Raw genomic sequence first — 144,179 nt, 5'->3', positions numbered from 1 at the left:
AAATAAATCACTCTATCATTAAAGCCCTAAAATTGAGTGAATTAAGTTCATCTTCCCAAGCTATGTTATGGAATATTGTTATATCCAGGTAGGAGGTATAGGGCAGCCTAAGGTATAAAAGGTTAAATCAATAAAAAGAAGAGGACAAACAAAATTACCCTGCCAAAAACAAAAGCTAAGTAGATTTCATATTTTTCATCACAGTCCATTTATAACTTGTGCTATTTAAGAAACATTGTACAAAAACAAATCAAGTATGGTTTGAACTGGATTCCCGGGTTAGGTAAATGAGAATATCCTCATTACCAAGCGTTTTTCCAGGTTGTTCGAGTGTTTAACGCATTCTCTAAGCCACATTATCAATCATAAGATTACCAATTGCAACACGACGACGCTAGCAACTATATTCCAGCACCACCATTCCCACACATTACTAGTTCTTGGACAGAAAATTTAAATCATTCCAACACTAATCTTGTTAAATTTTTGTTACTAATTAAAAGATCTTGGTGGATTTGAACCACCATCATCTTTGGATGTCTCCAAAGTGCTCTGCCATTTGAGCTAAAGATCCACCAACTAAAAAAACATCAAAGAAAACAATCTCAACTTTGCAAATAAGTAAAAACTCTATAAAAAATCACTCCGCGGCATTTGATCAAGCATCTTGTGTTCCCCTATATATGTCCAAAATCCATGTGGTGTTACTTTGTGCCACTTCATATTCATATCCAAGTTCATGTAAGTACAATACAAATGCTTTCCCCAAATAAGACTCCAACGCCCATCTTGATAAGGAACTCCGTGGTATAGCCCAACCCGGTAGAAATTGAAACAACCATTACAAATGAGAGCACTAAAACAAAATAAGTCACCTGAATTAACAAACTTCTTTATGCACCTTCACGAAGTGTGTTTGAAAGCTTGAAATCAAAAATGCTTTTACTTCACGATGAAGAGTTTGAAGACTTACTGTCAAAAACTTCAAATCAAAAACTTACTGTCGCACCTACAATGAAGAGTTTGAAGACGACTTTAGTGGTGCTCCAAAAGAAGTCGGAGTTGGGAAATTTTATTTGTCGGCCTGTTGAGATGGAGATGAGAAGAGAGTTGGGAAAGATGAGTGCGTAGTGGTTTTTTGAGTTTTTTCTTCAATACCGAAACTGTCCCTGCTAGAATTATTTGGGTTCAAAAAATAAATCTCGTGCGTTGGATAGTTTACAATTGGTCGGTTAGGATTTGGCGTTAGATTGGAGTCACAGTAGTTGGAGTTAAGTTTAACCAGCCCCATATATATATATATATATATATATATATATATATATATACATATATATATATATATATGGTTCTTTTTACAACACTTTTTATACTATAGTTTATATCACATTCCCTATAAGATGAGTTAAGTGCTAATAATTTGTGGATATGATCTATTAATTATAGATAATATCTCCACAAAAATTCATTTTATTTGGAAATCTCTAACATAGTTAACAATCGTTGTCAATTTTGAATTGTTTTTAACGGCTCAAAATGTTTGATTTTACAAATTTTGTAGAGATGATATTAATATTGAGTATATCATATCCACAAAAAATAGATTTGAATTCATTTTGTAGGCGAAGTTTTACTTACGTACTTATTTTAAGTTAATTTAAGTAGCTACTTTTTAGAGAATGATATATATATGTGTGTGTGTGTGTGTGTGTGTTGTGTGTGTTTGAGGTACCTGACATGGATATATTACGATATATCATGTGGATAAATGGACACATTTTGTATCCGATACATATATCGACCAATATATACGACATATCTGATATAGATTGTTAACTCTAACTAATTTTTGACCGATTTTTATTAATATATCAACGATATTTCCGATATAATCGGCAATATTGTTGATATATATTGGAAATATCGTTGATATTTTTCTATATATCAACATACAAAACAAAATTTGACCAGTCAACAAAAAGATATATATCCACTGATATATCAATATATCATATATATATATATATAAACTTTTGTGGTCCGATAGATGGAGACAGAGGGGGCAAAGGTTTTGAAGAACCATTATGTTCTATGTATTATTAATATGATTTTTTTAATACATAGAGATTAAAACTTTCAATCAAAATAAGTTCAAATATTTTACTACCGCCCTCAAACTTTTTGACCATGTTTTTTAAACGTGAAGCCATAGCATAATCTTCTTATAATAGGTGTAGGAGCGTCATATCAAACCCAAGTGTTTTATCATTAATCTACTCTTAGATAATATAAAGGGACGGACCTGAGAATAGAAGTCAAGTAACACACAATTAAGACGAGTAGAAAATCCTTGCAAAGTCATGGATTTTGCTCTCTCCAAATATAAAAAAGTAAAGCCTTATTATACCATTTATTTATATCATTTCTATCTAATAAAAAAACTTAGTGTGGGACCCGCAAGGCCCCATCCAGTGGCTACCATTGTATTTCATAAGTTGTGACATGGCAGATCCAAAGTCTTATGTTGTATGTGCAGTTTACAATATTAATTTGAAAGAGTATTGGATTATTGTTGATTTGGTCAACAATGGTTACTTTGTGGGCTGGGCTTTTATCATTCAGTTGGTTGGGGTTCTTTTGGGCCTAATTTGAAACAATGTTGTGGGGCACGAGTTATATACTAGTTTTTAATATATAAGGTCCCATTCTGTCTTGAGTATTCACTTTACCTTTCTGAGTTTTGAAAAAAAAGGGGAAAATCACTCATTTTAATAATTCCATAACTTCTTAAACCAATTTGTTTCAATTCACAACAAGGATTTGCTAATTATGATGGAAAGAAGTCAAAAAATGATATTAGAAGAAGATGTAAGCATTTTAAAACCCTGATATTAAACTATTTTTTTCAATTCAACGATTTGACTAAGTTTTTTTGGAGACGAAAGAACTCAGAGTGCACGTAATATATGGAACAATCCTCTTAAAACAGACTATATAAGTGATTGTGGGGAGCTTAAAGTGGCCAAACATTTGCTTTCTCCTAGTCTTCCTTGACTGTTCATTTTCGAGATCCATGGGGTATATTCATAATTTGAATGTTTTACTTCATCTACAAATACGTTTTGTTATCCCTTGTTAATTACATGATCAAAGTGATAAACATGTTTCATGCTATTTCATTTTCTGAAATAGTATAATCACTCCCCTCTAGGTCAGATTTCTAGCTCCGTCCGGCCGACCCTGTATTTTGATTATGCGTATACACTCGCCCCCTAGGTCAGATTCCTAGCTCCGTCATATATTGCTTGACATCGAAATATTTGGCATTGATATGAACATCTTGGTCGGTAGGAATTAGGGTCTAGGATATTTGTGCATTTGTTATCAAACGTTTTCTTACAATTAGTCAGTATATGCTCTGTTTGGTTCGGTGTACCGACTTGCAAATGGCATGTGATTGTATTGCATCTGATTGCATTGCATCCAATTTACTTGTGTTTGGTAAACCCAAGACAAAAGGATGTAAAATTGGTTATATTATCCCACTACTTTTTTTCACATCTTATAAAGTTAGTTATATTATCCCACTACTTTTTTTCACATCTTAAATAAGAGAAAACACCTCTATTGTGTTTGCATCTATTTACACAACTTTTTTGGCTGCAAGTGGATGTCATGGAAACTACTTATATAGTGCATATAATTGCAACTTGTTGCATCAACCGCCTATTTGCATTTTGCTACCAAACACTGTTTTGTGGGTGGTTACATGGAATTATGTGCAATTGCATGTAAATACATCGAACCAAACAGAGCATATAGTCACTTTTCTTGACTTAAAATATATTTACTTTGTTTCTCAATCTTTACTACTTATAAGTTGCGTGGTTGAGTTAGCCAGATGAGCTGTTACTCGGTTCTAACTTTGCATAGTTTTTTGACACATCACATGTTCAACCATTTGAGCCACCAAAAGCTGTTACTCGGTTCTAACAAGATCTAATAGTTTGACACGTCTTATGTTAGCTATTTGAGCCATAAAAAACCAAAATAAAAGTCAATAACCACATATGTTGTTCTGTTTTGTTTTAGAGAGAGAGACCGTATCACAAATAAAGTAAGAGAGAGAGAGAGACCGTACTACTAATCATACACATAGATGATTACCACATGCAAAGCACGTGTATATTTTCTAGTCTTTGTAAGTGTTGTACTAGATTAGGAAAAAAAAGTAAGTGTTTGTACTTTGTTCTAGTCCACTCAAACCAATGAACTTCGACAAATTCAAGTCATCCTGTTTTTGGCCTTTTTTGTGAATCCTACTCCACCAAAAGACTAGAGGAAAATGGTTAGAGACTTAGAGTTATAAATTGTGTGGTGATCCAGTAAAGTGTCCTTGAATATTATTCTATTAGAACATGTGTGTGGCTTTTTCCTCATTGGCGGAGGACAAGTTTTGTACATAAGAATATAAAAGAATATATTTTTTAATTTTTACAAAAATTGTCGGCTGCCAAAACAAACAAATTAAAAAGTTGCTGATTAAAAATGTTAATTAGGATATCTATGTCGCCTGATGAACCTTTGCAATAAGTTTACAAATGTAGTTACACATTCAAACTTTTACCCACTATAGATATTTTTGACATCATATCTAATGGTTGACACAACGAGGCCTGAGTGTATTTATTTCTTTAGATTAAAGTTTAGTGAGTAAATACATACTCATCAAAGTTTGGACTTTGGACATAATTCCATATCAAATTACTCCTATTTTAAGACGTAGATACAAAAGCTAACTTGGGTCAACATTAACACTGCTACAAATGAAGTTTGTGTTTTTTTTTGGTAACTAGTGAATTGTGAGGTAGTTTGTCTTCCACAAATGGGAAGGTTAAGGGCAATGCACCCTCACATGGTGCTTATTATCATAGTACATCAGTATTAGTGGTTGGAGCCAAAACCTATAAGATGCATGTCGGTTTCTTGATAAACTATTGTCCCCCATATATGTCTGATCATACTGGCATGGTTTTGTATGTATAGAAAAGTGTTGTTTTGGTGGTTCTTAATCGTGGTTGTAGTGTGGTACATAATGTTCTGAAAAATTGTCGGCTGCCAAAACAAACAAATTAAAAAGTGGCTGATTAAAACTGTTAATTAGGATGTCTATGTCGCCTGATGAACCCTTGCGATAAGTTTACAAATGTAGTTATACATTCAAACTCTTACCCACCATAGATATTTTTGACATCATATCGAATGGTTGACATAACCAGGCCTAAGTGTATTTATTTCTTTAGATTAAAGTTTAGTGAGTAGATACATACTCATCAAAGTTTGGACTTTGGACAGAATTCCATATCAAAATACTCCTCTTTTAAGACGTAGATACAAAAGCTAACTTGGGTCAACATCAACATTGCTACAAATGAAGTTTGTGATAATTTTTTTTTGGTAGCTAGTGAATTGTGAGGTAGTTTGTCTTCCACAAATGGGAAGGTTAAGGGCAGTGCACCCCTCACATGGTGCTTATTATCATAGTACATCAATATTAGTGGTTGGAGCCAAAACCTATAAGATGCATGTCGGTTTCTTGATAAACTATTGTCCCCCATATATGTCTGATCATACTAGCATGGTTTTGTATGTATAGAAAAGTGTTGTTTTGGTGGTTCTTAATCGTGGTTGTAGTGTGGTACATAATGTTATGAAAACCGCATATTCTACATGTAGAATATTGCTATCATACAAAATCTGATTTGACCGGTTGCACAATTTTTTTTGCCTGTAAAACAATAATTTTATTAATAATGATATCTCTACTACTTTTAAGTGGTGTGGTTGAGTTAGCCACATGAGCTATTACTCGGTTCTAACAAGATCTAAAAGTTTGACACGTCTAATGTTAGCCATTTGAGCCATAAAAAACCGAAACAAAAGTCAATAACCACATATGTTGTTCTATTTTGTTTTAGAGAGAGAGACCGTACCACAAATAAAGTAAGAGAGAGAGAGAGACCCTACCACTAATCATACACACAAATAATTACCACGTGCAAATATATTTTCTAGTCTTTGTAAGCGTTGTACTGGATTAGGGAAAAAAAGTAAGTGTTGTACTGTTCTAGTCCACTCAAACCAATGGACTTCGACAAATTCAAGTCGTCCTGTTTTTTGGATACTTGCTGTGAATCCTACTCCACCAAAAGACTAGAGGAAAATGGTTAGAGACTTAGAGTTATAAATTATGTGGTGATCCAGTAAAGTGTCCTTGAATATTATTCTATTAGAACATGTGTGTGGCTTTTTCCTCATTAGCGGAAGACATGGTTTGTACATAAGAATATAAAAGAATATATTTTTTAATTTTTACAAAAATTTTCTGCCACCAAAACAAACAAATTAAAAAGTGGCTGATTAAAATTTTTAATTAGGATGTCTATGTCGCCTGATGAACTCTTGCGATAAGTTTACAAATGTAGCTACACATTCAAACTCTTACCCACCATAGATATTTTTGACATCATATCTAATGGTTGACACAACCAGGCCTGAGTGTATTTATTTCTTTAGATTAAAGTTTAGTGAGTAAATACATACTCATCAAAGTTTGGACTTTGGACAGAATTTCATATCAAATTACTCCTCTTTTAAGACGTAGATACAAGAGCTAACTTGAGTCAGCATTAACACTGCCACAAATGAAGTTTGTGATTTTTTTTTGGTAACTAGTGAATTGTGAGGTAGTTCTTCCACAAATGGGAAGGTTAAGGGCAATGCACCCCTCACATGGTGCTTATTATCACAGTACATCAGTATTGGTGGTTGGAGCCAAAACCTATAAGATGCATGTCGGTTTCTTGATAAACTATTATCCCCCATATATGTCTAATCATACTGGCATGGTTTTGTATGTATAGAAAAGTGTTGTTTTGGTTGTTCTTAATCATGGTTGTAGTGTGGTACATAATGTTTTGAAAAATTGTCGACCGCCAAAACAAACAAATTAAAAAGTCGCTGATTAACAATGTTAATTAGGATGTCTATATCGCCTAGTGAATCCTTGCGATAAGTTTACAAATGTAGTTACACATTCGAACTCTTACCCACCATAGATATTTTTGACATCATATCTAATGGTTGACACAACCAGGCCTAAGTGTATTTATTTCTTTAGATTAAAGTTTAGTGAGTAAATACATACTCATCAAAGTTTGGACTTTGGACAGAAATTGACTTCCAAATCAGGATCAAGAATTTGTCTATAGCCTTTTTACCAAGCAATGTACACCATTTATGGCATATGGTTTACCAAGCAATGTACACCATTTGCTATATATATATATATACTAGAAATTTGCCCGTGGCTACGCCACTCGAGTCATAACGTTATTCATTTATTCATTAATTAAATTAAAAGCTGCAAAAGAAACACAAAAATCTAATAACTATTATTTACAAAATTAATATTGAGTGCTTATGGAGGGTGTATGCTACTTAGATTGTTTTGGATTAGGATGACCTTTGTTATATAAACATATGCATCAAATTCATTCATTTATCAGAAAATTTAAGAAGTCATTATCCTATCAAATATTGTATTTTTTTTTTATCTAAAAATATCCAAAAAGCAAATTCCTCTATCTAGCAAACCAGTCAATATTTCACACTCGTTGTTAGCTGATCTAGATTTAAATCTTCACATACAATGAAGGGTTCCTTATTTCCTAACCATATGTATAAAAAGAAATTGAGAAATAAACATCAAAGCTCAAAAGTTACGAAATACACCTTCTCTCAAACTAAAGCAGGACTTCAGGATACACGATATTAGTTGTGTGGTTTGAAGAATCAGGTGGGAGGATGACACTGATTCGTTTTGAAGAAGTGCATCCTGATAACGCCACATATAATTGACCATGGCTAAACACTTGGTTACACAAATCAATACCAACGTACTTAACAGACTGCCCTTGTGATTTGTTTATCGTCATTGCAAACGACAATCGAATTGGAAACTGTTGTCTGGTCATTTGAAATGGTATTTCATTGGTCGAAGGCATTAATGATATTCTCGGGATAAAGCGTACATTCCCTGCTTTTTCTCCAGTTAAGATTAGAACTTGCACCACGTGTGGCTTTGTGCACACAATCATCAGGCGCATGCCGTTACAAAGTCCATCTATTGGCACTATATTTCTCAGCAATATTACTGGGCATCCCTTCTTGAGAGTAAGCTTGAATGGAGGCAACCCAGAAGGATCGAGTGAGTTCAAGTACTTTGTCGGATAGCTATTTGCGTTACCACTATCAACAACACTGGCAGCGCCTAACTTGTCAACACCTAAGCAAACAATTTCTTCCCCAGGAAACATATCTAGTGCAGTATCATTTATAGTGCTAATATCATCGTTACGTGCTGAAAGGATAGTCCGCTCGGTCAAATAATATGGGTCAGCTTCATACTGCTCACTTAGATCGGGATATACATTATTTAGCAAGTCATGAAGATTGCTACAATTTTGAATCTCTGGCGGTAATTGAACACTTTCTTTTGGTTTCATTCCAACCTGAAAATCTCAAATGAGAGCATATGAGATGAGTGATTGTGTATAATTTAAAATGGTCAGCAAAAAGCATTATTTTTTTCAAGAAATTAAGTAATACCTCCATCAAGAAATTGGAGAACAACACGTTCTTTGGCAAGTCACTATATAATCTCATATTTTGCACCAAAGATAAAACATTAACTTATTTCCAGAGCAAATACCTTCTCAGTGATGCACCTACAATATCCTCACGTTCACCTTGTGGTACAACTGGAAGAATTTGTTGGAAGTCACCACCTAGAACAACAGTGATTCCACCAAATGGTCTTTCATTGTTACAAACATCCCGAAGTGAACGGTCAACTACTTCAATACAAAACCTATGCTGCATCGAGACTTCATTCCAAATTATCAGTTTTGTTTCTTTAAACATACCTGCTTGGAGCGAATCCTTTTTGAAGCCGCACATAGAGTTCTCCAACACATCAAAAGGAATAGAAAAAGTTGAATGAGCTATTCTACCACCATCTAATAAAAGCGACGCAATACCAGATGAGGCAACTGCAATCACAATATGTCCTAGATGATGACATTTAGCTGCAATCGTATTATACACAAATGTCTTTCCTATACCTACAGCTCCATTTAAGAAGAAAATTCCCCCTGCATTTTGCATGACTGAATCAACCACGGTACTCATTGTTAAAATGATCAATGTTACGGTTGATTTGTTCATCTTGTAAATCAAACTGGAGTTGGCGTTGCTCCCAAATTAGTCTATTTCCAATCCCTTTGTTCCATTTTTTGAGTGGTCGGGACATCGGGGGAAAGTCTTCTAGAGTTTTGTTTTTAGATTCCATGAGGAACTGCTCCAATAAATGCAACCCGTAATCTGTCGCCTGTAGGAAAATTGTGTATTAATAATATAATATAGGCTACATGAAAGAGGCATTAATATAATATCTGTCACCTGCTCTTTTGATGGATTAGGAATGTTGAAGATAGTTCATAATTTATGTGCTAGGTCGTCGCATATACTTGTTGAGAATCTATCCCACAACAGATGTGGTTGCACTAGATTGCATTCTAACAGAATAATGCCGAACAATCTCCTTAGCTGATATCTAGTATTCATTATCGCCGCTTTTTCTAAACAATGTATCCACTCTCCATCATCTTCAAGAAGTCCACGTGCAACACACGCAACCTTGAATGTTGGATGAGGAATGCCTTCAAATTTGCAAAGATGCTCAAATGAGGTTGGGCCCTTTACGATGGTCAATAGTAGACGCAAGTAAAACCTCTCTGCCTCGTTGGGCTTGGCAAAATACATCCTGCCAATAGCATAACCATTGCTTCTTTTAGTCTATATCTTTTCTGTTTTGTGCCAAACAAAGTGCTCGGGGAATTCTCGGTAAGTATAGGCCCGAGCATCTGGATTTGAAGCACAACAGTCGAAGAATGAAGTGAGACTCGACTTTTGTCATTTCGCCCTCTCAAGAATATTCTCCATCGGTTCCTTCGGTTGAACACAACACGATGCATACCTGGCAACAAATCATAATTTAACAGTATGGCATTCCAGTACGTATAACTTAATAGTATATTAATGAAATTTGTTTAATCAAGTGTTAAACACCTGGCAAGTGAAGAGATAACCTTACAACAGTTGGAAACTCTTCATATAAGGAAAACCCAAATAGTTAAGCCAAGTTGCTTTACGGTGGTCCAATATATATGGCATCAATGTAATTTGTTTAATCTCATTTTTAAGCCCCAACACCATTGTTGTTCTGTCATTGCCCTTGTAGATGTACTTATGGATGTACTTAACATATTGTAATCCCACACACTTCAACATTAATGTGACAATTAAACATCCTCACCGACTGTGGATTATATGGGATAACATTCCTATTGTAAACCTCTTTGTCTTTCACCATATAGACACGTCCCGTATTGCGACGCATATAAAGTGGATAACCGTCTTTTTGTATGGTTGTCGGGTCTGTAAACTCATGTGGAGAATGCTTTGTGCACTTGCCATTTTCCATAGACGGTGAGTTCATATTTTTAACACCACACGGTCCATGGATTATACACCTCTTTATTGTATAAAAGAGCAAGGGATCCTTATCTGGGTCAGGAAATTCTGCAGATATAATTCGATCAATTTGGGCTGCGGTACGAATTTTATCTTCATGCTTGAGGAAAAAGAGTGCATGCATGTGCGGGAGGCCACGCTTCTGAAATTTAATGGTGTACACATGAGCTACTTCACGACCAAACACATTTTTCTTCTTGATAAATTTCATTAAAGCTCTTCTCTTCAGTTCGAAAATACGGGCAAGAATATCAGGTCGATCAAACGCATTTTGGTTCTCCAAAGGGTTTCTTGCACTTCTGGCCAGTGAGGATTAGCCGTCATCGTAAGGAATATATCTGGATGCTTATTGTAACTTGTTATATCCATCGAGTCTTGAAAGATCTCATATATGTACCTTGGACTTCCAACGATGATGACAAAATAAACCGCTGACCAACTTGATTAGGATCCGTACCCTCATCTAAATCTGTCAAACTTATGTACACTTCAACATGAAGATCCTTTTGGTGGGTATAATGATAGTATAGCCGATTTTGCTCAGTAGAAGCCCAAGCATCACACAAAAACTCCTAAAATAATTTTCCACCACGGAGTATTGCTGAATATTCAATATGGCGTTCAAACAAATGATATGCATAGAACACCATCTGAGTCAATCGCCTCGAATCATCGTCATTGACATCATAAAATTTCATTTCGGTTGACCATCCAAGCTCACCCCGAGGAAAAAACAAAGGATAATGCAGGGGTAGATAAGCGGGATTACATTCATCAATCCACTTCAGTGCATTGCCTGATCTATAATGAAGAATGATATCTCTTGTGCTTCTGATTTCAATTCCATCCCCAGGTATAACAACTGCAATTTCATTTGTTGAAGGAAGATTGTATCGTTGTCGGTCAGTAGATGTATTATAATGGAGATAAGCTGCCACATCATTTTCCTCAGCTACGTGAGCACTCAATATATCATATGCTAGAAGGAATTTTTCAGCAAATCTATTACAATCTGACAGTGTACTCTGAATGACATCTAAAACATCATGTCTTAATTCTGGATTTCGGCGATGACTCACATCAAGGGCACTAGCTGGGTCATAAACATAGAGTTGAGCATAAGTCGGATCTTTCTCAGGTTTTGGTAGTAACGATCCAATTTGATGGAGTAATTCACCATGAACGCTGAATGGAATAAGACCGCTACCGCTGAATATTTGGTCATCGGGTTGACAACAGAGACTCGTAAATGCATTAGCCAAGTTATACTGACGAAGATGTTGTCTAAATGACCTGGCTTTGGCGTCACTACCATCATATAGATCTTGAATCGCAGGAGGCAATAGACTAAGTAGAGGAAGACTGACTTTTCCTTGTTTGAAACACATCCCGAAAAAGGGTCTTTTGACTGATGTATTTGCTAGCCTTTCATCTTTCCAGTGCATAGCTTTACAAATTAAAAGGAGCATTCCACATCCATCTTTCCAAGATAATGGCGGACATTGTTGTGCATATTAGCAGGTTCTGCCATATTGACACCAGCTGTAAGAGGCTGAAAATAATCATCTACATCCATTTCGCTTTGGGTGTCACTAGCATGTAGGAAAAAAAATCCTAATGAGTTAGGAATGATTTTTTTTTTACTGAAAACAATGCTATATAAAACACAATGAAATTCAACTTACATATATGAAGACATTGATACTGGAATATTATGAAGGTCTACTTCTAAGTTCCTTCTAGTTCGCTTGTTCATTCTACCACTTATGCGCTCTTTTTCTCTTTTATTGTGTTGGGACAACTTGCGTCGAGAAGTCTAAGAAGGTGTATAAGCATTGGTCGGACTAACACTAAGATCATCCACTTCTATTTCATTTTGGGTGTCACTAACATGTAGAAAAAAAAATCATAATGGGCTAGGAATGAAAATATTTTTGACTGAAAACAATGCTATAGAAAATACACAAAGAAATGAAACTTACATATGGGAAGACATGGACACATGTATAAATTTTGACGGCCTGCTTCTAAGTTCCTTCTTGTTCGCTTGCTGCTTCTACCACTTATGAGCTCTCTTTCTCTTCTATTGCGTTGGGTCAACTTGCGCCGAGAAGGCTGAGAGAGTGTAAAAGCATTGGTCGGACTAACATTAAGAGTGGATTGTGAAGGAGTAACTACAACCTCATTTTGCACAGGAGGTGATTGGACTTGATGGCCTTCATTTCCTTGTTTTTCCAAAACCTGCATTTTATATTTGATAAAACATAACCATCAGAAGGCAGTAAACAACAACCGCATATAATGAACGTATATATGTTACATACCTTAGCAAGGGTAGCAAGCACATGGACAATGATCCGTTGTTTATGCTCACGTACTCGATTTATATAATAAAATTCTCTTTGTTGTATGATGCAAGTACATGAAAAGCCGCATAAAATATTAAATGAGAACGTTGTCAAATTAACAAAAGAGTTTTTCTTTGTTACAAAATTTAAAAGTTTGAAATCATGTAAGAATCAAACATAACCAAAATGTGAAAAAGGAACTTCAAATACCTGAATAGATGTAGTAGGTTCATTGGTAGATTTAGGTGGTGCGTTGACAATAGAAATATCAAATGCACTTGCAGGTGGTGCCTTATCCATGGCTAATAATCAAACATTGATAAGAAAATTGCAACAAATAAATGAAAGTGGTATACAACTATGATCAGGAACAACTATTAAGGGAGGTTCGAAGTCGTGCAAAATGCAACCATGTCACCAGTACCTCCAATTAGAGTTATCGACTTTTGTATAATTAAAATATAAAGAGTTCCGATCCACTGGAACTTCTACCAAAGTTACACGTATGTATTATACTTTAGTGTGCATAGCAAAAGGGTCTAAAAGCATAAAAGAGGCAAAGAAAGAAAGTGCAAGAATTGAATAATGGCAATGTTCGTCTCGCAAAAGAAACAAAAATAGCATATATAGTCTAAAAAGATTGCTTCCCTTTTGCCCAACTACAACCTAGCATTTTTCAGAACACGGATCGCAAGAGATACACAATGGAACACTTCAACATTGCAATCCAAATGATAAATTATAGAAAAAGTTCATCTTGCAAAAGAAACAAAAACAGCATAGTCTAAAAACATTGCTTCCTTTCTTCGCTGGAAATTGAGTTTTCTAGTATTAGATCGGTACAATTATCTCCAACATTGGCTTTCTAATTTGACGGGTCATAACTTTTTGGTTAATGCAGTTATTATTATGCTGGGACAACAGAGTATGATAAAATGTACAATGCATTATAAACTAAATTTGTCCCTGACTAATAAGACGCCCATTAGCCTTTAGGCACACAAATTAAGATTTTACGCTATGACAAATGAACCTCCTCAGCTGACGTTCAAAGTTTATTATAGTATGAGCGATTCGATAAGTTAATACTACTTGCAACTTATAGGTGTGAGAATGGATAATGTATACAGAGCATGTCAAAATTTTAAGCTAGAGAGAGGACATACATCCTGAATGAAAAGTCGGTATGTTTCTTTTCCAGTTCATAAACTCAAGGATACACCAGCTTTCAAATGATGTGGTCCTCAGCTTAAATTACAGGAATATCTGGTTGAATAATTCATACGTTAAAAATTATGGCTTACTTGTTTGGAGACAAAAATTACCTGTTGTTGAAAAAGTACCTGTTATGGGGTTTCAATTTTGTCCCTTCCACTACAGATCATATCAAATCTATCCTGTCATAAAACACAAATTAAAACATGTATATGCTGATATGCTAGTACAAAGTTGAATGGTTGAATAGGTAGCTGCTAATTTACAAACTCTACCACATGTACTACCATTCCGTGTTGCAACAGCCAGAGACACATACTACCATTCCGTGTTGCAATAGTCAGTGAGTCTGGATTAGATTTATATATCGTTGGATCAATCAGTATCTTTGAGTAGTAATTTCCTAATTGGAATCAACTTAGATTAGATTTATATAGATATCAGATATAATTTAATATATATATCTATGAGGATTAATTTTAATGGAATCAAGATGTACTAAAAGATAAAAGATAAAATTGTTTTTATCCTTCATAATAGCTTATTCCTCTTTAGTTTAGTTTAGAGTAAGTAGGACTCTTAAAATAAATTGATTTATGACCGTAGCATCATTCCAAAACTGCTTTCTCCCCGACTGCTCGATATAACAACATAAAAATCCAAGCTGCTTTATTAGATAGATATACTAGCATCATGCATGTGCATTGCACATCTTAACTATCTATACACACAGAAAATCAGAAATAATTCAAGCCTTGAACTAGAAACGGATAGATCATCCAGCTTAGACTGAGAAGCAATGATACTCCTCCCTCAGCAAGGCATTGTAAGCGTAGAGATCGCAGAGATTCCTCCGAATGTCCATAATGCTAGTTTCAAAATCATTTTGCAAGGGCCACAAACGAAGTTAGTAATGGAGATCAAGTTATTTGGTATATTGTAACTTCGGAGATATTAACGCCACTTAAGTGAGGATGCATCGACACAATATTATAGCTTGCCATTCCTATAATAGTTGTAATAATACAGAACTTTCTCAAGGACATTTTGATAATATCGCCATGGCAGTTAATTTATATGGTGTAATTATTAATATTTACTTGTTTAATTTATTTGGTTAGTAATACAAATACTTTAGGCTATATTACTATTTGAATTATGTACCGCCTGTTATGTTAGTGGGCCTAGTCAATTGTATCTTTGGGCCCGTTCTTTATTTCAAGCTTGTTATATTGTTTTGGGCCTTTTCTATTGTTTTGGTCTTTTGGGCCCGTTATTTATATTGGGCCCTTTATGGAATTATGTTATTGGGCTTGCTTTTGTCTTTGTGGCCATTTTATTGTATTGTGTTTTTTGGGCTTGGCCACAACAAAGAAAAAGGAAAAGTCCAGGGGGGAGGTCGGAAAAAAAAAAAAAAAAAAAAAAAAAAAGGAGGAAGGGGACGATCAGGAGAGATGAGGGGAGGGAGAGAAGGAGATGTTCAGGAGAGAAGAAGAAGAGGGAGAGAGAAAGGGGAAGAAAAAGAAAGAGAGAGAGAGAGAAGAGAAAAGAATAAGAAAGGAAGAAGAAAGAGATGGAGTCTAAGGATTTACCGACGCGTTGCGGGGTTTTGGTTTCCGGCCTTTGAGTAGAGATGGTGGTGCGTGGTGTATGTGAACGTGGGACTTGGTTTGCGACTTTTCGATCTGGAGGTTTTGGTCTTGATGCGACGCGCGAAAGTTTTCGAGGCTCAGCTCAGATGGAAAGCTTATTGGGGTGTTGCGAAACATTGCCGCGACCGTTCTTTCTCACCGGAAATCAGTTTCGGAGCTCTGTTCTTTTGTTAAGATCTCTATAGGGAAAGCTAGCTAATAAGCAGAAATGAAAGGATAGAAAGGACGTCCAGAAAATGGAGGAATTTAAAAAGGAGATACATGTGGCGGCCATACTGTTCACCCATCCACTTCCATGTCGGCTAGAAGAAATGGAAAATGTGCAGTACCGTTAAGTGGTTGAAAGAGCGGAGTATGCTTAACTATTCATGGGAATGCCAAGGCAAGTGTGTATTGAGCTTATTTGTCATATCGGATGTTTCTGATGCCTTTGAAAGATCGTACACCAATAGGATTAAGAAATTTTGCTAAGCAGAGGAAGGTAAGTAATTCTTGTGTTGGTTAATATTTTTACTTGATGTATTATTTATAAGTTTTATCAATCAAATTGATTATGTGTCTAATGTTGATCGTCGAAGTGTAAACGGACCGAGGGCGAAACGAGTCCCTCCATATTGAGATCTATAAGGTGAATACATACTAAAAGAATCAAAGTGAAACTTCAAGAATCAAAGAAACATCTTGAAAACGTAGCGGAGGGTTAAGTAACGTTAATACCGGTTACAAGTAGTGGCTTATTAATTCATTTATTTCTATGTAAATTATTGTAGCTTATATTGCATGACTAAAATGTATATATGAATGTCATGGAGGGTTGTGCAAATGTGAAATACTGATCTAGGGTAAGGGATTGGTTAGCGGACGTTACAGTATGTTATGGATATTAGGCTATTTTGATTTTCAGGTTATGACATGTAGTGGCATGGTACCATCCTGGAATATCATAGGGAGTGGGGCCGGACGTAACATAACCCACGAGGCCATGGCTGCCCGAGCGTGATACCAAAGACGTTGTCGCATAATGCGGAAACCCTACATGGATGGGAGTGGACCGAGAGAAAAGGGGCAGTGGAGGGTTGAGATGAGAGAGGGGGGGATATAAAAGTGAAGAGAGGGGAGAAAGGAAGGGGGAGGAAAAAAGAGAGGAGAGGGGGCTGGATCACAGCCAGAGAGAAAGCAAGAATAGGATTGTAACTAGTGTTGAGTTGTAACACCAGGAAATCTACATTTGTGTTATAAAGAGTTTGCCATTGATCTTTGTGTCATAACATTTGGCTGCCCGTCTGTAGGGGAGCAACGGGGTAGAAATGGCACCAAAGAAGGCAGCGGGTAGGCCCCGAAGAAGAGAGAGTCCCGGAACAAATGCCTAAGCCCGGTGGAAGAAGGAGAGGGGCGAGAGGAGGGAAAGCGCGAGGAGGAAGCGCTCATCGCGAAGAAATTGGGAGGTTGAGAGAGGAAAATGAGGAGCTGAGGAGAGAAAAAGAGAGAAGGGAGGAAGAATTCGGGGATGGGAGAAGAGGAAGAGAAAAAGAAGCGGAGGATGAGGAGCAAGGACCGACCTTGGTGGACAATCCGGTGACCGGGTTAACAATGGAGCAGGTCCAAAGAAATGATTAACAGCGAATAGAGAGGCTAATCTTCACGGCAAAGGGCTCAAACGCAGCGGCCATCAAGTGGTGGCGGGGTTGAATCGCGAATCCCACAGCGGGCGCGATATGGACGTCCGAAGTACCAAAACGCTCAACCGGCCGAGATTCGAGAGGGTATGACGGCCGCGGGGACCGCCAGATCACATCCATCATTTCGGATAGCGGATGCCTCTCGGCAAAGAGGCGAGGTATGATGGTGCGGCGGTGCATGATGTTCCCGGCTAGCCTTAAAGGTGGGGCTTCCGACGGTACTATCGATTACCCTCAAAGAGCATAACGAATTTCCCAAGAGCTAGAACGGGCATTTGTTGACCATTTCATACATCGAAAAGGAGGGTGGTAGACATCGCGGCTTTATTCAATGTTAGACAAAGATCCGCGAAATCACGCGGAGTATTCGTATCGCCTTCAAGGCCGACCTTAAAGGTGGAAAATCTGGACGAGAGAACGGCGGTAATATTAGCGCTCGAAGGGGCATGCGACCGACGGGACGGTCCATCCGACCGCGTGGCTAAAAACGATCGCGACCTTTGCACCAATTATACCCGGCAGAGAAGTACATCAGTACGAAAAGATACCATGCAGAAGGAATCGAAGAGGGGGCAAAGACGATGATCAGTGGAGAAAAGAGAGGGAACGCCGTAAGACCGGGGAAATGACCGAGGCAAAGAGAGATACCGCGGACAATCATCGAGGCGGAAAGAAGAGGGAGGGAAGTAGTTCGAGAGAAAGCGGAGGAGAGGAAGCCATACCGCTGGTGGAGACCGTCCGCTGATAAAGACCGTTGAGTGAGATATTACCATTGATAAAAATGTGCAAGGATACGAAGGTCCGCGAACCATTCCGGCGGAAAATGCCTAACAAGCCATCATCTGCGACTATCACCAGTGCACAATCACGAGACCAACGATTGTTATGCCTTAAAATGGTTAGTCCAGAGATTGGTAGAGAAGGGATCTTGAGGGAATTTGTGGGGAACCACCAAATAGGGAGCAGTGGTGCGTTGCCGGTCCGAATCTTGGGAACTATAAATGTTATTTTCAGCGGAAGCATCGAGCCATAATGCCCACGGACAAGGTCGACGGACATGAGTATCCAAAGTCAATGAGTCGCCCCCGAGGGGACTGAGAGAAGAGACAATGGAAGAGGCAATTACATTCTCCAAGGCGGACCTCCGAAAGCCGTAGATACCGCATGAGGATCGTTGGTCATTACAGATGCGATGGGTAATTATGTGGTCAAAAGGGTCCCGATAGGCTACTGCGGTAATACGTGGATTTGCTTGCCTCGAGGGGCTATAGAGGAGATGGGATCGACCGGGGAACCGGACCTCCGCGGACAAGTTTGTAACGGGATCAATGGGAGCGTCACGGACTTATGGGGAGCTCTTGCTACCGATAGGGCGGTGGACGTTGTTCTCAAGGTTTATGGTGGTCGATTCCAGCTCGGTAACGCGCGATCCCGGGAGGAGATGGATACATGAGATGAGGGAGGCGGCGTCGGCGTACTATCAAGTTATTCGATTTCTACCCCAACGGAACATATGAGGGTCCGCGGAGATCGTGGCATCTAAAAATAGTCACCGTAATACAATCAAGAGGATGTCCCGCGGACCAGAGGAGAAGCCGACGAGCTCCGGGAAGAGGTCCAGCGCAATTACGATGTGGGGCCGCGGAAGGGGTGAAAAAAGTCGCGGTGATCCCAAAAACTTTGATGAGATAGAGATGGTAAACCCGGGGTAGGGAGAGGAAGAGAGGTTCACGTCGATAGGGTCGAAGTCTTGCGGTGGAATGGAGGAGAAACCGATACAATTCTTGGTGAGAAAACAAAGACGTCTTTGCGTGGGAAATAGAGGATATCACCGGTTTAGATCCGGAATTCGCATGTCATCGCCGCGTATGAGGGGAGGACGCCGCTAGTGAGGCGAAGATGAGGGTATGAGGTCCAAATACGCGGAAGGAATCTGGAAAGAAGTTGCGGATTAAAGAATCGCGGAATTATAAGGGGCGTGGAATTCCGCGGACTGGTTAATCCAACATAGTCGCGGTCCCGGCAAGAATGGGAAGGTCGGGATGTGTGTTGACTTCCGCGGATGTAAATTTAGAGTGCTCGAAAGACAGGTTATCCAATGCCGCTGAGTTGGACGAATTGGTAGACCGTGACGGCGGGGTTCGGCATATTTCTCATTTATAGACGCGCCGATGGGGTACAACCTGTGGCGATGTATGGTCCGTCGATCAGAAGACCTCCTTCGTAGTGGAAGGAGGCACATACCGCTACGAGAATGCCGTTTGGGTTGAAAAAATGCGGGGCAACATTCCAGGCCTGCTGGAGAAGATGTTTCGAGGCAAAATTCGGCAAGAGGCATTGAGATATACATCGATGATATGGTGGAAAAGAGCATGTCGGAGCGGGAACATTTGGAGGGGTTGGAGGAGACATTCCGGATCTGCGGACCCACAATTTGAAGCTCAATCGTCAAGAAATGTACATTTGGGGTGACCCAGGAAATTTCTAGGGTATATTGTGACAACAATGAGGATAGAAGCAAACCCAGAGCAGATTAGGTCATTGATAGAGATGCCCCTGCATGAAGAAAGGAGGTGCGGCGGTTGGTCGAAAGGGTTCGCGGCTCTCAATAGATTCATATCGAAGTCGTCGACAAATGCAAAGCTATCTGCATACCGACTGTTGAGGAACCGCCGGATTTCTCATGGGGCGGCAGAGTGTGAGCGGCGTTCGAGGGCTCAAAAGGTATCTGGGGGAGATCCCTTTGTTGTCGCCATCCGGAAGAGGAGAGAAATTGTATCCGTATCTAGGGTCCGCTGACACGTCCATTTCGATCCTCGTTCGAGTAGTGGATAAGATAGAAAGACGGTGTACTTTCGTGAGCAAGACAATGTTGGATGCATAAACCGGTCATGATCGGCGTGGAGAAATGCATACGCCTTGATATTTTTTTCGGCCCCGAAACTAAAGCCCTACTTGAAGCACACCGGTGATCGTGGTCACGAACCTGCCTCAAAAGCAGGCTCACGGCCAGAGAAATCGGGAGAATGTTGAAATGGCCGTGATCTTTGAAGTGCATATGAGATCAATATCAAGGTTAGGAGGGAGGAAGGAGAAGGCCTTGGCCTGAGTTCTTGGCGGAGTTCCATGAAGGATTGGTCATCAACATTCAAAGAGATCTCTGGTAGTACCCCTCGAAGAAGCATCCATGAAAGATAAGCGTTGGAATCCCGTGGCATCCACTAGTTCGAAATTCGTGGCAATGGATACGGATGAATCGGACAAGCCACTGCGTTAAGGTTTGTAAAAGTCAATACAAATTCTGATTTGTCCGTTCTTTTTGGCACTGCGACGACATTAGCAAGCCATTTTGGGTAAGTAACTCGCGGATAAAGTTAACCGCAAGTAGCTTATCAATCTCCTCTTTAACTTTGAGCTTCGATCGGGTGCCATTCTCCTAGGTTTTTGGCTTAACTGGCCTGAAACTTGGATCAATGTCAAGTTTATGACAATGGCAACCGGCTTCGATTCCCCGGCATTTCCTCAATTTTCCAAGCGAAGATAAACTTATTTTGCTATAAAGGGAAACTAACTCTTGTTGTTCTATGCTCGAAAGTTCAGGAAATAAAAGTGGTTTCTTCTCACTTGAATCTCCTACTTGTACTTCTAAAAGTCGATCCACCGTCCTACGGCCCTTGCACATGAGCCTCAATAATATTATAGATGGAGGGCACGCTTTGGTAATCGTAAATTGGGGGGGCACTTGCAAGGATCGTATTACCTCGAACTTCAGATTTTTATAGTCATCCATTGCTTTGTCATGACAGGAATGGGCGATACTTGGTCACTACTTAACCTTGCAAATATGCCCGAGAATGGGAACTTGACACACGATGAAATGTGGAGACTACAGCCCCCATGGAATGTATCCATCTCTGCCAAAATTGTGTTATAGTGGGATCGACATATTCCATCAATAAGAAATCGAGCTCAACTTCTTTGTTCATTAATTTGATTGGTAAGGTAATTCTTCCAACCGCTGAAGATGTTGTCCCATCAAAACCGATGATAGATTGTCTTCGGGCGATGATCATACCTCGCTGAAGTTGCATCCGAGAATAACATCCACTGAAAATGACGCCAGAAGTGGCCCCCGTATCGATCATTACCCGTTGAACACGAAGCACCTATAGACACACAGAAATTATAACTGCGCGTCATAGTGAGGGTGATATACACCACGGAGATCATCATCGATGAATTGGAGGGGCTCTTCTTGAAGTCTCGGTCTGATTCCTTTGACAAAATCGACTTTGTTGATAACGGTTAAATTCACCAACATAACTAACTTTCAAACGCTTTTGATTCTTACTCGACTTTTGGAAAGAGACTCAACATGAGAATGGGAGACATTAATGACATGCTCATAAGTTCAAAAGAATCACCGTTGAAAGTTTTTCGTAAGATATTCGCTCAAAGTCCTTTCTCCACTAATTTCAATCCGACCGGAGAGAGCGACAAAGTTCTCTCTCATGGCCATAGTCATTATGAAATTTACACCACAAGGCTTTGTCCCTCCTCGTCGCTTGGTATCTTCGAAAAGTGGATACCGGGGAAAGAAGATTCCCACTTTTCAACTTCATATATAATACTAGTACTTGGCATTGGCGGGTCGGTTTTAGCTCGGTAGGGTTTTTCCATCACGCATTGAAATTGACTTTGCTTCGATTGTCATTCTTTCCATCGTTATGTTGTTGATCCGATCGTTCCTTTCGGCTTTTAAAATTTTGCTTTCGTAAAAATCTTTACTCGAATATCTTTGTCCCTTTGCTGCTTTTCGCCGATAGGTTCTCCTCGATCACGGATGTGTTGTTCAGCCCTAACATACGATCGTGATCGAAGTTTTAGGGACATCTTTAATTAGAGAGTGGTAAAGATCCCTTACAATGAAGTTCGAACTTCGCTCTTTTCATAATATAATGCTTCTTTAAAGGCTAAAAGAATCCCATCGAAAACTTCGAACATCTGGCCGCCGCCTTCGAACCTAGTAACAAAAAGTACGTAACTTCGTCACGTTGTTGCTTGATGTTTAGAAGCGAGTCGACATCCTTTGGCGCCTTGCAATTGTATGAAACGATTAACAAACTGATTTTCTAGTTCATTGAATTGGTGAATTGATCTTGAAGGCAACTCACTAAACCAGCCAGAATGCTTCTCCCTTTAGAGTCGATGGAAAGAGCTTACATATGAGCGGATCATCTCCTCCCCATAACACCAACTTATTTTTGAACGATAGAACATGCAAGCCAGGATCTCCTTCCTCACTCATCATAAAGTTCAAAATCGGGTTGTTTGAAGTCGGGATGGTGGTAAGCTTCTTGAATGTCGAATCGAAAACTTATCAAATCACGCCATCATTGACATCCAAGTTTTTCATTCTTACATCCCTTGACTCTCTATCGTTAAGTTCTTTTGCAATCAACTCTTTCAGCCGTTGTTCCGTTAGAGTTAAAGTATTGGCTCGAACAACCGGGCGCCCGTCGCGTGCCCATGTGGAGAAGGATACCTTCCATTATCTCTTATTGGAGTTAGAGATCTTTGGTGGTATGCACGATCACCTCAACCGGTGATTGTCTTTGTCTATCCCTGTAACCGGCCTCAGATAGGCCGGTAGTCACCCTTGGCCGGGTGGTCGGAATAATTATACCACTTCTCCATGTTTTGTAGTTCTTGTCTGGGATGCCCGCCTTCCCAGTCATGTCGGACATATCTCGGAGGACGGCGGTCTTCCCTGAAATTGCTTCTCAGAGGTAAACCTTCCCTTTGAGATCGGACATGTCTAGGATAGTAGTTATCCCTGCCAATCCGATTCTCCCCATAAGCACGGGTAATAGGGTCATTACTCCTAGAGCGCAAGCGCCGTTTGATTGTGCTTTGAGAAATATAGCACGTTCGGGATCGGCGGCGTGGATCGTCAAGACGGTCCCATACACCGGAATGGCCTCATTGTCCCTTCGTGGGTCGCCTTTGATGTTGTTGAATTTGCAACATCGCCCACCGCCTTTGCCTCTTTTGCCGCTTCCTTCTCAAATTCTATTTAAATTTTTTACTCGTCGTAACTCGCTCCAACCGTATTAGGGTGAATTGGTCGTTACTATCACCTTTTCCGCTAGTTGGGCGTGAGAGTAATGTCCACGCCCATATCCATGTCAACTGAGGATCGACATGGACAGACGGCGGACCGCATGGAGGATTACCGACTTGTCGATTTTCTTGTTGCAAAGGTTGTTAAGGGTGGCGGCACTTGTCTTGCCTTTTCGGAGGCGGCGGCGGTGGCGATTCTTGCTACAGCCGGATGTTGAGAATTGATCCTACTACTAGGAGAGCAACTTGATTGTTCAACGGTTCATGCATCGGCCGATTTGAATTTCGAGGGTTCGCGATTCTTGTTAGTAGGCGGAATATGTTGACTATTTGGTCTACTTCTTCGCGGCTTACCATCTTGATTGTTTCACGTGATAATGAATTCTTTTTCCCCACAGACGGCCAATTATGTTTCGCAATAAACCGCTTCAACACAATGAGAGCAATGCAATCTTTAACGCACTAAGAAACAGGAATTTGATGTTGGGAGATGAAACTGAACCAAATAATGGCTGCCTCACGCACCCAAGATCTGTTCTCTGGGGATCAAGTTTCCAATGTAGTTCCTTATGAAAAATAGTTTGGTATTTATAGAGGTAGAGTAGAGAGTCCTTGTAGCTCAAGTAATCTTGTTGCTTGAGTAATTGTGATAGAATACAACCGTCAATTGATAATTATCTTTTGATAAGAAATGAATCGACATAAATCAATGTATATTAGTGGCAAGCCATGTGGCTAAGGTTCAGCCTTAGACACATGAGTTAATGGGCTCGCACATTGATCCATGATATTGCGAATTGGGCTTTAGCCCCGTTGATTAAATGAATAAAATAGAGACCCCTACTAATGGACGCTTGCCACGTAGGTGGGGTCAAAACAATATCCGGTAGGAGGTATAGGGGCAGCCTAAGGTATAAAAAGGTTAAATCAATAAAAAGAAGAGGACAAACAAAATTACCCCGCCAAAACAAAAGCTAAGTAGATTTCAGTATTTTCTCTTCACACCATTTATAACTTGTGCTATTTAAGAAACATTGTACAAAAACAAATCAAGTATGGTTTGAACTGATTCTCGGGTTAGGTAAATGAGAATATCCTCATTACCAAGCGCTTTTCCAGTTGTTCGAAAGTGTTTAACGATTCTCTAAGCCACATTATCAGTCATAAGATTACCAATTGCAACACGACGACGCTTAGCAACTATATTCCAAAGACCACCATTCCCACACATTACTAGTTCTTGGACAGAAAATTTAAATCATTCCAACACTAATCTTGTTAAATTTTTGTTACTAATTAAAAGATCTTGGTGGATTTGAACCACCATCATCTTTGGATGTCTCCAAAGTGCTCTGCCATTTGAGCTAAAGATCCACCAACTAAAAAAACATCAAAGAAAACAATCTCAACTTTGCAAATAAGTAAAAACTCTATAAAAATCACTCACGACATTTGATCAAGCGCATACTGTGTTCCCTATATATGTCCAAAATCCATGTGGTGTTACTTTGTGCCACTTCATATTCATATCCAAGTTCATGTAAGTACAATACAAATGCTTTCCCCAAATAAGACTCCAAAGCCCATCTTGATAAGGAACTCCAGGGTATAGCCCAACCAGTAGAGATGAAACAACCATTACAAATGAGAGCACTAAAACAAAATAAGTCACCTGAATTAACAAACTTACTGTCGCACCTTACGAAGTGTGTTTGAAAGCTTGAAATCAAAAAATGCTTTTACTTACGATGAAGAGTTTGAAGACTTCATCACAAAAAACTTCAAATCAAAAACTTACTGTCGCACCTACAATGAAGAGTTTGAAGACGACTTTAGTGGTGCTCCAAAAGAAGTCGGAGTTGGGAAATTTTATTTGTCGGCCTGTTGAGATGGAGATGAGAAGAGAGTTGGGAAAGATGAGTGCGTAGTGGTTTTTTGAGTTTTTTCTTCAATACCGAAACTGTCCCTGCTAGAATTATTTGGGTTCAAAAAATAAATCTCGTGCATTGGATAGTTTACAATTGGTCGGTTAGGATTTGGCGTTAGATTGGAGTCATAGTAGTTGGAGTTCGTTTAACCAGCCCCATATATATATATATATATGGTTCTTTTTACAACACTTTTTATACTATAGTTTATATCACATTCCCTATAAGATGAGTTAAGTGCTAATAATTTGTGGATATGATCTATTAATTATAGATAATATCTCCACAAAAATTCATTTTATTTGGAAATCTCTAACATAGTTAACAATCGTTGTCAATTTTGAATTGTTTTTAACGGCTCAAAATGTTTGATTTTACAAATTTTGTAGAGATGATATTAATATTGAGTATATCATATCCACAAAAAATAGGTTTGAATTCATTTTGTAGGCGAAGTTTTACTTACGTACTTATTTTAAGTTAATTTAAGTAGCTACTTTTTAGAGAATGATATATATATGTGTGTGTGTGTGTGTGTGTGTGTGTGTGTGTGTGTGTGTGTGTGTGTTGTGTGTTTGAGGTACCTGACATGGATATATTACGATATATCATGTGGATAAATGGACACATTTTGTATCCGATACATATATCGACCAATATATACGACATATCTGATATAGATTGTTAACTCTAACTAATTTTTGACCGATTTTTATTAATATATCAACGATATATTTCCGATATAATCGGCAATATTGTTGATATATATTGGAAATATCGTTGATATTTTTCTATATATCAACATACAAAACAAAATTTGACCAGTCAACAAAAAGATATATATCCACTGATATATCAATATATCATATATATATATATCGCTTTTTGTGGTCCGATAGATGGAGACAGAGGGGGGGCAAAGGTTTTGAAGAACCATTATGTTCTATGTATTATTAATATGATTTTTTTTTAATACATAGAGATTCGCGCCCCCCCCCCCCCAATCAAAATAAGTTCAAATATTTTACTACCGCCCCTCAAACTTTTTGACCATGTTTTTTAAACGTGAAGCCATAGCATAATCTTCTTATAATAGGTGTAGGAGCGTCATATCAAACCCAAGTGTTTTATCATTAATCTACTCTTAGATAATATAAAGGGACGGACCTGAGAATAGAAGTCAAGTAACACACAATTAAGACGAGTAGAAAATCCTTGCAAAGTCATGGATTTTGCTCTCTCCAAATATTAAAAAGTAAAGCCTTATTATACCATTTATTTATATCATTTACATCTAATAAAAAAACTTAGTGTGGGACCCGCAAGGCCCCATCCAGTGGCTACCATTGTATTTCATAAGTTGTGACATGGCAGATCCAAAGTCTTATGTTGTATGTGCAGTTTACAATATTAATTTGAAAGAGTACTGGATTATTGTTGATTTGGTCAACAATGGTTACTTTGTGGGCTGGGCTTTTATCATTCAGTTGGTTGGGGTTCTTTTGGGCCTAATTTGAAACAATGTTGTGGGGCCACGAGTTATATACTAGTTTTTAATATATAAGGTCCCATTCGTCTTGAGTATTCACTTTACCTTTCCTCGAGTTTTGAAAAAAAAGGGAAAATCACTCATTTTAATAATTCCATAACTTCTTAAACCAATTTGTTTCAATTCACAACAAGGATTTGCTAATTACGATGGAAAGAAGTCAAAAATGATATTAGAAGAAGATGTAAGCATTTTAAAACCCCGATATTAAAACTATTTTTTTCAATTCAACGATTTGACTAAGTTTTTTTTTGAGACGAAAAGAGCTCGAGTGCACGTAATATATGGAACAATCCTCTTAAAAAAAGGACTATATAAGTGATTGTGGGGAGCTTAAAGTGGCCAAGCATTTGCTTTCTCCTAGTCTTCCTTGACTTGTTCATTTTCGAGATCCATGGGGTATATTCATAATTTGAATGTTTTACTTCATCTACAAATACGCTTTTGTTATCCCTTGTTAATTACATGATCAAAGTGATAAACATGTTTCATGCTATTTCATTTTCTGAAATAGTATAATCACTCCCCTCTAGGTCAGATTTCTAGCTCTGGTCCGCCGACCACAGATTTTGATTATCGTATACACTTCCCCCCTAGGTCAGATTCTAGCTCGGTCATATCTTAAACTTGACATCGAAATATTTGGCATTGATATGAACATCTTGGTCGGTAGGAATTAGGGTCTAGGATATTTGTGCATTTGTTATCAAACGTTTTCTTACAATTAGTCAAGATATGCTCTTTGGTTCGTGTACCGAATTTGCAAATGGCATGTGATTGTATTGCATCTGATTGCATTGCATCCAATTTACTTGTGTTTGGTAAACCCAAGACAAAAGGATGTAAAATTGGTTATATTATCCCACTACTTTTTTTCACATCTTATAAAGTTAGTTATATTATCCCACTACTTTTTTTCACATCTTAAATAAGAGAAAACACCTCTATTATGTTTGCATCTATTTACACAACTTTTTTGGCTGCAAGTGGATGTCATGGAAACTACTTATATAGTGCATATAATTGCAACTTGTTGCATCAACCGCCTATTTGCATTTTGCTACCAAACACTGTTTTGTGGGTGGTTACATGGAATTATGTGCAATTGCATGTAAATACATCGAACCAAACAGAGCATATAGTCACTTTTCTTGACTTAAAATATATTTACTTTGTTTCTCAATCTCTACTACTTATAAGTTGCGTGGTTGAGTTAGCCAGATGAGCTGTTACTCGGTTCTAACTTTGCATAGTTTTTTGACACATCACATGTTCAACCATTTGAGCCACCAAAAGTTGTTACTCGGTTCTAACAAGATCTAATAGTTTGACACGTCTTATGTTAGCTATTTGAGCCATAAAAAACCAAAATAAAAGTCAATAACCACATATGTTGTTCTGTTTTGTTTTAGAGAGAGAGACCGTATCACAAATAAAGTAAGAGAGAGAGAGAGAGACAGTACTACTAATCATACACATAGATGATTACCACATGCAAAGCACGTGTATATTTTCTAGTCTTTGTAAGTGTTGTACTAGATTAGGGAAAAAAAGTAAGTGTTTGTACTGTTCTAGTCCACTCAAACCAATGAACTTCGACAAATTCAAGCTGTCCTGTTTTTTGGACGCCTGCTGTGAATCCTACTCCACCAAAAGACTAGAGGAAAATGGTTAGAGACTTAGAGTTATAAATTGTGTGGTGATCCAATAAAGTGTCCTTGAATATTTTTCTATTAGAACATGTGTGTGGCTTTTTCCTCATTGGCGGAGGACAAGTTTTGTACATAAGAATATAAAAGAATATATTTTTTAATTTTTACAAAAATTGTCGGCCGCCAAAACAAACAAATTAAAAAGTTGCTGATTAAAAATGTTAATTAGGATATCTATGTCGCCTGATGAACCTTTGCAATAAGTTTACAAATGTAGTTACACATTCAAACTTTTACCCACTATAGATATTTTTGACATCATATCTAATGGTTGACACAACGAGGCCTGAGTGTATTTATTTCTTTAGATTAAAGTTTAGTGAGTAAATACATACTCATCAAAGTTTGGACTTTGGACAGAATTCCATATCAAATTACTCCTATTTTAAGACGTAGATACAAAAGCTAACTTGGGTCAACATTAACACTGCTACAAATGAAGTTTGTGTTTTTTTTTGGTAACTAGTGAATTGTGAGGTAGTTTGTCTTCCACAAATGGGAAGGTTAAGGGCAATGCACCCTCACATGGTGCTTATTATCATAGTACATCAAGATTAGTGGTTGGAGCCAAAACCTATAAGATGCATGTCGGTTTCTTGATAAACTATTGTCCCCCATATATGTCTGATCATACTGGCATGGTTTTGTATGTATAGAAAAGTGTTGTTTTGGTGGTTCTTAATCGTGGTTGTAGTGTGGTACATAATGTTCTGAAAAATTGTCGGCTGCCAAAACAAACAAATTAAAAAGTGGCTGATTAAAACTGTTAATTAGGATGTCTATGTCGCCTGATGAACCCTTGCGATAAGTTTACAAATGTAGTTACACATTCAAACTCTTACCCACCATAGATATTTTTGACATCATATCGAATGGTTGACATAACCAGGCCTAAGTGTATTTATTTCTTTAGATTAAAGTTTAGTGAGTAGATACATACTCATCAAAGTTTGGACTTTGGACAGAATTCCATATCAAAATACTCCTCTTTTAAGACGTAGATACAAAAGCTAACTTGGGCAACATCAACATTGCTACAAATGAAGTTTGTGATAATTTTTTTTTGGTAGCTAGTGAATTGTGAGGTAGTTTGTCTTCCACAAATGGGAAGGTTAAGGGCAGTGCACCCCTCACATGGTGCTTATTATCATAGTACATCAATATTAGTGGTTGGAGCCAAAACCTATAAGATGCATGTCGGTTTCTTGATAAACTATTGTCCCCCATATATGTCTGATCATACTAGCATGATTTTGTATGTATAGAAAAGTGTTGTTTTGGTGGTTCTTAATCGTGGTTGTAGTGTGGTACATAATGTTATGAAACCCACATATTCTACATGTAGAATATTGCTATCATACAAAATCTGATTTGACCGGTTGCACAATTTTTTTTGCCTGTAAAACAATAATTTTATTAATAATGATATCTCTACTACTTTTAAGTGGTGTGGTTGAGTTAGCCACATGAGCTATTACTCGGTTCTAACAAGATCTAAAAGTTTGACACGTCTAATGTTAGCCATTTGAGCCATAAAAAACCGAAACAAAAGTCAATAACCACATATGTTGTTCTATTTTGTTTTAGAGAGAGAGACCGTACCACAAATAAAGTAAGAGAGAGAGAGAGACCCTACCACTAATCATACACACAAATAATTACCACGTGAAAATATATTTTCTAGTCTTTGTAAGTGTTGTACTGGATTAGGGAAAAAAAGTAAGTGTTGTACTGTTCTAGTCCACTCAAACCAATGGACTTCGACAAATTCAAGTCGTCCTATTTTTTGGATACTTGCTGTGAATCCTACTCCACCAAAAGACTAGAGGAAAATGGTTAGAGACTTAGAGTTATAAATTATGTGGTGATCCAGTAAAGTGTCCTTGAATATTATTCTATTAGAACATGTGTGTGGCTTTTTCCTCATTGGCGGAAGACATGGTTTGTACATAAGAATATAAAAGAATATATTTTTTAATTTTTACAAAAATTGTCTGCCACCAAAACAAACAAATTAAAAAGTGGCTGATTAAAATTTTTAATTAGGATGTCTATGTCGCCTGATGAACTCTTGCGATAAGTTTACAAATGTAGCTACACATTCAAACTCTTACCCACCATAGATATTTTTGACATCATATCTAATGGTTGACACAACCAGGCCTGAGTGTATTTATTTTTTTAGATTAAAGTTTAGTGAGTAAATACATACTCATCAAAGTTTGGACTTTGGATAGAATTTCATATCAAATTACTCCTCTTTTAAGACGTAGATACAAGAGCTAACTTGAGTCAGCATTAACACTGCCACAAATGAAGTTTGTGATTTTTTTTTGGTAACTAGTGAATTGTGAGGTAGTTCTTCCACAAATGGGAAGGTTAAGGGCAATGCACCCCTCACATGGTGCTTATTATCATAGTACATCAGTATTGGTGGTTGGAGCCAAAACCTATAAGATGCATGTCGGTTTCTTGATAAACTATTATCCCCCATATATGTCTAATCATACTGGCATGGTTTTGTATGTATAGAAAAGTGTTGTTTTGGTTGTTCTTAATCATGGTTGTAGTGTGGTACATAATGTTCTGAAAAATTGTCGACCGCCAAAACAAACAAATTAAAAAGTCGCTGATTAACAATGTTAATTAGGATGTCTATATCGCCTAGTGAATCCTTGCGATAAGTTTACAAATGTAGTTACACATTCGAACTCTTACCCACCATAGATATTTTTGACATCATATCTAATGGTTGACACAACCAGGCCTAAGTGTATTTATTTCTTTAGATTAAAGTTTAGTGAGTAAATACATACTCATCAAAGTTTGGACTTTGGACAGAAATTGACTTCCAAATCAGGATCAAGAATTTGTCTATAGCCTTTTTACCAAGCAATGTACACCATTTATGGCATATGGTTTACCAAGCAATGTACACCATTTGCTATATATATATATATATATATACTAGAAATTTGCCCGTGGCTACGCCACTCGAGTCATAACGTTATTCATTTTTTCATTAATTAAATTAAAAGCTGCAAAAGAAACACAAAAATATAATAACTATTATTTACAAAATTAATATTGAGTGCTTATGGAGGGTGTATGCTACTTAGATTGTTTTGGATTAGGATGACCTTTGTTATATAAACATATGCATCAAATTCATTCATTTATCAGAAAATTTAAGAAGTCATTATCCTATCAAATATTGTATTTTTTTTATCTAAAAATATCCAAAAAGCAAATTCCTCTATCTAGCAAACCAGTCAATATTTCACACTCGTTGTTAGCTGATCTAGATTTAAATCTTCACATACAATGAAGGGTTCCTTATTTCCTAACCATATGTATAAAAAGAAATTGAGAAATAAACATCAAAGCTCAAAAGTTACGAAATACACCTTCTCTCAAACTAAAGCAGGACTTCAAGATACACGATATTAGTTGTGTGGTTTGAAGAATCAGGTGGGAGGATGACACTGATTCGTTTTGAAGAAGTGCATCCTGATAACGCCACATATAATTGACCATGGCTAAACACTTGGTTACACAAATCAATACCAACGCGTTCTTACAGATCAGCCTTTGATTTGTTTATCGTCATTGCAAAACGACAATCGAATTGGAAATCAAGTTGTCCGGTCATTTGAAATGGTATTTCATTGGTCGGGCATTAATGATATTCTCGGGATAAAGCGTTACATTCCCCGCTTTTCTCTCCGCTTAAGATTAGAACTTGCACCACGGTGGCTTTGTGCACACAATCATCGGTAGCGTGCGTTACAAACTCCATCTATTGGCACTATATTTCTCAGCAATATTACTGGGCATCCCTTCTTGAGAGTAAGCTTGAATGGAGGCAACCCAGAAGGATCGAGTGAGTTCAAGTACTTTGTCGGATAGCTATTTGCATTACCACTATCAACAACACTGGCAGCGCCTAACTTGTCAACACCTAAGCAAACAATTTCTTCCCCAGGAAACATATCTAGTGCAGTATCATTTATAGTGCTAATATCATCGTTACGTCTTTGAAAAGGATAGTCCGCTCGGTCAAATAATATGGGTCGACTTCATATTGCTCACTTAGATCGGGATATACATTATTTAGCAAGTCATGAAGATTGCTACAATTTTGAATCTCCGGCGTAATTGAACACTTTCTTTGGTTTCATTCCAACTGAAAATCTCAAATGAGAGCATATGAGATGAGTGATTGTGTATAATTTAAAATGGTCAACAAAAGCATTATTTTTTCAAGAAATTAAGTAATACCTCCATCAAGAAATTGGAGAACAACACGTTCTTTGGCAAGTCACTATATAATCTCATATTTTGCACCAAAGATAAAACATTAACTTATTTCCAGAGCAAATACCTTCTCAGTGATGCACCTACAATATCCTCACGTTCACCTTGTGGTACAACTGGAAGAATTTGTTGGAAGTCACCACCTAGAACAACAGTGATTCCACCAAATGGTCTTTTATTGTTACAAACATCCCGAAGTGAACGGTCAACTACTTCAATACAAAACATATGCTGCATCGAGACTTCATTCCAAATTATCAGTTTTGTTTCTTTAAACATACCTGCTTGGAGCGAATCCTTTTTGAAGCCGCACATAGAGTTCTCCAACACATCAAAAGGAATAGAAAAAGTTGAATGAGCTATTCTACCACCATCTAATAAAAGTGACGCAATACCAGATGAGGCAACTGCAATCACAATATGTCCTAGATGATGACATTTAGCTGCAATCGTATTATACACAAATGTCTTTCCTATACCTACAGCTCCATTTAAGAAGAAAATTCCCCCTGCATTTTGCATGACTGAATCAACCACGGTACTCATTGTTAAAATGATCAATGTTACGGTTGATTTGTTCATCTTGTAAATCAAACTGGAGTTGGCGTTGCTCCCAAATTAGTCTATTTCCAATCCCTTTGTTCCATTTTTTGAGTGGTCGGGACATCGGGGGAAAGTCTTCTAGAGTTTTGTTTTTAGATTCCATGAGGAACTGCTTCAATCAATGCAACCCGTAATCTGTCACCTGTAGGAAAATTGTGTATTAATAATATAATATAGGCTACATGAAAGAGGCATTAATATAATATCTGTCACCTGCTCTTTTGATGGATTAGGAATGTTGAAGATAGTTCATAATTTATGTGCTAGGTCATCGCATATACTTGTTGAGAATCTATCCCACAACAGATGTGGTTGCACTAGATTGCATTCTAACAGAATAATGCCGAACAATCTCCTTAGCTGATATCTAGTATTCATTATCGCCGCTTTTTCTAAACAATGTATCCACTCTCCATCATCTTCAAGAAGTCCACGTGCAACACACGCAACCTTGAATGTTGGATGAGGAATGCCTTCAAATTTGCAAAGATGCTCAAATGAGGTTGGGCCCTTTACGATGGTCAATAGTAGACGCAAGTAAAACCTCTCTGCCTCGTTGGGCTTGGCAAAATACATCCTGCCAATAGCATAACCATTGCTTCTTTTAGTCCATATCTTTTCTGTTTTGTGCCAAACAAAGTGCTTTCGGAATTCTCGGTAAGTATAGGCCGAGCATCCGATTTGAAGCACAACAAATCGAAGAATGAAGTGAGACTCGACTTTTGTCATTTCGCCCTCTCAAGAATATTCTCCATCGGTTCCTTCGGTTGAACACAACACGATGCATACCTGGCAACAAATCATAATTTAACAGTATGGCATTCCAGTACGTATAACTTAATAGTATATTAATGAAATTTGTTTAATCAAGTGTTAAACACCTGGCAAGTGAAGAGATAACCTTACAACAGTTGGAAACTCTTCATATAAGGAAAACCCAAATAGTCGCCAAGCTGTTTCTGGTGGTCCAATATATATGGCATCAATGTACTGTTTAATCTCATTTTCGCCGTCCAACACCATTGTTGTTCTGTCATTGCCCTTGTAGATGTACTTATGGATGTACTTAACATATTGTAATCCCGCACACACTTCAACATTAATGTGACAATTAAACATCCTCACCGACTGTGGATTATATGGGATAACATTCCTATTGTAAACCTCTTTGTCTTTCACCATATAGACACGTCCCGTGTTGCGACGCATATAAAGTGGATAACCGTCTTTTTGTATGGTTGTCGGGTCTGTAAACTCATGTGGAAAATGCTTTGTGCACTTGCCATTTTCCATAGACGGTGAGTTCATATTTTAACACCACCACGGTCCATGGATTATACACCTCTTTATTGTATAAAAGAGCAAGGGATCCTTATCCGGTCGTGAAATTCTGCGGATATAATTCGATCAATTTGGGCGAACGATGCAATTTTATCTTCATGCTTGAGGAAAAAGAGTGCATGCATGTGCGGAGGCCACGCCTCGAAATTTAATGGTGTACATGAGCTACTTCCGCACCAAACACATTTTTCTTCTTGATAAATTTCATTAAAGCTCTTCTCTTTGAAAAATACTGGCAAGAATATCGAGTCGATCAAACGCATTTTGGTTCTCCAAAACGGTTTCTTGCACGCCGCCGAATGAGGATTAGCCATCGTAAGGAATATATCCGGATGCTTATTGTAACTTGTTATAGCCATCGAAGTCTTGAAAGATCTCATATATGTACCTTGGACTTCCAACGATGATGACAAAATAAACCGTGACCAACTTGATTAGGATCCGCACCCTCATCTAAATCATTCAAACTTATGTACACTTCAACACACCTAAGATCCTTTTTTGGTGGGTATAATGATAGTATAGCCGATTTTGCTTTCGATAGAAGCCCAAGCATCACACAAAACTCCTAAAATAATTTTCCACCACGAAGTATTCTTTGAATATTCAATATGGCGTTCAAACAAATGATATGCATAGAACACCATCCGAGAAATAATTGCTCTCGAATCATCGCCATTGACATCATAAAATTTCATTTCGGTTGACCATCCAAGCTCACCCCGAGGAAAAAACAAAGGATAATGCAGGGGTAGATAAGCGGGATTACATTCATCAATCCACTTCAGTGCATTGCCTGATCTATAATGAAGAATGATATCTCTTGTGCTTCTGATTTCAATTCCATCCCGGTATAACAACCCGCAATTTCATTTGTTGAAGGAAGATTGTATCGTTGTCGGTCGATGGATGTATTATAATGGAGATAAGCTGCCACATCATTTTCCCACCTACGTGAGCACTCAATATATCATATGCTAGAAGGAATTTTTCAAAAAATCTATTACAATCCGACAGTTACTCAATGACATCTAAAACATCATGTCTTAATTCGGATTTCGCGATGACTCACATCAAGGGCATTAGTCGGTCATAAACATAGAGTTGAGCATAAGTCGGATCTTTATCGCTTTTGGTAGTAACGATCCAATTTGATGGAGTAATTCACCATGAACGGTGAATGGAATAAGACCGCTACACTGAATATTTGGTCATCGGGTTGACAAACAGAGACTCGTAAATGCATTAGCCAAGTTATAATTGACGAAGATGTTGTCTAAATGACCGGCTTTTAAAGCGTCACTACCATCATATAGATCTTGAATCGCAGGGAGGCAATGGACTAAGTAGAGGAAGACCGACTTTTCCTTGTTTGAAACACATCCCCAAAAAGGGTCTTTTGATCGATGTATTTGCTAGCCTTTCATCTTTCCAAAGGCATAGCTTTACAAATTAAAAGGAGCATTCCACATCCATCTTTCCAAGATAATGGCGGACATTGTTGTGCATATTAGCGAGGTTACGCCATATTGACACCAAATTGTAAAGAGGTGAAAAATAATCATCTACATCCATTTCGGCTTTGGGTGTCACTAGCATGTAGGAAAAAAAAATCCTAATGAGTTAGGAATGATTTTTTTTTTTACTGAAAACAATGCTATATAAAACACAATGAAATTCAACTTACATATATGAAGACATTGATACTGGAATATTATGAAGGTCTACTTCTAAGTTCCTTCTAGTTCGCTTGTTCATTCTACCACTTATGCGCTCTTTTTCTCTTCTATTGTGTTGGGACAACTTGCGTCGAGAAGTCTAAGAAGGTGTATAAGCATTGGTCGGACTAACACTAAGATCATCCACTTCTATTTCATTTTGGGTGTCACTAACATGTAGAAAAAAAAATCATAATGGGCTAGGAATGAAAATATTTTTGACTGAAAACAATGCTATAGAAAATACACAAAGAAATGAAACTTACATATGGGAAGACATGGACACATGTATAAATTTTGACGGCCTGCTTCTAAGTTCCTTCTTGTTCGCTTGCTGCTTCTACCACTTATGAGCTCTCTTTCTCTTCTATTGCGTTGGGTCAACTTGCGCCGAGAAGGCTGAGAGAGTGTAAAAGCATTGGTCGGACTAACATTAAGAGTGGATTGTGAAGGAGTAACTACAACCTCATTTTTGCATGAGGTGATTGGACTTGATGGCCTTCATTTCCTTGTTTTTCCAAAACCTCGCATTTTATATTTGATAAAGCATAACCATCGAGGAAGGCGACAAACAACAACGCATATAATGAACGATATATATGTTACATACCTTAGCAAGGGTAGCAAGCACATGGACAATGATCCGTTGTTTATGCTCACGCATACTCGATTTATATATAATAAAATTCTCTTTGTTGTATGATGCAAGTACATGAAAAGCCACATAAAATATTAAATGAGAACGTTGTCAAATTAACAAAAGAGTTTTTCTTTGTTACAAAATTTAAAAGTTTGAAATCATGTAAGAATCAAACATAACCAAAATGTGAAAAGGAACTTCAAAATACGAACGGATGTAGTAGGTTCATTGGTAGATTTAGGTGGTGCGTTGACAATAGAAATATCAAATGCACTTGCAGGTGGTGCCTTATCCATGGCTAATAATCAAACATTGATAAGGAAATTGCAACAAATAAATGAAAGTGGTATACAACTATGATCAGGAACAACTATTAAGGGAGGTTCGAAGTCGTGCAAAATGCAACCATGTCACCAAGCACCTCCAATTAGAGTTATCGACTTTTGTATAATTAAAATATAAAGAGTTCCGATCCACTGAACTTCTACCAAAGTTACACGTATGTATTATACTTTAGTGTGCATAGCAAAAGGGTCTAAAAGCATAAAAGAGGCAAAGAAAGAAAGTGCAAGAATTGAATAATGGCAATGTTCGTCTCGCAAAAGAAACAAAAACAGCATATATAGTCTAAAAAGATTGCTTCCCTTTTGCCCAACTACAGCCTAGCATTTTTCAGAACACGGATCGCAAGAGATACACAATGGAACACTTCAACATTGCAATCCAAATGATAAATTATAGAAAAAGTTCGTCTCGCAAAAGAAACAAAAACAACAGTCTAAAAACATTGCTTCCTTTCTTCGCGGGAAATTGAGTTTTCTAGTATTAGATCGGTACAATTATCTCCAACATTGGCTTTCTAATCTGACGGGTCATAACTTTTTGGTTCATGCAGTTATTATTATCTTTGGGCAATGAGTATGATAAAATGTACAATGCATTATAAACTAAATTTGTCCCGGACTAATAAGACGCCCATTAGCCTTTAGGCACACAAATTAAGATTTTACGCTATGACAAATGAACCTCCTCAGCTGACGTTCAAAGTTTATTATAGTATGAGCGATTCGATAAGTTAATACTACTTGCAACTTATAGGTGTGAGAATGGATAATGTATACAGAGCATGTCAAAATTTTAAGCTAGAGAGAGAGGACATACATCTGTAATGAAAAAGTCAGGTATGTTTCTTTTTTTGAAGTTCATAAACTCAAGGATACACCCGACTTTCAAATGATGTGGTCCTCGGCTTAAATTATAGGAATATCTGGTTGAATAATTCATACATTAAAAATTATGGCTTACTTGTTTGGAGACAAAAATTACCTGTTGTTGAAAAAGTACCTGTTATGGGGTTTCAATTTTGTCCCTTCCACTACAGATCATATCAAATCTACCCTGTCATAAAACACAAATTAAAACATGCATATCTTGATATATGCTAGTACAAAGTTGAATGGTTGAATAGGTAGTCGCTAATTTACAAACTCTACCACATGTACTACCATTCCGTGTTGCAATAGCCGAGAGACACATACTACCATTCCGTGTTGCAATAGTCGATGAGTCCGATTAGATTTATATATCGTTGGATCAATCAAGATCTTTGAGTAGTAATTTCCTAATTGAATCAACTTAGATTAGATTTATATAGATATCGATATAATTTAATATATATATCTATGAGGATTAATTTTAATGGAATCAAGATGTACTAAAAGATAAAAGATAAAATTGTTTTATCCTTTATAATAGCTTATTCCTCTTTAGTTTAGTTTAGAGTAAGTAGGACTCTTAAAATAAATTGATTTATGACCGTAAGCATCATTCCAAAACCGCTTTCTCCCCATTTTCGATATAACAACATAAAAATCCAAGCCGCTTTATTAGATAGATATACTAGCATCATGCATGTGCATTGCACATCTTAACTATCTATACACACGAGAAAATCGAAAATAATTCAAGCCTTGAACTAGAAACGGATAGATCATCCAAATTAGATCGAGAAGCAATGATACTCCTCCCTCGAAGGCATTGTAAGCGTAGAGATCGCAGAGATTCCTCGAATGTCCATAATGCTAGTTTCAAAATCATTTTGCAAGGGCCACAAACGAAGTTAGTAATGGAGATCAAGTTATTTGGTATATTGTAACTTCGGAGATATTAACGCCACTTAAGTGAGGATGCATCGACACAATATTATAGCTTGCCATTCCTATAATAGTTGTAATAATACAGAACTTTCTCAAGGACATTTTGATAATATCGCCATGGCAGTTAATTTATATGGTGTAATTATTAATATTTACTTGTTTAATTTATTTGGTTAGTAATACAAATACTTTAGGCTATATTACTATTTGAATTATGTACCGCCTGTTATGTTAGTGGGCTTAGTCAATTGTACTGGGCCCGTTCTTTATTTCAAGCTTGTTATATTGTTTTGGGCCTTTTCTATTGTTTTGGTCTTTTGGGCCCGTTATTTATATTGGGCCCTTTATGGAATTATGTTATTGGGCTTGCTTTTGTCTTTGTGGCCATTTTATTGTATTGTGTTTTTTGGGCTTGGCCACAACAAAGAAAAAGGAAAAGTCCAGGGGGGAGGTCGGCCAAGGGGACGATCAGGAGAGATGAGGGGAGGGAGAGAAGGAGATGTTCAGGAGAGAAGAAGAAGAGGGAGAGAGAAAGGGGAAGAAAAAGAAAGAGAGAGAGAGAGAAGAGAAAAGAATAAGAAAGGAAGAAGAAAGAGATGGAGTCTAAGGATTTTACCGACGCGTTCAATGGGTTTTGGTTTCCGCCTTTGAGTAGAGATGGTGGTGCGTGGTGTATGTGAACGTGGGACTTGGTTTGCGACTTTTGATCTGGAGGTTTTGGTCTTGATGCGACCTTGAAAAGTTTTCGAGGCTCGGCTCGGATGGAAAGTTTATTGGGGTGTTTCTAAAACATTGCCGCTACCGTTCTTCCTCACCGAAATCGTTTGAGCTCGTTCTTTTGTTAAGATCTCTATAGGAAAGCTAGCTAATAAGCGTAAATGAAAGGATAGAAAGGGCGTCCGTAAAATGGAGGAATTTAAAAAGGAGATACATGTGGCGCCATACTGTTCACCCATCCACTTCCATGTCGGCTAGAAGAAATGGAAAATGTGCAGTACCGTTAAGTGGTTGAAAGAGCGGAGTATGCTTAAGTGGAATTGCTTAACTATTCATGGGAATGCCAAGGCAAGTGTGTATTGAGCTTATTTGACATATCGGATGTTTCTGATGCCTTTGAAAGATCGTACACCAATAGGATTAAGAAATTTTGCTAAGCAGAGGAAGGTAAGTAATTCTTGTGTTGGTTAATATTTTTACTTGATGTATTATTTATAAGTTTTATCAATCAAATTGATTATGTGTCTAATGTTGATCGTCGGAGTGTAAACGGACAGGGACGAACAGGTCCCTCCATATTGAGATCTATAAGGTGAATACATACTAAAGAATCAAAGTGAAACTTCAAGAATCAAAGAAACATCTTGAAAACGTAGCGGAGGGTTAAGTAACGTTAATACCGGTTACAAGTAGTGGCTTATTAATTCATTTATTTCTATGTAAATTATTGTAGCTTATATTGCATGACTAAAATGTATATATGAATGTCATGGAGGGTTGTGCAAATGTGAAATACTGATCTAGGGTAAGGGATTGGTTAGCGGACGTTACAGTATGTTATGGATATTAGGCTATTTTGATTTTCAGGTTATGACAGATTTTAGGTATATGAAATATTGAAAATACAAGAGAAACTCTGCCGGATTTTTTGTAGAAAAAAATATATATATATATGATGGTTTATCGTTGATTTTAAATTATTAATATTGAACGTCGTCTTATTAACGCCTCGTAATCTTTATTTGATTTTGGGGCGTTACAATAGTCCAGCAGTCCCTACAACTGTAAAACCCTCTCCTATAATCTAACTTAGTAAGTAACTCGGCTTTACAACATAAATCTAAAAAAGACGATGACAAAAAATAGAATGAAAATTGACTTGGTCATTATGACGGACTTAAACTAACGATAGCAAAATACATAATCTAATTGCATAAATAATTATTAGATGTTACCTATAATAGGTGGCAGGTGAAGAGTGATATCCTTGGGATACTCGAAGCTGAGACACATCACCCAGACAGGAGCCAACTAAATTTTTGCTCGTCCATTTTAGGGCCGGGATCTTAGTGTCTGATGTCCTTGATAATAAACATGATACACATTATAAGACAATTATTAAGATATTTTAACAGAGTATAGAAATTATCCAATATGGGTCAACTACCACGGAAGTTACGTTGTGCTTGGCACCAGAGAGTATGGGGTGTACGAAGAAAGGGATTGAACGATATATAACTTCAAATATTGTAATATCTATAATCTATTCAAGTGATTATTGCTTAATGAACTATCATGAGACTTTTTCAGGTACCGAATAATGAAAAAGTATAAAAGTACATATGGATGCTCTTCTACATAATATAGGGAACCAAAAAATTAGAAAAAGGAGCACCAAACCTGAACCAGAAAAATCCTCAAGGTGTGCACCGCAATAGAACTCAAAGTCGTTTTGCTATACCAAAGTCACATGAAGGTGCAATACAGTTAGCATTAAGTAGGGTGTCCCTTGTAATCATCAAAGATGCAGCCATTAGCCCATTGGGGAGATGGAGAAGCCACTAAGAGCAGCCAAGTAGTCCTTGTCTAGGATCATTGAGGCACCTTCTTATGCCCTTTCAAACTTTGGGGTGAAATACCTTCCTGATCCCTTAAACCCAACTAATGAATCTCCTGTTTACTTTTCCAATCATTTCTCCACCACTTAATGTAAAAGGATGTACAAAACTGCAAATGGATAGAGTTAGCAAAGCGAAATAATTTAAATCAGTAATGGAAAAGAAATACCACTACAGTAGAATAGGTAATCGACTATTTGTAGGAAGCAAGAGAACCCAGATAATTTTAAGCATTTTATCTAAGAGCTGAGAATATGAGTTCTAGAACTATAACAACTACTTCCATGAAAACGAAAAAAGGGTCTAAATGCATAAAAGAGGCAAAGAAAGAAAGTGCAAGAATTGAGTAATGGCAATGTTCATCTCAGAAAAGAAACAAAAACAACATATATAGTTTAAAAAGATTGCTTCCCTTCTGCCTGACTACAGTCTAGCAGTTTTTAGAACACGGATTGCAAGAGATACACAATGGAACACTTCAATATTGCAATCCAAGTGATAAATTATAGAAAAAGTTCGTCTCGCAAAAGAAACAAAAACAACATATTTTAAAAAGATTGCTTCCTTTCTACCCGACTACAACCTAACGTGTTTTTAGAATACGGATCGCAAGAGATACACAATGGAACACTTCAACATTGCAATCCAAGTGATAAATTATAGAAGAAATTGTATGTTAAGTCCAAATTGTATAGCATAGCCTTAATCAAGCATAGCTAATAAATCCCTATTGATTTCTCATTGATGCTCACTCAAGCATAACCTCCCTTAATTAACTTCCAGACCCTAAAGTAGTCTTTGCCTTTTGAAATTCATTATTCTAAGCATGAACTCAGACCTTTTGAAATTCATTATTCCACTTTTTGATAGACAATCCAATATGAGGCTAGCTGAGATATTAGAGCCACAGAGTGTATATTAGAAACACATCCTTATGGTTACATTTTGAGGAAATTAACAAACATGCATGCATTGAAAGAAATCAATGAGAATTTAAATTTAAGTATTCTTTTCTCCTTATAGATATTCCAACTCCAATTACTTGTCTTTACAACATCAAAAAGGGAATCAAAATTTTCTCATAACTGAAATGAGTGGTCATGCACAAAAGCTTATATGTTAAATATTTGAGTGAAGCGTGTTGGAAACCCAAGGCAAAAATAATTATAACCGTTAGTTACCCAACATACAATGCAAATTGTCAAAAGCATCAGCTTCATTACTTGTCACCCACATCTCATTAGACAAACTAACGAAGTTCAGTGATTATATTTTAACATGTCACCAAAGTGTTGATTATCACTCAATTTTTCCAAGTCTTTGCTACTTAATAAATGAAAATAAAAAACATTATGTAACCTTCAAGTACACATCATTGTAATAAGTTAGCCCAGTCCCCTCACAAATCTATTATTAGCGAAGAATGTATAAAGCAATAAGAAATTAGTTTCTAAGCTTGACAAAAGAGAATCTCATAAGAACAAAGTTTCCTTTCCAATTAGATCCAAAAAAGAGATATACAAAGAAAAGTTAACAATGAAATTATATCATTTGCTCTAATTTCTCACACAACAATGAAAGAAGAATTTGAAAACCTTGCAGAATACCCACCGAATAAAGAGCTTAATGTTTTCACTGATAGAGAGACCGATAGCCGTGAGAGAGTAGTGATTGAAGAGAGTGAAAGATGGAGACGAAGAAGACCGGTACGGAGAGAGAGAGTAATCTATAAACGTAGAGAAAATCCTTGTCGAATGTGAAAAGACCAAAATACCCCCACAATAGAAAGCGAATTGACGATTTTGCCCCTATGACAGACACAAACGTGACACCAAGGGGCTATTTGTTTTTGCCTCTTATAAGACCTTGAGGTCTTATAACCTCTTATAAGATGTGGCCCAGTGATTTTGGACATTTTTGGTTTGTTTTTCTCTTATAAGATGATTCTACTAAAATGTCTTATAAGAAGCTCCAATCTATAAGTACCAAAATTAGATCTACTTCAATTCTATAAGTCTTATAAGTTAAAAATGACTCAAACACCCCCGATCCATATACCCCCAGCCTCATTTTTCTTCCCTTTTCATTATCTTATTTTCCAAATAACTCTATTACCCTATACCAATCGACTACCACCACCACCACCACCACCACCGCCACTACCACCACCACCACCACCACCACCACCATCACCACCACCATCATTACCTCCACCACCACTACCATCGACTATTAAGACTATCACCACCACCATCTATTAAAAATCACCACCACCACCACCACCACTACCACCAATATTAAACCAATATCATTACCTTTACTACCACCACCACCGCATTATTAAGACTATCACCACCACCACCGCGTGCTATTAGACATCCACCACTTCTACTACCACCACCATCACCGCGCTATTAAAACCAATATCATCACCTCCACTATCACCACCACCGCTATTAAGACCACTACCACTACCACCACCACCGCCATTAAAGTAGTTTCCTAAAATCGATATTCTAATTATCAAAATTGATTTGAAACCGAAAATCAAACTATTTTATTTCAAATTAATATATTCAAGTTAAATGTGATGTAAAGTAGGGTTATATTTGTCAAATAACCATCTATAAGATGTCATGTATTTGTTTTTCTATTTTAAAAGTGCTTATAAGAGAAACTTAAAATTAAAACAAAAACCACTTTATAAGACCATCTTATAAGACCTCTTATAACACATGGTCTTATAAGACCTCTTATAACTTAACCCAAAAACAAATAGCCCCCAAATCACTATTTCTCAACCCCCACATTTTTCTAATATAGTAAGATATATATATATATATAGTAAGATACGATCACGCTCCTCCTCTAATGTCTACTCAGTCGATCTCCGGTAGAAAGCAATTGAATTGGACTAACATAGCCAAAAAAAGAGAGGCTATAAACCATCATATTGGTCGCGACAATTAATGACGATTTCGTCAAGATATCGAGAAACAAATCCATGAAGAGTCCGAACGAAAGTGAAAGAAACAATAAAAAAGATTTGAGCCAGATCAAGCGTGTTGAAGAAGAGACACGCGATGAAGTCAAAAATAGCCAGATCGTTAAAGAAAGCCTTCGAGGTTAAAGCTTCAAGAAATAGCCCGTGAACCCCTTTGGAGATTATGAAAGTAGAGAGGTAGTGAAGAATAGTGCCCAAAGACGTCCAAAGTCGAGGAGGAGACAGATTTTTCCAGAAAGAAGCCGATCTTTGGAGTTCGATTGTAACGGGTATCCCGTGACTCCTCACGACAGATTGCGATCGACTCTGTAGGAGCACATCAGACAAAGAAGAAGGGGCGAAGATGAGATTGAGCCCGATCGACGATATTAGCACAATGAAGACATGTGAATTCTCGTCCGAAGAAGAATCGCTTGTCCCAAGATACGCGTCGACAAGTAGTAATGAAGATTATCGGCATATCGGCATGGCAAAGAAGTACTTCCGAAAGACCGCCCGATCGATCTTGCATTTGGAGATCCAATCAAGGCTCATGATGGATTTAATGATAAGTCTATCTATCCCCGGAGCATTGATGGCCTTCATCCCGAATAGATTAACGGGATGTTAGGCATGATGATCGCAGCCTCAAATGCCTATCTTCACGGGAAGAATGAAGTTTGAAACCGCATATCGACTTATCACCAAGGATTTGTCGGTTCGATTACCGAGAAACCGGTGGGATCATCTACCAAAGGAAGCCAAGGCGCAGATTGAAGCTTCGTAAGGATTGATCTATCTCCCCGGTTAACCCCGCCGAGACTTCGGAAGGACAAACTAATCCCGAATCCGGTAGATATAGTTTACTCGCTACAATTCGGACACACTTCCGCGGTCCACTAGAAAGTGATGAGAAGAAGCATCGTGCGATACGATGAGCCTAAGGATCAAAAGCCTTGATGAGTATAAGTGGTACAAAGACGTCCTAGAACGCGTCTTCTACATGCCCGACGCAACCGAAAGCAATCCGGAAGGAGAAGTTTATCGCGGGATTGCCGAATGGCCTAGGAGATTTGGTCGTCAAGCGGGCTAAAAGAAGATGATCTAGACCTAATGACATTTGGTGAGCTCTTTCGCGGCGATAGATCAGCTCGATAGAAGCGTTGACGAAGAAGGTAGAGAATGCCGAGAAGAAAGCTCTTTCTTTCGGAAAGAACATCTGTTGGCGCGCCTCGGTATTGAGCCGAAAAGGAATGGAAGCCTTCGAAGAGCTATCGACGCTTCAAAGTATCGTCGGAAGCGGTATAAAGAGCAACACGAAAGTGGTCTAGTGAGAAGAAAAAGTTCAGCCGAGAAGCATAGTAGCCGTCGCCCAAGCAAGGGTGGCAAGGAAAGGCGTTGTTACAAGTGCAACAAGATTGGTCACTACGCCAAGGATTGCAAAGCAAAGCATGTAGGTGCTGCTATACAAGACCGGGAAGATACTAGTCGACAAGCGATGACGGGCAAGTCACGAGAGGCAACTGTTCAGCCAGATTCGGATTCCTCATCATCCGAATCATCCAAGGTCGATAGAAGGAGAGGTAGGTTTGTCGGTTTAGCCCCGCTTTTAAAGTAATGAGCCTCCCATTTTCGAAAAGATGAAAGGAATCTTCCCGTAATGGCGGAGGGAACCAACCATGATGAAACCTCTGCTCACTACTTAATAAAAGGTTCGGTTATCATATATGAGAAATCAAAACTCAAATTAAGATCGGGAAAAAAACCTTATTCCGGTGTGAGCCATAAAGACACGGGACTCTCGGGCGGGGATTGCTACCATACTTAGTAGGGCGTGAGGCTTCAACAAAGCAGCAAGTGGTCATGGTTAATGAGCCATAAGCCAAGGTGACGATAAATGGTAGTTGCGGTGGTGACTCACGAAGTCGCGAGATCTTTGAAGCCGACCATTCCCGTCTGGTCTAATCGCATTTGAGGACTTCTAGTTCCTATCGGCGTTCAAAATTTTACGGCGCGAAACGAATGTCACCATAAAAGCGATCGCGAAAAAGTGCAGAAAGGCCATCCGGGTTCCATCGATGTGGCCCGGATGATTCAATAGCCGCTGTACAAAGTTGTAAATCCTTTGGGCGATATTCGGATGGAGGTCACCTTGATTCACGGTTTTGCTCAATTCAACAATGACTCCTCCCTTGCTTCTTAGGTCGCTCAATTTCTAGGCGGGTGGACCGGATACAACCGGGTCACACGGGTGCAGAGGAAAGAGGCCGCCGAAGTCAAAAGCGCCACGAGGGTGTTGCGCTTCCGATGGATCGGCACTCCGATAGGTCAACCGCTATCGGATTCCCAGTTCAAAAGACCCGATTCAATCATTCAAACAAGACGATAAGGGGTGGATGCTTTATATGTATGCCCTTCCCGGAAGCGGTCAAGTCTTTCTTTATTGCTTTCGATTCGGGCTTGATTCGGAGGAGAGGTGTCGCTGGCTCAAAGGGTGGAAATAAGCGATGAAGGTATAAGAGACAGTAGCAGAGCTATTAAATTATTCAAAAGCTCACTAGTAGTCGCTAAGGCAAAGAGGGAGGCACAACGAGCCAAACCCATGTTCGCGGTAGCTTCTTTTTCTCGAGTCGGATGAATCGGTGGTTCCAAACCTTCCGATATAGTAGGTTCAGTCCCCCGCCTCCTTAGGTTATTTGGGTATGGAAAGGCAGAGGAGGCACTTGTGGAAAGGCCGTTTGAGTTTGATAGGTCTAGTTGAGTCGCTTGTTTATCCACTACTCGCTAGTCGGCGTTGGTCGCTTCCCCAATTGTGGACCGACTTTCATGAATTCTATCTCCCCAGTGATTCGCAATGCCCTATCCGACATCCATTAATAACCTTTGCAGGGAATTCCTTACTCAAAAGTATGAGAGTGCGGCATAGCAAGAGTGAATGCTCCTTCTAACGCTTTATCTCTTTTCTTGCTTTAATCCAATAGGCCGGATTCCTTGCTTGCACCCCTTTGATTTGCTTGAAGAGAGTTTACTACGCTGCTTTAAGGAGAGGAGAGATTCGTTATCAAGGGCGGAACCGGTACTTGGACGGATTCCGTGATGAGAGATTCCGTAAGGTTGCGCACCTTTTTGACACGTTACGGGACGGGACGAGAGATTCCAAAAGACAGATTCCGTAAGAGAGATTCGCTATTGGATAGCTTGAAGAGGGCTACACTTTCGACGCCGAACTCTCTTTACTATCGAATAGACGCACCGCAAGCAAGGTTTTATTACTTGCTTGGTCTTCAATCCCTTTCTTCTTTCCCCGTAAAATAAATCTTCATATCATCCTTCCGCATTTCCTCTCATGGTCTTTTTTTTTTTTTTTTTAAATTTAGGAAAGTTAACTAAACGCCCGATCAAATGAACAGCGATATGAGTTCTGACCGAGATCAATGGAAAAATACAAAGGCGATGTGTAAGGTTTCAACGGAAATAGGTAGAGCGATGGAAGCTTTCTATCAATTCGAGCTTACATGTGCTCCACAACCCTTAGCAATTGGGCCATTCGTACACCCAGTCTCGTGGAAAGCACGGATTGCAATCCTCGAATCGAAGGAAATTGACTATACAGGAGAGAGCCATAAAAGAGAAAGTGTACACATCAAAGAAAGGGCTAGTTGCCGTTGTTACCGCAGAAAAAACTCCCCTTATCAATTCAATAGGCCATTCCGGGAATGTACTTTTTGTACTGAAAGAAGGAAACCGCCTGTTTGTTGATCTCTCTCTCTCGGACCAATCTTCCACATTGACAAAAGAGCCCCAAAGGTGTTAGTGATCCAACTAGGGAAGTCGTTGAAGTAGATTGTCCTAATTGTCAATTGGTCGCAGCTCGCTTATTCTAAGATCATAGGGTTTTACTTGACTGAAGATACGAGGATCGACTATTCAAAGAATCTCCTTTCTGGAACCATACGGAGATCTCATAGGGTTCCTCCCTTTCGCATATAAATGGAATATCGGACGGATTCTCTCTATGAACCGACAAGGGCTTTCTTTACAAGAAGGAAAAACAATTATGGTAGAAAAGACTCTTGAGAGCTCGCCGGCTATAGAGTAATTCTTCGACTAGGGAAATGGGATAAGGACCTTTCTTTATTTAGGCAGAAGAGCGAAATAGTCTCTCGATCCTAGGAGAAAAAGATAGATTAGGATACCGCCCTTCTCCCATGACTTCGAATCGAGCCAAGGCCCACCTCTAAAGTGACGTGAGACTTCGGTCCCTAACGAAAACTCAACTTGAGCAATAAAGTTCCGCTCGCTCGGTATACCATTGATCCCTTTTGGAAGGTGAAAGTGGAATCATACCCCATCGAAGAATAGCCCTTCGTGACTCTCCCTTTGACCCTCGAATTAATTGAATTGGACAATTCCTAATAAGCTTATAGCTCGAGCTAGAGCTTCTTCTCCTCAGATGTGGTAGTATCTGCCGCTTGAGCTTAGGTATTCTTTTCGCAAGATTGCATCGCTATGCTACCTACACCTTCCTTTGGGCGCAGGTCGATCTAGAGAGGAAAGGACTCAAAGCTTTGTGCAAGGCAAAAGAATCGCCACCATACTCATAAGGCGGGCGAAGGAAGGCTGGTGAATAGTGCTCGAGGATATCGATTCGACAACTCCGATTCGACTTCTTCATGAGCTAGCCGGTGCCATAAACCCACCGTTGTCAAGATGGCCATTGGGAGGAGAGAATGTAGTAAATGAATGTTCCAAAGCCCAAAGAGGCTGAAAAGCAATAGCCAAATCAATCCACCGGGAATGAATCTTTTCATGGGCATCCGTAGCAGATCAAGGCATTTAAGAAAGCCTTTCTTCTAGGCTAGGGGAGGGGAAGAAGTTCTAAAAGGCTCTAAGTCCTTATATATAGGGGCAATTATACTTTCGGTTCCAATGGCTTTTCCTAAAGAGCATTTTCCTCGGAGCTTAAACTTCAATCTTGGAGGAAGAGGTAGTTTGACACCCGCTGCATAAAAGCGGATGGGCCGGGCAACCGTCAACATAAAGTTAGATAAGCAAAGGGAGAGGGAAGGGCACATTGCAACAACTTAAGCTAGTCACGCTTAATCAAGCCATAAGGAACAATCAAATAAAGCATCTTAACCCGTGCAATCACATCTATTAGCGCATAAGAATCAATCAACGCACTTATGGAGAGATATCCCTACGGGCGAATTTCTCCTAGCTTCGACCGAGCAAAGCGCCTTGCTGGTTTTAAATAACTAAATAGGCAGGGGCGGTTTTGTTAGGATAGCCATGGCTCCCCTTTCCCCTCGTCCCCGTAAGGTGGGATAAGGTGCCTCTTCCCTTCTCTGGGCTTGGATAAGGATGACTTTCCAGAGGCTAGATCCTACGGTTCTTTTCTCATATGAGCTAAAAGAATGCTTAAACCTGCCGCAAGTCAGGAATAGAGTCCGTCTGTAATGATGCAAGGTTTATGGGTGGATTAATCTTTATTACTATTGATATTAGTTGTTAATATAATATTAATTTATTTGGAGTGTTAGCTTTGGTTAGGTATATATATATTATTTTTAATAAAGTGTTAGTATAGAAAAAGGTTTTTTTTTTAAAGTAGAAAGAAGGGAGGGCTTATTTGCTTAAGTTGAAACAAAGGGAGGGCTTTATAATAAATATGTTATTTGTTTAAGAGTTTTAGTAGATAAACATAAAACCTTTTACAGAAACAGAGTTTTTTTGTTTTAAAAGAAAGCAATTTCGATATTCAAAGAAAGCTTACGTTTTCAAACAAAATTTAGAGGGGTTTTGTTTAGAAATGATTGAATTGAGTTCTCTAGGTGATTAGGGTGGTTTTGGTATTGATTTGGGTGACGAATTTAAAGCTTTTAAGTGGTAAGTTTGCTGATTTTCCGTCATCTTTGTTTCTTCTTCTTTTCTTATCATCTAGAATCGTATTTTGAGTAGAATTTATGATTTAAACACTACCCTATCATTATGCTATGAGAACCATACAATATTCTTTAATTGTTAAGTGTTTAGACATGATTTTTCATGGGTTTTTGTTAGGTATTTGAAGAAACACGAATTTGAAGCTGAGTAGTGGTAATTTTCATTGTGTTAGTTGATTTTATTGAATGGATGATATGAACAGTAACAATAGAGTGTATTTCGATTGTCGTCGATGAATTTTAAATCATGTAGAGTGTAGTAGTGTTTGGTATTACGGTTAGAAACTAGAGAATTCTTGTAAGTTTAGAGTATGACTTAATGATTAATATTAGTTACCAATATTTATTTCAGTGATTTGGAATGGAAGAGAACTAGTGGTTGCGAGTTAACCGAGGCTTGGGTTTCGGTTGCGAGTAGAAGGTAGGTGGATATTACTTCTCTTAGTCATTTATGAAAAATATATATTGTATTATATTTTGATGTGATGCGTGTGATTGTTTGGTTGTGTTGTAGAATGATTGGCTATGTATGGTATTGGTTTTAGAGATGGAAGTTAGTTGATAGTGTAGCTTGCTATATTATTGAGTTATCAGTTATGATTACAGGATTGAAGAATGGTAAGTATTGATTAAGGGTGTAAGTAATTTAAATTGGCCGCGGGCTTTGTCTTTTAAATTGGCCGCGGACTTTGTCATTTAAATTAGCTGCGGGCTTGTCATTTAAATTAGCCGCGGGCTTGTCATTTAAATTAGCCGCGGGCTTGTCTTTTAAATTGGCTGCGGGCTTTGTCATTTAAATTAGCCGCGGGCTTGTCGTTTTAATAGGCTGCGGGCCATTGTTGTTTAAATTGGCCGCGGGCCATTGTCATTTAAATTGGCCACGGGATTTGTCATTTAAATTAGCCGCGGGCTTGTCGTTTAAATAGGTCGCGGGCCATAGTTTATTCTAAATACTTGTATATCGATACTCTGGGATGTTTGGAAGAGGGTTGGTTGCGATTCCTTATATATAATTCTTTGTATTCGTCCGGCAACAAAGAATTATATTGGATGGTTAAGGAATACATCTCTTAGCGGTTATGGGGTTTCTAATAGATGAAAACATTCTTAACGTAATCCGGGAAATCCCACATACTTTTCTGGGCATCCATTTATCTCTGTAGATTAATTAGAATGTGGTTTGATTTGTGGAATGTACTCAGGTTGTGGTAGATATTGCTATGAAGGTTAAATTGGTTATTTAAATGTTTAAGCTTATACTAGAATATTATATATATGCGTGAAATGTTTTTATGATGATTAATAGCAGTTGTATCTTCCTACTGGACTTTTGTTCACCCTATCTCCCTTTTTCAGATATAATTGTCGAAGATGTCAGTACGAGTTTAGTGGAGTATGTAGAGCAGCACGAGGAGTAGAAGCTTTGGAGTGAAACTGTTTATAGTTAACCTTTTATTTCCCTGTATGTATATGTTGTAGTGTAGTTAATACTTTATCTTTTGGAAGGTGTTGTGTATATGTTTTGATGGGGTTGTATATATTTAGTTTGCGTTGTATATAGATATGTTTTGGTTTTCAAACTATGTAAAGTTATATAACTTGGAAGGGTTGATATATGTATATTAGGTTATTTTGATTTTTCAGGTTATGACAGGTTTAGGTATATGAAATGTTGAATATACAAAGGAAACTCTGCCGGATTTTTTGTAGAAAAAAATATATATATGATGGTTTATTTAAATTTTAATGTTGAAAGTAATCTTATTAACGCCTCGTAATCTTTATTAATTTTGGGGCGTTACACCGTCCTTCCCCTACTCCTATGGAACTATTTTGTTCCAGTCACTCAGCTTGATACCTTCAGTGTGCTCCTAGCTGCCTAAGTGAGTTTGCTTCCCTTTGCCTGGATCCTGTTCTAAGGGGTTTCCCTCTCTTAGTATCAACCTATCTTAGTCAACAACCGATTGTGTAAGAAAATAGGTTGTTATTGGTCGGTCCTAAAGGTAAGAGTAGGTTGCTCCTCTGTTCCCTACTAATTGCGTAAGAGCCTAGTTTTCTCTTCCCTCCGGGTGAGTCGCTTTCTTTCTCCAAAGAGCTATTGCTAAAAGTCGGGTTGGGGTTTTAGGCTATACATAGCTGGCCCTTCCCTCAGACCGGGCGTTGTTGAGATAAAGGCTTTTCTCCCCGGATCTATTAATAAAAGGTAGTCAAAGAGGGTCTATTACTGACCGCCTCCCAAGAAGACGAGACTTTTCCACCCCCGCCCTCAAACTGTTTTTAACTACAAAGGCGGGTTTGGGTCTTCCCTTGGTGGGCGTAGGGGCATCGATCGACGAGGGTGCTAATAAAGGCTGGAATAAAACCTCATCCTCCATTTGTGTATGTCTCCAAGGCATAATACCCTAGGAAAAAAAAACTAGCCATTTTTTTCTATTGAGAGATCTCCTCCCGCTTGCCTCTTTCTCCCTATCTAAAAAGGGGAGTTCAGTTTCCTTCTCCTATGGATCCGGTTTATTGTCGTCCCTAAAGCTTCCCGCCCCCCTACCTCCCAAAGGTAATAAGGGTACCTAATGTTGTTAAAGGCGGGTTTTATCTTCCCCCGGGGCGTATTGAGGTCATCGACCGAAAAGAATAAGTGGTGGCAGCTCCTTATCCTCGATCTCCATTTGTGGATTGCCCCAAAGCAGGGATCCTTTCCAGCTTGCATAAGTGAGTTAGCTTTCCGTCTGTCCTCCCTCGCCTACTATGAGCTCTGGATCGAGAGACCAAGGGCTATTCTGGCTAAAGGCCTAACTAGAGTGATTCCTCTGTTATTAGCTTTTGCTATTAGCTCTCTTCTTGGGTGGGCTTTCTTCTTTGGGATTGCTTAAAAGAGCTTTTTTAAGTGATAAATCACGGTCTTTCATAGTTCATGTGCCTCAGTATCCCTCTTGGTAGTTTCATAAGGAATTATTAAAGCCGGTCCCTCCATTCCAAAGGAATGGTATAATAAGGCCCGGCCTAAAGCTATCCTAGGAGCGAGAACACGCCACGCCGCTATCTCTCCGCCAAGGAATATAGCCAGCCTTCCCCTGCCTGTATGGAAGTAAGTCCGCCCGAGATCGAAGGAAGCCAGCGTGGGGGAAAGGGAAGACACCTTCCTTTGGTCAGCTTGTTGAGCGGAATAAAGAGCCAAAGGTCTCCTCTTCTATACCCGCTTCATCGCCTAGAAAAGCGAGACTAGATCGATGATCTGCATTTCGATCTTCAACGCAAATGGATGAATCAACTTCTTCTCTTTCAAAAGATCTGTTATATAATATAATAGCTTTAAGCATAATGACATTGAAACAAGATTTCAATGAAATGGGAAACAAAGAACTCGTTTGAGAGGAACCCACTTCCCTCAGTTAGGGAATATGGTATTTGCTCCGCTACCTGTGCCTGCCTCGCCTATGCCTTTGAAGTGGTTGCCTTTAATTTAAAGTATGCTTCTTTCATTCCGGCTTTATGTGATAGGTCAGGTCTTGCCTTCCGCTCTTTCGGGTGGGCAACGGGAATAGCTCTTCGACTTTAAGTCTCATATTGCTTAAAAATGACTATATATAGAAAAGATATCGAGCCATACTTGATTATACATATAAGTGGAACAACCTTGATGAAAGCCACCCAAGCAAGGTAGAATTAATGGCCGGAGAAAGCCCTCGCCCTTGACTCAATTCCTTGAGCAGGAAAATGATTAATCATATAATAAGAAACATTCGAATGCTGCTCCTCCTCTAGCGAGAACGAGGGGATCGAAAAGGGGGCAGCCCCTAGAAACATAGCCTCATGGGTGTTTGCATTTATGGGTTAGTACAAGAGTGGAAAGCAAATAGTACTCCGATTGCCTAGCGGATAGTGGAAAGCAAATAGTATTCGATTGAGCCCACTTTATTCTAGTATAATAATTTTCTATTATAAAGAATAGGTCTCTGTCGAGCCTTATTTAGACGCTGAGCCTCTGCTGTCTAGTCGACCTCACTACCGCATCGCTGACCTTCTTGATCGCCATCGCCAGGTTTCAAAGCAACAAAGAGAGTGTCCGCCATGTTGGGAACATCAATAGGGGCTTTTGTCCTTTTGCATATAGCACTCCATCCTCTCCCCGAAATGCCATCGATCAATTGAAGAACGATCGCGGCGGCAACTCTTTCTTTCCTTTTTTTTCTGTTGGATTGGAGAAAGTATTGGTTTCGAGAACCGGATAAGTAAGAGAATAGAATCTTTTCCGGATAACTAATGGATTAACCCTATCTCTAATGAACAGGGAAAGAGAATTTTCATACCAGCTAGGATTAGGATGACCTCGACCTGTTTTGAACCATAGGCCCGGCCATAAGGTTGAGATTCTTGTTCCGCCTAAGAAAGAGTATAGTGGTAAGCTTTGATTAATGAGAGGCCAGCCCCTCCTAAATAGATATAGCCGGTCGGATTCAACAATTTATTCTTGGTTCGTGCTTTTTCACTTCTTCGTGAATCGACTTTTCTCTTAAGCTACTAAGGGGAGAAGGGAGATGAGTTTCATAGGGTCCGCCCTCCCCTTATCTGAAAAAAAAAAGGGTGTAGCATCGGTTTGCTCCATTCTCGCGAATGGCCGAGCCTCCAAGAACGTTTTTCTTCACCGGAGACATCACTAAACCCGTGGATGCCTCTTGCAAAGAAGAGACTTCGTAGAGATTTTCCAAGAACCCCAGTCAACCTAACCGACCGATATAATCTAGAATACACTCTCTCTGATGCAAGGATCGCGAATCTCCTCTCTCGACACAAAGTCAACTTCACATCGAGGACCAAAGAGATAGGTAGTTGATCGATCGTGATGGGAGCGACCTCTTTTCCTAGAAGTGCTTTCTTTCCGGGGGCGTTTTAGTAGAAATTGGTGGAAATCCACGATAGGTGCTCAACCAAGAAACATGATTATTCGAAAAAACACTTCAAGTTGCAGCTCCATAGATAACGCCCAGTCATTTCATTCTTGGATTTCACCAAACCGAGATCATCCAATGCCTATTGGCTCGACATTACGAAGGAAGCCCCGCTAAAGTCGATATCCTCCTTTCCCAATAAGTAGATTATAAGTAGATTAGCCTTTCCTTGTTCTCGGGTCACCAAGTCTCGTGGATGAGGGTTACCACACATTGCTTATAGCTATACCCTCCGCTCGTTAGTCGATCCTCCGGTAGTAGCATAGGAAGAAGTTCAAATCCGATAATTGAATGGAGAAGTTCCGTAAAAAACCATCCATCTTTTGTTCTTGAAAATCTCTATTCTCAGGTAGTCTTCAACTTTCCAACTCAACGCTTTCCACTCTCTTTTTAGCTTTACGACCTTAACTATTAGTTCACGAAGAATCCTAAGTAGCAAGATGATTAGATGAAATCCCAATTCCTCTCTCTAAGACACCAGCCCATCGCCCAACCCTTTCAATAGGAGGGATCATGCGGCGTTCCTTACACAAATATAGAACCAAAAAAGGTCCAACCCTTGCAACCCCGACATGAGGGGTTCAGTTCCTCCACCAAAAACTTCGGGTTAAGTAAGGAATCTAGTAGTAAGTACATCTTCTTATTCCATATTTAGTTGGAACAGCTTTTTAGTCTACCGAGGATCATTCTTTAGTAATCACCTTGTCTTGAACATCCGGTGGACGCTTAGTATGTGGATTGCGTGAGTAGATCTTTGATCGACTCCTACCCATAATCCTAAAGAGGCTTTTAAAAAGAAACAAATGGAAACCCCCATGGATGAAATTCCATTGACTCGTGCGCTCATAAACAAGTCCGAATTCACCGAAGCTTGACCTAAATTTCTATATGGACGACTCTATTATGATAAAATGAGGGGCTGCTCATGGATCAATGTAGAGCTCTTTACGAAATAGATACACCCCTTCTCATTGAAAAAAATCCTCTCCGTTGAAGGGAAGGATGGTACTCGGTAAGGTCGGCTAAGCTAAGCTCAATCACAATCCACTACTCCATTAGCGACAACCTAAATTGATATTTGCATATATACGAGAAATAAAATACTTATTAGATACCGTGGAAAGGGGAAGAAAGCATGATTGTACAGTGCACTAAGGTGCGATAAACTCGTTAAGTTAAGCGGGAAGAACAACGACTAGCGATCTGAGGAAATAAGAGAAAAAGGGCAAGTAGGTCGGGCGGTTGCTTTCTCTGTTGGTTGAATTCGCCATTAGGTGGAATCAGACCTTCGGCTCTCGATTCTTTGCTTGATTACTTATGTAGCTTCGTTAAGCTTTCTTCTTTCTTCCACCCCAAATCCACCCCAAATCGTAGCAAAGCGCCATTTTAGAAAGCATTAACCATTTTAGTAGCCCGTTAGCTTAGTAGGCTGCGAGACTGTCAAGTTCCGCTCTTCCCACTTGATCCCCGCAAGCCTATACTTTTGCTTTGATGGCATCACTGCAATCGTTGGAATTGGTTGGTCGCTGTTTGATTGGAAGCCGCTTTTTCTCTTAGCTTAAGCTTAATCGATCGTGTAGCAACTAGTCTGCTTGAATCTGAAACCCAAAGCATTCAACCCTAAGAAGCATGATCGGCCATTTCCCGATTGAACCAACAACACAAATTGCTTCCCTTCCCCCCACCTACCTTCCCTTCTTTCTATCCGTTCCTTTCCCCTTACTTCCCTAAAAGTTGGATCTATCTCTTCCTTCAATCGTGCCTCACCAAAACTAGTGATTTTCTTATAGTCGCGACATCGACATCGCCCGGACCGGTGTGGACGGGAGGGTAGTGACACTTGTTGTTCAAGATAAAGGGAAACGATCCGGCTTTCGCGAACCACCACCGTTGGTAAGTCTCCTTAACGAAAGAGAAAAGGTCACCGAGGGCGGCCTTTAAAGTCCCCGAGCTTGACGGGGGATGGTTGAGTCATGCTCTTCGAAGCAAGAACCCCGATCTACCAATCAAATCGGTGAAAAACTCATTCGCCCGTATTTTTAAATACGTATTTTTCTATTTAATTAATTAATTAAATTATTTATTTTCAAAATTAACCGGATTGGGATCTTTTGGCTCTTTTTGGGCTGGCCCGGTTTTTGGGCCCGAAGTCGGCTTGGGGTTTCGGACCAAGTATATAAACACTTTTCTAGAAAATAGGGTTCATAAAATAATAATATATATTAAAATGGCAGAAGAAAGCTGGTTTGTCGAAGCGTTGAGGCCAAAATGGGCTAGGAGGATTCGTGGTATTACGTCGATATTTGGCTATTTCACGGAGTTATAGTTTTCGTGATATGATCTTGTTTAATGTTTCTATTTTCTTTTCTATTCATTATATTGTTTTTCGTAGTGTCGATTAGTAGATTTAACTCTGTTGAGAAGGGAAAACTTCGACATTTCAACTGTCCGGCGGATGAAGGGCGCTAAGGCGCGCTAAAGCCCCATTAGAGAAATCGTTATTTTCTTTGTTTTCTATGTGTATACTCTTGTTGATTTCATCGTGGTGGTTGTGGTTGTTTTAAACTGTTGATTGCCGGATGATTAGCCGTGAGTGGGGTTGGAGTATTGGAGTATTGGAGTGTTGGATCGATTTGTTAGGATGGGTTGTAGGGATGGCGTCTTTGGAGAATGGACGAGCTGTCGGAAAGCTCCATTAATGGCGCTAGAAATCGCCAAGAAAAGTATGAGGACCCATGATTGTTGTGTTTTTGTGTTGATTGATTGTTGGGGTTTGATGTATGGGTGTGTGGGTTTTGTTGAGCGAAGGCTGGGAGAACTTGAACCAAGCTTTAATGGAGATCGAAATCTTAGATCTAGGTTGAAGAAAGAGTATTGAATCAATCGATATTGGAGTTTTTGTTTTCATTAAAGTGGTGTGGGTTTCTATGAGGAGTCAAACCGCCAGTCTAGGTTGAATTGGTGAAAGTGTGGAGGCTTGTGGTGGCGGTTGGTGGTGGAAGAAGATTGAAGAAGATGAACAATAATTTTGGGTTTGGGCTTGGGCTTGGGTCAAGACCAAGTGGGTCGGTTTTGCTTAGCCCGATTCTAATTTCATTTGTTGGTTGGGCCCGATTTTGGTTGTTTTGTTTGGGGCCCGATTTTATTAAGTTTGGGACCGGTTCTAATATTAGCCTATGGTCCGTTACATTTGTATTTGTGGACCGGTTTAATAACGATGTTTGGGCCCGATTTCTAATATTCTTGGACCAGTCCATTGGACTTAAAATAGATCTTTACCGGTCTTTACATGTTTAAACTTTTCGGGTTTTAAGGTTTGGGCTTGTCCAGTTTAGGTCCGAACTATGCCCTTAAAAGCCCATGACCCCATGTACCTTTGAAGCCATGAACCATGGCTATGACCTGAAACTTGTCGAACCGTTGACTTTGACCCGGAGAACCGGGACACATTGACTTTGACCAACAATTTGACTTTGACCGGGACACATTGACTTTGACCGGGACAATTTGACTTTGACCGGGACATGTGGACTTTGACTTTGACCGTTGACTTTTCCAAACATATTTGATCATATGGATATATATAGTAAGAAAATATTGTTGATATTGTATAACTTGGTTGGTCATTATCTAATTTTTGATTTGGCGTGAAGTAGTGTATAAAACATATATATATATTGGGCTTTGATTGTGGGGTTTGAATTTCGTTTATTTGTGATACGTTTTATGTGTATATTATATGGACACATATAATAATAAAATCTTGGAAGCTAGTATATATGTGGTTGTCAATATCTAAGAAAGATTTGACTGATATTGAGATGTTAAGAGATATTATATTCCCTAATATTATAATAAAAAATGTATGCGATCGTTGAAGCATTGTGACATAATATAATATGTTGAGATAGTTATATTACTCGGCAATATCATGGAAAAATGTATATACATCTCCATTATTTTATATGTGAGATGCTAATATATATATTGGTGAATGTTTGCCTAATTTGTGTGGTGTAGTGCAATAATATATTGTCCTAAAGAATGAAAGTGACTATGAGGTAACCGAGATATTTCTATGTATTGTGGCTTAGTGCAATAAGGTAATGACCTTGACCTAAATAGTAGAAAATGCTTATAGTCTTCCGCGTATGATAAGCATAAATGAATAAATAAATATCTAGAATAGTTAACTACCACAACTCATGAGATTTGCCTTGTGTGGGCTTATGTTATATGATTGACCCATGTGTTGGGTGTATATATAAGATGTGATTGACCCGTGTGTTGGAAACGAAAGTGACTATGTGAGGAATAGTTCATTCCGTTTTGCAAAATAAGACCCCTATCGTAAAATATTTTATGCTTAGAATAGTGGCGGTCTTACATAGATTTGGCTTCCGTGTGAGGATTTATATGGTGTCTATGGCATCCCGCTCGAGATGGATTGACCCATGTGGCTCAAATGTATTGATATTCCGGCATGTGGATGTACATGTTAAAACCATAGATTTGGCTTCCGTATTGTGGTAGCCAGGGGTTAAAGGTAAGACATATATGTCGACGCGTGATTTTTAGGGACATAAAATTTTTAGAAAACCTTAATTTAATATAATTATGGTCATATATTTGTTAATGATGTAACATAGATAGATGATTATATATGGTTTTGCAGAAAGGGTGGGTCAAACTAATTACTTGGGCAGAGACGACCTCTCTGTGATTGAGCATGAAATGAGGTAACGATATATAATATGTTTGGTTGGTTATTTGTTTAGTTGAACCTAAAAAGCGATGGAGGAACTACATGCCTTATTTATCATGTGTATAGTTTGTTGTGTGGTTAGTGGGAAGTTAAGTTAAAAAACCTGCCTTAATTATTATTCTTTAGGATGTTGTATTTGTCGTTGAAAAGTTAAAATTCGGTAGAGAACTAACATTCTACGGATGGTGTTTATATTTGTATAAGTATATGTTGTTTTAGGGCTACTCACACCAAAGCATTGTTTATAATGCTGACCGATTTGCATGTTTGCTTATCGGGTGTGTTCATTAAATGAACATAGTTGATAAGTCTTGACAGGTTTAGTGATGAAGAAGATTGGTTCTTTGCTTGTGGTTTTGCGTTAGCATTGCATCTCGTGTTTGTGTTTTGTTTTCCCTTGAGGTGATATAGATTTTCAGTTGAGATAATATTATTTGCATTTTCATTTGTAAATTGTTTTATAATGAAGAGGACTTTGTTTAAGTTAAAATTTTTATTGGTTTTAATTATCCGTATTTTAAACCGTTGATGGGTTTTGGGATTATATCTATCGAAAGTCGGGGACAAATATAATTTTTTCGAATTCAATCGAAATTGGGTGTGACAAAAATGCTCTCCATTTTTACTTGGCTTGAAGGCTTACACAAACCAAATTAGTGGAAAAAAAGAATTTCGACAGGCTGACATCCTAACTGTGACATCCTTATTGTGCATCCTATCAAAAAGTGCATTTCAACATTGAATTAGTGTATGATTTTTTCTAGATATAATCTGCTCTTCATGGATTATATCTCTACAAAAAATTAGCTCAATTCGATATTTCTAGCCTTGTCAAACTTAAAATTATTTCTAGACCGTTAGATAAAATTGCAAACTTAAACACTGGCAGATGACAAAGTTTTACATATTGGATTGAGCTAATTTTTTGTAGAGATATAATCCATGAAGAGTAGATTATATCTAGAAAAAATCATACACTAATTCATTGTTGAAATGCACTTTTTGATAGGATGTACAATAAGGATGTCACAGTTAGGATGTCACCCTAGCCAAACCGATATATATATATATATATATATCATTGCGGAGCAAGGAAATTCATCCAGTAGGGCACCACAAAATGACTATAATAAATACTTCATTAAAAAAAAACACAATCAACAAGAATGAGCATATAGATTGTTTATTTAGTAATAATATAAATGCAAAAAATATCAGTTCACATACCTCCAATAACATAATAATTTTCACAATTGCCCTTGGCGAGTTGAAGGATGCCCTGAAACTGAGCAACCCATCGTTTGGAAGTGTCGAAGGATTGCTTCATCATCAACACAATAAAAAATGTCTTTTTCAATGTATGTAATCAAACAATCATTCAACCAACCATTTCCAATTCAGTTGCGCAATCGGTTTTTTATGATGTGCATAGCAGAAAATGCTCTCTCCATAGTGGCAGTAGCAATAGGCAAGATTAATGACGAACAAACTCTTGCTCATTAGCAGAAAATGCTCTCTCCACCATCATTGAACCAAGAAGCATTGAATCTTCGTAGTTTATTGTATATAGGTGTTAATAACTTGTGCTCACGGGGTTGAAAAAGACCCTTTATTAGATATGATCGACAGACAAACTCTTGCTCATTAGGATGATAATCTGAAATTCGATGACATAACCCCGGATCGGTAGAAAGATTTGTATGATCATTCTCTACACGGTTTCGCTTTAGTGTAGGTTGCAATTGATTAGGGGGAGTATCTTCTACTACCACAGCCACAAGTGATTGATCAAGAATAAGCTTCCTTATGAGAATTTCTCCATATCTACACAAAAATCAATTACATATCACTACAAAAAAGTTTATTTATTCCTTAAAAGTTAATCGAATATAGACGAAATGTGTATGTTATCAATCAATTAGAAAGTTGAAAATGTGTTTTTCGACAAATATCCACGGAATTGTATTACTTGTTCATAAGAAAATAATAAAACATAAGTAAGAAATGAGAAAGAGAGAACGTACCGAAGTGAAAATTGGTTGGTTTTGACTTCTGAAGTTCTGAGTGCAATGCGATGGTTAATTAATATTGGTTGGTTCTGAGAAGTTCTGAGTTCTGAAGTGTGGAAAGACAGAGAGAGAAGGAGAGACTGAGAGACTCTGTCCAGACTCGATCAAGAGAGAGAGAGGAGTGTACTTGTGGGCTTGTGGCCGGGTTGCTGAATTACAGTTAGGCATTTTTCCCCCCTTTTGAATTAACGTATAACACTACTAATTTTTTTTGGGTCCAAAGTTGAGGGGCGGGGAGGTAGGCCCTACCAGGTCCATTGATAAGCACCAAAATCTATAATATTAAACCCTATAGAGACATAGAAATTTGGTTAATTATGTGCTTAATAATCATAAAATAATTATATTTTTGTACTTTTGCAGGTTTTCGCAGTAGACATAAAAATATGGGTTAAACCTGCGTTAAAGCACAGGAACGATGTATATCTGAAGTCTTCCAAATCAGCTGTGTGAAGCTCAATAAAGACGGGGAAGAAAAGCGCCAACTTTTGGAGATCATATTTCTTGAACTTAGACTCCGGTTTCGGCAAGTAAGCTGTCCAAATGATCAGTACGACTAGCTCTATCTCAGGCCAGAATTTATAGAAATCGACGTTCGGGCCCACCAATGGACACAACACATGGACCCACATTGCGGACCACAAGAAGAGATGAGTCATCAATCATGGAGCAAGTCAAGACAAAAGTGCCAAATTATTGGCACAAATTGGCACCTTACATGTTGGTTAAATGCACCTTGCATATGGTTAAATGCATTGTTATCCAAAATAGTGTTTAATTTGGCATGTTTTGGTTTGAGAAGATAGGATTGTAATTAATGTAATAAATGTGGGAGGTGATTCACGTGGGAGGAAAGAGAAAAAGCTAAAAATATGGGCTGATTTGGGGGTTAACACCTTAGACCACAATTCACTTTTCATTCTCTCATTTTTTTTCATGCTTTTTCTTTCTAAGTGCTTAAGCTTTGTTCTAACATTTTAATGGTGGAACATCACACTAGTTCTTGAATAAACATTTACATTCCTTTAGGTAAAGATTGTGTTACTTTTCTTCTTCTCTTTTTCCCCTATCTCATTAGCATATATAACTTGTAGTCTTTCATTAATCCAAGGATCATGAGCTAAAACCCTCCAAGGTAAAGGGTTAATGAGGCTCATGTGAGGATTCTTATATGCTTCTTAGAAGTAGGATTAACTGCTTATGTCACACCCCAAATTTCGACAAAATCGGAAAAATAATATTTGTTTCCGACTCTTCGATTTTTGAGGTGTGATGCACTCTCCACTTCCAAAAACCCATAACCTGTTTAACTATTCCAATAATTTGAAACTAATAAAAAATTTAAATAAACAAAAGTCCTCTATATTTCAAAAATTCACAAATATGATTGCGTTACAAATTTCCTTTTAACAACTCTTTAATTATAATTACAACTGAAAATACAAAACAACATTGTCTCAATTGAAAATCTATTGCACCTTAAAGGAAAACAAAATATATCTTGTAATGAGACGCTAATGCGAACCACAAGTAGCAATCAACCTTCTTCAACACTAATCATGTCAAGACTTATCAACTGGGTTCATTTTATGAACACACCTGATAAGCAAACATGCAAGTCGGTCAGCATTATAAACAATGCTGGTATGAGTAGCCCTAAAATACAACATATACTTATACATATATATACACAATCCATAAGGCAGTTAGTTCCTCCACCAAGGCGCTTTAACTTTCAACGACTAATACAACATTCTTAATTATAACAATTAAGGCAGGTAGTTCCTCCACTGAGGCGCCTTAGCTTCCAATTCAATAATAATAAGGCATTTAGTTCCTTCACTGAGGCTCCTTAGCTTCAGACCGTACTAAATCAACTGCATCTAATAATAAAATAACAAAACTAAAACTTACTCTATACTTACAATGGTGTAAGCCTAACCACAGAGTGGGTCACACCTGTATAAATAATCAATTCAACCTACCCTTCTGCAAAACCATTGTGAATGCAACATAACTTACAATAAATCATTTATTATAGATTTAACGTACACTTTGATATATCATCACAATTTTTGTTTAGAGTTTTTCAAGTGTCTCTAGAATCACGTCGTCTCTATGTCTTACCTAGTTTCCCTGGCTACCACAATCGCTCCCCAACGCCGAACATGGACATCCACATGTCTCCCCTCATGTAATGAACCACTCCGTGCGTAATTACCCTAAGTGGGATATCGCATACTAGGTAACCCCCACACGAACGTCATTACACGGGTACTGCCACTATTCGACATAAAATATCGCGCGTTTCGTTCTAATTTTGCGAACGAGATAATCAAGCCACTATTCGGCTACGATTGCCCTACAAATGGGTCAATCAACATCTCATACACCCTATACAAGGGCCAATCATATCACATACACCCTTCACATGGGCCAATCATATCACATTCGCCCTTCACATGGGCCAATCACATGAGTTGTGGTAGCTAGGTTCTAGGATTTTCGTTACGTAATTTATTCAGGTATCATACGTATATATCTTATAATCGTTTCACTTTATCATGTGCATGTCAAATACATTATTGTACTAAGTCATAATATTTAGAAATATCTCAATACATCTCATAACAACTTTCATTCTTTCTCGTGCCAAATAAATTATTGCACTAAGCCACAATTTCTTGGAAAATGTCCACAACTATTATACTACCTCATAGTAGCATCTCACAGATATAATGATGGAGCGTTTGCATTTATTTCTCCAAAAAATATTGCATTTAATATCTTTATCTCAACATATCATATAATGTCATAATTGCTCCAAACGTACCGCAAAACATTTTTATAGGGTTTTAAGAATATCATGTCTCTTAAAATCTCAATCTCATCACGTGTCAAAAATATACAATATCAACGTCAAATCTTTCTTAGATAATGACAAAACAGTTTATACAGACTTCCACAACATGCTACCATTGGATTAGTCCATAAAATTTAATATATATAAAATAAACAAAGTCAACAGTCAACAGTTAAATGGTTGACTGGTCAATAGGTCAAGCCCAACAATCAACAATCCTAAATTGGTGGTCATCCAAATAGGTCCTAACCCAAACCAGTGTTTAAACACTTCCACCCATAGTCCGAACCCAATCAACCAAAACAAAACCAAGGGAAAAACCCAAGCCCAACGGTCTAAAACCAACCTATTTATCCAACCTAATCCAATTCAAGTCATATGGACCATCCCACATAAAAACATAAAATCGGCCCAAGAATAACTAATAGGTTTCGGCCCAACACAAAAAGAATAGAAACTGGCCCAAAACAACGAATTGGTTCGGCCCAAAAACAAAACAAAAGAAACTGGCCCAAAACAACTAATTGGTTCGGCCCAAAGAAACAAAAATTAAAAACTTTGGCCCAAAGCCCAACTAAGGCCCAACTGATAAGAGCCCAAAACTGTAGTTTAAACCCTTTAATAGTATTTCTATTTAGCCAATTATGTTATTAATAATATAATAAGTTTATCACTAATTATGTGCTTTTGAATATTTTATGCTTCGGAGTTGAATAAATGTAAATTCATTACTAATTAGGCGCTAAAAGGAGCTAAAGTGATTGCTATGAAAGTTCTATGAAGAAAGCCCAAGTTTCATGGAGAAAAACCCTTAAAAAGCCCAAGTCAAAGCTGTTAAGTGAAAGTCAAATCGGATTAGAAAGCTGAAGAAAAGTCAAACAGAACTTCAAAAGGCAGTATCTTTGGGCTCAGACCTCGGATTTGGGCCCATTTTATATCAAAATGACCAGCTCAAAAGCTCTTTCTAATGGTCTAGACCTTGACTAGATTAGAGCAGTATAAGTTGGTGAAAACTCGCGCTATAGTAACACGACCAGAATTAGAAGTCTTGTATTCAACAAATTAGGTTTTGGACTTGATTTATGGGTCCATAACCTAACTTAAAAGCCCATGCACGAAATTGTAAACCTAACCTTCTCCTATATAAAAAGGGTTAAGGCAAAACAAAACTTAGCTACCCCCCCCTTCCATTAGAGGGAGTGATTATGAAACCTAATGAGGAATAGATTGCTTAGTAGAATTATTTCATTGTGTATGTATTTCAATGAGTTTAGTTTATTGTATGACTTCCAAAATAAGTATATAATAAATTAAACTAGGGATTGTTGTAATTAAGTCGAGAGACTTAGTTGTAATAATCATACATGATAGTAATAATGACTATAGATATGTAGATTGTTGCTAGGGATGATAAAGGATGAGGCTTTAGGTTGAATCGTTGCGTGAAAACCTAAATATGATCTCTTTTCAATGAATAATTCAATTCTTGCATGAAAACTAGTTATTATGTGGATTGATTACTTTTCTATATAATTTTCTCTTACATCAAAACCCTATTTTTATTAGTTTAGTTAATTTAGATTTATTTGAATCCATAGTATAATCGTAGAATAGAAATCTCTCAACATAACATTACTCTCACCATTGTTTCTTTGTGCTCGATTAATTGGATTCTATTTAGTCTTGATAGATTAAGAGTAGAACAAATCTTGACTCTCTATATTGTATAATGAATTAAGAGTAGGAATATTGATCAAAACACTTATTTATGTGATTGATTATTTGTGTTTATGCATAGATAGTTAGTTTACATAAATTTGTAACTATCACCAACTAAGATAGGAACAGTATCACCACCACCTCCGTCTTCTTCCTCACCACTTCCACCGATTAACCACCACAAACCTCCACTCGCCAACACTCCAAACCATTCGGTTTTAACCCTCATGAAAAACCCAAACTTTCTATACAATCAAAACTTAAAACCCTCACTGCTCCAAAACTTGATCGCGCCGCCATTAACGAGTCTTGGGAGCTCCAACAGCACCTCTGCTAACCACCAACCACCACCAATCGGTTCTGATTTGATCTCCATCAAAAACCAAACCTTTGGGTATGAACAAAAACCCAAACTCCTCACTCCTCACAAAACCGTCTCAACGCCATTAACGCCTCTAACCTTTAACAGGCCATCCAAACATCAAGTTCACATACCTAACACTTTACAACAACAACCAAACATCATTCAACCATACCACAACAATAAAAGTTCAAACCACAACAAAAGAGTTAAAAAAAAAAAAAAAAAAAAAAAAAAAAGACGATTATTGGGCTCACACCGCCATTAATAGCCCATAAGGTTCCACAGTTCACTTGAGTTTCCCAGTTCAGCGAAACAATATATGCTAACCTTTAATAGTTTATCAATTCAACAAGATGAGAAAAATAACGACAGAGGAAAAACAAAACAAAAACTGAGCGGAAAACTTTGACAGTAAAGTTATATTTGTATAGACGTGAAATAGAAGAAACTAAACTACTCACCTCTCATATCGCCGAAACAGAGTACATAGAAAATTTACGCGAGAAAATCCAATCCCAAGCTAGCTAAAAGATACACGATCCGTGTCTCCATTATTTCTTTTAGTTAACTTGTCTAGTTCTAAGCAAAACTTATTTTTCTTAAAAATCCTAAAGTATGATAAACTATTCCATTCTAAAGAATTTATATTCTGTTTAACATTTTAAAAACTTCCTATTTTACCAAATATTTCTATTCCTAATATAGAATATTATTTTTCTATTAAAAATATTATATTTATTACATACCTTATATTAACATCTCTTTTAAAAACTTTCCAACTATTAAAAATCTCTACACAAAATTCAAAATTTAAAATACTTGTTTTCCCTCTTTTCTATTTTCTATCAAAAAGTCAAGCCCACATTTACTAGTCCGTTGACCCAGAAATAAATATCAAATTCCGAAATGTTAAATATTGTTATGAAATAATGTAAAAATAATTTTGGGTTTTACAGCTTAGAACTTAGGACCCATGTAGCACCCTACCCCAAAATGGTAATGTCCAGCCAAACTTGAGGCCTGGAAGTTGAGAATGACTCGCGTGCGAGACTCAATTCACATCTGGGATAGTCGTGCGCGAGACTCACATTTGACCTCATATTCCTCTAATTGACAGGAGTCTGTTTCATGAGTCCAGGAGTTAAGATGATATTTCAGAGATGAAATATCAGTTCAACTCCTCATACTAGTAAGATGGACTTAAAGATGAGTTCATCTCGCTAGAGGTCGATTCTCAATCCGTTTGGGGTTTGATAATGAACCCAAAACGGATTTGAGATGGTAGTAATCTGATTCTAAGAGAATATAGTGAGACCTTATATGAGTAGCATAATTCTATACCACTTCTCTCTCTTTAAGTACCTCGTTAAATATCAAAGTTAAATTTTTTTCGTGTCTTGCATGATAAGTGTCTGTAGGGAGTAAAACAAATCAATATTTAGCATAAAAGCCTTACTCATTAGTTTCCTAAAAGAGCAAACTAAAACTTGGTAATGTATCCTAGACCTTTAGGTTGGAACGAATCCCTACTCTAACTAAACAAACGACGAGCCGTGAGTAAGGAAATTGAGTCGGTACAAAAACGAAGAAATAAACCACAATTCTTTACACCGCAAAGTACTAACATCATCTATTAATAGATCTGTCATATATATATATATATATATATATATATATATATTAATAGATCTGTCACACACACACACACACACACACATATATGTGTGTGTGTGTGTGTGTGTGATAGATCTATTAATGGACCAGGTAGGATCTCCCCTATATATATATATGTTAAGGCATGCACCCTTGCTTCTTATTTTGTTGTTATATATTGAAGGTCAACAATTGTTTGCAATGAAATACGTACAAGCAGTTTAACTGGTTACAATATTGCAAATATTATTTTTGTGTGAGAGGGAGAAAATTAGGAAGGAGAAAGATTGTGTGACAAACATTTATTTGGTGGGAGAGGAAGGAAAATGGTTGTGTGACGGACATCGATTTGTGTTTTTGCCCAGTGTAGTCAAGGCATTAAGGTGTAAGAGCATCTCTAGGTGGACGCATTCGTGGTCGCATTCTTCAAATTTGAAGAAATGCATCGGAATTTCCCGGAATTCCAACTCTAGGTGGTCGCATTCGTGGTCGCATCACCTGCTTGTTCGCATTCTTGTTCACAAATTTGGCAATTTGGATCTGGATCTTGGGCGACAATAGTAATGTCGCGTGCCAGTAATGTCGCGCCACTTTTTTTACTTTGACCACAACACAGCCGCGCCATTACCATTGTCGCGCGCCACTACTACTGGCGCGCGCCACTCCTATTGTCGCGTGCTCTAACGGGCATACAACGGGCAAAAATGATCGGATTTCTACCTTCTATATCTACACTCATCTCCTTCTTTATTTTACACACACTCAACTCAAACATTTGTATCAAACAACTTAACCATTTCACATCAATCCTTAACCAACAACACACACATTGCGAAAAAATGGATCATGAACCACTTCAGTCTTCATCTTCATCTTCATCTTCATCTTCTTCTTCATCTCCTCTAGCGGAAGACTCGGTAGATAGTCTTGATGAAGAATTTGTTAACGTCATGCCCCTTATGAAACACACTTTGGCTGTACTTGCACAAGCACAAGTACATGCTCCGAAGGCACCACATGGTGGTTCAAAGAAGGGTCGAAAAATTAAACATAGAAAATATGCTCTGACTTTGAAAATCTTGAAGAACAACTACTTCGTCGATCGTCCTGTCTTTCCGAAAGAGGATTTCAAACGGCGCTTTCGTATGAAAAAATCTTTATTTCTTCACATCTTCAACGATATTCAGACTCATTTTAAGTTTTTTCAGCCTAAAGTTAATAATGCTGGTAAACCTGGTATAGATCCTCTGGTCAAGGTGGTTGCAGCTTTGCGTATTCTTGGTTATGGCACGGTGTCTGATCAACTTGACGATCAATTATACATTTCCGAGCAAAGTGGAAACCAGGCGTTGAGGCATTTCTGTGATGTAATTATCAAATTGTACGGTTTAGTCTACTTGCGAAGGCCAAATATTGTAGATACATAACACTTGCTTGCACAATCTGCCACACGTGGATGGCCGGGTATGTTGGGAAGCATTGATTGTATGCATTGGGAATGGCATAATTGTCCAACTGGATGGCAAGGTGCTTACAATGGTCGTTCTGGAAAACCATATGTTATTCTCGAAGCTGTTGCAACCGAAGACCTGTGGATATGGCATTCTTTCTTTGGGATGCCAGGGTCACACAATGACATCAACGTGTTGGACAACTCGCTGGTATTTGAGCACGTGATCAATGGTACTTCTCCACCTGTTTCTTTTGATGTAAATCAGCATAGCTATAATATGGGTTATTATTTAGCTGATGGTATCTATCCTGACTATGCGGCATTTATACAAACAATTTCAAACCCTAATGCTCTAAAGACAAAGTGGTTCGCAACGATGCAAGAAGCTGCAAGAAAAGATATTGAAAGAGCTTTGGGGTTTTGCAAGCTAAATTTGGTATTTTGAAGAAAGGTTGCAAATTATGGCATGTGGAGACAATGGGTACTGTTATGAGAGCATGTATCATATTGCACAATATGGTAATCGGAGCTAAAAATAAAAATTATGAAATGAGGAGGTACATTCCTGATCCAGAAGGGCAACCACATATCCCACCTACTCGAGAACACTACATTGAAGGGACTCTACGAGTTCAATCAAAAACTATGCATGATAGACTTAAAAGCGAACTTGTCAAGCATCTATGGAGCATTAGGGGTGACCGACATTGATTGTTGTAATCATGTATTAGTTATCTTTTATTTATTTATTAGATAATTAGAGTAACTCTAGTAGTATGCAATAAAAGGGTGATATGTAATAGTTATATTTTATTTATTTATTTTTATTTTATGTTTTTGCAATCATATATTAGTTGTCATTCTATGAATAAAAAATGTAATTCATTTGCTAAATCAAATGAAGTAAATTCTAAATCACACAACATAATAATAATCCACAACAAATAATAATCAAAACATGATCAAATGAAAAATTCTAAATCACACAACATAATAATAATCATCATACAACAACCTCCTAGACTATCCTACATACGCCTCCTCTGCCGTGAACTCCTCCTCGACTGTCCTTGTGCTGAACTCTCCATCTGTCCATGCTGTGATGAGCTCACCCTTGTGCGATCAATCTGAGCCTGTAACTCATCAATCTGGCATTGCAAATCGTCATAATCCACATGAGCCTGGGAAAGAAGTCTCTCTCTCTCAACACTGTAGGCGAATACCGAGGAGCGCAAACCATCATTTACACGAATGCTTGTCTCATATCTCATGCGTAGGTCATCCTAAAATAATTATTCATTAATAATTTATGACATTTTCATAATAAACCAAAATAATAAAACAAAACCAATAAAAATAATTACCGAGATAGATGTCCAAGGTCGCTCTAACCTGCATCGACGCGAAAGTGGCATCAATAGAAGAAATGGGTCGGTAAATCGTCCGTCACTTTCGGATCGCTCAAACTGAAAACCCAAGGCCACTCGACCGGGGGATTTGGCGCGTTGGAACAAATGTGTGCAGTCCACTGAAACGCCGGGCCAGGACGGGTGGGCAATCTGAATTCACGCCCGACACCCAAATTGCTAACCGTATGAATGTTGCCTGTCGACCTACAAACTAGGAGCAAATGACCAATAGACACCCTAAACCAGTAACGGTAGTACTGCTCATAAGTCTGCAATGTAACTAGGTCAGAAGCTTGTAGCCAAGTCCAATGCACGTTACTCTTGATGACTTGCTCTAAGGTCATGTCCTTAGCCTCTGATACATGGGTAGGCGGATCAGGAGGGATACCAAAGCATGGTGTGAGCTGTCTGTAACATCTATCCCCTAAATACCACTCCATATCACTCCCACAAGTGAATACCATCCTTCTATGAGAAATGAACAATGCATATCTACAGTCATTCGCGCCGATGTGCACAGATATCCTCCAAGGCCTCCAAACAATAGAAGCCTGTGTGCTAAGCTCGATCTGGGTTTGGACAGAAGTTATGTTATGAATGATCTCACTGGTCAGACGAGCTCGACAAGGTCCGTGCCAAGCCCTGAGCCTAGGCCTCTCATCGGTATACTCTGTGAGGATAGGATTTGCAGTACGGAAATACTCATAAAACCATACCTCTAAGAGAATGACAAACCCTCCCATCTGGGGACTACTGACAACACCAGTCTGTCGAGATGCCCTATCTAAACAACGCAACAAATGACAGTATATGGCTCCACCAAAATCAATACCGCCCAACTCATGCAAGTGCTCAAAGTTAGCTAGATATCCCAAGTTAATCGTGGAATGGCCAGAAGGAAAAAACAAGACACCCATCAAATACATACAGAAAGCTCTTACATACTCATCAACATGTGCTTGACCATCATCGAAATCAAGTGACAAATAATCTATCAAAAACTGCAATCCTGAATCAGTAGTCAACGGTGTAATGTATGCAGCCTTGATACCAGAAATCCTAACACCAGCACTGTCATATGACTCCTCGGTCAGACAAGGGAAGAAAGTCATCATTTGGGCACAACTCTGGAATTCAGTGCTACATCTCAACGGATTACCTAATCCTATACTCAAACCAGATATCATGCAAAAATCTAATGGAGTGAAGCCCAACTCTCCCTGAGGGAAGTGAAAAGTATGTGTACTATCCCACCATCTCTTAACTAAACCATTAATAACTCTCTGAATGTCAGTCTTATTGTAAGGGATGTCAACTAGATGACCAAAGGGAGTCGCTAAAATTGCATCTCTAACATGGTCAAGTGCACCGACTTTCTTAATATCATCCCACCACGCCTTAAGCGCCGCGGAGTGCACCAACCCGATACATAACACATCTCTGATGTACGCAAAATGAAACTAAAATTAAAAAAATAAAAATAAAAATATACGTATTGAACTACTAAAATTAACTACTACTACTACTACTAATTTATGAAATTAAAATACATACCTGTTGTTCAAGAACAACTCTTGAGACATGTTTATCATGAAACCTCTTAGACACCGGCCTAAGATGGCTTAAATCAATAGCATCCGCAGGAAATTCAAAATCGACTTGCTGATATTGAAGCAGCAATGGATCGTCAGCCTCAACTATTTGATTTCCAGCTCCGGAAGTGGTTGGTTCATCATCTAGATCACCACTGGGATTATCCCAAACGTATACACTATTTTCTTCTTCCTCACCGCCACCACTCCATCGTGTTTGGTTATTATAGACGGATTCGTCGTCGGAACTCATTTTTTTCCTATTAACTAGAGTGATTGAGTTGAAAAAAAATTTGTAAAATGACAAAAGTCCGACTGTCGCGCGATATTATATAAAACATATATAGCACGACATTATTGGCAGCGCCCAAGTAGCCTAATCGCCCAATTACTAATGTTCTTGCAGGTGGGTCCCCAATGGATTTTGCGACCACGAATTTGCGACCACCTAGAGTTGGTCGAAATTTGCTACCAGATTCTGTGGTCGCATTCTTCAAATTTGAAGAGTATGCTACCACCACCTAGAGATGCTCTAACAACCTCTTTGTGCCTTAGGCACAAGGCACGAGGCGTGGCGCGCGCCTTATTAAAGTGAGATGCGCAATAATAACTAAAATAAATATTAAATATGACATGAATTATTACTGATTTGCTTAGCCAAACATTAAAATTAATTCTATGTGATTGTAAATATTATATTAGCAAAATAAAACTTGTTATCTCTCAAATACAATTTAGCTCAACTTCAATAAACTAAAAGAGTGAACCAATCAAATTGAGCCAAATAAGTTCTTCATGAAATAGAATACATAATTCAAATTTTAGAATCCAGTAAAATTTCATTTAATTCATTTTTGTGTCTTCTCTCAATCCATACAACTTAACAAAAACTAGTCAAAATTAAAACTTAGAGTGTACTCCAAGATAAAACTTATTAAATTTGTACAATTTCTTGTACCAAATAACAATTAGATCTAGTGTAAATGTGTCACATATAGCAAAATTTATACAAAAAAATTATAAATGTTGATAAAGCGCTCGCCTTGTGCATCTCGCGCCATCAAAAAAACAACAAAAAGCACGTGCCTTATGTTAGCCTGCGCTTTAGTCAAAGCAAGACACTAAATGTGCGCCTTGACTATACTGTTTTCGCCCCCTAATCCCAATAGAGCTCCTAACGTTTGTCAAAGATAGAAAATAAAAATAAAAAAATAAATATATAAGAGAAAAATTGGAGACGGAGAAACGGTGGCTGTTAATTAGAACGGTCATTTTTGGGGTTGCAATCCAATAATCGGTTAAATGCATAGCCGGACTCTTGTTTTGTTAGTTTGTGAACACTATAGCCGGACTTGACTTTTTAAACCAGCTATGAAATAACTTAGACAACATCGGCCAGGACCTGCCCCTATGAAGGGTTTTCTTAGTCGCACATTTCGCCAGTTTATCAAGTGGTGGTAGCCCCTAGTCAGGTATAGATGACAAGTCTAGTAAAAAAACCCAAGAAATAGAGTCCCTATTCGAACACAGGCACATCGTATCTCTCCTCAATTTTTCATATCTAAAGTTTTGCCGTGTGATTGTGGCCAACGTGCGAAGTTTACTCCTTAATAAGTCAAATACACATTTTGAGTTGATGAAAGTTTGAGATCAGCTAGTCAACTACTATCTTAACAAACTACCGAATACATAGGCACCTTAGGCTTCATAAATTGCGTACTCATTTTCCAGAAACACTGAAATGCACTAGCGAGTTTAGAGAGCTTCTACAATGGTAACTCCAATCAAGTTTCTTCTGTTAACCATTACATTCTCTCTTTTGTTTAGCTTCATCAATGGGTCCAGCAAGGTTGATAGACAGGTGGGTTCACGTTATGTTTCCATTAAAATGTTGAAATGTCTGATTAAGCTTCATAGATTGTGGCGCCTCTGTTCATTTATGTACTAATTAACCTATGGTGCATGCAATGACCTTTTAAATATTTTCATCAACAGCCATACATTGTTTACATGGGCGATGCACCTCGGATCAGAACATCCGCGGTCGATGATCACCACAGACTTTTAATGACAGCCATTGGAGAGTATGACCACTGTTCTTCTTATATTGGTCATTTCTGCCAAAATGATATAGGTTACTATTAGTAGAAATGACATATTTTTTTGGGAGTCTGTGTTATGTTTTGCAGTGAAAAAATTGCTATTGACTCCAAAATACATAGCTATGGGAAGAGTTTTAATGCGTTTGCTGCCAGGCTTTTGCCTCATGAAGCACAGAGATTGAAGGGTAAGTTTAATCTGTGCCCGTCGCATAGGCATGTACGGATGTACCTCTAATTTTACATGTGTGAATGTAATAATATCTTCGTGTACATATTATTCACTCTCTTTTCTTTGTTTTTTTTTCCAATTATTATCATTTTTTCTTTAATTTTTTTTCATTTTTTAGTTGTACTTTCATTTCTCAAATTAAATTCCGCTCATTTTCGTTTTTTATATTTTATTTTTTCATTTTGAAATGCTAGAGGTTTTAAAAATTCATTTCCACGATATTGCTTTTTATTCCCTCAAGAGCTAAGACCTAGTGTTATTCCGGCCACTTTATTTTCTTCCATTTGTACCCTTCACAAACATTATTTTCAGACTCGCTTGAGTGCTTGACTCTATTACTACAGGGACAAAAACGTCAAAATGATTCTTTTATTTGTTTATCTCATTTTCCTGGGCTTCTCTTCTATTTCCTTCCACAAATAAACGGGAGTGGAGAACGTAGAATCTGATTCTCTTAAAAAGAAGAATAAGTGGATTGGAAAATCTTGAGCTAGGGTTGCAATATTTTTTTTTATCGAATTGGTCAATGTTGGGTACGTATTTGATGGTATATTCCTCTGTGTAAGTGTTTTTAGTTTTTGGTTTGTGTTCTCCATTGAGTCCATTCTATGTGAGTTCTTTGGTGTGGTGGAACATAGATATAGTCCTTCATTTGAGGTCTGTGAATGAGTATTAATATGGCTATGTGCTACAGAGTTTTGTTTCATTTAATTTTTTTTTTTTTTTTGGCAGATATGGAGGGTGTGGTATCTGTGTTCCCGAATACTATGTTAAAGCTTCACACAACAAGGTCTTGGGATTACTTAGGGTTGACACCAACTGTGGCACGAAACAACAAGGTCGAAAGCGACATCATTGTAGGCCTACTAGATTCAGGTAATATCTGCAGGAGTGATTATTGTCTGCATTTCGCTTTTCCATCTTGTATTCAGTTGGAGCATTTGGCAAAAAACTGAAGACATTTTAATTTACTGATGTCTATGTTCTTCATGGATAAGAAATTCTAAGAATTTTCTCTCAGGAATTTACGTGAGCAATCCAAGTTTTGATGACAAAGGATATGGACCTCCTCCCGCAAAATGGAAGGGTAAATGTCAAAAGGGTGGCAACTTCACTGGCTGCAACAAGTATGTTCCTATATAAAGTGCTCTTTCCAATTCTTTACTGCGCTTAGGAATTATTGAGACATAAGTGGAAAGCAAGAATTATGTCACTCAAAAAGATTTCAATGAATAACTAATGGTCCTTTAAAGCATGAGTTACTCGTTATATACAGTTAGTCCATCCGAAAGGTATCGTCCTGGTTTTTTTCTCTCGTGATCTTAATTTTGTCCATGTACTGATGTACAGCAAAGTCATAGGTGCAAGGTTTTACAACAAACCCGACAGTAGTGATGCAAATAAAGCTGGAACACCAGCAGATACAGAAGGCCATGGCACACACACCGCATCGACCATTGCTGGAACATCCATTGTTGGTGCAAACTTCTATGGATTAGCGAAAGGAACAGCACGTGGTGGCGTACCATCTGCTCGTATTGCGATGTACAAAGTATGCACGGAATTTGGCTGCTCTTCAATGGATATATTGGCTGGATTTGATGATGCCATTGACGATGGTGTTGATTTGATATCAATTTCACTTGGTGGGGGCGCAGGTCCTGATTACTTTACTGATCCCATTGCCATTGGAACATTTCATGCAACCCAGAAGGGGATATTCACAGCTTGTTCTGCTGGGAATGACGGGCCAGACACTTATTCAATCGTTAATGTAGCCCCTTGGATTTTAACTGTTGCAGCGAGTGCCATTGATAGGCAGTTTACCACAGAAGTCAGATTGGGGAACGGCAAGAATGTCCAAGTAAGTTTTCGCTCACACATTGTAAATTTTATTTATTCGTTTGATTTGCATAAACACATAATAAATCATAGATTATTAGTAAAAGAAAAGAGATCGAACGCAAAAGTTGTACATGGTTCCGCAATGGTGCCTACATCCACGAAGTTGTTAAATGTTTATTAGCTCTTTTCCATAGATAGAATACAATAGCTCTTCTGGCAATGGAGAAGGGATGGAGAGAGAGTTTTCTGGTAAGAGGGAGATCCGGCCTCTTGGTTGCTTTGAAATGTAACTCCGATCCCCATTAATGTGACACCACGGTGTGCCATCAATTTTGTAACTATCTCACCATAGAGTTGTCCAATTAATCTTGTAACCCTCAAGTGTGATTGAAATTCCTTTGCCACATGTCAACATCTGATTGATGATAAGATTATCTCTTTGCACACACATAGTTTTGCTCATCGTTAGAACTTACAAGTCTTTACCCATATACGTACTAGTACACTGGCCACAGAATTAGACTGAGTTCTAGTCTTGACTTCCAGTCCAGCCTGAAGCTGGACGTTTTAGTTCGTGTGTTTTCACACGATCCTATTGCAGTGCCTATCTGACGGTCGCAACTATTACCACCATTTTAGAAGAAAGAAAGAAAAAAATCGCGCTCATCATCTGATTTCTAAATGGAGCTTCCCTCATTGTGATGCTGAAATGACAGGGATGGTCTATAAACACATTCTCTCCAAATAAAAGGATGCTACCTTTGACAAGTGGGGCGCTCGCAGGCAATAAATCGGGAAGTCCATATGGAGATTCTAGGTATCAGGACAATCCTAACATGGTTTTAAACTAATAAATTTGATCCATAATGGTTGATTGTCATAATGAAAATCAATTTGTGATATAGCTCATGCTCCGATGGGACTCTAGACAAGAATAAGGTGAAGGGAAAAATCATTTATTGCGGCGGTGATGTGCCTGCGGGTACAGACAGTTCCCTTAAAACATTAGGTGCAGCTGGGCTCCTTGCTCTAACGCATTTTAACCTTGATACTGCATTTACCTGGCTTCTCCCTGCGGCTTGGGTCACTGATTCAGTTGGCAACACGATCAATCATTACATCAACACCACAAAGTACGTATATTCCCCTGTTTTTCTCTAGCTAGATTATTTAATATGATTTATGTAAGTTCCTCGTCAAAGATGATTTTGTGCTGTTTCATTTAGATATACTGTAACGGTAGGTGTGTAAGCACTTTTTACTTCATTTTAGAATAAAGATTTGAGTATACGCAACCTAATTAAGAAATGTACTTTCGCAGTCCTATCCTAGTAAGTATTAAGAAGTATTCTTCTAGCTGTTTTCAGTTACTGGCTTAGCATATTATATTGGCTTCATATTGGAGAATGGCAAGATACAGCAGGGTTGAGTTATACTCGAGACATATTGCTTAACGAATTGGTCACGGAATACCTTGCAGAAATGCTAAAGCAATTATAGAGAAGTCCAAAACAGTCAATATAACTGCGCCTTTCGTGGCCTCTTTCTCCAGCCGAGGACCAAACCCTTCAAGTAACAACATACTCAAGGCAAGTGATTACTACATCAATTGTTCAAAAGAATTATTATTATTATTATTTTTTCATTTCAGCAGCTTGTTCTCCTCTTTTGTTAGGACTCTAGTTTAACATCCTAATATTAATTGGAGACTGCGTAATGTGGTAGTTTCTTAATACGGTGGAAGATCAAATAATTGAAAATCTAAAAAAGGAATTGAATGACATGTTCATTCTCTTAACATTTGATACACAAGTCTACTGTGAATGCACTTATAACTGAATTTGGTATTTCGTATATGAATGCAGCCTGATATTACAGCACCTGGTTTGGAAATATTAGCTGCTTGGACACTACTAAATTCTGTATCTGAAAATCCTATTGATAAGCGGATATCAAAGTTCAACATAATATCAGGAACATCTATGGCATGTCCTCATGCTGCAGCTGCCGCTGCTTATGTCAAGTCCTTCCATCCAGACTGGTCACCAGCTGCAATCAGATCTGCCCTTATGACTACCGGTGAGCAGACGTACTCTAACTTTTGCTAAGTTGATTTTCTGGCCCAATCAGATAAATTTCTTATATGCAATGAGCGCCAGAAGTAACAACAAACTTGTTCCTCCGCTCCATAGTGTTTCATAGATATGTTCTTTTGCGCCAAACTGAAATATGAACTTTTTCATTATTATTTATACACTACCATGACTTATTTTCTTCCTTCCCAGTGCAATATATTTTTAGTGCTTAAGCTAATTATCTCGTCATTTTCTTTTTTCCGGTTGATAATCAGCTACTGCAATGAAGGTCAATATCAATGACACAGAATTAGGATATGGATCAGGTCAGATAGCCCCAGTAAGTGCAGTAGATCCTGGTCTTGTCTACAACTTAACTGCAGATTCCTACATCAGTTTCCTGTGCAAGGAGGGTTACAATGGATCAGCACTCCGCTTAATCTCAGGTCGTGCTTTATTTAATTGCTCAAAATACAATCAGACAAAAAGCTCTGATGGGCTCAACTACCCATCAATGCAACTCCATGTGGACAATGTAGACGCGCGGATTTCTGCTGTATTTTACAGAACGGTGACAAATGTAGACCATGGAAAGTCGGTCTACAAAGCAACTACAAAATCATCGAAGGGGCTTTCCATCTCTGTTTCCCCACATACATTGACTTTCAATAATCTAGGTGAGAGGAAGTCTTTCAAGGTGGTGGTGAAGGGTAGTCCACTGGGTCAGGATTCACTAAGATCTGGATCGATCGAGTGGAATGATAAGAAGCACAGAGTGAGGAGCCCCATCGTCGTTTTCCATATTGATCAAGATGACTAAAATTTAGAGAATTCTAATCTAGCTAGGTAATAAAGCTATCTTTCTTTGGTATAGTTATTAAAGCTAGTAACAGCTATAAAACATTATTTAGATCTTGAATCATGACTATTATCACAACGTGCTAAAAACCATTTCTAATGTGATAGATAGAATTTTTTTTTGACAATTTCGTTCGCTAACACGCTGCCAAACACCCGTTTTCATCCCAGTAATTGTTAAATTCTCGACCAAAGTACTCAGAAATTTAGCAGCCAATCACACCGGACAACTTTAGCCGTCGAGATGTTGGACGGGTCAAGTTTTGCCGTCTAGAATTTTTTCATTTTTTTTTAATAAAAAATTAAAACGACTGTATTTTGTACCATTGGGCCCAAGATGTTGGACGGGTCAAGTTTTGCCGTCCAGAACTTTTTCAAATTTTTTTTAATAAAAAAATTAAAATAACAAATTAAAACGGTCGGATTTTTTTTTGGGCCTAACGGATATGTTTAGATCCGTTAGACTTGTAGCCTATATATATTGCATTGGTGCCTCACTCAATTTTCACTAATTCACTCATCTTTCTCTCATCTTTCTTCTTTCATTTTTCAACAAAATGTCATCACAAAATATGGAGTGTCATCCTCGTCCGAGACGTAGTTTGCATTTCATCCTTGCTGAAGATGAATTATTGTGTCAAGCACATATACTTGCAATTGCTGGAATGGAGCGTGCTGTTGTATTATCAAATTATGGACCTAAATGAGTTCTTTGGGATAGAACTTGTGAAATATTCAAACACAATAACGTGGAGATAGAGCGCATAAAGCCCTATTGGACCGATTTTTGAGGATTTGTAAGAATTGTAATAAATATCTTAAATTGGAGCATGCACAAGATTTTTTAAGAGTGAAAAAAAATAAACGATATTTCTAGAAACTAAAGGAGTAGAATTTGTTCATGAAAGTTGTTTGGAAATTCTAGCTTGGAGATGTAGTTGAGTGGTATTAGTAGATGTTTTAACATTGCAATTTATTTAAGTTTTATTTTGTAATATGTTTTTATCATTTAGGGTGTGTTTGTTAACTGGCAAACTTCTAGTGGGAAAATATAAGATTTGCCAGTGTTTTCCCACTATAAATTTGCCAGACAAATCTATAGTGGGAAAATTTTAGTTTGCCAGTGTTTGTTTGCAAAAATTTATAGTGGGAAAATATAAGATTTGTCAGTTTTGCCAGTGTTTGTTTACATGGTTTTCTCCGATGGCAAATGATATTTCAATTTTTGGAGATATTTTTTTGGTTTTCAAACTCAATGAAGTATAACAAAAAATTAAATAAAATAAAATACAATACAACTCAACTTTAATAGTACACCACCACCACTCCACCACACCACCTAATTGCACACACTAGGGCCCCTCAAATTAGATGGTTCGTTCCGCTCACTTGATTAAACGGGCTAGTATGCTATTTTGTGTTTAATTTCTCTAACATTTCGTTTGTTTCATTATGTCATCTTTGATATAAGTAAGGGATCGAGGCAAAATGCAAAATGAAGAGCCATTTCTTATAAACAACCACACAAAATTGGAAACGAATAAGCGTGAAAACAAGGGGAAGGGAAAAAACACTCGTTTTTACATGCATGTTAGTAAAAAACGGTGGTTAATAATAGTCTTTGGTCAAGAGACCTTCTCAAAGCTGAATACACTTTGCAAGCCAACCCCTGCTTTGATGAACTCCGTCCCAAAACAATGTGGACTTTGGATTTTGGCATATCATATATTTCTTCACTCCATGCTCATCAACGCCTTCCACATGAATACGATTACCTATACCCAAGGCAAGGCTTCAAGGGGTTCTCAAATTTTTCTGTACAAGTTATCGAATTATTCATCAAACTCATCACATGGAAAATGCACAAGGAGAAATGTAGCAGCTACTGTCACATGCGCTCAATATTGATTACCTTTCTCGTAAACAAATGGTGAGGATAGGCAATACTTTAGGAATAACAAATACCAAGACTGATTTCGTAAGATGGATGACTACGATGCTTTGTCCATCAACTGTATTGGGCTGAGAATGTTCGACTTGTTAGTTTCAACAATGCAGCCATTCATAATCATCTCCTCTAGCATGAAACATAATGTCTAACTCACACTGCACAGTTGGGTCACTTTTCCATTTAATGATAAGCAAAATGAGGTTGAATTCAGGAGAACATACAATTTGCAAAAACTCATCCAATCTTTTTTTCGAATACATTATGTACAGACTCAATTCAGAAAATATTATGTATATATGTAACAAGAGGTGGATTGAAAATTCTCACTCATCGATTAATAAGTAGACATTTTTTCCTCAATTGTATCTAATGAATCGAGGTTTCAAGCAGTAGCAGCAGCACACCACCACCACTCCACCACACCACCTAATTGCACATACTACACACACTACCACACACACCAACCAACTACACACACACAAAGACTCAACAAGAACACACAATAAAATATCCAAAAGTAACATCAATGTCACTTAACAATAATATATCGGTCCACCACTTAACAACAATCCCACAAAAACATATAGTTCAAACATAGAAATAAACCAAAAACAAGGTTGAATCAACGTCCAAATTTTGTTCTAGCCTCCTAAACAACCATGAAGCCTTGATATCCTCTTTAAGGCCCAAAGAAGACCTTAATAAGCCTATCATTCTCGACCAAAGAAGTCAAAGCGACCTTAAGAAAAGCTCGGGATTCATATCGGGAAGAGACTCAAAGCATCCTTCAACAAATCTATTTGGTCTACTTCTTCTTCTTGTGGTTGGTTTGAGGGGCCTCGGCAATTTTGCCACCACTTCGTTAACACCTTAAAACGAAGGGGGTTCGGTATATCCTCAAAGAATCGAGACTTCCTAGTCTTCTTAGAAGTAGGTGTAGTGCTTCTAGGACCACTCTCAGTTTGAGAAGTATCCCCACTAGTATCCGAGGGAGCACCAAAAGTCGAGGAATCACTAGCATCGAATCGTCACCCCATCTCCTTGGGTTTGCCTAGAATCATCTAAACAAGAAGTTGAAACAAAAGTTAATTTCAAAACTAGTTAGACACACAAAATTCAACTCTATTTACATCTAATCAACTTACCTCCATCCACCATGTCATCATCGAACCCACTATTGCCCCGCTTCTCGGTTTGCATAATCATTCCCAAAAATGAGACAACATTAAGTCATAGTAAGGAAATGATTTCTGCCTTGAGTGTTTGCCAACGGATGAGCCTAAATCCCAAATATACCAATTAATATGGCATCCAAAACCAAATCCTATAAAAAAATGAGATTATTTTATTACCTTTACATAACTCTCCCCATGCATTCTCATCTGATCAATTCTTTTGGTCTCTTTGTTGAAAGACAAACCAAACCCACTAGCATCAATCGCATGTTTAATTGCCAAGCAAGTCTCATTGTTTTCAACCTCGACTGACATTGTGCGAAACACAATTCATTCCAAGTCGCGTATTGATCTCATCAGCATGCGGCTTCAAGCTCTCTTTCCTCCACCCATTATCGCCTCTTGCCCCCGATGCTAACTCCTCTAACAACACCTCTACCAAGATGGCTTCCATGTTGGGATACCATCTAATTTGGGGCGATCTTGTTTTCAAAACTTTTTTCTGTTTTCCAGCCATACCTAGTTTGAAGCAATGACCAACAAAGAACATAGCATAGTAACATATCAAGGTAACAAATAAGAAAGATTGCATGTGAATAAAACATTATAAGTAGTTGAAACATAATAGTGTCTATTACAAAACAATCTAATAAAATCATAAGTCTACTACAAAAACATCACTCATAAAATCATAATATCTATTACATCACTTTCGTTATCGCCCATTGCAATTGACAACTCATCCCTAAAATTAGTCCACCCAATGCTTGCATATCAATATTCATATTTGGAGCATTCAGAGAGTTGTCGACCTCTTCCTCATCATCGAGCTCCTCATCACTCAATGTATTATCGGGATCTTCTTCTTCGCAAGAAGTTGTGCAATGCCAACATGCAAGGATAACCTTTGTGTGTGTTTTGACATCGTGGAAAACTGCATGCCTTTTAGATAGGCAAATCGCTTCTTCAAGAGACCGATTGTCCTTTCAACAACAATGCATAAAGATGAATGGCGAAAATTATATTGTTCTTTATGATTTTGAGGTTGAACTTCACCGATCTCTCTAAGATGGTACCGTACACCACGGTAAAAGGAACCCCGCACTAAAGCAAATCCAAAGATCCGCAAGATAGTACTTGCCATTTGGAACAAGATAAGCTTATGCCGGGGAAGCCCGCGGACTCCTCAACAACCGCCCATCGTGTGCCGATCCCTCCCACCCTGCTAGCATTATGTGAACCTCATGTCAAATGTGCAAGCTACTAACACATTTTGGGTCACGACACCTTTCTGTTCACGATACCTAGCCTGTTGCTAGTGGTGGTAAATTGATTGGAAAGTGTGTACCATCAACCGCACCCACATCATCCTAACATAAAAACTTCATAAATATTTATTGAACTATTAAACATTGAAATCGAAATGATCCTATCCATTTTCCAAAAGTTGGTGACCTTGAAATAACAATGCCAATGATGTGTGTTGGTACACTTTCGCGAGGGAGTTATCAGCCGGTAGCATTTGTTACTAACTCTCTTAATAAATGAAGGATTGCATCCAACACAAGATGGAAATAACGGTGAACTGTTTCTCCTTAACGGAAGAATTGAAATGTTTCATTCCGATTACGCATGTCGTGCTTAATAGTGTTGAGAAATAGGACAACTTGCTCTTCCAATGCAACATGTCTGCTTTCGCGTAGACCATGACCATGCAAACAAGTGCACAAGCGACGAAATATTGATCGTTTCATCCTTAATTGCTAAAAATCATCGATGCTTGTATACATCCTACCCAATCTGATTCTCGCGACTTGATCCCAATTCCTACGAGGACCTCTAATAAGAGCGGGGGGAGCCCTACGCCTAGGCCTATACCTCCCAATATACATTCTCCTATACCACCATGTCATCATTATATATGCACTTATAACTATAAGTAGAAATGCCACTAACCTACGCTGACGTTCGGTAATCATTCTACAATATTTCAAAAAGAAAAAAAAAATTAATAAAGTATACAAATTCATGTACTCAATTAACGAAACATACAAATTGATACAAACATACATGCATGAACAATGTAGAGGAAGCTCACCAAACAGAAAAAATGACAAAATAACAAAAACAAAGACAAAGACATACTACGTACACCAAACCATACCCAGTCCAAAAATAAGCAAAGTAGCTAAAACCATATAATAAGAGAAGATTCGAAACAAAGGCTATGGTTCACCAGGTTCTACACAGACAATATTTAAAAGGGCATTCCCTAAACTCCTACAAGAATTAGACCACCACAACAAAAGGTTCATATTATTGGATCTGTAGAAAATTTCCTTGCTTTTTTATGACGTGTGAAGTTTCCATTCTTGCAATTTGTTAGAAGTCAAATTGCATTAGGTAAACCTACTCAATATGGGAACTTCGTGTTTAACTCGGATGGTTTTAGCAAGATTTAGTTTCCTATTGTAAGAGACTGATTGGTTGGGTATGTAGTTTCTTTGTATGGGATGTCGTCTAGCGATTAAATTTGGTCGAACCTATTTGCCTCTTTTTATAGGGGTATTATTCCTCACAAAGTTAGTTGACACGATTGCTGATCAAATGATATCGAAAAGCTTACATGGATTGACTCTACAGTAGAGAATATAAGTTGATTGAGCGAAGTTGATTACTACCTGTTTTGGGTTGGCTTAATCTTTAGAGTAAGAGGAAGTATTCCGTTGTCCTTAACCAATGTGGGAAGCTTATTGCTTAGCAAAGCATTAACGCATTACTTATGAGCTTCTATTAAATGTGTGGCTTCTTTTTGTTATGACGATGTTTCTTTAGATGATGGCACTAGATGGGTGCGATTTTCTCCGCGTCGCAAATGATGGCATAGGTGCTATAGCTAATGCTTATATAGCATGGGACATGTCGTGTTTTAGGATATCTATTTGCATTTAGCTTTCTTTGTGTCATAATCGGCTTCTCCATATGCAATAGTATTGGTGGAATCATTCAAACAAATGAAGGAGAGGTCTTCTTGGCTTACAGTCAAAAGGGAGGAGAGATCAGTCCTATATCAGGAAATGAGGGCATTCCAATTTAAATTAAGCTTTGAGAGAAATAGACAGTAGATGATTAAGTTGTAGTTACGGACTTATGCCCACACGTCAAGTTTTAATATTCACAGATTAGTATACATAGAAGAAAAATAATATAGCAGAACCAGTATTCAAATCTCAAGGCATCAAACCGACCTCTGAAGTCTGAAGAAGGACGAAATCACCTTTGCTAGTTTCTAATTTTTTATGAGAGAAAATTCAATCAATCACATTGTAAAAGACAGTAATCATGATTGAATTTTCTAAAAATACAAGGCAGATAAAATCATCTCGATAACGGTAACGCGTGCCTTATGTAGAAAATTTACCTAAAGCAGAGAGATTTGACAGTAATAGTGAAAAAAAAGATTGAGATAAGAGAGAAGAGAGATAAGAGCGAGAGAGTATACCTGAAAAGAGAGCGAGTTGATGAGAGGCGGCAGTGAGAGAGAGAGAAGAGAGATCGAGTGGGAAAGTTGTTTCTATTTGCAGTGAGAAAGAGAGGAGAGATCGAGAGGGAGAGTTGTTTCTATTTTCCTATCATAGTGGGAAAATACGGGTGACTAATTCAACTTTGGGGGGAGGTGTTTTCTATTTTCCCACTTCTAGTGGGATAATTTGATTTGCCGGCTAATTCCAAATAGTGTTTGCCAGGGCCCTTAAATACACCCAAACACTGGCAAATGGTGCTTCTAGTGGGAAAATACAATTAGCCACCCCCATTTGCCAGTTAACAAACACACCCTTAAGTGTATGTTTTTGTATGATAGATGATGTATTTGAGAGACAATCATCAACATCACACTTTAGAAGTTTTTGTATAATAAACGTAATAATATAATGACATATAAAAATACAATGACGTATAATAATACAATGACATAATACAATGACGTATAATAATGTAATAATATAATGGCGTATAATGCATAATTTTTTTTGGACATAGCCTCCTTTGTTTAATCGACATAATTCATATACCTAGACCTGTTAAAATCCTCAACAACAACAACAACAACAACAACAACAACAAACCAATATAATTATTACAAAATATCTACGTATCATTAATACTATGGAGCACTGCCCTGACTGTTATGGTAATTCCCTCTCCGTCCTCTCTCTCTCCCTCTCTTAGGAGCATTGCATGATCTCGGTAGCTACTCTCTGAAACATCAACGCAATGTATGTAATTTAATTAAAATCTAAAATTTGAGTAATAAAATAAATATTTGAAAATGTAAAACATATAATTGATCAAATTACCAAGGCTTCCACTTGGTTTGTTAAATTTGCCATCGTTTGGTCACGTTCATGAAGTTGTTGCTCAACGTGTGCTCTTTTAGCTCATTCATGCTCTAAATACCAATAGTACTGTTGAGTTTGGTCAATTAAACCAACTCGAAGCCTCTGGTTGAGTAAGATTTCATTTGCTAAGTGACCACGCAATGTTTCCTGCATTGTGCCAATATTTTATCTAAGTTAATTAAATCTATATAGTCGCTTGAAATTAACATAATGAAATATAAATATACCTCATTAAGCTAGCTTTTGGAAGTCAGGTATAAGCCCAGGCAAGATGTTGTCATCCGGACGCTCAAAAGAGATGGTGCATGGTCTCCATTCCCTGAGAACTAACAACGCGGTATGGCCATGAGTCATATGGATCACTAAGTAGGGGTGCATGATATACTCCGGATGTTCTGCTGGAACTTACAGATTCTGGGAATTCGACGTCTCGTCTAAAACTCTGACTAGTTGCCACATCCATGTTTGCACCTCTATAAAGTGTACTCGTAGATAGGCTTCCCCTAGAAACTTTTCGCCAATAAGTTTCATATTCAAGAGTGGAGTTCACATCAACATAATCAGTAAAACTCACCCATGCGTTCGCAACGCGATACCGTTCAATCAAAAAGGTGGGCACAATCATAGCACGCATGTCTGTAGGTGGGGGAGTAGGAACATATCTAAATCCAACGGTCTACATGGTCACCCTATCTCCAAGGAACCAATCACACATATCAGGGGCTTTTAGTATGAACCTTGTTAACGACATGATCGAACTCTGCTAAAAGATATGTATATGCTCATATCGAGAACCTTGCCACGGACTCCAAACAATAGATCTCACACTTCTAGTTTCTAATTGGCTCCTAGCAGTTTGGAGATCATTATAGACCTCTTCTTTGACTCTAGCGTAACCCTCAACAGCCCATCCCTGTAGGCGATGCCATAAGTCCTTATCCCAATCACTTCTCAGTATAGGATTTAAACAAGCGAAATACTCATACCACTAGTACTGAAATAATCAAATGAAAGTATATTGTAACTTAAATTATATAATATTTAACTAACAAAATAAAATCTTATATCTTAAAACTTAAATCCTCTTACCTGTAGTATCCATATAATCCCGTCGCATTGCTTTCTCATTTCATTTGCCTGGACAAACAAATCAAGAGTAGTATACAGATGTGTCATGAAAGCACCACCCCAGTCAAAATCATTCAAGTTATCAAGGTCTACCAAAGACGCTAACCAACCAGCCTGAACCCCAGATTTTTCAGTTGTGAATCCCACTTGGCCTTAAATATATAATAGAAAATACCTAGCAAACTCATTCTCGGTGGAAATTGAAAATCATTTTTCGGTATAAGTTCACCCTCGTTTTTTCGAGAATTTGAACTCCCCGACCCACGCAAAAGACTCCTCTTACGTCCAGCTCGACGATGGTGATCCATTGCAAAAAATAGAATGAAATTTGGTAGGAAAACAATATTTGATTAGGTGATTGAAGTAACGGGGCTTGAGTTTATCTCAAGTCGCCTGTTCGTATGTGAAATGGTTACTGGAAGCTTGAATGCGCGCGTTTAAAAAAAAATGTTTCAATTGGGACGGGATAATTTTTGCCGTTTAAAGAAAAATTAAATTGGAACGAGACAAGTATTCTCGTCCGAAATAGAAACATCGAATTTTGTGAAAATGTGTTGGTACATGACACGATCGATTATAGCAATATTGATCGATGAAAAAAGCTGATGTGTCACAATTTATTTTAGCAGCGCGTTGATGATGCTCTAATATGAATTAAAATACATACCTCGATCCATAACTTTATGCTCACGAATTGAGGAAACTTGTTTCTCTCTTTAAACCTTCTTTATTTTTAATGTGTTGTAACTTAAAACTCTTCATACACATTCATGGGATAGTGTAGAGAGAGAAATGGGATATTGTAGGGAGAGAGAGGGCAGTTTCCCATTTTAACCATGATTTCTAATTACCCATAATAATTAAATTATTTATTAAATATAAATGCTTCTAATTGCCAATATACTCTAGATGGATGACTGGATGCATATTAATAATAAGCCCATATTTTAGTAAAATGTAAAGCCTAAGTATTGTTAATTAATTGGCCCGTGTCACATACCAAGATGTGGGTCATAAAATTCTTGCATTCTCCCACCAGAAAATTAGTCTAGAGGAGTTAGTTATAAATATTTAGTAGTCCTAAGACTCCTCTTAAATTTTTTTAGAATTTAATACCCACCAATTTGACCAGAATATAGAACTGACCACCTATTACTGATAAGAGCCCAAAACTGTAGTTTTAACCCCTTAACAATAATATTTTTAGACCAATTATGCGAGTAATAAATAAGAGTTAATGTTAATTACGTGCTTTTATGTATTTCAGGCATTGAAGTTAATTATGTACAGAAATGTGCCACTTTGGCAGTATAAAGGAGCAAGAGTTGGTTGTTAATAAATTATGTGATTAAAGGCCAAGACGGGCAGAAACAGCACACAAAAGTCAGCAGAACTTTCGAAGACCGTATCTTTGGACTCAGGACTTGGAATTGAGCGTACCTTATGTCAAAACGACCGGCTCGGAAAGAGCTTTCCAATGGTTCAAATCTTGACCCAATCAGAGGAGCAAAAGTGGACAAAAAGTCTGTTGAAATTAAAGCCAGCTGAAAAGGGCCCTATGGACTGAAGAAATTGGACTTTGGGCTCGATTTTCCGGCCAAAAACATAGGCCCTCAGCCTATGCACGAAAATGTGGATCTGGTCTCCTCCATTTCCACACACAAGACTTAGCTCTTAAGTATCAATTAGGTTAGGATAGAAAATAGCCATTAAAGCTTAGTTCTAGATCTAGTTTTTCATTTAATTAATTAGTTGTTATTCTTGTTTTAATTTAAGTATTGAATGATTGTTATTTAGTTGTTAGATCAATAAAATACTTAGTTCTTTGTTTGGGTAAGAACTCGCCCAAACACACCAATATGACCTCGTCATGGAACCGCACAGTGGATAGTAGCCCAAACCTTAGGGCTCATCGACATGCTGATCCGTCCATATATATGATGATGTCAAAAGCCTTCTATTTGTTGCCTCACCGAATAATGGATTGGTATACAACAGGAAGTGATTGATCTCGTCAAGGAACTCGCACAATTGATAACATGCCAAGCTTATGGCTCATCAACATGCTGATCAGTCTAATATGATGGTATCGATATTCTTCTGTTTATAGCCTAAATAAATAATGGATCAGCCATACAACAAGAAGTGTTTTACCACTGCTCAAAGAATGATGATACTTAAAATTCTTCTGCCTCAAAATCATATTGATTCACTGCAAAAAATATTGCAATTTATAAGGAATGACGACATTCACTTTATTACAAAAGTTGGACTGAGTCTCACATAATCAAAATGAAAGACCATATATACATAGGGGCATCTTAAATATCATTTTACATTTATAATTTATCTATTATTCATACATGCATACATTCAAATTAGCATTCATATATAGCATTTCATTCAAAGTATTTTAATCATTGTACTATAGGGGAGGCGACACCCCAAATTTCATTACGTTATCATTACACTTTGGGGGCAGCGTATCTTAAATTAATTACGTTATCAATACATTATGGAGACGGTGACACCCCAAATTCTATTACGTTATCATTACACTTTGGGGGCGGCGACACCCCAAATTTTATTACGTTATCATTATATCATGGGGGCGGAGACACCCCAAATTTAATTCCGTTATCGATACATTATGGGGGTGGTGACACCCCAAATTCCATTACGTTATCATTACAATGCTATGGAGGCGACGACTCCCCAAATTCCATTATGTTATTGTTACACTATGGAGGCAACGTCACCCCAACTTTCAATATATAATCGTTACAATCTGGGGGCGTCACCTCAAATTTCATTATCATTACAATATAGGGGCGGAGACACCCCAAATTTCATTATGTTATCATTACACTTTGGGGGCGGCGACACCCCAAATTTAATTACGTTATCATTACACTATGGGGGCGCCGATACCCTAAATTTCATTACGTTATCATTACACTTTGGGGGTGGCGACACTCCAAATTTTATTATGTTATCATTATACGATGGGGGTGGTGACACCCCAAATTTCATTACGTTATCATTACACTTTGGGGGCGGCGACACCCCAAATTTCATTATGTTATTATTACACTATGGGGGCGGCAACACACCAAATTTAATTACGTTATCATCATATTATGGGGGCGGCGACACCCCAAATTTCATTATGCATATTATCACTACACTATGGGAGCGGCGACACTCCAAATTTCATTATATTATCATTATACTTTGGGGGCAGCGACACCCCAAATTTAATTACGTTATCATTATATTATGGGGGCGGCGACACCCTAAATTTCATTATGTTATCACTACACTATGGGGGCGACGACACCCCAAATTTCATTACGTTATCACTATATTATGGGGGCGGCAACACCCCAAATTTCATTATGTTATCACTACACTATGAGGGCAGCGACACCCCAAATTTCATTATATTATCATTACACTTTGGGAGCGGCAACACACCATATTTCATTACGTTATCATTATATTATGGGGGCGGCGACACCATAGACTTAATTACGTTATCAATACATCAGACTAGCCGAACAAAATTAATGGCCCATCAATACAATTACATGCCCAATCAAATTACTTGCCGATCAAATAATTTGCCAACTAATCACTATTGACCGATGAATTCAATTTTGGTAACTCAACTTCCTATTCCAATTGGTAGCTAGAAAATTTTAGCCTATCAATAATATACAATTGATCAATTTGATTACTTGCCAATCAAATTCAAATCCAACAAATCAAATTCATCTTGCCTATCAAACTCAACTTGTCAATCAATCACTACACACTTAATCATCCACTCAAATAGCCGATCAATCAATCCAATTACATCTTGCTGGCTGTAATTGATCAATTCGTTCTCCAGATCCCAACCGGTCAATTTTTCAAAAGAATATTGAGATGACCAGATCAATCTTTTTGTGAATAATTACTCTTCTGTTGACCCCTCCAATTTTGTAAATCGTACTCTTTTTTGTTTTTTTTAAAGCAATATATATGGAATTGAGCAGATCATTTGTTGAACCATTTTCCTCTATCTATTGATCCATGCTAATTTTGGGTACTGCCAAACACCAATTTTTAAATTTGCCTACCCTTTGTCCGCCTGATGGAATTAATACCCTATCTAAATTAAACCAAAAATTTCTTTTTCAGACTTATCAGTTTGTATAGCTCTAGCCCACCTGAGAAGCTTACCTTTTTTGCCAATCTATATCGATCAACAGTTTTTTTTTTTTTTTTTTTCGACCCTTTAATTTCTTTTGGCCTAACCGACCCACCCATTTTGTCCAATATGAGAAAACGGTCCCGAAACCGATCCTAATTTTGTCGCCACTCCCAAGCCGATCCTACCTTCTGTGAAACCAAATTCAACTACTTGCTGACCGAAAAACCAACTACTTTCGATAAACCAAGCTAGTTTGTATAAATTGTCTATCAACCCAATTTCACTTACCAATCAAAGGCACTAACTCGACTAAATACAATTTTTAATTATCGATCAATTATATTTCTGATCAACTTGCTGCTCGATAATGTTGCAAATCAGTTTGAAACTTGGCTTTAATACAAGCTGGATTCCAAAACTTTGAACTGCCAATCCCTTTGAACCGTTGTGCATTTAATTGCCGCTGAATGAGTGCTGATCCATTTGAATTGCCCATCCTTTTTGCCAATCAAAGAACTGCCAATCCATTTAAATAATTGCCGATCCCTGGACTGCCGATCTTTTTTTGCTGATCCCGTTGAGCTGCCTATCCCTTCGATTGAATTTCTGCTGTTACGGCCGATCCCTTTGAATTGAAATGTCGTTGGATGTGTGTTTTCTGGACACGTTGCTGATCAATATTTAGGAAGAAAGTTTGCCGCTAGCTGTTGTAAACTTGATTTGTTGCTATTTGATTTGTCGCTGGCTGTAGTAAACTTGGATTGCCGCTGGCTGTAGTAAATTTGAATTGTCGCTGCTTGAATTACCAGCTTTAGATTTGTTGTGAATTGCTTCTATTGATTTGCCACTAGTTGTAGTAAATTTGAATTGCCGCTGCTTGAATTACCAGCTTTAGATTTGCTTGAATTGCCGCTATTGATTTGCCGCTGGCTGTAGTAAATTTGAATTTCCACTGCTTGAATTACCAACTTCAAATTTGCTTGAATTGCCGCTACTTGATTTGCCACTGGCTGTAGTAAAATTGAATTGTCGCTGTGTTTTCTAACGTATGAAGTTGAATTGCCGTGGTGGAATTGATTGAATTGTTTATTTAAACAAAGTTTGCCCGTTAATCAAGGAGCAGGTGGAAGCTTGGAAATCCATTTTAGATGTTGTCCATGCAAAGGGTGGTATCTTCTTCTGCCAGATTTGGCATGTAGGAAGGGTTTAATGATGCAAAGGGTGGTATCTTCTTCTGTTTTCAGCCTAATGGACAAGCTCCAATATCGTCTACTGAGAAGTCACTCTACGCTAATTGTTATTATTAATTGTTATTGATCACTCTACGTTGGACACCAACTCTTCTAAAGGAGGCATCAATGGATGATGGAACTGTTATACAGACAACAACTCTTGCACATTTCTATATTTGGTTGATTGGATGCATTCAATTCAGTTATATCAGTCTACCAGGTGTTAGTTTTTTCAGTAGTACCATTCTGAAGCCCTTACATCGATGACAAAAGCATGCTATCAATATATGATATGATCTGAATTTTAAATGACATACTATGTCACATCAGACACATAAAAAAAACACACACATTGGTTACAGAGAAATGATCGGAACAAGGACAAAATAGAACTCCCGGAACAGTTAGAATCAGACAAGCATCTATTGAATATTGTTGTCTTACTCATGAGAAATGTGGCACCTAATATGTGGGAAACTCCAAAAAATGTCAAAAGTACATCCACCTGTTTATACTCCAAAAAGTCAAGACTACTAACAACTATTTAGAGGAACGATGTTGTGATTCTTGAGGATGTACTTCGAGGAAACTCTTGGCAGCTTCACAATAAATTTGGCTGCTCTTTCTTCTATGTCAGACACTCTTTTGGAAACGACCACATTCGTCACCTCCAAGACCACAACATTCTTCAGCAAAACTTCCAGAACGTCAAGTCCATTACAACATCCTAGGATTTCACGAATTTCAATCAACTTGAGGCATTGCAATGACAACCATGTATCACGATACTTCTCTATGACTTCTGAACTGATCTTTCCAACATAGCAAAATGTTATAAAAGTTCAGTTGTAAAAATAAATAAAAAAATAAAAAATAAATTAAATTACTTCTTTGCTACACAGGCTTTGCCCATGTAACAAAGAGAGGGCGATGTTCCAGCCCCCATAAATGTGACCCAATAAAAGTCCAAATCAATACAAACTCACACTCAAAGCCTATGCTCAAAGTCCAAAAAGCCCATGCTCAAAGCCCAAAAAGCCCACGCTCAAAGCCCATGTTCAAAGCCTATGCTCAAAGCCTACATACCTACACGTAAAATCAATATCAATTGCGCATATTATGCAAGTCAAACAACTTCCACAACTTCGTCCATATTCAAGATTCACTTCCATCAACTTCATATCGTGTGACTGTTCTCCCACCAGTTCTCCAACTTCATCCCACGATTGGAATATTGGAGAACGAGAAAGTAACTATCACCAATCCTACCTATAAAATCTAACCTTCGTCATTTTTCCAGAACTATACAATCGAGACTTGATCCCAAGCAATATCTTTGGGTACGTAGGCAACTTCAAAACCGAAGTCCAATCTCAACTCTCCCCAACACATATATCCTTCGCAATCTCATCCGAACAAGATCACTTTTGACCCAACTGGTGTGTTTTGGCAAATCTTGTCGAAACAGTTTCGTAAGGGAGGTTGTTGTAATGAATTGTTGAGACTGTACCTTCAATGGCTGCCTACGTATCCAAATCGTTCTCTGGAATCAAGTCTCTCAAATGAACGTCATTCTTTGTTTCAAAGGAATGGGGTATTTATAGGATAATAATGAGAAATATCATTTCCTTAATTGCTAGAAAATCTTATGTAATTATGTAAAGTCTTAATATGGAAGCATATCTTGACAAATATGTTTTCTAAATCTAAACCTGCTATATCTAGCTTATGATGGCATAATAATTTTGGGGTAGGCACGCCATATAATTTTGGGCGAGGCGGCACGCCATAATTTTTTTGGTGCACGCCATAAATTTTGGGCAAAGCACACCATAATTTTGGGGCGTACCGGCATGCCATAATCTTGAGCATCGTGCCTAGTAGTGAGTGGCACTATAATGGTACCCAACGATGGTTGTTTATAAGGGTGCATATATGGTGGCACATACACCGCCCCCTCTTTGCCGGATGGAACTAGTTCTTTGTGGTGAAGAATAATAACAAAAATTGATTCAAAAAGGATGCAACAGTGGAAGTTATAAACAAAGGTGAAGATTGTGAAAAGAAAGCAACCAAAGGTTGTTTGCTTGGCATGAATGTCTAAGGCTGTTTGTACGACCATGAAATTGATTGTTGTTTTTGTTCACTGCTTGGTTCAGGCAACACCAGTAGTATGAAAACACTCAATACTAATGAGATGGAGAAATTTTTTGGGCGTTAAATGTATCGCTGTTGCCCCCAATTGTTGGCATTTCACTGGAGAAACAACCATATTCTACGACAGTTGGATAGATATTCCAACTATTCAATGTCAACCAATGCTTACCCCCAGTTTTAAGTTGTGTATAAAATATTGGTGAAACTTGAGCTTTGTTGTAAAATTTGAGCTTTTGTCGTGCATGGATTGCAAATGCAAACTCCACGACTTTGTGGCGCATGGAGAGAGGTGTTGCAAACGCAAACTCCATGACTTTTTTGTACATTGAGAGAGATGTTGTAAACGCAAACTCCATGACTTGGTGATGCACGGACTTTTTGGTGCATGGAGAGAGATGTTGAAAATACAAACTCCATGGCTTGGTGATGCACGGAGTAAGGTGTTGCAAACGCAAACTCCATGACTTTTTGGTGCATGGAGAGAGGTGTTGAAAACGCAAACTCCACGACTTTTTGGTGCATGGAGAGAGGTGTTGAAAATGCAAACTCCATGACTTTTTGGTGCATGGAGAGAGGTATTGAAAACGTAAACTCCATGACTTTTTGGTGCATGGAGAGAGGTATTGAAAACCCAAACTCCATGACTTTTTGGTGCATGGAGAGAGGTGTTGCAAACGCAAACTCCATGACTTTTGAATTTGTATATGTTTTGTATAGTTGAGCCTTCATATCAACTGTTTGTCTTTAAGAATGGTAACTGAGTAATTGATATATATTATTTTTGACTAACTAACTGAATGAAAGTAAAGAACTATGGAATAATACATTTTATTAATGATTGATAATCTGAAAAACAAAAGAAGATTACTTCAAGGACTAGTTCTAAAGAACTATCGACCGAAACTACTAATTGTCTGGCTTGATAAAAACACATCCTAATCCAGAGCCAGATTTGTTGTGTGAGCCGTCCGTGTAAACCATCCATGAATCGGGTGATGGGGCCGTAAGATTTGTTGGGCCTTCCTCACCTCCAACTGCTGGCGCTTCACTAGAGATGCCTTCGTCTTGGTTGACTTCAGGGATGAAATCGTCGATAGGGAAATCTGCCATTTGGGATGCAAGTGCATGACCCTTTTCTGAAATGCGAGGTTCAAAATTTATGCTATAAGCACTTAAGTAAATGTCCCATTCCGCGAGTCTACTTTATTCCTGGGCACTTCGGAAAACTTTGCATAGAGGATATTCCGTGTATACTTTGACCAGTCTCCCTTGGAAATACGGCTTGAGGCGTCTGGCAGCATGAACCAATGCTAGAGCAATTTTTTCAATTCTCGAATATCTGCTTTCCGCCTCATTAGTGTTTTACTAATGAAGAAGATCGGACAACCGTCTTCTCCATCGATGAACAGGACTGCACTTACTGCAGTATATGTAGCGGCCAAGTAAGCTCCAACAGGTTACCCTGTAGCTGGGATGGCCAAGATTGGTGGCGAGACTAGGTAGTTCTTGATTGATTGAAAGGCATTTTCACAATCGTCATTCCACCTTGCTGAGTCTTTTAACGTCTTAAAGAAAGGACGACACTGGTCCGAGTACTTAGAGATGAAATGATTTAGTGCTGCTAAGCGCCCTGTGAGCTGTTGAATCTCTTTTTTTGTTTTTGGAGAGGGCATGGCTTGAATGGATCGGATCTGTTCTGGGTTAGCTTCGATGCCTCGATGAGTCATCAAATACCTTAGAAATTTCCCTGATATCAGTCCGAAAGCACATTTCAAAAGATTTAGCCGCATGTTGAATTTATCAATTCTGTCAAAAACTGATTGTAAGTCAGAGATATGATCTCCATTGTGTTTGGATTTTACAACCATGTCATCAATATAAGTATTCATTGTCTTGCCTAATATATCTCTGAATATGGTGTCGATCATCCTTTGGTACATAGCCCCTACGTTTTATAAACCGAAATGCATAACTTGGTAACAAAAAATCCCTTGGTCAGTTATGAATGCAGTTGCTTCTTGGTCCTTCACAACTAGTGGGATCTGGTGGTAACCCAAATACGCATCCATAAATGATAATCGTGTGTAGCTAGACGTAACATCCACCAATTCTGATATTCGTGGGAGAGGGTAGGGATGAATCGGGCAAGCTTTGTTAAGGTTCGTGAAATCAATGTACACTCTCATTTTACCCTCTTTCTTGGGTACTGCAACCACATTAGACAACCACTGCGGATATGAAATTGGTTGTATAAACTTAGTTGAGAGTAAACGATCAATTTCCTCTCTGACTTTGAGTTTTCTTTCTAGGGCCATGTGCTTAGGCTTCTGCCGAACTGGCTTGATGGTAGGATCAATGTCAAGTGTGTGGCATGCAACTTCTGAGCTAATTCCTGGCATCTGCTTGACTGACCAAGCAAAAATCTTTTTGTTCTTTCTGAGGAGTGCTACCATTTCCTTTTGTTCATTTTCCGTCAGTTCTGCCGATATGAAAGTTGTTTCTCCGCCTAAATTCCCAATCTGAACTCTAAGAGGCGGTCTATGGTTGGCGGTCCTTCATTTCTTGAACTAGCAGTGTAAATATTGTGTGGGACTGATTCTGATTTAGATACCTGTTGTGAATTACTGAGAATTGTATTTCCCCACATATCCGACTAACGATATTCCCCCAAGACCTTTTCGTGACAGCTGTGGGAAGCCATCTGGTCACCGCGCACCTAACAAATTTTGTCAATAGATGGGAACTTTATTACCTGGTGAAATGTAGAGACTACTAGGCCCATGTTGTGGAGCCAGTCCCTTCCTAGGATTGCATTGTAAGGGGATTTGCAATTTATCAGAAGGAATTTAATGTCGATTGACTTGTCCATTAACGTGACTGGTAAAGAGACTCTTCCTACTGGGGTTGTTGTTGTTCCATCAAACCCAATAATTGGATGATTTTCTGCAATAATTAAATTTTCTGACAGCTACATGTTCTTGTAGCAACCTGCAAAAACAACGCTGACAGAACTTCCAGTATCTATCATGATACGCTGAACTTGCCATAATCCAACGAAAGCTGAGATGACGACAGCATCATAATGAGGATGATGGACGCCAATTAGATCTCTATCACTAAAACATAGGGGACCAGGCTCTGTAGTTTCTGAACGAATTCCTTCAACAAAATCAATGTTATTGACATGATAAAATTCACGCAAGAAACCGAACTTAGCTCGTTGTTCACACTTTTGCCTTGCTCGCGAAATGTCATTGATTTTGGCATGACCAGCTAGTATGACATTGTGGCTAGTCATTGCTAAATTTTGCTTCACAGTTTTTGAAAGCAAAAACTCGTCTAATTGTCTCTTGTCGACTAGTCTCTGTATTTTTCCCTTAAGGGATCTGCACTTTTCTGTTTCATGGCCGAAATCATTGTGGAAGTGACACCAAAGATTTTTGTCACGTTTAGACTTAGTGTGTTCAGATAAGGGCATCGGAGGAAAAAGTAAGTTGCGTCCCTTGATCTTCTCATATATCGCATCATACTTGGCATTTAATAGAGTGAGCTTCATTTCCTCACCAACTGTGTTAACATTTTCAGATTTCTATTGTTGCCTTTCCGATATGTTTTGCTTATGTTTTCCTTGACCTTCGTTTGAGTCTTTACTCCGAAAGTCTTTATCTCTTGAAGCTTTTGATCTAACATCTTCCTCCACATTAATGAACTGTTGTGTTCGTGCAAACAAATCGAACTTTGATTGTGGGGGGTCCCGTACAAGGGAGTTGTAGATTCTGTTTTTATCAAAATGAACTCCTTCCTTGAATGCATGAATGATCATTATGTCAGGGACATCGGTGACCTCTGCTTGTACTTGGCGGAAACGAATACGAACTTTGCCAGTGCTTCATCCTTTTGTTGCTTGGTGTTAAGCAAGATGTTGACATCCTTAGGACGTGTCCAATTATGCTTAAACCGATCTGTGAATTGGTTTGCTAATTCCTGGAATGACGCGATAGATTGAGCTGGCAAGCTGGAAAGCCAACGTAGAGCTTCTCCTTTTAACGTAGATGGAAAAAGTTTGCATAAGAGGGGATCATCTCTGCGCCAGAGAATTAGCCTACTTTTAAACTCCATAATATGATCGTTCGGGTCACCTCCTGCTTCTTTGAACGTAGGAAGTTCTGGTTGTTTGAATCTTTCCTGATGCTCTGCATTTTGTATCTTTAGGGAAAATCTCCTGACAACATCTTCGTTCACTGCAAGGTATTTCCATCGTGCATCAGCGACACCCACATTGGTTATTGTTTTCTTGACAATGTCTTTGATTTGTTGTTCCATGAATGGTGCGCCTGTGACTTCTAGATTTCCGATTTGAGGAGTAATTTCACCACGTTGCATCTCACGGTGTTGTCGCCCCCAAATATTTCTTGCTTCAATATTTGGCTGGTTCCTTGGGCTGCGAAACCTATGCCGATAAAAAGGGCTAAGCTGTCGAACTAGGGAGGCGCTTCTTTGGTGTCGTTGTACTCTAGGCTGACCTTTGTTAACCTGTCTGTATCGGTTTGCTGCATTCAAGCCATGTCTAAGGTCATGTTGCAATTCGTCTCTGAGGTCCTGATCTTGGCGTCCAACATTGCACCTTATGGTGGATGTTGTCCACCTTTCTGATGCGCTATAATCAACCTTCAATGATCTTGTCATGTTATGACCACTACTACGCCTAGTGTTGTTAGTATTTCGAGATCTGGATCGCCTTCTTGAATGGGATGTATGTCTGCTTGACCTTGAGTGATTCTGATGATGCTCAGGGACAGGCTCCAATGGATGGGATGTACCGTAATTAAATTGTAGTCGGTTGAATACATTCCAATTTTCACCAAATCTGGGGGCTCTTGCCGGTGTGGAAGATGCAGCATCGGCATCATCCCTTTGTACTTGCTTCCCTTTATCCAGTTGCTTCTGTAAGTAGTTGTTATGTTCTTTCTCTCTTCTGAATCTCTGACGCAACACTTCTAAAGGCACATCTTCATCTCCTATCTCCATATTCTCTGAATCCGCTTTGTTTGCCTCTAGATCTTGAGAATGAGTTATTGGAGCCTGAAGTCGTGTACGTCTAGATCTGCGTTGTCGTGGCACCTGGAGGTTTGAAGGCTGAGCTTGTAGATCTGGAGCGACTGGTTGATTCATCAAGGTCTGACTAGTCGGAACTTCGGGATTGGGTAAGTTCTTGCTCACTTGAGATCTTGTTGTTTTTGCCATTACCGAATCTTGGAAGAAAGATCGTGGATGAAGGTTCGTTGGTAAGAACCACAGACGGCGCCAATTATGTTTGGGTAAGAACTTGCCCAAACACACCAATGGTTTCGTAAGGGGAGGTTGTTGTAACGAATTGTTGAGATTTGTACCTTCAATGGCTGCCTACGTATCCAAATCGTTCTCTGGAATCAAGTCTCTCAAATGAACGTTGTTCTTTGTTTCAAAGGAATGGGGTATTTATAGGATAATAATGAGAAATATCATTTCCTTAATTGCTAGAAAATCTTATGTAATTATGTAAAGTCTTAATATGGAAGCATATCTTGACAAATATGTTTTCTAAATCTAAACTTGCTATATCTAGCTTATGGCGCTATAATTTTGGGCAGGGCAGGCACGCCATAATTTTGGGCAGGGCAGGCACGCCATAATTTTGGGCAGCACTGGCATGCCATAATCTTGGGCATCGTGCCTAGTAGTGAGTGGTACTATAATGGTACCCAACGATGGTTGTTTATAAGGGTGCAGATATGGTGGCACATACATTCTTGATATTCTAATTTCGTTTTCCATTAATTATTAGCTTCAATTCTTAGATTTACTTATTTGTCATTATTAGTTTAAATCAATTATTGCATGAGTAGTTTCCATTTGAGTTTAAATAAGCAAAGTTCCAATCTTTTTATCATGTCTAGTTTTAATTCATATGGAAATGATAGTTTGATGAATCAAGGCTAAACCTCCATTAGAGGGGTTTGATGAAAACTTGATTGTGTAGTGTAGAATCGTTGTAGAGAGTATATTCCACTCTAGAAGGTCTTTGATTCGCCATGAGAATGTGTTGGACTTCCTCACATGCTAGTTATGAATTGGTAGAGATGCCATGTATAATTAGGGATTAGAACGACCAATTTTTATCGTAAGAACGTAAGAATTGGATTACAACAATCTATGCTAGTTTATTAAGTTGGATTCAAAGTGGATTCAATTCCCCCCTAATTCTTATTCTAGATTCAAACTTTTAGTATTCAGTAGCATTTCGTAGTTGAATCATTATAATCCCATTATCTTGTTAGTATAAATTGCATCGTAGTATAATTCGTAAAACTCTCATTGACTTTGGTAGGATTGATAGTCGTAGAAAATTTGAATGCTAAAGAACTAGGAGTAGAATGAATCTTCTATTCCAACTCTATTGCGATAGCATTCGGGAGTAGAAAACTTTGATAAACAATCTAGTAAAGTTTAGTTTTAGTTTTACTTGCGTTGAGTTTAATTTCGTTTCTTATGCGTATGTAAAACTATTCATTTTATCTGGTTATCAGTTACCCAACTTTACCAGGAATAGACGAAAATATCCTCACTTGGAAACAAGCATAACCAACTATCTACCCAGTAACGTAGTGGGATGCAAAACAAAATTTTGAATTTCACATAAAAATTTCACTTATAACTACCTGCCTTTACATTTAAAAATGCATATAATAAAAAGAGGGCATCTAGGGTGCATCAGAGTGTATGAGTGCGCATGAATGAGGACCCTTGGACAGTACTTCTTTGTTACAATACACCAGTACTTGTGCCTATATGAGTGGCCCAGATGCTATACGCTGAGTACACACTGTGCACACTAGCTTTTCGGTAATGAAAAAACTAAAAATATTATGCCTCCAATATTTTATGGAGGCATTTGACACTAGTCGTTAAGTCTAAACCCCAAACCAGTAGACCACTAGACCCAAAATCTTTATAAACTAGACCTTAAGCCTAAACCCTAAACCTTAAGACACTAAACCCTAACCCCTATAAACTAGACCCTAAGCCTAAACCCTAAACCTTAAGACACTAAACCCTAACCCCTATATCCTAAATTTCTAAACATTAAACCCTAAACCAACCCATTTCATTTAATATTAAACCCTAAACCAACCCATTTCATTTAATAGTAGTTAATTACCCACAAAATAAATAATCAACCCACAAAATAAATAATCAAATGCATTTTGTATTTGCATTTTAAAATGCGGGGTGTGTATGCATTTTAAAATGTATAAGTTTATAACGTGGTGCATCTGCATTTTAAAATATATAAGTTTATAACATGGTGCATCTGCATTTTAAAATGTATAAGTTTATAACGTCCACATTCAGATAAAAACAGGTAGTGTCAAATTTAACTTTCGGAGACTTGAATGGATAATCTGTTGGAAAGGTTAGCGAGAGCTTGTACTCAGTTCCTTCGAACACGGTTTCTTTGCTACCAGTGATTGTTCCCTTCCATCAAAATATGTTGTCCTCTTCCGAAAAAGCCATATGCAAGGATCGCCACTCATCTGTAATAAACCAAGAAAATGGTATCCAATAAAGATCATTAAATCACCACTAGTACCAAAAGAAAATTCTTAAAAATGGGCAAAAAAAAGTAATCCATTCTTACCATTAAAGACATGAGTTCAGATTACAACCTGTTCCAAATAGCAAAAAACATCACAATTACAATCAAGACTCAAACTTAAATTTTGCGCTGATTCTGACCAAAATTTTATACCAAACAACTAGAAATGAGTGACAATGAATCAAACTCAAGAAACTATACAACCCCAAAGAAAGCCTCGAAACAGATAATTAAAGAAACCCCAAAAGAGTAATTTATACAAACAGTTTGTCCACATTGAAAAGTTAAATATACCTTTTAAGAACATATTGAGTGTCAACAGTTTTCACAACTTGGGTAGGTTGTTTTGCGGATATTACTGACTGACCCATTGAAGCAGGTGAAGAATATGAATCAAAGAAACTGTTAATTTTTTTTTTATATGGAAAACGGTTAAGGGCAAAAAGAGAAGAAGAATTTTTTTGAAAAAAAAGGCTTCGCTGGCGGTCTCGAGTCATATCCCCAAATTCGAAAACATTTTAAAAAATAACGACTTTTAGCAATGAAAATAACCAAAATGGTATTAAAACCCAAAAATAATACTTTCGGGTCTTTAAAAGTAATTTTATTTTTGAAGCAGCTCTGTAGCCCAATTTCTGATTCTCCCACTTGGCCCACATGACAAGTTTTTGAAAATAATTTAATTAATACATAATATTCTTTGAAAATGACTCTTCAAGGGCTCGACATAAAACAGACATATATACGATCACAAATTTTAAAATTGCACCCAAACCAACTATTTCCATTAATTTGGCCATCATAATATCATTATTAAACAAATTACCAATGTGAGTCATGACGGTATTATGTCGATAATGCACGTGTGTGACACCTTTTCTTCTATGCACCACGTCACTAACAACTTACTTAATATGATCCATAAGTAAGAAGTTAGGCAAAATTTTCATTCTTGTCCAACAATAATATTATGTTTCATTCATAATAAGTACTTACTCCCACGCTAATAAAACAGAAATAACATAAACATGATAATTGAGAACTGATACCAAATGTAAAACATTATTTAGATCTTGAATCACGAATATGCTCACAACGTAATATGAATTAAAATATATACCTCGATCCATAGCTTTATGCTCACGAATTGAGGAAACTTGTTTCTCTTTCTAAACCTTCTCTATTCTCAATGTGTTGTAACTTAAAACTCTTTATACACACTTATGAGATATTGTGTATTTATAGAGTAGGGAGAGAGGACGGTTTCCCATTTTAACTATGGTTTCTAATCACCTATAATAATCAGATTATTTATTAAATAGGAATGCTTTTAATTGCCAATATACTCTAGATGGACTGGATGCATATTTTAATCTGTTTATTAGCCCATATTTTAGTAAAACGTAAAACCTAAGTATTGTTAATTACTTGGCCCGTGTCACATGCCATAATGTGGGTCACGATCGGTACTGCCTCGCCAGTGGTCTTGAGGGGAATTGAACTAGTGACCATTGGGGAGCAAACCCAAGACCGGACCAGTTGTGCTACCAAGGTTAGCTTGTTATTATTAATAGATTAGAGTGTTGTTCTTTCGTGAACATGGGAATGATTATGAAGTTGAATTTATGTTTTGATTAGGAATTATGAATTATTCTACATTATCTGATAATTTCTTTGTAAAGTATTCCAAGTTCTGATTTAGGTACTCTGTATTAGTTCTGATCTTTTGTTCAACTTTTACTCTTACTTGTGAAATTTGGGACTTTTGCCTTGTTATATGATCTATTAGTCTTGCTTATATTTGTGATTTTATGGACTGCTTGCTAAGGAGTTGACATTTTGATCTCAGTATTCTTACTACTTAGTACTATGTTATGGCTCGACAGGGCCGGATGGCCTTGGGCACCTACTAGTATTGTGTAAATCAATTGAAGATGAAGCTTTCGAACAATTCATCGAAAAAGAAGTTCCAATCCAACCACACAAGATTCTAAACAACAATCCATAAGTGGATTGCTCACCACGCTCTAAGGACTGTATTCATATTCGATTTTCATATATGCTGGTAAGTAGACGCTCTGGTGTTCAGGTTGTCACCTGATAGATGATGATTAAATAAAGTTTATGAATCCAGGACGTGGACCGGAATAGTTAAACCACGGCTTGCAAGATATGATTGGCATTTTTTAAGGTACGCCATAGGTATTTAGGACAGTAACAATATCTAGCTTAACTGATATATTACCTAGAAGTGTCGTAATGGAACAATCTTGGTGATGAGATATGCTCATATGTCACTAATAGTGTAAAAGTTTGAGTTCTCTACATTATTAGTGATGAATATGGCCCTGAGTATTAGTCCAATATGGAACCATGCATAGTTGCAACTGAATATGTCCCAATTAAATATTGGGAATATACACTTTTCAGGACACGCCCTATGCAAATCAATTTGAAATAGGTTGCGAACATCAAAGTATTCAACCAAACTTTCTCAAACTTCCTACTGCTATTGATATTACAAACATTTTGATAAGATTATATTCATTGCAGACCTCAACCATATCGTAAGGATTTGGATGTAGTTCTTAAATTTTACTGAAAGTATACTTTTTCAATCACTCTCGATATTACCTAATATTGGTTATATGAACGTTTGAAAGGTAACAAATTATAATTTACACACTTATTAAACTAAAATGAAGAAGAAGCTGAAAGCAAATAAATTGTAGTTTAGGCACTAAACTATGTAGTTAGGTTAAGTCCAAGGTTGTATGCGTGCACAAGATTCATATGGATCCATTTGTATGACAGAATCCATTGCTGAATCTTTAGCCATTATTGAGAAATGTTAAGCACTTGTCCAACAGAAGAGAAGCGCAGAGAGCTATATACAGTTCTATGCTTCGTTCGTGCCTCTCTAAAAGTTAGAATCGTTTGTTCCTTGTTATTAAGTTTGCAGCTCACCGAGTAACACCCGCCTAAATCTATAGCGAGATAACCTCTCTATTTACAAAATTAAGAATATATAATGTCCACTTTATTTTGAATTTATTCATGTACAAGGACCAGTAGTACCCTGCATATATTGGCTACCAACCTCATCCATGTTTGCACTTTCCACATATTAGACCATTTACAAGCAACAATATTGGCACTAGTTGACATATAGTGGGGTTAAGCATGCCTACCAAGTACCAAACAACCGTCAGGTGAAGGGATCTGGTCATGTACTGCTCTTTTGTACTACAACCTACAAGGCAAATTTAAGTACAACCAAACAAAAAGAAGCAAAAGTTAAAGTTGATATAGTGTGAGACCTGATAAGCTGGTTGCGGCGGAAGCATGTAGTTCTTAGTCATCATATATTAACATATTATACATGTGGTCTTCAATTTTCGGAGACCAAATTAATCACGATCTTGTTGGTGTGTACATTCAAAACAAAACTTGGGATTCATCGTTGACCTTGTATATGACAACATAACAAATGATAATATAAAACGAACATATGTAATCATAATTTGGGTATTTTGGGACATGTTTCGTGTTTGTAAACATCATTCAATAGATGGTTACCGAAAAATACGACGGTGATAAAAGTTAAAAACTGAGACGTTGTAACTTATGACGATAGTCCTAGAGTGTAGACGAATGAAACCAGATGTGTTTTGATAGAAAAAAGATAGGGTGGTAATTGCTTACACGCCTATATAAAGCCCCAAGTACCCCAACCCAATTCTCAAACTCCAAAACTCTCTCTCTCTCCCCTTATTTTCTTCATTTGCAAATGGCTCAGGTACAAATTTTCATCTCTTGGATTTATCAATTTTTTCATTGACTATTTGACTAGATTTATTCAGGGATTAATATTTAATTTGCAGACAGTGGTACTCAAGGTTGGTATGTCATGTCAAGGCTGTGTTGGGGCAGTAAAGAGGGTGCTCAACAAAATGGAAGGTAGTAATATATTTGATACCGTTTTACCTCTACTCAATATACACATGTTTTATTTAGTTGAGTACATGACCATTTATTATAGTGTATTCATATGAATCATTCTCAGAAATTTATACTATCTTTTGAGAATTGGCAACCGTTGATGGCCAAAATTTAGATCTGCAAAGTAAGTCAATGGACTAACATTTATAGAAATTAGCATTTGCCCAAGTGATGGTATTTGTCGACGACGGACATGGCCATGGGTCTTTGTGGGTTTGTGGCTTAGGGACTGTTTCTGTTTTATCAAATTCTGTATGTAGATAGTACAGTTAATGACCCCTTATACCACATTTTCCCTCCTGACAACAAAGCTCTCGGCTCGTCATTGCTTCTTTCATCAAGTGTTTTGCATTCATTCTAATGCAAACCCACTTTTAGACTTTAGATGCATGTGTTTATTCAAATAATCAAGTGTTTTGCATTCATATCCAACTTCTTGATATTTAAAGCCATGTCATCTATCTATACTACACGGCTTAATGATTTTACAGGGATTGTTAGAGTTTTAGCTTGTATATAGCGTTCTGTGAATATTTTACTGTTTTGGTTTATTATATAATAATGACAAACAGTTGAAGTATGACTACGAGATCTGTACTATTTCCTAAAAAATACTCTCATTCATTTCGTCTCTAACTAAAATGCTATATCGCAATAATACTGGACTGTTATTAGTAGTATCTAAACACGAATTCTGAATCATCCTATGTAATTTCTGTTTGAACCTAAGTTCTAACTAAGCCGCTGTCCTGTGAGCTTTCTAGAGTGATTGGTTCTTCTTCTTCTTCGTTTCTGCAATTTCAATTCAATGAAGCTGTATGTTATGATCTTCAGGGCATGCTTATAAGTACAACCTATCTTTTAGTTGTGATTTTTCGTATATCTATTGAATGCAAGGGACCGATACCTTTCTTTGGTGTATAATTGTTTTTTAGGCATTGACTCATATGACGTGAATATAGAGGAGCAGAAAGTGACAGTGATAGGTAATGTGCAGCCCGATGCAGTTTTTCAGACCGTGTCCAAAACAGGAAAGAAGACTGCTTTCTGGGAAGCTGAAGCGCCTGGTGAAGCCGAATCAAAACCTGCAGAAGCTGAACCGAAAGCTGCAGAAGTTGAAACTAAAGCACCAGCAGAAGCTGTTGCTGTTGTTTAAGTTGGTACTCTTGGATGTCTCTGGTAAACAAATAAGTGTGCTATTGGAATAGTTTGGTTTGCGTACTATCTGTATTTTTTTTTATTGTTCTATTAAAAGAGAACGCAGGGGAGGTATTATGTTTGTAAGGTACCATAATTCATGTACTCTATTGATCTTATCTTTGTCAGACATTTTAGAGGAAAAAATATGGTTTTCCACACCTTGTGGAGTTGTGGATCTGTATTTTTGAAGTTGTGGCTGCACTGGATTTGAAGAATACTGTAAGATATTATTGATTAGATTTGTTCAATACTAAACGAGCTATAAAATATGGTGCCTCACTGATATAGTTAGATAAATGAGTCGAAGCATGGAAGGAACGATTAACAAGTTTAGCCCGAGTGTGGTTCCGGTGGAGCCAGTCAAACGACATCTAAAATATGTAGGTGCTCCGCGAGAAAGCTTGGGCAAGCTCTTATAATAATATTGGGGTATAATCTCATTTCAGAATAGACAGGGCCAAATTTGATAAAAAAAAAAACTGTGTTTGTTTGATAGAAGTCATAGGATGATAGCGAAAAAGAAAGAAAGATAGAAGTCATAGAACTGTTTTATCTGCTTCGTCTCTTTGTTTTGCTCCATATCCATTTAACTAGTGATGTAAGATATTCTAAAACCAGGGACTGAGAACTCCTCTCCAAGAAACAGAATAAAAATTAGGAAAGAAGCCCAATTCTCTCCTTCCATAACATAAAAGGAGGGAAAGAGAATTTCAAAACGTGGCACAATTTGTTGGGGTTGGTGAACCTCAATGCAGAAGAACCAAAACAAGCAAGTATCTGTAATTTTGGTTACTACATAAATACTCATTAAAGAGTCCTCATTAAATATAAAAGAATCTTATTAATTGAGTTTGGATACAGCCGAGCAGCCAGCTACAGCTTGAAAAATGATAGTACAGTTTCTAGTCTCCTATATATACAACACTCCAATCTCTAGTCTTGTCCATCTTCGTTACTATTGCTTTCTCTCCGATCCTCTCTCTACTTTGCATGTGTGTGTGGTGTCTGTGGTAGGCTTTTAGAGAAGAAATAAAGCAAGAATGGCGATTGTTAAACAAAATCTAAAACGTCTTAACGAAATGGTCAGCCAGATGACTGCTGAGGTATAACCATACATCTCTTCATTTCAGTACTTTGATTCATTTCAAGCGGATTAAGTTTTTTTCCTTTTGATTGTTGTAGATTTATCTTTTACTTGATTCATTTCTTGAAAATTGTTTCAGTTTGTGTTAAATTTTTTGTTATAGATAACTTGTGAATAACTGTTTCCATAGTTTGATTTAATGAAATGAGACCATGCAGTTAAGAGAGTGGTAATGTTTTTCTGTTTTTTTGGTTGTAGGGAATGTTGGATGCACAATTCGCTGAAATTCAAAAGCTTCAAGATTCTGAGGAGGAGTTGTCTTTTACGATTGACATGATTGAATTGTACTGCAAAGAGGGTCTCAAGACTATCCAAGCTATGACCCATTATATGTTAGTTTCATACTCTTCGACATTTTTTTGAAGCTAATTATGTTCCTTAGTGAATTATTTTTCAAAAAAATTTAGCAGGCTTAACGTTTCATTCATTGTTTAACTGTTTGTAGGGAGGAACCTGTTGTCGATTTCGGTGAGGTTGATCTTTATGTTATAAAAATCAAAGGAACTAGCTTATAGTAAGTTGGCAATATTAAACTCAACATAGTGCCCTATTAGTTTTGCTTGTTTCTAAATTGATTGTATCTTTACTGTGACTTGGAATTGGCTAAATGACTCAAAATCGCCAATTTTGCTTAGTGAAATATTTTCTTCTGTGTATCACGTACTTATATATGTATTTGCAGTATCCTACACCACATGCTAGAAGCTTTTAGCCAACTTAGAAGGATCTTGTGTCAGATCAGAACTTTCGGTAAAAAAACAAGTGTTAAACTTACTCGTTTTTGTACAGGACATATCATCAGCACCAAACGAATGTGTATAGGTTAGACGTTTCAAACCAGTAACTAAATGGTGTGATGATCCTATTGGTTTTATGTATGACATATGTGATCAAGTACGAGGAATCCGTTATACACTTATACCCTTGCATGCTAGAAGTTTTTCAGTGGCTTTAGATAGAATAATCTTGTGTTGGATCAAAACTGTCGGTCAAAAGTAAGTGTTAAACTTATTCAGTTTTGTACAGGATAACATCGACATGTAGTGAATGTGTATAAGTTAGAGGGTTTGAAACCATTAAACAAATGGTTTGATGATCCTGTTGGTTTTAATTTACGACATATGTGATCAAATACGAGGAATCCATTATGATCTTTTGCTTATTTTGACATGTACTGATCTAAGTACCACGGATAATAAGTTATTGCACTAGTTGTTTATCTATTTTTTCCACCGATAATAAATGTCTCCTTTTCACAATTAATTGTATTCTGCTTCTACTAGCAGTAGTTATTATCATCATTAACTTTCTGTGTGGAGGTCTGATCTTGGTTTATTTAAATATGGTGTGATGAGGCAGTCTTCGAAGTAGATATCCAGTACTAAAAATACAAGGAATCATTCCTTTGTTAGCTCAATTTTATCTTTAAGAACCTATGTTACATGTTGGATACGTATCCTCTTGTCCGTGTCGGACACATCTCGGACACATATTGTATGTGATATACCTCAATATTTTATATTTCACCGTGTCAGATGCTTCAAATCCGTGTTGGATACGAATACACCTATCCGTGTCAATGTAACTTAGTTAAGGATGTATAGTCGCCTCTAGCCATCTAGACATCTGATGGTGCCAAATTCCTTAGATGTTGCAAATAAAGCAAGGGATTTTATCCAGCTTTCTTTTTATGGTGTACCCACTTCAAGCTATTAACCCCTTATGATTGCGCCGTAATTGATTTTCCTACCATTTCTTGGTCATCCATCTATAGAATTGGCTTGACTTCATATGTAAAGTAAGTAGTCCCTATGAAAAGGATATACTCGAGGAAAGCAGGGAAGATATCCTAGGGGCTTATAGAAACTCCATGTTGAAAGGAGCATGCCCTTTAGCTGCAGTCTGAGCAGCATAGGGTAGATTTTTTTTTTTGATCGGTAAAATTCAATTCATTAATAGCATAAAGATATAGTGTTACAAATAATAGGTTAAGTAGCAAGGAGCTACTCAATGCCCAAGAAGATCCCTTATGGTTACAAACCCTTTTATAGGGTGGAATTTATTAAACTTCAACTACTCATGTTTGTGAATTCTCTAATCCTGTGTATGAACTTTCCCTGTCCAGAACTACTCTTCGCTAGTTTCTTGTCCCAAGGGATGTTTGTGGATAAATAGGATTGGCTTCCAACCAATGAGCCATGGTTTTAACTTTTAACAAAGCTCTTCTCTAAGCTGTCCTTTTGCATGTCAGGGAACATAATACATGCTTCTTATGGTCCAATTGTTAACCAGTTCTACAGTGAAGCTTATTGTTTTTCTTTATTTGGTGTTGCAGTATGGGTACTCAGCAAGTGACCCTTGCCTGCATTGAATTCAGGCAAGATATAGCTGACAAGGAAAGGTGAGAAAGGATATTCTTAAGTTCTTTCAGTTAATTTATGCTTACCTATGGAGTCAATTTTAAGTTTTCATTGCGCAACTTCTTGCGTCAAACAGACTAAATAAATACTAAATGTTATGAGTTTCATTGTCTTTTCCTTTTGCTTTCAATATTTTTCAATCTGATTTGACAGAGGTATATTGCTTGAGTTTGCCAAGTGGTTAAATGTGGGGTTATTTTCCTTAATAACATTTGTCAGCCTTTTCTTTAAAGGGGTCATTGTTTAGGAAACTTTAGTGTTTCGGATTACCAATTCTTTGGACATAAAATCCAACACGCCAGTATAAAGATGATGTCAGAACTACCAGCAGCTGATCATTCACTTAGTCATCTTTACAAGTGCTCTGTTTCCTCCTTTCTCCTCTTTAGTTTCACGCAGCCATCTTTTAGACTTTTACTAAAGTTCCTGTTTTCTGTACCACGTGGTTCTCTATGTCATCGATCACAAGTATTTGGTACAAATTTCTGCAAGATCAGTCTTGAGCTTGCAAGGAACAGTTATCACATTATTTACAACTGTCATATATCAGCAGCCACTTGCCAAAAAGGTTTCTTTATCTTTACTAGCAATCCAAGGTATTTCAAAAATCCATCTGCAGACAGATTCTAGAACAGCTGGTTTCGCTATTGTCAACATAGGTTGATCAACTCCTAAAGATACCCTAACACATTCCCAATCTTCCTGACCTTGCTAGGCTAGAAGTAACTTAATTTAAAACCAAGTAATGTCACCCATATCGGCGTCCGCCACTGGTGAGAAAGATAAAGACCGTGTAAACAACTGAAACCAGTAATTGTTGATTTCAAGGAGTTATCTGCTTAATGCCATCACACATCCTCCTCTGTTGACTGTTTCAGCATAATAGGCTCTCCCTAAATAATACTCGGGCTCTCCCTAAATAATACTCCCTTTAAAGAATAAGAACCATTCTAATACGAGCAAGCAAAGGTTTACATTCTGAGAACATCATCAAGTTTGTTGTGACAGCCTGAGGATAAGAGTTCAGAGCGGGATAGTTTTTTTTTCAACAAGATTCTTCTGAAAATACATCAACCTCGTGTTTAGCTAGCTAGTACAAAATCTGCATAAAATTTGAAAGTTGAAACTCACAGTGGATGGTTCCTGTAAACACAGGTTCGCTTATGACAGCCATCAAATAAACAATATATAGGATCACAGTTGCATCTAAGTAGAATTGTAGAAACAAGTTAAGACCCTAGTCACCTCTCCAACCCTCGCTGTTTAATGGGATAACTTAGAATCTTCAACATTCTAATTATGGCCATTGTGTTTCCAGCAATTTTAGCAATTCCTTGTTATTTTTGAATGAGCATGTGCCATTGTGTTTCCCAATTTGTTTGTTTTCCTTTTTAGCTGCACAATTGCATTTACTTTCTCTTTATGATCCATTGATCCCTGTTATGTGCAGTGAGTCTTTTTTCACTTACATTGGTTTGTGCTTCTCTGATTTAAATATTTCCTTGTTTTAGGTGTATTCGTACCCTGGAAAAGATCAGTCATGAGTTCAATCGCGTAAGTGCCATGTTCAAGGACTTGGTTAAGGTAACTGATAATGTGCAGTTTTTTTTAAATTTAAACAGAATATTTATGCAGCTATGTTGAACATACCTACTTACTCTTATTTACTTTGTCAAGAGTTTGTATACTTTGTGTCCATGAAATTTGTAGTAAGTTATTGGTGTCAATGCCTTGTGACAATTTAGTTTAGAGGATTCATTTAATGTCAACTATGAAAACTAGGAATTAAAGACTTATGTTCTCCGATCATTTGTGAATAAAATGTTATTCAAACTCGAAAATTTTCACAATGAGCACAACAATATACACTCTTCACTTCATTAAAACCAAACCAACTCGTACAAACGACTTTAAGTTAGTATCACATATAAAGCTTTTAGGTGTACTGCTTCATATGCACGTAGGACTACTTCATTACACGTCTCCTTGTTCAAAGAACTCCATGCTGTTTAGTCCATGACGTTTCTTTTGAAAGTCTTAGGTTTACATATTACCAGTAAAGTATTTAAGATAACGTGATCTAGAAGATCTTGGTGAGAGCTTTCCAATACTACCAATATTTGAAACTGTTTTGTAAGTTGTAAGACATTGTCTTTTCAGTTAGTGTCCTTATGTTCTTGCTTTGAGGCAATTTGGTTGCAGATTGGACGGAAAATCATAGCTTATAAAGAAAAAGCAATAGTGATGGGAGATCTGTTCGCCTGTCTGCAGCTGCCTACAGACGGGAGTGTCATGAGTAGTGTCAAATAAGCTAGTTTCTCGTCATTTTGCTTAGAAGTTGAAGTTCAGTGGTTACGTAATAACAACAGAAATGTTTTTGTTCTTTGGAGAACCAAAATTGACTGTTGGTATCCATATTTTAATATCGTCAAGACTATTTGGGTTTTTATAAATGTTGAACTTGTTTATGTTTCTTTATTTTGTCTTTATCCTTGCCTACTTGAGTGTTTCAATTTAATAAGTGCAGATATGCTTAAAAGATCTTTTAAACAGGCCATTCATGTTGAACTTCAGAAGTTGATTACTTACTTGCATATTCCACCTGGAATGGTAAGTAAAAATAACTATAACCTGGGATGATCAGTCCAACATAGTTCTCTTAATGCTAAGTGCTAGGAGACTAAAACTGTCCCTAATTATTGTCTGCAGAATGTCTCCCTTCCCCCCTCAACTCCCTATCTCTACAGTTATCCCAATAACTTCTTATCCTTTTTAGATACGGCGTCCAGGATAGTTTGTTAACTTAATAAAAATTAAGGACCTACGGATGAAGATGGATTGACATTTGGTTTGGTAATTTGAACTGGGGGTTCTCATATTTGTTCTGTTTTAATTGGATTCTAGTTATAACAATAAATTTTTTGTTCCTGGGGAGTCGTAATAAGATGTGCCGCACTAGTTGCAGTTGGTATGCTACTTTCTGTTTTGTACTTCAAAGTTCAAACTCCTTTGGAAAATAACATGGGGTTTTAGGCCGACTCTACTAGCATTAACCAACCTCCCCATTGTCATCCAACTTGACATAATTGAAGGGGGCTGCTAAATATGTGAGAGTTAACAAAATAATCGAAGTTGCGTAATCAGCTGCTCTAGAAGGAGAGAGAGCTCTCTGTTAACTCTGTCAATCCGTACATAACCAATTCATTTGGCTCCCACTGGAAAAAATCAGAAGCCCGTACATATACTTAGCTTTTTACTGTCAGCTGGTTCACTGATTTATCAGAACCTTTTTTCTGCTTTTTCTGATAAACCTGATTCATCTGAATTCAGTTGTTTTCAGATTAACCCAAGCAAAAACATGTCCCTAACCACTCCTGTCATATTAAAACTATTTTCTCAAATGATCCATATCCGGGGAAAATATCACAAAGACAGAAAATTCCATTGCATAAATCCCAATATCGAATTCATATCTACCAAGCAAACAACTGCTAAACACCCATCGAACCCAAGAACATTATAATCACAAACAGAGTAGTAAGTGAAGGGCATTTGGATTTCCTTGAATAAGTGCAAAGGCCATTTGACTGCACTTAGTTGCCTACGTATTCCATTCAAGCCATACGCACGTAATTCTCTTATGTTGAGATGACCTTTCAATCTTTCATGTTCCAAAGATTGATCTTTCATATGGTTTGGAACTGGGTGTGGACTTCATTAGCTCTACTCAAAAGGAGGCCGAGGGAGATTCGGATTTTGCCAATATAAAAGAATCTAATTAATCAAGTAAGTTGCCAAAGGAAAAATGAATCTAATTAAGTATACATTTTACTTTGAAATGCCAGCCAACCTTTAGAGCCAGAAAAACGGCTACTACAGACAAAAGACAGAAAGCTCCTATAAATACGAGACTCCAAATCCTACAATTCTAGTCTTGTGTAGGGTTTTAGTGCAAGCAAGCAAGAATGGTGCATGTGAAATATTATCAAGAACTTTTTAACAAGCTCCTCAACAATATGACTGCTGAGGTATATAATCAACATTTCTTCATTTCAGTACTTGTGTTTTTTTTCCTGATTGATTGATTTGAAGTTGATTTAGGAAATGTAGTTGGAAATTCAAATTTATTACAATAATCAAAATGTATCCATGTAGTGAGGAGGTCTGATGGTTACACCCTTTTTTTTGTGGTTGTTGTTATAGGGGATATTGGATGCCACTGAATTTAAAAATCTTCAAACTTCATTAGAAGATGATCCGGCTTTTCTGGTTGATATTATTGAAGAGTCCTGCATAGAGTGTTGCAAGACTATCCAAGAAATGAACAATTATCTGTTAGTTTCATACTCTCTACAATTTTTTTAAGCTAATAGTAATGTTCCTTATTTATCATTCTTTAAAGAAATTTATTAAGCACTTAATGTTTGGTTTACTTCTAATTTGTTTATAGGTACCAACCTGTTGTGGATTTCTGTAAGGTTGATGTTTGTGTTCACAAAATCAAAGGACCTTGCTTATAGTAAGTTAACAATCTTAAACTCGACGTCGTGCACAATTTTGTGTTGTTCCTAAAATCATTTCTGTCGAAAGTCATCAATTCTGCCAAAACAGTGTCTTGGGATTGGATAAACTAATCGAACTCGCTGAAATGCATTTGATTATTAGTTTAAAAGGAAAAAAATTCTGAGTACTAAAGCACTTGCTGTATCCTTGCCTGCAAGAAGTTTCGCAACTTTTTATTATGGGTCTCACTCGTTATCTTTAAATATATATATATCATCAGCATTTACTGTAAGTGTATAGGTTGGACGGTTTTTAATAACTAAAATTAGTATTTTAATTATCCTATATGGGTATTATTTATGACATCTGTCATCACGTACGAGGAATCCGCAATAATATTTCCTTGAGAACAACCTATTAGTTTTCTCCTCTGTTACAATTCTTCCCATTTGTGTGCCTTGAGAAGGAACAAAGCACACTACATTCTCTTCAAAAGAATTACATAGTGATGCTGAATGATCAGCAACACTACTAGTTTCCCTATAAACATGAAGAAAGGAAATAAAATCAATAAACTGTTTACTAATGCCCTGTTTTAGTCTGATTGAGTTCAGACAATACCAAGGTGGACCCTCCCTCTTAGTGATGCAATTTATGGTATTCAGTAAATTTGAAGCCAATATGATTCACTTAAAGTCAATCTGGCTGCAGCATTGTATCCACCTCTGATGGCTTCCAATTCTTGGCTATAATTGACCTGCTTGAGTTGCTTCCTGTGCATGCAAGTATGCACCTATACAAGTGCTACTTCTTCTCTATGCTGAAGGAACATTGAAAGTAAACACAGACGGCTCAGTAGAGAGGAATGCTTTGATAATAGGATTTGTCTTCCAAACAATGAGCATATTCACAAGGGCTCTTCTGTAAATTTTTAAAAGCATGTAAGGGAACGCAATGCATGCTTCTTACGGTCCAATTGTTAAATCACTTCTGAATTGAAGCTTATTTCTTTTCTCTATTTGGTGTTGCAGTATTGGTGCTCGGCGAGTGATACTTGCTTGTGTTGGCTTTCGCCAAGCTTTAGACGAGAAGGATAAGGAAAGGTGAGAAGGGATATTCGGAAGTGTCTTCGGTCACATTTTCATATTACTATGCTTGCCTATGGAGTCAAATTTAAGTTTCATTTGTGCTTGCACACCTTGCAATTGACATACAAAAGAACGAAGTTAGTAATGTTACATAATTTACTTGTGGTTTTTTACCTTCAGACTCTTTAGTATTTTCAGTCTCTGCTTTACTGAAGTATATTGCTTGAATGTTGAGGAACTATTTGCCATAATAAGAATCGTCGCCCTTTTTTTGTTAAAAAATTGGTCATTAAGCACGCTAGTATTTCTTATTACCAGTATACGGACTAGAAATCCACCACACCAGTATAAAAATGATGGTAGTAGCAAATTGGTTTTTTTATAAAATATAAATGTTCCCTCCAAAAATAGTATTCTGCAATAACATTGTTATTGCCATTTGTAAGTTTGAAACGATTTTGAAGCATATCTTCATTTTTTTTGTACTTTGAAAGCATTTTGATGGCTCCTAATTGTACCATGATAGAACTTGTCCTATGAGATCCATTCCTATCTAAGAAATAAAATTCAGTCATCTCAAATTCTCAATGATACCATTTATTCTTTTCTTTTCAGTTCTGGCATGTCCAGTGTTAATTTTTTCTTTAATCATTAATGCCTTAAGTATAGGATGTGTCAACCACACCCAATTTCAGTAGCTTTAGAAGTCGTTGGTATAGCTGTCTTCGGCACTTGAACCTCCTTATGTGTTGGTAAGCATTATTAGTACAGTTCACAGTGGAAAGGCATTTGGTCCACCACCTCCGCTTTGCTTTTCTGCTCTTGAAAGCTTCTACATCCATGTTCATCTTGATGTCAGAAGTCATAACTACCAGCCCCATGAGCATTCACTAGTTATCTTCATTACTGTTCTCTTTTCTCCTTTCTCCTTTCTCCATACTAGTTGTGTACAGCCATTGTTTACTTAAGTTCGGTTTTGCTGTACCACCTGGTAAATTCTTTGGAGACACTTTTTTATACTTATTGATCACAAGTTTTGGGTCCAACTTCTCGCTAGAAGATTAATTGGTCATGACCTTCTTAGAAACAGTTATCAAAATTCTGATACAGGGTGTTCCTACTGAGAACCTCATGATCAAATTTGTTTTCAAAGAAAAGGTTAGGATCTAGTGACCTCATGAGGATAAGATATCACAGAAGGATAGTCTTCTTAAACAAGATTCTTCCATCAACAAAAAATTCATCAACCTCATGTTTAGCCTGTATATAATTTGCATAAGATTTGAAACTCGCATGTGGTGGGTTTTCCTGTAAAACCATCTAACATAGCTGCCAAAGCAGCAATGTAAATACTAGCGCAACTGGGTCTTAGGTAGAAATAAGTTATAACCCTGGTCGCCTCTCCAATCCTCAGCAATTTGTAATAGCATAAGTTAGATTCTTCAACGTAATATTGTTGTCACAATATTTCAACAATCTTAGCATGTCATTGTTGTTTCTCTATCAAAAGGTGTCATATGATCCTTCTGTTTTTGAATTTGCTATGGTCTTTTTAATTAGCTGCACGTTACTTTTACTTTCTCTACACGCAGTCCCTATTCTCTAAATCTACTTTTTTTAACTCATATTATGTGCTTCTCTGATTTAAGATTTCCTCTTTTAAGGTGCATCCATTTCTTGGAGATGATCAATCATGAATTCAGTCGCGTAAGTGCAATGTTCGAGGACTTGGTTAAGGTAATAGATAATGTGCAGTTACGCCATTTGTGAATTTCAATATAAGATTTATGTAGAAATGCTGCACTTATCTATGTTCTTGTTCTTCCGCCATTTGGTTGCAGATTGGGCGGAGGATTCTTACTCATAACGCCAAACTACACTGATGAGATTCTAATCCTGTCAGCAACTGCTTACAGGCGTGTGTCAATGGGTAGCATCATATTAGCTATTTTTTGGTCTTTTTGCTTAGAAGTTCATGTGGGAGCTAAAAGTCCAGTACTCATGTAACAGATGTTCTTTAGGGTACCAAAATGACTATTGCTATCAGTGTTTTATAATCAGACCGTACTGATTATCTGGGTTTACTTAATGTGGTACTTATTTATCTTTCCTTATTTTGTTGTTGTCCATGCTTAGTGAATTGTTTCTAATAGAAACGTTCAGATGTTAATTTCAAGATGGCTTCGAATAGGTTATGCAACTTTTCATAAGTTGGTAAAGAACATAGCTGTAGCCTGTAAGTTGGGATGATTTTCTCCCGTGGTCTGCAATGAAGATGTTAGGTAGCTGTTGTCGTATATCTATAAATCTATAATAACTTCATAATTGAGAGCCTTTCTTGGTGTCGTGAAGTTCTAAATATCATGAGCCGTGTAAGTTTTGCAAATGAAGTTAAACGTTGTTTATGCTTCTTCGGCTACTATCAAGTGAGATTATATGGAATCGAGAATTCGAAATATGTCATGGGATTCGTATTTTGGCAGTCTATTCCGCTAGTACTTTTACATGTTCTATGAGTAACTGTTTTCTATGTTCGTATACGGTCTGAGAGCATCATACGTTTCAGTCCGCTATGTCACCCAGCTCATTCGTCGTGTTTCGGAATGTCCATTGCAATGCTGAGTTCATATTGCCTTGGAACTTTTTCTTTACCACTACTACAAAACTATTCTGTTTGGCTGAAAGTTTTTGGTCAGATTCTCATGTTTGCCGATGTGGTGTTGTTTTTACCAAATATATTGGATTGTGGTAGCTTGCTACAAATAGGTGGATGTTGTTTTGGCTGCTGGAAACATGCTAGTATCAGAAATTCAGAATGCAGATATGCAAAAGGAAGTTAATGGATAAGTTTCAATCACCAGCACAATACACACATTGATTCGTTTACATCAGCCTAGGACATGCATGCGAAGGTAGTTCTGACTTGACAGTTTGAGTTCAGTCCTAAGCAAATACTCTAATATGGATCAGTAACGTAGCATGTTAGTTAGCTGTTTAATGCTGATGGGGTTCGAGCCCCAGACCTCTGGTATCATCACCCAAAAGTTTTACCGACTTTGCTAGTCGGCACCTGATGGCTGATCACTTCTTCACTATCTCAACACTATCCATACCTTCGAGGCTCTCACATCTATGATCAATATAAAAGATGACAAAAATAGAAGGATGGGAAGGTGGTGTGAACAATACTCCATTCTCGTAAGTTCAATGAGATGTCGACAAAACTTCACCATTCTGAAACACATGAAATAGATGGAAGGAAAGCATCCAGGAGAAGGGAAGATGCTTGGTACATTTATTATCTATACAAAAGCCTCCGCTTTGCAGTGTTCAGATGTGGAGCGAGTGGGCGAAATGAGGCTAGCAAGCTGTCGAGAAGATGGTGTAGGGGGGGTTCTTGGTGAGAGATTCACAAACTCCAGGGCTTGTAACCTCAGTTCCAAAGGGTAATCAGCAACACAGCCAATTCTTGGACCAGCTCCAGTAGACCATTTTAATGATAGTTGATGCCCGAGTTGGTATGAACTCACTATCTTCTTGGAATTGAGTCTCTGCAGTAATTCTTTCCTTGGAACCTCTGCTTTTGGGCTCTGAAGACCACCAGATAAGGTTCTCTTGTAATTGGCTCTGCTTCCATTTTGGACAGTTTCATCTGATTTGGAGGATTGGTCTTTCTGCACTTTAATAGGAACTTCAATTGGTGAAGGCTTAGTATCTGAAGGAGCTATGGGATTAGAAGGAACTCCATTTGCAATCTCTCCTGCGATTGATTTGCTATCTCCATTGTTCTCGTAATCTTCAGTTGATGCGCGTATCTGAAAACGGCAAAAAACTCAGTATGGCATGGCCAAAGTATTCAGGAATAAGAACACTGAAGCAAGGGAAGGAGGTAACGTTGCACTTATTTAGTTAATTCTTTTACTGTTCACAAACTATTTAATAGATTATATGAGGAAATATGTGGATTAATTGCATACCTCAACTTCATCAGTATTGACTCCATTTTCCCTGAGGACGTCTAAAAGATTGTTAAGGTTTTCATCAGTTGGACGATAATGTCCACTGTATGCCCAGATAGCCTGCAAAGGAAGAACACATTTGATCATGTTTGGAAGTCTGCACATACACACCCAAACCACTCCCTCCCTGTTCTCCCACACCATTATTACTATTAGATAAAAGATGTAGGCAAGAGTGGCGATCTACTCATTAGAAATCTGTTTCTTTAACCAAATTATGAAGTATGTTTTAAACGTCTTTTGACTACAAAAAATTCATAAGAACAAAGATCATAATGAGGCAAGGACCACATGGGGCAAGAGTGGCAATCTACTCGCTAGAAATCTGGTTCTTTAACCAAATTACAAAGTATGCTTTAAATATCTTTTGACTACAAAAAATTCATAAGAACAAAGATCATAATGAGGCAAGGACCACATGGTGGTTGTGTTATTGCAATGTTTTAATGAATGCAGATACCCATCAAACACAAATTCTTCACAGCATCATATCAGTGTTAGTGTTTCTATACGGCAGGAAGGGAGAGGGAAGCACGAGTTGCCTTAAAAACCACATCCTACAAAAGCTCGTTTGATCTTAGGCAACTTCGTTAGAAAGGTCCTACTCAAACGCAAATTCATTTATTTGTTATGTGCAAGTAGGTCAACAAACCATTATGAAGTTACTAATTGGATCTAGCCAAAATATTAAAGTCCGAGAACCCCACTTTGCAAGGACAAGATGGCCACACCATACCAAAAATGGCCAAAACCATGTTGGAGAATATAGGTTTTGGCAGCTCATGTTGGAGTATCCCGTCTCCTTTCATCTGTCATTTAGGCTTTACAGTCTCAAACCCAAATTGAAATCCATTTGAACCTCAGTTAACTTGCTACTCACAAGACTTATGAACAACAAGGCCAAAGTAATAATACCCTTACCTTGAGCACTCCATCTACTGCAACAAGTCTTCCGGCTGCTAATGTAGCCCCTCCCGCAAGAAAGCTAGAATGATGAAATATCCCTTTCTTTTTCTGGACAGGTTAACATGATATAAGGTTCCTAGTCAGCCAAAAATACAGCGCAAGATAAAAGACAAGGCCTAACTAATAATTAATCTTTGTCCATTTGCTCTTACCTCGCCAGCATAGATTTTCTTAAAGGTGCTCATCACAAATATCCATTTCGCCTCTTTCGATCTTTTAGTTGTATCCAATAGCTCGCCACTCTGTTTGTGAACAACTTTCCCTTCAACAACTATGTATTCGTAGTGGTCCCTCTCTTGCTGATTTCAGTCAAGAATGATCAAGAATAACCTCAGAATTAGCACTGATAAACAGGCGTCAACACAATGAAAATACAATCTACTTGAGAAGTTAAAGTTCTGCTCCTATGGAAAATTAGAAACATACAGGTCCTAGATACTTGATGCACTGTTGCCGAAGTTTTGATCTTGGGCACTTCTCGAGGTCAACGTCTCTTCCATCTCCAATGTCCAGCCTGTGCAATGTGGACAAAGAAATAGATTTAACACTGGAAATATTTTCTAGCAAATGCATCAACGTCATGGAAAGGTTTCAAAGTTGGGCAGCAAAACAGACAAATAGCCCATTGTGTACTTCATCTCGGTAATTAATCAAACAGTTATAAAAGCCTCTTATGTAATCCTTTAAGAATGTCAACCAAACTTCACTTTGTAAATTTGATCATGTACTTCCTGCTGAACATAACACCCTAACTAAGTACCAAGCCCATGTTCATTTTGATGTCGGAATTGACATCTTTACACCAAATTTAATCCAACTCTAACAAGTTTCTCAATCTCATTCCAACCGGTTTTAGTCCAATTTTGAACTCTACAATAAAAAGTTAAAAATTCTCAAATGCAGAGAGCTAAGGTACAAACCAGTAGAAAAAAGGCTGGCCCGCATCTGCAGTACACCATTGCTCATAATACAAGTGCAAGCTATGTCCATACCGATGTCGTGGATCAATCTATACCAAAATTTTCAAAGAAATTAAAAAGCTGATAACCAGTAATTAGTGAAAGGACAGGGGATTAGTAATTACAGCTTCAATCCAGTGCTGAAAAGCTAGTTTCTTAGCTTTGGCATCTTTCGACAACCCTTTACCAACCTGTCGGATAACACCCACACACACACAAAAATAACAATTCATTAAAAACAGAAAAAACAATAAAAAAAAAAATCCACACATTAGATCTTAAAAAGATTGAATAAATAAAACTTATTTAATATATACATAAAATAATTACTTTAGAAGCATTCAAGCTGATTCGATTCCAGCGTGAAGCAGGCGTCTCTGCCTTCTGAAAACTGAAGAAGGAAATTGTACTGTGGTTCAATCTAACCGAATCCAGAACTTGCCACCTAAGCATATATCACTGCCAAATTAGTTATAAACAAAACAACATTTTTAGTTTAAAGAAACATTATTATTATTATTACCAGAGCTCTTCAGCAACAACAGCAGAGTCAGCTAACCTACGTCGAGTCCGGTAACTCCTGTATACTTTCTGCACCTTCACTGCAGCAGACGTCGTTGATGATGATCCACAGCTGTCACTTTCTTGTCCGTTGATCATGGTGAAGTTTGAGTCGTGATTAAAACTTAGAGAGTAGTCGTTACTGACCATGCATTCACGAGATGATGAGTCGAGAGGGAATGGGAATGTTTGTGTTTCAACTTCCATGCTTTAAAGAAAGAGAGAAATGAGGATGAAGAAGTGGTCTTCTTCTTGGGATAAAATGAATGGACTATACTATATTGGTTTATTTATAGCTAAAATTAATATTGTTAATGCAAAAAATAAAAATTTCTTTGACTTTTATAATCAATGATTCAAGGCTGGAACTGTGATTTTTTTTTTTTTTTTTTTTTTTTTGTGGAAGATTGAACGAGTGGGCGTGAGACGATGGTGGGGACATGGCAGTCAGAGTTAGTGAGTGAGTCACTCTGTGTAAGTGCACACCCTCGTCACTATTATAATAATGATAATGATAGAGATTTTTTTGTGCTCGGTGTAGCAATAGTGACTGGACATCCACGTGTCCTGTTGGCCCCTCAAACTTCACTCAGATTTTGATTGATGTCAAGTTGGAAATTTCATCAAAATTATTGACTTTTATGTTTCATACTTGCATGTATGTCCAATTTAGCGATTTTTGTGCAAAGTGCAAACTACAAAAGTGAAAAATCAACATATACCCAAGCTAAATGGATTTTGGAATAAGGAACAAACTAAACGCAACTGTGTCACCTGTATGGGTGTGATTTTTTTGGGGTAAAGTTTTCTAACCAAAGTGTATAATATGCCCCACTTTTAAAATGCCAATCTCATTCACCTTTTTTCTCGTCGACCCGTTGCGGATTGAGAGGATTCTACCTCGTTACATCCACAATTACTAGATTATTATTCTTTTCATTCACGTGAAAGGTATGCTTTGACAACGCAAATTGACAATGGGAACGACTACGAAGTTCGAACGATAGAAATTGTGTGATTCAGATTCTACTCTCAAATTCCAACTAAAATGATCAAATGCTTGCGATAAAACTTTCAACTAAATGAAATTTCCAAGCAACTTCAAGGTCAGTTACTCAGTTAGGTTACGTTATATATTTCTGTTGAAATGTCTAATTGAATTTTTCTTCCAAAATATGATTTTCTTCAGCATTATATAGATCTTTAGGAAAGTTATATGGACACATTCACCTTCACTCATTTGCTTCCAATTTTTGTCGCCAGAGTTCTCTATCTTGAGGTCTATCGTCTAGCATAAGTGCATGACACAGGAAATTTCTCAAAACTCTTCAGTTCTCAATTTGTAACACAAACGGCCAAAATAAATTGTGCGTTTCTGATCTTTTGCCTTGTGGAAGTTGGACTTCAAATTAAGTTGGCAGCTAATATTTATTTGTTCACAACCATATTGGATCGGAGTTAATGTACATTGGCACCGATAGCATATCAACGCTCAAGGCTCACCAAACTATAATGACACTTAATTGTACGTGAACCCTACATCCTTTAAAAATGCTTAGTTGTTGAAACTTATTGAATGAGAATAAGAGCAGTCTTATTGTAACTTACTTACGGAGAGCTAGTAGAGAGTTAAATATAATTTCTAAGAATAAGAGCATAGTCTAAATAATTGAGCAAAAGAATGAAGAAAACAGAAGGCAAGCATCGACAGACAAAGAGCCAACTCATCAAAGATAGTTTTGATGAGCCACCTAAATACTGGTGTGACATTTTCTCTAGCTCAGTTTATCTCATTAATCGATTTCCTTCAGCTTCACTTCAAAATATTTCTCCTCTTGAAAAGTTGTTTCATGTCCAACCTAATTATTCCAATCTCAAAGCTTATGGATGCACATGTTTCCCATGGTTAAGACCTTATACCACTAATAAGCTTGATTTAAAGTATAAACCTTGCGTTTTTCTTGGTTATAGTTTAAATCACAAAGGTTACAAATGCATGGATATACAAACTGGTCGAATCTACATATCTAGGCATGTTGTATTCAATGAGTCTGAATTTCCATTCAAAAACACAACTCTACATTCAAATTCATTATCTCCTACATAATTTCTTCTTTCATCCTTTTGCGATGATATCATTTTCTCTTCTTCTCATACTTCCACTCCACTATCTTCTGATTCTCTTGAAGTTCTCACTTCCTTATCACCTACTCATTCTCACAATCACAAGTCTTATGTTACTGCTACTGCATTACCTGTTGACCCTTCTTCTTCAACTCATTCTATGACCACAAAGCCAAAAATGACATTTTCAAACCAAAATCTCTCATCACCACTAAACATCCTATTCCTCATGCTCTTCAAACTACTCTTTCTTCTCTTCCTATTACACCTACTTCTTTCACTCAAGCTTGCAAAGATCCAAACTGGAAAGCAGCAATGGTCAGTGAATTTAATGCTCTAATAAAAAATGGTACTTGGATTCTTGTACCTTATTCTCCTTCACAAAATCTTGTTGATAACAAGTGGGTATTTCGACTGAAACATAAAGCAGATGGTTCCCTTGATAAGCATAAGGCTAGGCTGGTAGCTAAAGGCTTTCATAAAAAACATGGTTTTGATTATGATGAAACTTTTAGCCCAATTGCAAAACCATTAACTATCAGACTTATCATATCTCTAGCAGTTTACTATAATTGGGATATTAAGCAATTAGATGTCTCAAATGCCATTTTGCATGGTCATCTCAAGGAGGATGTGTTCATGACTCAGCCAAAAGGTTTTGCTGATCATACTAGACCTACTGATCAGCTTTCAAATGTGCATTTTATTACCCTTATATTACTGCATTACAGGTCTTCTTACGCATAATGAAAAGACAACTCATAGCTTTTATTATTTTTTTCAGGTTACAGAGAAATTTATACCACTTATTATAAAAGATGCGCCTTAGCACCAAAAAGAGCCTTAATTACGCTTATTATGAAGACTCAAAGCTGCTATGAAAAAGTGCAGAAAAAGTCAAAGTCAAAGGTCAATGACTCATAACCAAAGAGTTGAAAGTCAAGTCTTCAACTCAGAAGACCAGAGATAGATGTCCTTAACACAAAAGAATGCTTTCTCTAAAACCTATCTTGATCAAGAAGAAGTAAAAAAGCAAAATGAAAAAGCAAAAGCATAAAGTAAAGGGTGAGGTCTCTCAAATGTAACGGAGAAGGGCAAATCAGTCATTTGCATAAAGCAGGGGGAATAAGAACTAAAAGTTAGGGAGAGAGATTGTACCTAGACTTATTCTAGTGTCATGTAGGATTTATTTTCTAGTAATTTTCATTTAAGTTATTTACTTTTTGTTCTTCATTTTCATTCAAGTAATTTACTTTTTATTCTCCAATCAATCAATCTTTTATTTTCTTTAATGTTCTTCTTTCAATCAATCATTCATTTCTTTCAAGTTATGTTTCCAATCATTTAAACAACTTAGTCTCTTCAAACTTCTTCAATACAATATATTTAAACTATACAAATACTAAACTAAAAGAATCTACCTTCCTTCCTTCTAAAACTCCCAAATATTCAAGCTCTAAACAATTTATGGTGAAATTCATTCAATATCTTTTGAAGTACATCACTACTACAATTTCAAATGGCACCGCCGTCATGGATTGAAGGAGTAAGAATGCTTGGTTGAGCATCTAAGGAGGGAAGCATCACTCTCACCTTTTCACTTTTTTTTTTTTTTTTTTCTAATTTTCGTTGATTTATTTCTTTGTTTTTCATTACCAACTTACTTTTTTGCAAATCCAGGTTCGAGATCAAGATGCTAGAGAGGAGCTGAAGGCTGCCACCAAACATCCGGCGTCTTCTCAACCACCCCTTTGTCGTAGTCCAATTTGTGATACTTGATTTTTTCATAGTTCAATTGTTTTCTGTGTGTGGTTGTACTGTGAAACTCAGATTTTGTAATAGAGTAGTATAAATCAGTGGAACTTGTTTGTAATATATAGAGATAAAAAAAACGAAAAATAAAATAATAAATAATAAATAATAAAAAAAATGAAAAATGAGTTTTTGATTGATTATGTACGTGGATGAACATGAGTGAACACTTGGTTGAAGTTCTAAACTTACCAAAAGATTAAAGTTTTCATTGCCTTGAGAAGTTCAAGTGTGCGAGGTGAGTCGTGAATCATACGCTCGCACACTTTGAATCAATTTGGTAATCAACACTCTAACTAAGTTTAGCTCTAGTTAATCTAGATAATCTATCTAAACTAGTAATCTATTAGATTAGTTTTATTGTTAGTTTACTTTTATGTTTTGGGCCCTTGAAGGCAAAGTTATTTAATTATTAAAAAATCCACAATCCTGACGCTTTTTAAGTGGACCATTTTTGTAACATAAAACAGGAAAAAGCTCGAATGGTTGGGCTTGATTCTCAGATCATGCGACGACCAACGACACCTTCTCTTCAAGCAGCGTGTAAGCACGGCTTGAGAGGTCATTTCTAAACCTCCTCGAAGCCCATATAAGAGGATACCTTGTGTGTTCAAGCATGCTTACATGATTGTTTGAAATTTAATTTCCACACTGCAATTTACATCCATGCATAAGGCTGAACCTGAGCCACATAACAACCATTGGGAAGTCATTCCCCAATGTAGATAAATCGGACGTTGCTTGATACTTAGAGCCCTAGACAAAAAAATAAATGAATTAAAATTAATCAACTAGAGCCCAAAGTAGTCACGCTCCTCCAGAAAATGACAAAAATATAGCCATGAGGATTTAGAGTAATTAGTTACCAGATTCCGGTGGACCAACTACCTTCCTCACTTCCCTCCCCCATATTCACCATGAATGAGATTCTTGGTAGCACACCACTTGGTGAAGTGACTGCCTATTCTTCTAAATCGTGTAGTAGAGCCATCCTAGTCTCGAGCCCAATTGTTCATTTGAACAGGGCATAGTAATCTATAGACCATGCAAATATTTTGAAAAATCCAAAAAAAATGAATTGATTAAGCATTCATGTCTTATCAATATGCATCGCAACCGTCATGGAATTACAATGCAAACCCAGAATCTTGTTCCTTTTACGGTAGTCCTTATCACTGGTCATCTCAGTGTCCATCATATACTGAATTCGAGTCTACTACGGGAAATCCTTACGATTACAAACTTCAATATTCAAACTTCCCTAATAGCCCATACACTCAAGAGTTTTCCAGTCATGTCGACAATTCATGGAGTTCTACCACAAATAGTCAACCACCATTCATATATCCACCTGGTCAGTTAGAGTACGATTTCACCCAAAGCCCATTACCATTCACATCACCATCTATATCAAATTTATATTCCACTCCACCATCTATCACAGACCAACTTTACCAGGAAATGGCCAATAAAACAATACTAACTCAGCAAATAACAATTACCTTAAGTTTTTTCCAATCCGATTGAAATGATGCCACATCTGATACTAATATTCTTCACACTAGTTCAAAACCCAACCGAAACGAGAAACAAGGTGTTACTATAACAAAGCCAATTGCTAAAGCCCATCCTGATACTGCTGACCAATTAAATCCTCATCAACCTCCACCTGACTATCGTGAGAATTCCAAATCTTATGATAATGACTATATGTCTGATGTCACAGTTTCTCTCGCATATCTTAATGCATCATCACCCATAAATGAGAAAACTCTGACAGAAGAAACTCAAGAGCATGTATTGGACTCGACACATTTGGGCAATGACATTAAGAAGATTATTTATGAAGATCTAGGTAGAGAGGAGCAAAAAAATGAAGTGCTTGAAAACGAGGGAATAAAATATATGGTGGAAAGTGGATTCCAATTTAGTTTGGCCGATAAAGACTTATCGATAGAACAAATTTGTGACATCCTTACTATTGTAGATGTGAACCAAAATCTTGTAGAAACGCTAAAACTGGATGAAGAATTCTCTGAGTCCTTGAGATCATGTGAAGAACCACCACCCAACCATCACCATCCCAAATTAACACCTCTCGAAATCCAACCTCCATTCATAAAAAATCCACCAATTTTTAAGGACTGCACCACTAAACCATTTCAAAGAAACCTCAAATTCGGACTTAAGCCAATTGCCTTTGAGATCATTCATAATTTTCTAAACCTTCCTGTTTCGACCAAATATGATCAAAACACCAAGTGTTGATGAAAAAGACGAAGAACGTAGAAAAGTAATTAGAAAAATGATGGTGATTGGGGGAATGATGAGATTACCTTCGGTTGCCCTCGCATCTAAATTATCAGTGAGATCAAGTCTCAAGAACGTAGTTCTGAATGAAAAATAGTTTTGTATTTATATAGGTAGAGTAGAGAGTCCTTGCAGCTCAAGTAATCTTGTAGCTTGAGCAATTGTGATAGACTATAACTTTCAACTGATAATTATCTCTTTGATAAGAAATGAATCTGGACATAAATCAATGTACATTAGTGGCAAGCCATGTGGCTAAGGTTCAGCCTTAGACACATGAGTTAATGGGCCTGTACTTTGATCCATGATATTGCGAATTGGGCTTTAGCCCTGTCAATTAAACGAATAAAGTAGAGACTCCTACTAATGGACGTTTGCCACGTAGGTGGGGGTCGAAACACCGCCCCCTCTTTGGCATGCGAACAAAGTTCATATGGCAAAGAAGAAAGAAAAATGAACGGAATTATAACCAAGTGTCGTGCGAAAGGAAATGATAGGAAAATTGACTGTCGAGAAAAAAACGTGAATTATCGGGAACGAAAAAATGTCAAACTAACGTATACGGAACGCAATGTAATTAAATAAAAGATGGCCGAAAATGCATAGAAAAAAACATAAAAATAAAAAATAAAATATGCACAGAAATAAATGTCAAAAGAAATTGATTTCCGAAAACTGTACCGAACGCATTACGTAAAAATACGAAATTTGAATTGACGATCGTGCCACTTGATTGAATAGCGATACTCGACTTATATCGTTAAAAATTAAATGTAGGGGCAGTTTAGTAATAATAGTAATAAAAGGAAGTTAAATACTAATTGGACTCAAAGTGTGCGGATGAGATAAGAATGTGGAGGAGATAAGAATTGAGATTAGAGATGGAGTTGGATTAGTAAAGAATCCTATCGGAACTGAAAAACAGCTCGACCTTATATAAGTGTTATGCTTATCAAAACAAATGTGGTTAAGAAAAAGGTTTGAAATCACAAAATACTCGTCCTCTTCCGCAATCTTAAACGTTGTGTGCCGTCTTTGCAACTTAGACTAGTAGGTACGTTTCCTTACCATCAAGCTCTTCTCATAAATAAAGTTGTATCAGTTTCCGGGAAGGCGCAGGGCTGGCCGACAAAGCAACAAGGCCTTGATAGAAACACTGACAGAGAAGAAGAGGACCTCATCTGAGAAGGCAGACAACCGTCCTATAGCCATAGAGTAGTCCAGCTCGTTCAGTGACTGCCTTCGCTGTAGCCTTTGCCATAGAGTTATGAAGTTTGGTCTTGGCATGACCATGCAAAGTCGGTCGTGACTTCTAGGCATGAAATCGTTGCCTTTTCTAATAAAGGTCAAAAAGAGGCACTCTGAGCAGATAGATCCAAGTCACGCATGTATGCCTTATCCTTTGGAGTTTGGCAGCCGGATGAACCTCTGTAGACTTCGAGTCTTTTCCGTTGTTGTGCCTTTGGAATTTCGGGGTAGTTAGTGGAGTTGTAGTGGCAGTCTGAAATTGGTAGATGAAGCAAAGATGTTCAAGTCTAGACGACGAAGCGAAGGTATCACCAGAGACCACGCCAATGGAGGGGCTCGAAAAATATCAAAACTGTGACCAGAATACGGAGAACATCGGAGAATATGAGAGAGCAGTGTCAATGATTTTCGATACTATGAACCAGGTATGATAGTATTTTTTTATCAGTTATTGCAAACTTATGTTTAAGTCTGAAAAATTGATGAAAACAAATATTTTTCGCCGCAGGTTAAAACGGCGGTAGTACGAGCCAAAGAAATTCATGAAAAAGTTGCGAAGAAAAGTATCCTTCCGAATGAAGTCAATGTCGTAGAAGAAATAGAGAAAGTGAAAATACTCAACCGAAAACTGGAAGAGGCAAACAAAGCGTTAAGCGGAACCAACAGAGAGTTAGAAGACGAAAACAAAAACTTAACCGAGCGGACGGAAGAAGCCGAGCAGAGATCATACGAAGACTTTGGGAAAGCCTGTGAGATAATGGAAGAACACAAACACTTAAAAGCAGATGTGATAGAATTAAAGGCACTCGTGGCGACCAAAGATCAGAAACTTAAACGTCAGAAAAGAGGCGGAGAAAATAACAAGAATGACCGATTTAAACGAAGCGGCTTGGCCAAGATCACGTGCAAATGGCACATTGTGAATCGTCCGTAAGACAATTGATGAGACTTTAATAGAAACGGAGATGAACTAGAACGTTAAGAAGATGAATTACAAAGATTTATACGAGTTGTATATGCGAAAAGTTTGTAAGGAACCATTGGATTTGCCCAAACCAATGAACATGTGATTTTGCGTTGGTAATACCATAGAGCTAAAAATTCTTTTTGAATAAAATAAAGTATGTGTTGGCAATTAAATATCATTGTGTTGTCAAATAACATACCTGTGGAAAACTGACAATGTTGTTGAATTATATAAATGACACGAAATAGAATGAAACGCCCCCAATGCTAACTTTAAGCTTGCAAAATTAGATTGAGCTAAAAAATGCTCCGACGCAGAACTGACGGAACGAAACGGGGTAACGTCATCAGATGATGACATAGCGTGAGTAACTGACTTAAGCGAGCGTAAAATTGTTCAAGTTAGATTGACGAAATTAAACGTGGTAACTTCGCCATATTTTGTCAGAGCGATATTAACGACCAAGCGAGCGTAAAAGCGTTCGACTTAGACTGACGAAATTAAACGTGGTAATTTCGCCAGAGTTTGTTGTAGCGATAATACGACTAAGCGAGCGTAAAAGCGTTCGACTAGGACCCAATTAAATTAAACGGTAATTTAGCGAGTTTTATTGTAGTGATAGTAACGACTAAGCTGGCGTAAAAGCGTTCAACTTAGGACCCATTTGAAATTAAACGTGGTAATTTCGCCGGATTATGTTGTAGTGATAGTAACGACTAAGCGGCGTAAAAATTTGTTCAACTTAGATAAAAATTTAAATTAAACGCGTGGTAATTTCGCCAGATTTTGTTATAGCGATAAAAATTACTAAAAGCGGCGTAAAAGCGTTCAACTTAGGCTGACGAAATTAAACGTGGTAATTTCGCCAGATTTTGTTATAGTGATTATAAGGTTCGCTAAAACCAAAATCATACCATTGGAACTGAAGTGAAATAACTGCTTCTTTATTGATTACCGAGTCTTAAAAAATGCAAAGATAACAACGGAAAATACATGCCTGAACTGAAACAAACTAAATATTGTATTATTTTATTTCTCCAGGATAACGGAAAAACACAACTAAAATCTACTTATAGAACTTATTATAGCGGATGAAACGCATTCCGGGCTTATCGAGAACATTCACATCTAAATCTCGGAGAAAATAAGATCATTTGGTGGCGATCTATGATGTATGGACACATCCAGTTTTCTCAAATTTACGGAATCTATCAACCTCGTCTTTTCGACAGAGTACCCGATCATCTTTCTCAAATACTTTAAATCGAACTTTCTTATCATATTTTCGTTTCATATCACCGATAATCGAATTAAAAGACCAACATCTCTTGTCTCATCTATCAAGGCTTTGGCTTGCAAAGTGCTTGATCATTCGACTCCAATTCCACGTTAGAAGTTATAATTGGTTGGTGTCATCAACTCTGTAGGCAAAACCGCCCGTGCCGTAAAGCAAGATTAAACGGAGAAAAATCCAGTTGAATGCTTAGGTGTGGTTCGATAAGCCCACATAACCGCGGGAAGTTCCTTAACCCAATTTCCTTTGGCCTGTTGAAGTCGCCGGCCGAAGGCATTGCAAAAATGGATTTGTTAGTAGCCCGGCTTGTCCATTAGCTTTGGATGGTATGGTGCCGAAATTGTGATTAATCTTCAAGTCGAAACAAAATTGTCGAATTTCTTGACATCAAATTGTTTGCCATTGTCGGAAGTCAATGATGTTAGAATACCGAAACGACAAACAATGTCTCGCCATAAGAATTTTTTAACATCTGAAGCATGGATCTGGGCTAAGGGCATAGCTTCGGCCCACTTGGTAAAATAATCAGTTGTGACGAGTAAGAAACGAACACTGCCAGGAGCTTTCGGAAGAGGACCGACGATGTCAAGACCCCACTTTGCAAACGGCCAAGGGCTCAAGATTGGATGAAGTGCCGTTGCTGGAAGATTTCCCATGTTAGCATATTTCTGACAAGGAACACACTTCTCAGACAAACACTTAGCATCCTTTTGCATGTTCCACCGGTATCCTTGTGTCATTGCTCTATGGCGAGACTTAAGCCAGGAGTGGTTCCCACATAAGCTGAATGAATTTCCGCCAGGACGAGCAAACCTTCAACTCTGGCGAGAAACGAAAGCATAGGGTTAAGACTTGTGCCTTTGCGATAAAGTTCATTTGAGACCGTTCGAAGTCGATATGAGACAATATTTCCAAGCATCGCGTTTACCACGATCACCAACTTTATGATCGGGAGACAAGATGTGATCATGTAAATATGTGATATAAGGAAGACGCCAATCATCTTCGTCACAAGGTGTAAGTGGAAAACTTAGCTCTATATCGGGAACCTCGGAGCATTGTCGAAATTCATGATGCGTCGTCGGTATGGACCGAGACAATATCATTGATAGGATCATTGTGGTCATCGATAGCATAAGTTGTGGATCAAAGCGTTTTCTCTGCAATGATAGCTTGATTATCAAGATCAAGCTTTTCGAAATCGGCCACGGGGAGATATCAAATTGGCATAACGTGATTCCTCGAAAAATGTCTTGATGAAAAACAACTCGAGTGATGTACATATCGCGCACATCCTCGATGGACGGTCGATACTTTCGGTTCCTTTTGAAATTCAATTGTAATCTGCCGGGGCTTATCGACTTAAGCGCCGCGGATAAATAAGCGAGAAATTCGCGATGTCGCCGCGTCATGGCGCCGGGCCGCACCCATCTTGATAGAATCAAAATGTCGAAAGCAATCGATGAATTAAGTCCACATAAGGTGACATTCTATCGTCACGAGCTGCATCACGATCCACCAAATTGGCTAGCGACTAACTTAGAATCTGTGAATAATTGTAGTTTAGTCAAGCCCCAAGTGAAGAAGCGATCGCGAAACCGCAAATGACGACTTCGTTTTCGGCCTCATTATTTGAAGCGTCAAAACCCAAACGACCGACTTCTCAATTTTTCTCCATTCGGTTGCAAGATTACACACCCAATACGAAGCCATACTTATTATCACGAACCATCGGTGTAAACAATCCAACAATCGCCAGATACATCGATAAGTTTGGCAAATCATCGTCCCCGAGAGGTAATGGCGTGTTGTCGGCGACATTCTCTTCGTCTAGTAATCGTCGGACATAAGAATATCCTCAATTGGAAAATCAGCCATTAGCGAAGCCAAAACTTGTCCTTTCTCAGCTGTGCGAGTTTCAAACACAATGCTATAAAGCGCTAAAGGTAACTTTCCCATTCTGCAAAGGCGACTTGATTCACGGCATTCTGAAAAAGCTTTCGCATGGATATTCATTATAAACTTTGGCGACTTCGTCCACGGAAATAAGGTTTAAGGCGTCGGGCGGCATGAACCAAAGCCAATGCAATTTTCTCCACTCGAGAATATCTTGTTTCAAGATGGTTGTAAGAGTCTTGCTAACAAAGAATATAGGGCGATCATCAATTGACAAATAAAGGCGGCACTTACGGCATGATCGGTGGTGGCTAAATCTGAGACCTATAGAATGCCCGTTCTTTGGGTGGCAAGAACGGAGGTTGGACTAAGTATGCTTTCAAATGGCGAAATGCAACTTCCGCGATCTTCCGTCAAATTGATTTTCAATGTTTGGAAAAAGGGCGGCATCGATCGAATACCAGAGATAAAGCGATTTAGGGCAGCCAAAGCGTCCCGTAAAGTCGTTGAATTTCTTTCTTTGGCGTCGGAGAAGGCATTTCAAGGACAATTCGAATCTGATCGGATTTGCTTCAATTCAGCGTCTAGTCATCATGTATCCTAAGAATTTACGGATGATAAACCGAAAAGAACACTTAGCGGATTCAAACGCATGTTGACATTGGAGAGTCACATCGAAAACAGACTTGCAAATCGGTAAGATGATCGGTGCTTTTGTAGATTTGACAACCATGTCATCGATGTATGCTTCATTTGTCTTTCCAAGTAGGTCGAGAAAAATAGTGTTGACTAGCTTTTGATATGTGGCTCCGGCGTTTTTCGGACCGAAAGGCATTACACAGGTAATAAAATGCCTTGGTCCGTAATGAATCTGATGAACTCTTGGTCCTCGATGAATAACGGAATCGATGATAACGGAATAAGCATCCAAAAAGACAAACGCTGAAAACCGGATGTTGCATCGACCATTTCAGATATATCACGAGGCAATGGATACGGATGAATCGGACAAGCCTTATTGAGATTTGTGAAATCGATACAAACACATAATTTGCCGTTCTTTTTTAGGCAAATCTGCGACAACATTTGACATCCATGTTGGATAAGTCACGAGCCTTATAAAGTTAACGGACAAAGAGACGGTCGATTTAATCTTTCACTTTCATCTTTCTATCGGGGGCCATCCTTCCGGGGCTTTTGTCGAACCGGGTTTTGCATTAGGATCAATGTCGAAGTTTATGACAAGCTACCGAAGGATCTATACCGAGGCATTTACTCTATTAAGCCAAGCAAACACATGATTATTTTTCCTTGATAACAAAATAAGCTCTTGTCTCTCCTCTTACGGAAGTTCGGCTTTGAAATAAAAGTAGTCTCTTGAGGGGAGTTGGCCAATTTGAACTTCTAAAAGTGGATCAACCGTCGGGGGTCCTTCAACATTTCTATTGGCCGAGTAAACCGAAGGTCCCGGATCTTTAATTGCTATTTGACGGCGTTGGAACTTCGAATAGTTAGATCCAACAACTTCATTCTTATAATCATCGAGAACATTGTCGTGGCAAATTAGAGATGCCATTGATCATTGCAACATACGGACTTTTTATTGAATGGGAACTTGATGGCTTGATGATATGTTGAGACAACGGCTTCCATATAATGAATCAATCTCGACCAAGGATGACATTGTAAAGGGGATTTACAATCCATCAATAAGAAATCAATATTGACTTCCTTCGCATAAGAGTGACCGAGAGAGACACCTTTCCAACGCAATGAGTAGCGGTACCATCAAAACCAACGATAGGCGCATTTTCAGGGGTGACCAAGTTATCAATAAAATGAATACTGCGATAACACCCAGAAAACATGACGCTAGCTGAACTACCAGTGTCGATCATTATACGTTGTACACGCATACAACTGATATACGCAGTTATCACGACAGCATCATAATGAGGAACATGCACGCCCATTAGATCTTGGTCGATGAAACATAATGGTTCATCTTCAATAGTCTCCGTCGCGAAAACCTTTCCGCGAAATTGATCCCGTTAACCGTACCAATTAGACGGATATTTGACTTTAGAACGACGAAGCGGTTTTTTCAATGAGTATTGGACAATGAATCAATGATGGCATGTCCAACCTTAATGACATTGTGATCGATGATAGTTAAAGCTTGAGTTGTTACTTTCTTACGCACATATTGATCAAGCTTCCCATTCTGCACAAGCTTTTCAATTCTTCCCATAAAGACCGACAATTCTCCGTCTCATGACCATAATCATTATGAAATTTGCACCATAATGATTTATCGCGAGTTGATTTAGTGTCGTCGCACTAAAGGAAACGGCGGAGTGAAGCGGACTCTTATCCTTGATTTTGTCGTAAACTACCGCGATATTTGGTATTAAAGCGGAGTTAATTCAAAATCAGTAAAAGGCTTTCGGTCTGCTTTCGTGGAGTCTTCTTTCTTATATCACGGAGGCTTCGGGTTCTTTGCTGTGATCAAAAGTCGGATTCTTCGTTTATTTATTGATCATTGAAATCATTTCCTTTATTATCTTTGTCACGAAAGTTCGAAAAAGTGTCGTCTTCAACATTGATAAATTGTTGAACTTCATTGGTATAACGCATACGTCGGGGAAGATGGAATATCCCGAACAAGAGAGTTATATAACCCATCTTTATCAAACAAGATAGCTTCTTTAAAAGCGTAAACCACCGATTAGATCGGATTGCTCGAAATCTCACCGGCTTTCATGAAACGCGATAAAAACTACGGAGAGTTTCCTCACGTTGTTGCTTGATGTTGAAAAGAACTTCGGACTCCATTTGGACGTTTGAGATTATGATGAAAACGTCTTGAAAACTTTTCGGTTAAGTCCTTGAATCGACGAATAGAAGCGGAGGTAATTAAGCTAAACCATACCAACGCTTCCCCTTTTAATGTAGAAGGGAAACGTTTGCATTTTAAAGCGTCATCACCTCCTCGATAAAACCAGTTTGTTTGTGAAATTAATCACATGAAGCATAGGGCAACCCTCGACATCATCATATTGATCAAACTCACGGTTGTTTGAAGTCTTTGTTATGAGTAGCCCTTTGGGGCGAGAAAAATTTGTCCAAAATACCATCTTCAACTGCCAGATTTTCTAGTGTTGATTCAAAAGGATCGCTGTCCAAAAGAGCTTTTTAATCATTTCTCCGACCGTTGAGGAGTCATTAGATCCAGATATCTGTTGGATCGTGATCATAGTCCGCGATGACGCTATGGGGCCGAAGCGAGAAAAACAATAAGATTCATCGTTTCGTGTCGAGATGATTGTGGATGGTACGCGTTGGGCTTTTCAATACGATAATGTTGAAATGATAAGAACGCCGTTGTGAAGTGTTTCACCATACCTAATGGTTCCGATCATGAGTCGCGATCATTATTAAAATTGCCACTCGAATTCCTCGGGACTTGCCGATAATTTGTAGGATCGTGGGGTGCGGTCGGACGATTATTAGCAATACCTTGCCTACAAAACGTGACCAAGTGGGTGGAGATTTCGGCGGAGGTCGGGAATTAAATTAAGCCCATTACTCTTAACTTCGTTGATGGCTGTTGCGAATATCGCGAATCTCATCCTCACCACTTAAAACGATCCTACACACTATTATGTCGTTAATGTGTGGCGTTGTGGTGTGAGATACAACATCATCTATGAGTGGAAGCGTCGTTTAAGATGGCGCTGTAGTAATTATTTTGTTTTGCGGACAGTCTTTAACTTTTGAAGAAGTGCTTCTCGAGACATATGACTTACATTATCCGCATCGATCTTCGGAGAATCGTCGAGGGCAATAACCTCCGCTGAATAATTTGGCGCATTGGTGGAGCAACGCGGTATTAGAAGGTATTATCTTTGTCGGTATAAGTTGTCCTTGACCATCATGTTCGTGATGATCGTCAATAATCACATCGGGACCTTGAGCTCTTCGAATCGTCATAACTTTTCGCTAGCGTGATCGAGGGTGTATTATAAGAACCGCGAGACGGCCAATTATGTTTCGACCAAATATGATCAAAACACCAAGTGTTGATGAAAAAGACGAAGAACGTAGAAAAGTAATTAGAAAAATGATGGTGATTGGGGAATGATGAGATTTGTACCTTGCGGTTGCCTCACATTACCCAAATTATCGGTGGGATCAAGTCTCAAGAACGTAGTTTGAATGAAAAATAGTTTTGTATTTATATAGGTAGAGTAGAGAGTCCTTGCGGATCAAGTAATCTTGTAACTTGAAAGCAATTGTGATAGACTATAACTTTCAACCGATAATTATCTCTTTGATAAGAAATGAATCAACATAAATCAATGTACATTAAAAGCCATGTGGCTAAGGTTCAGCCTTAGACACATGAGTTAATAAACCATTTTGATCCATGATATTGTGAATTGGGCTTTAGCCCTGTCAATTAAACGAATAAAGTGGAGACTCCTACTAATGGACGTTTGCCACGTAGGTGGGGGTCGAAACACTTCCCAATAAAGAAACTTTGCCCAATATACATGATAAACACCCAAAAGTGTAGTTTAAACCCCTTAATAGTATTGTATTTATACAAATTATGTTTATAATAAATAAGAGTTAGTAATGTTTATGTGTTTTTATGTATTTCAGGTCTTGAACATGTTTATGTGCTTAAAGACGCTATTTTATATGGAAAACGAGTCAAGATGATTGCTAGAAGAGTTTTATATTTAAAGCCCAAGAATCAAGAAGAAAAAGCATTTTTCAAGCCCAGTCAAAGCTAAAAAAGTCGAAGTCAATTCGGATAGAAAAAGAACAGAAAAATTAATAGAACTTCAAATGAGCGTAGCTTTGGAGTCGGGCCTCAGAATTGGACCTACTTTATGTCAAAACGACCAGCTCGAAATAAGCGTTCCAATGGACCTAGTTTTGCTACAATCAGAGCTATAAAAGTGGATAAAAAGGGTATTGAAGTAATTTCTAACAGTTGTGACCTCTTTAGACTTAACCTATTGGACTTTGGGCTCACATTAGAGACCCAAAGTCTCTCTTTTTGGTCCGTGCACGAAAATTTAACCTTAATCTCCTATATAAAAAGGGTTAAGGCTAAATAAAATTTGGCTACTCCCTCATTAATATAGTTTAGTTTTAATTAGGTCTCTCTCTTTCCCCCTTTCTTTAGAATAGTTTAGTTTAGTATAATTTATAATTAGGGTTTGTAGCCACCATTAAAACCATCAATAAAAGCTTAGTTCTTTTACTTTAATATCTTCTTATTATTATTTAGTTAATATGAATCCGATGACACAAGGCTAAACCTCCATTAGAGGGGGTTTATGAAGTCATGTGAGGATGATTAGTTCTTTGTTGTTATTGTTTTTGCATTAGAGTTTCAAGTCCTTTGTTGTGAGTTTCTAGATGGAGATAGAACTCATAACAAAGGGCTAGAGATTAGAAACTCCATCAAAGAGATTTATGAGGGTGCTAATCTCTCATGCTAGTTAGACAATGACTATAGAGATGTAGGTTGTCTACTAGGGATCAACAAGCGATTTGATGACTAACTAATAGTCAATCAAATTGCGTGGTGGATTAGTCTTCTCTATATCCTTCTCTCATAGTTTAAATCACTATTTTAGTATCTTAATTTACTGTTTTCATAGCATATTATTAATCTCTCATTAGTGCAATAGTTAGTTTAGTCTAAATTCGTGTCAAGTACGTATAAGCAAGAGTGGAGAACACGATTACTCCTATATAACAATTGTTTAGAGAGTATTATTATTATTGATATGCATGATTTAGTACTATAGAAACACTATTTTTATACTATCAAAACCTAGTTATCAATACAAACACAAGAGTCCATCATTTCAGTAGTTAAGAAATATGGTATGTCCTATTCCCCATCAATTGAACCTCATGAAGGACATATACTACCAACCTCTTACTCTTTTAGACAATTCAAACATGACAGGTTATTGCATAAGTTCCATGATGGATTACATAAGCATTCTTTTATCATTCTGCATCTTACACTCCAAATACATCATTTCATTCTATTTGGGGGTTTATGTTTTCATATGTTTTTCTATAAAGATCTCTAACTGTTTAGATTATTAGTATATAATTCACAGTATATCATCCATCTTGTAGGGGGAATTTCCCGTCACTAAACAAATGACACATGTATGGGAAGTAACCTAAGACTATAGATGTCCAGAATGAGATGAAGACCATCGGATCAATCTTGTGAATAAGTGATCTCGTGTTCAGCACGAGTGTTTAGTAGACATGTGCCAAGCACATGACTGACCGCCTTCAAGCATAACAGTTATCCAGTCGTTAGGAATTGATATAGACAGTTCCTGAACAGAAGGAAACTAAAGATGGCGATCTTTGATGATAAGGAATCGTGATGGCATATCTTAAGAGTCTCCTTCTGAGATATGATCTTCCCATACATGATGGGACATTATTATCAACAAGGAAACTTACCTCTCGTAAGATATGGTCTAGATTCAGACTTCCATAAGAAAAGGAATCCTAATAGGAAGGTAGAGTCCAAAGATAGAAGGGACCTCACAAGCGGTAAGGACAACCCTAAACCCTAGGACTCTCGTAGCTCTTCCTATATAAACCAAAGGGA

The 144,179-nt window shown here is 37.7% G+C and overlaps 9 protein-coding genes and 3 long non-coding RNA genes across 17 annotated transcripts; 6 read left to right on the top strand and 6 right to left on the bottom strand.

Moving 5' to 3' along the window:
- Positions 1–7,753: 7,753 nt before the first annotated feature.
- On the bottom strand, positions 7,754–10,082 carry LOC147482826 (uncharacterized). The gene is made up of 3 exons (XR_015205691.1): positions 9,523–10,082; positions 8,671–9,451; positions 7,754–8,573 (listed from the first exon to the last, which is right to left on the bottom strand). It is a non-coding gene; the product is annotated as an uncharacterized LOC147482826 (long non-coding RNA).
- Positions 10,083–11,552: 1,470 nt separating this feature from the next.
- Positions 11,553–14,157, bottom strand: LOC147482825 (uncharacterized). Of its 2 annotated transcripts, XR_015204645.1 has the most exons (5): positions 13,215–14,157; positions 12,981–13,056; positions 12,639–12,897; positions 12,342–12,542; positions 11,553–12,248 (listed from the first exon to the last, which is right to left on the bottom strand). XR_015204645.1 is itself a non-coding variant. In XM_086577545.1 (4 exons), exons 1-4 carry the CDS (start codon positions 13,235–13,237, stop codon positions 12,223–12,225), a joined length of 384 nt encoding a protein of 127 aa, XP_086433671.1. In that variant the 5' UTR covers positions 13,238–14,157; the 3' UTR covers positions 11,553–12,222. The 2 variants fall into 2 exon arrangements, 1 of the variants encoding a protein (XP_086433671.1); XM_086577545.1 differs by lacking the exon at positions 12,342–12,542.
- A 20,498-nt stretch (positions 14,158–34,655) lies between these two features.
- On the bottom strand, positions 34,656–35,090 carry LOC147482824 (uncharacterized). Its single transcript, XM_086579433.1, has one exon. It carries the CDS (start codon positions 35,088–35,090, stop codon positions 34,656–34,658), a length of 435 nt encoding a protein of 144 aa, XP_086435559.1.
- A 1,876-nt stretch (positions 35,091–36,966) lies between these two features.
- Positions 36,967–43,994, bottom strand: LOC147482823 (uncharacterized). 4 transcript variants are annotated; one of them, XR_015205150.1, is made up of 8 exons: positions 43,864–43,994; positions 42,035–42,361; positions 41,590–41,715; positions 38,826–38,879; positions 38,643–38,748; positions 37,690–37,779; positions 37,452–37,531; positions 36,967–37,365 (listed from the first exon to the last, which is right to left on the bottom strand). It is a non-coding gene; the product is annotated as an uncharacterized LOC147482823 (long non-coding RNA). The 4 variants fall into 4 exon arrangements; XR_015205152.1 differs by lacking the exons at positions 36,967–37,365; positions 37,452–37,531 and having other exon boundaries at positions 38,826–38,874; XR_015205151.1 differs by lacking the exons at positions 36,967–37,365; positions 37,452–37,531; positions 38,643–38,748.
- Positions 43,995–50,936: 6,942 nt separating this feature from the next.
- Positions 50,937–52,819, top strand: LOC147482822 (uncharacterized). Its single transcript, XR_015204976.1, has 3 exons — positions 50,937–51,124; positions 51,533–51,601; positions 52,537–52,819. It is a non-coding gene; the product is annotated as an uncharacterized LOC147482822 (long non-coding RNA).
- Positions 52,820–70,398: 17,579 nt separating this feature from the next.
- Positions 70,399–70,986, top strand: LOC147482821 (uncharacterized). The gene has a single exon (XM_086579432.1). It carries the CDS (start codon positions 70,399–70,401, stop codon positions 70,984–70,986), a length of 588 nt encoding a protein of 195 aa, XP_086435558.1.
- A 4,727-nt stretch (positions 70,987–75,713) lies between these two features.
- LOC147482820 (Subtilisin-like serine endopeptidase family protein) lies at positions 75,714–81,212 on the top strand. Its single transcript, XM_086578372.1, has 11 exons — positions 75,714–75,874; positions 76,009–76,097; positions 76,203–76,300; positions 77,077–77,220; positions 77,366–77,471; positions 77,695–78,208; positions 78,906–79,006; positions 79,095–79,322; positions 79,670–79,778; positions 80,055–80,268; positions 80,540–81,212. The coding sequence occupies exons 1-11, from the start codon at positions 75,785–75,787 to the stop codon at positions 81,082–81,084; spliced, it is 2,238 nt and encodes a 745-aa protein (XP_086434498.1). The 5' UTR covers positions 75,714–75,784; the 3' UTR covers positions 81,085–81,212.
- A 19,119-nt stretch (positions 81,213–100,331) lies between these two features.
- On the bottom strand, positions 100,332–100,919 carry LOC147482819 (uncharacterized). The gene has a single exon (XM_086579431.1). It carries the CDS (start codon positions 100,917–100,919, stop codon positions 100,332–100,334), a length of 588 nt encoding a protein of 195 aa, XP_086435557.1.
- Positions 100,920–108,655: 7,736 nt separating this feature from the next.
- Positions 108,656–110,468, top strand: LOC147482818 (copper transport protein ATX1-like). Its single transcript, XM_086580802.1, has 3 exons — positions 108,656–108,798; positions 108,884–108,959; positions 109,937–110,468. The coding sequence occupies exons 1-3, from the start codon at positions 108,790–108,792 to the stop codon at positions 110,155–110,157; spliced, it is 306 nt and encodes a 101-aa protein (XP_086436928.1). The 5' UTR covers positions 108,656–108,789; the 3' UTR covers positions 110,158–110,468.
- A 590-nt stretch (positions 110,469–111,058) lies between these two features.
- On the top strand, positions 111,059–116,238 carry LOC147482817 (histidine-containing phosphotransfer protein 2-like). Its single transcript, XM_086580800.1, has 6 exons — positions 111,059–111,304; positions 111,544–111,677; positions 111,791–111,859; positions 113,681–113,746; positions 115,277–115,349; positions 115,968–116,238. Exons 1-6 carry the CDS (start codon positions 111,242–111,244, stop codon positions 116,073–116,075), a joined length of 513 nt encoding a protein of 170 aa, XP_086436926.1. The 5' UTR covers positions 111,059–111,241; the 3' UTR covers positions 116,076–116,238.
- A 1,358-nt stretch (positions 116,239–117,596) lies between these two features.
- On the top strand, positions 117,597–121,556 carry LOC147482816 (histidine-containing phosphotransfer protein 2-like). 2 transcript variants are annotated; one of them, XR_015206269.1, is made up of 6 exons: positions 117,597–117,793; positions 117,969–118,099; positions 118,216–118,284; positions 118,980–119,209; positions 119,300–119,371; positions 121,021–121,084. XR_015206269.1 is itself a non-coding variant. In XM_086580801.1 (6 exons), the coding sequence occupies exons 1-6, from the start codon at positions 117,731–117,733 to the stop codon at positions 121,237–121,239; spliced, it is 450 nt and encodes a 149-aa protein (XP_086436927.1). In that variant the 5' UTR covers positions 117,597–117,730; the 3' UTR covers positions 121,240–121,556. The 2 variants fall into 2 exon arrangements, 1 of the variants encoding a protein (XP_086436927.1); XM_086580801.1 differs by lacking the exon at positions 118,980–119,209 and adding an exon at positions 121,198–121,556 and having other exon boundaries at positions 121,021–121,093.
- Positions 121,557–122,180: 624 nt separating this feature from the next.
- Positions 122,181–126,356, bottom strand: LOC147482815 (IQ domain-containing protein IQM3-like). The gene is made up of 9 exons (XM_086580799.1): positions 125,824–126,356; positions 125,631–125,745; positions 125,426–125,491; positions 125,262–125,350; positions 124,768–124,855; positions 124,494–124,640; positions 124,297–124,389; positions 123,334–123,435; positions 122,181–123,171 (listed from the first exon to the last, which is right to left on the bottom strand). The coding sequence occupies exons 1-9, from the start codon at positions 126,066–126,068 to the stop codon at positions 122,659–122,661; spliced, it is 1,458 nt and encodes a 485-aa protein (XP_086436925.1). The 5' UTR covers positions 126,069–126,356; the 3' UTR covers positions 122,181–122,658.
- Positions 126,357–144,179: the final 17,823 nt, after the last annotated feature.

Source organism: Coptis chinensis, chromosome 8 (genome assembly GCF_015680905.1).
Source record: "Coptis chinensis isolate HL-2020 chromosome 8, ASM1568090v1, whole genome shotgun sequence".
Lineage (NCBI taxonomy): Eukaryota > Viridiplantae > Streptophyta > Magnoliopsida > Ranunculales > Ranunculaceae > Coptis > Coptis chinensis.
This window is presented reverse-complemented; position numbering and strand designations above follow the sequence as displayed.

Excerpts from the sequence above, each read along its gene's own strand:
- LOC147482825 (XM_086577545.1), bottom strand. The coding sequence starts at position 13,237 with ATGAACCTACTACATCTATTCAG. Across the intron at positions 13,057-13,214 it reads AACCTACTACATCTATTCAG|AGAATTTTATTATATAAATC; the intron begins GTATTTGAAGTT and ends CATACAACAAAG. Across the intron at positions 12,249-12,638 it reads GTGTCCATGTCTTCCCATAT|TGACACCCAAAGCGAAATGG; the intron begins GTAAGTTTCATT and ends CCTACATGCTAG.
- LOC147482818 (XM_086580802.1), top strand. Across the intron at positions 108,960-109,936 it reads GGTGCTCAACAAAATGGAAG|GCATTGACTCATATGACGTG; the intron begins GTAGTAATATAT and ends ATTGTTTTTTAG.
- LOC147482815 (XM_086580799.1), bottom strand. The coding sequence starts at position 126,068 with ATGGAAGTTGAAACACAAACATTCCCATTCCCTCTCGACTCATCATCT. Across the intron at positions 124,641-124,767 it reads GCATCAAGTATCTAGGACCT|CAAGAGAGGGACCACTACGA; the intron begins GTATGTTTCTAA and ends GACTGAAATCAG. Across the intron at positions 124,390-124,493 it reads AGAAAATCTATGCTGGCGAG|AAAAAGAAAGGGATATTTCA; the intron begins GTAAGAGCAAAT and ends TAACCTGTCCAG.
- LOC147482820 (XM_086578372.1), top strand. The coding sequence starts at position 75,785 with ATGGTAACTCCAATCAAGTTTCTTCTGTTAACCATTACATTCTCTCTT. Across the intron at positions 79,779-80,054 it reads CAAGTAACAACATACTCAAG|CCTGATATTACAGCACCTGG; the intron begins GCAAGTGATTAC and ends ATATGAATGCAG. Across the intron at positions 80,269-80,539 it reads ATCTGCCCTTATGACTACCG|CTACTGCAATGAAGGTCAAT; the intron begins GTGAGCAGACGT and ends GTTGATAATCAG.
- LOC147482821 (XM_086579432.1), top strand. The coding sequence starts at position 70,399 with ATGGATCATGAACCACTTCAGTCTTCATCTTCATCTTCATCTTCATCT.
- LOC147482824 (XM_086579433.1), bottom strand. The coding sequence starts at position 35,090 with ATGAACTCACCGTCTATGGAAAATGGCAAGTGCACAAAGCATTTTCCA.
- LOC147482816 (XM_086580801.1), top strand. The coding sequence starts at position 117,731 with ATGGTGCATGTGAAATATTATCAAGAACTTTTTAACAAGCTCCTCAAC. Across the intron at positions 118,100-118,215 it reads CAAGAAATGAACAATTATCT|GTACCAACCTGTTGTGGATT; the intron begins GTTAGTTTCATA and ends ATTTGTTTATAG. Across the intron at positions 118,285-119,299 it reads ATCAAAGGACCTTGCTTATA|TATTGGTGCTCGGCGAGTGA; the intron begins GTAAGTTAACAA and ends TTGGTGTTGCAG.
- LOC147482817 (XM_086580800.1), top strand. The coding sequence starts at position 111,242 with ATGGCGATTGTTAAACAAAATCTAAAACGTCTTAACGAAATGGTCAGC. Across the intron at positions 111,305-111,543 it reads TCAGCCAGATGACTGCTGAG|GGAATGTTGGATGCACAATT; the intron begins GTATAACCATAC and ends TTTTGGTTGTAG. Across the intron at positions 113,747-115,276 it reads GATATAGCTGACAAGGAAAG|GTGTATTCGTACCCTGGAAA; the intron begins GTGAGAAAGGAT and ends TCCTTGTTTTAG.
- LOC147482819 (XM_086579431.1), bottom strand. The coding sequence starts at position 100,919 with ATGAAGCTCACTCTATTAAATGCCAAGTATGATGCGATATATGAGAAG.